Below are 144,179 nucleotides of genomic sequence, written 5' to 3' on the forward strand. Positions count from 1 at the left end.
TTAATTAGCAAACATTGATTAGTTTGAGATTGGACATAGCCCGAAATAAGTCACCGCCTAAAATAACAACTATTTTAGATGCAACTCTGGCTGTCTCTTTTTTCATTACAATCTAAAATGAGTTCTTCTAGTAGAAATAATAAACAGCCTATCAGTTGCCAAATGGAAGGCTTATTAAAACCTCTTTACCATGGTTTCAATGTCTATAAAAACGTTTTCTTCAGACCAAAACAAGTTTACAGTTAACAAACATGTTAAGATTATAATGTATCTCGTTGCGAGTACAAAAAAAAAAAAAGAAATACTCTGACTTACTGTTTTACATTCTGTTTTAAAGGTACATTAAAATACAGCAGAAAGGAGTTAGTCACGTATTACATTTCATGTCCTTTATAATTAAAACATGCACCACATGGATGTTTCTACAATAATATCTTATAACGGTTGCTGCTCCAGCCACGTACAGAATTCTAAAATAAGTTGCTGTCCCACATTAGCCAGCGCGCTAGGGTGATGCTTTCTCCTTATGTTTGAGTGGAATAAGTGCGTTGTACTCTGGAGAGGGACGAAGTGTCACATGGATTTCTTTTTCTTATTTTTATTGGACGAAGTGCCTTATGTTTTGTCACTGGCAAACTTACGTCGAATATGCGCCCAGAAAATCCACTAAGTGGTCATCGCAAGTGAGTTTTTTGTGTTTATATAACTTCTGAATAACTATCTGGACTGAATGCCACCATCAATTCCTTCCGCTTCTCCCCCTCAAGATTCTATGGATATTCCAGCTTTCTAGCAGGAATCTGGCTACATCTGAAATTGACTCCATTTTCACCATGTGAACAGTAAATTTATCGTCCTCAGCACGGTTTAAAATGACGGTTCTATACTAAACTGTCCCTATAACAGGAGAGATTCAGAAATCGAAAATATGATTGTCTTGCAACGTTAACAGAAGGTGTCGCAGAGAAGCTCCTTTAGCATGGTATGATGAGTCTAACGCTACAGAACCACAAACCACATCAAAACTCTCGCAAAGAAAAAAAATGTGGGAAAGGGACCTCTTGAAATGATCGATCCATTTATATGTCCATTTCGCATACAAAAATGTTACTCCACCTTCGGTTTCATCAGGCTATCAGCATTGTCACTAACTGTTGCTTTTAATACCTTCAGTGGAACTTATTTCAGGGTTCCAGTAAGATAAAGAACACAAAATTTCACAGCTTAGTGAAGTTACTATAACACATGCCTTCATGCTCTACGTAGCATCTCGTCGCCCTTGCTTGTGTACTGAGCGTGTAGAATTCGAGACTTGCGAGAGTCGATTACACAGGCAAGCAGAGTGGTGATAAATTAATGAAAAGCACCCGCAGGGGACAGCCGCTTCCGCTAATTGGTTTCGCTTTATTAAATTTTCCGCAGCGCTTCCCAGCTGTCCACTCTGTCTTCTGAGAGCGGTGTGGGGTGTACGTTGACAGAAGGGAACATCCGTTAACTCCCATTCTGCTTCGTTACTCCTTGGTGAGCTCAAACTGCGACAGGGAGAACGTTAGACTGTGGTTGGACAATTCTGCAACGAACAATGGCGGCAATCCCTTTCAGTTTTCTGTATACAGCAGGTCATAATGTAACACTGCGAATAGTTCACATACAGTACACCAACATTCAACAGTCTGTGAAATTATTCGACGCCTTTCATCTCTCCGTAATCTCTCTATATACGAGGTGTGGCTAGAAAAAAAAAACGGACTAGTACTGGTGAAACAATAAAACGAATGCAATGAGGCTGAAAGTCGCGTGGCCTGTCACGTGACTCTCGCTCCGCCTACTCCTCGAGTTTCATCTGCCTCCTGCACTCAGTCTGCCCGTGGCGTCTGTTTTAAGTAGTTGACGTTTTGTCTGTGCGTCGGAAAATGTTGAGTGTACAGAAAGAACAGCGTGTTAACATCAAATTTTGTTTCAAACTAGGAAAATCTGCAAGTGAAACGTTTGTAATGTTACAACAAGTGTACGGCGATCATTGTTTATCGCGAACACAAGTGTTTGAGTGGTTTAAACGATTTAAAGATGGCCGCGAAGACACCAGTGATGACACTCCCACTGGCAGACCATTGTCAGCAAAAACTGATGCAAACATTGAAAAAATCGGTAAACTTGTTCGACAAGATCGCCGCTTAACAATCAGAGCAATGTCTGAGTTAACAGGAGTTGACAAGGAAAGTGTTAGGCAGATTCTTCATGAAAGTTTCAACATGAACAAAGTGTGTTCAAAAGTGGTTCCAATGTGTCTCACAATTGAACAGAAGGAACGCCAAAGAATGATTTGTTCTGACATCCTGGAAAACATTGAAAGTGATCCCACCTTCTTACAAAATGTTATTACTTGCGATGAATCGTGGTTTTTTACTTACGATCCCGAAACTAAACGCCAATCGACGCATTGGAAAACTCCTGGTTCTCCACGACAAAAAAAAGCACGAATGTCAAAATCGAAATTCAAGGCAATGATGATTGTTTTTTTTTTTTGACATCAAAGGGATTGTGCACATTGATTGGGTACCAGAGGGACAAACAGTGAATCAGCATTACTACATTAGCGTCCTGGCTACCCTACGTGAGCGAGTACGGAGAAAACGGAACGATTTGTGGAGAAAAAGGTCATGGATCCTTCACCAAGACAGTGCCCCAGTTCACAGTGCGTTGTCAGTGACGACGTTTTTGGCAAAACACAACATTCCCATCTTAGATCATCCACCCTACTCACCTGATTTGGTCCCCTGTGACTTTTTTCTTTTCCCTAAAGTCAAGTCAGCTTTGAAAGGAACTAGATTTGAGACTGTTGAAGCAGTAAAAGATAAAGCGACGGAAGTAATGTATGGACTTACCGAAAATGATCTGCAGCATTGCTATGAACACTGGAAAATTCGTATGGAGCGGTGTAGAGACCGAGGAGGAGAGTACATTGAAGGAGATAACATGAAATTGTAAATAATTGTAAATAAATGTTTTTTCCAGCATCAGTCCGGTTTTTTTCTACCCGCACCTCGTATAATAGGAAACGTCCTGACTGACTGACTGACTCACTCACTCACTCATCATCGCCCAACCAAAACCGCTAAGGATAGAAACTTGAAGTTTGGGGAGTGGGTGAACCTGACAGTGTTGGCATCGTTTAAGAAGATATCGTCCGAAATTTCACTCCTGAAGGGGTGCAATAAGGGGATGAAATGCTTTTTAAAAATATATCGCTATTAAGGGAATTTTGAAGCTTGAGCTACAAAAACTGGTGTTCGCTTTCTCAGTCACAACATATAAAATGCGTGTTTCAGCGCTTTTAGAAATTCAACAATTAAGGAGTAAAATATGAATGAAAGTTTAGTTTGAAAATCAATCATTACTAAAAACTACTAAGGGATATTAAGGCTACATCTATGACATCTGGTCTTGGACTTTTCGGCTAGAAATAAAAAAAATCGTGTTTCAATGCTTCTGGGAACTCAACCCTAAGCAATAGCAGTAGGTGATTGAAATTTTTAAGAAAACATTTCGTTAGATTAAAAAAATTTTAAAACAAAGTTTATGAAGATTCGTACTTCACTTCTCATTCATATATAAAGAAGTATTTGTTACGGAAAGGAAGTTGTTGTGGGACAACAACTTTGGATTCCAGCTATCAGAATGGCCTTTTTTGGATAGAAGTACAATCGGAAAAGGCTATGCTTATATGGCGTTAATTAGCGTGAAAAGCTTACAAGGTGTTGCAATTTGCGAACAACGTAAAAAATCGTTTAAATAAAATCAAAAAAATCTCAGCGGGCCATGCTATCTACGCGAGCGAAGCAACGGGCGCTAACCTAATTACCTATCAGTGGACAACTACTACGTCAAATGGTTTATACAATCCAGGTACTTTAGGGGTACATCCTACAGGGTAGGGTGAAAAAGGGCTGGCGCCTGGAGCAATTCCAGCCAAATGTCGTACAGACTCATTATTTGTGCTGCTCTTGTAACTGACGATATACAACTATGTTCAAGGTGTACTACAGGGTGTTTCAAAATGAACATACCGGTTATAAGGCGTTGTAGATTTATTACGATCAACTTACTATTGTAAATAATACACCGAATGAAAGATCAACTCAAAAGTTTTATTTGTATACCTGTGCGCAATGGGAAGTGCATGGAATGACAAAGAGTGACTGAATAACGTGTAGAACGAGTGCAAGTCTTTCGCGCTTAGCCCCAAGAAATATTCCCGCGGAAAGTTATGGGTCTTTCTTTTTAGGTGAATCAACTGTAAGTGACGTTTCGTATCTTGATGTGCTACAGCTATGGCCCGTGCCTCAATGGGAAGAAGCTGAACAACACATCTTTACTTGGGAGCAAGATGGTGCGCCGCCTCACAGGCATAACTCAGTATGCGACTGGTTAAACGCAGTTGTATCCGAACGGTGGATTGGCAGCAAGGCGCCGGTTGACACAGCATTTTATGCATGACCTCCACGTTCACATATGGTCTGATGCGATCATGTGTATGTGCCTCCGTTAGCAGTTAATCTGTACTACTTTAGAAACATTGTTGCTGCAACAGTTACTCCTGAAACATTGATCAACTTTTCGGAACAACTCGCCTATCGTCTCGATGTGTGATCGGTGTTCACACTGCATAACTGCAAGAAAAACGGTTTGAGTATCTCTTTCATTTGGTGAATTATTTATAATTGTAAGGTGAATGTAATACACTCCTGGAAATTGAAATAAGAACACCTTGAATTCATTGTCCCAGGAACGGGAAACTTTATTGACACATTCCTGGGGTCAGATACATCACATGATCACACTGACAGAACCACAGGCACATAGACACAGGCAACAGAGCATGCACAATGTCGGCACTAGTACAGTGTATATCCACCTTTCGCAGCAATGCAGGCTGCTATTCTCCCATGGAGACGATCTTAGAGATGCTGGATGTAGTCCTGTGGAACGGCTTGCCATCCCATTTCCACCTGGCGCCTCAGTTGGACCAGCGTTCGTGCTGGACGTGCAGACCGCGTGAGACGACGCTTCATCCAGTCCCAAACATTCTCAATGGGGGACAGATCCGGAGATCTTGCTGGCCAGGGTAGTTGACTTACACCTTCTAGAGCACGTTGGGTGGCACGGGATACATGCGGACGTGCATTGTCCTGTTGGAACAGCAAGTTCCCTTGCCGGTCTAGGAATGGTAGAACGATGGGTTCGATGACGGTTTGGATGTACCGTGCACTATTCAGTGTCCCCTCGACGATCACCAGTGGTGTACGGCCAGTGTAGGAGATCGCTCCCCACACCATGATGCCGGGTGTTGGCCCTGTGTGCCTCGGTCGTATGCAGTCCTGATTGTGGCGCTCACCTGCACGGCGCCAAACACGCATACGACCATCATTGGCACCAAGGCAGAAGCGACTCTCATCGCTGAAGACGACACGTCTCCATTCGTCCCTCCATTCACGCCTGTCGCGACACCACTGGAGGTGCTGTATGGCTGTGGTCGAAGAAACTTATTGTTTCCTGAAGTCGCAAGACCCCACGTCGCCAGGAGCACTTCCGATGTCCAACACAGCTCAGGACGAAATATCAGTAACCGAGAGGTTTCTTCGATCACGGTCTTACAGCCGTAAAATTCATCAGCAGCTGCCCATATGACACCTGGGGAGAGAGGCGGGGGTTTGCAAACTCAGTGATATATCAGCATACCTCTGTAATGCATGATACAATTGCTACAAAACTTGTCAAACATGCACTAGACACATGGAAAAAATTGCGAAGACAGTGAGTTCCATAGTGCCACTACGGTTGTAGGTGGTGGTGAAAGTGTTTGCCATAAAAGCGTAACTAAGAAACGCCTGGAGCAATTCCGATAATATTTGGTATATACATGCTCATTAATTGTATAAAAAAACTGTTGGAACAGTATATCCCAATACCCTATGGATGGGGTTGGCGATGAGGAAGGCTGACTAATAAACGCGATCGGAAACGACCTGCGGGTATTCCTCTCCTGTATTTAACTTACTTGGAGACTCTAAAAATATAAAAATGCAAAACTAATATCACTTTGTTTACGAATATATGTGAAATTCGGTAAATGTAAGTGAAATAGGTAGGCCTGTATGTGTGAAATATATGTGTTCTGCACATTACCAGGCGAAATCACAACAAAAAGAGAGCACACAGTAATTTAATAAGTTTGTCGTTACATGTCCCCCTAATTTGAAATTTCTAATGATACTTGCAGTGTCCAATCAATAATTTTTCGATGTCACAGTACAAGTTGCTTTCTTAAAAGATTCAATACATTGAATAGTGGTTAACAAAAGCGGAAGTTAAATATTTAAAAGGTCTTTTAATGAGTATATGGTTTTCAAATCACACATAAAGAAAATTAGTCAATCGTGTACTTCCAGTTCCGATTTTCAACAACGTACTGTTCCTTTCTGCACCATGCTTCAGCGCCTTTATGGTTTGTTCGTTCATCTTCATACTCAGATGTGGAATGTAGGCTGTCTGTTCCTTTCTGAACTATCTCTACTAAAGATTTGGAAAGATAGATACCTTTGTCCTTACAAGCTACTCAAATTACTTGCTGTATTTTGCCTGAATTCTCATTTTATACGACGCCACGGTCCCTCACTATTATCTCTGTCAAGTCCCGCCACATTTAGGATTGAAAATAATCGACAGATATGTATTTTCAACAAAGCTATTAAATTTAAACAGCTTCGACTACCTTCTTTTTTGTGTCATAAGAGCACTGAAAGACCTGAGTCGAAACAAGGCCCCCGGAGTAGACAACATTCCATTGGAACTACTGACGGTCTTGGGAGAGCCAGTCCCGACAAAACTCTACCATCTGGTGAGCAAGATATATGAAACAGGCGAAATACCGTCAGACTTCAAGAAGAATATAATAATTCCAATCCCAAAGAAAGCATGTGTTGACAGATGTGAAAATTACCGAACAATCAGTTTAATAAGCCACAGTTGCAAAATACTAACACGAATTCTTTACAGACGAATGGAAAAACTAGTAGAAGTCGATCTCGGGGAAGATCAGTTTGGATTCCGTAGAAATACTGGAACACGTGAGGCAATACTGACCTTACGACTTATCTTAGAAGAAAGATTAAGGAAAGGCAAACCTACGTTTCTAGCATTTGTAGACTTAGAGAAAGCTTTTGACAATGTTGACTGGAATACTCTCTTTCAAATTCTAAAGGTGGCAGGGGTAAAATACAGGGAGCGAAAGGCTATTTACAATTTGTACAGAAACCAGATGGCAGTTATAAGAGTCGAGGGACATGAAAGGGAAGCAGTGGTTGGGAAGTGAGTAAGACAGGGTTGTAGCCTCTCCCCGATGTTATTCAATCTGTATATTGAGCAAGCAGTAAAAGAAACAAAAGAAAAATTCGGAGTAGGTATTAAAATCAATGGAGAAGAAATAAAAACTTTCAGGTTCGCCGATGACATTGTAATTCTGTCAGAGACAGCAAAGGACTTGGAAGAACAGTTGAATGGAATGGACAGTGTCTTGAAAGGAGGATATAAGATGAACATAAACAAAAGCAAAACAAGGATAATGGAATGTAGTCGAATTAAGTCGGGTGATGCTGAGGGAATTAGATTAGGAAATGAGACACTTAAAGTAGTAAAGGAGTTTTGCTATTTGGGGAGCAAAATAACTGATGATGGTCGAAGTAGAGAGGATATAAAATGTAGACTGGCAATGGCAAGGAAAGCGTTTCTGAAGAGGAGAAATTTGTTAACATCGAGTATAGATTTAAGTGTCAGGAAGTCATTTCTGAAAGTATTTGTATGGAGTGTAGCCATGTATGGAAGTGAAACATGGACGGTAAATAGTTTGGACAAGAAGAGAATAGAAGCTTTCGAAATGTGGTGCTACAGAAGAATGCTGAAGATTAGATGGGTAGATCACATAACTAATGAGGAAGTATTGAATAGGATTGGGGAGAAGAGAAGTTTGTGGCACAACTGGACCAGAAGAAGGCATCGGTTGGTAGGACATGTTCTGAGGCATCAAGGGATCAGCAATTTAGTATTGGAGGGCAGAGTGGAGGGTAAAAATCGTAGGGGGAGACCAAGAGATGAATACACTTAGCAGATTCAGAAGGATGTAGGTTGCAGTAGGTACTGGGAGATGAAGAAGCTTGCACAGGATAGAGTAGCATGGAGAGCTGCATCAAACCAGTCTCAGGACTGAAGACCACAACAACAACAAGAAGTAAGTAATACATTCTGCAACAAATAAGAGGCACCACGGAGGAATTATTCGAATGGGACAGAAATTCGTATTTGTGATGTACAGATAAAGATATGATTTGTGATGTACAGATAAAGATATGATTACAACGTCAGAAAAATCGGATGATTTATTCAAGTGAAAGAGTTTCACAAACTGAGCGTCAGTGACCCTTTGGTCCACAAAAAAAATGGTTCAAATGGCTCTGAGCACTATGGCACTCAACATCTTAGGTCATAAGTCCCCTAGAACTTAAAACTACTTAAACCTAACTAACCTAAGGACATCACACACACCCATGCCCGAGGCAGGATTCGAACCTGCGACCGTAGCAGTCCCGCGGTTCCGGACTGCTGCGCCAGAACCGCACGGCCACCGCGGCCGGCCATTGGTCCACCTCTTTGCACATAGGCAAGCTGTTATTCGGCTTGTCTTTGATTAATGAAATTGTTTAATGCCCTCTTGGGGGATACTGTGCCAAATTATGTCAGACATGTGTTAGATCGTCAAAGTCCCGAGATGGTTGGAGCGCGCTGCCCATAATTCTCCAAACGTTATCATTTAGAGAGATCCGGTCACCTAGCTGGCCAAGGTTAGTTTCATCAAGCGCGAAGGCGAGCAGCAGAAACACTCGTCGTGTGAAAGCGGACATTGTCTCACTGAAATGTAAGTCCAGGATGGATTCCCTCGAAGGGCAACAAAATGGGGCGTAGAATATCGTCGACTTACCGCTGAGCAGTAAGGTTGCGTGTATGACAATCAAAGGAGTCCCGCTGTAAAAAGAAACAGCACCCACATCGGGGGCGTACGGCGGGCGATAGGTTGGCGTCCCACCGCTGTCAGGGACGCCCCCAGACGTGTCTTCGCCGGTGACCGTACCTCAGTTTGAGGCGGGCCGCATCGCTGAAGACAGTTCTACTCCGATGAAATCCTAGGCCGATCGCAAATTTATTTACTCACAGACGATTTGTCTATGCAAAGATGCGACCAGGGACTATTTGCATTAACACGTATTCTCAAACGCTGGGTCGCTTTTACCTTCTAGGTGATCATGTCAACTCTCGTCGGCGGTTATCACTTCAAACGTTTCTCAGTGCCTTCCCTTTTCCCACGTGGTAACTGGGAACAGGACTCCACCAGTGAGCTATGCTGTCCATCATGACACAATGGTCTGGTAAATCGACCAGTACTATAAGAATGAATCGGAGCATCCTAAGAAAACTTCCAAATTTAAATTAAAAACAAGTTCTGTGAAGGCATTCACATTGTAAATTCTTTGCTAAAAATTGGCAGCTGGAAAGAAGTGAAAAATCCCTAAGACAGAAATGAAGCCAATGTCTTTGCAGTTAAAGTCTACACTGGAACAGAATCAGTAGTGTCATGTAAAGAGATCATAAGATCAACATCAACAAAAATAAAACAACGGTAACGGAATGAAAGGGAATGAAATTGAAACAGGTGATATTGAGGAATGATATTAAGAAATTAGAATAAAAATTAGTAGATGAGTTTTGCTATTTTGGCCAGCAAAATGACTGACTATGACCGTACTACAGAGGATGCAAAGGGCAGGGTAACAAGAGTAATAAAAGCGCTTCTGAAAAAGGGAAATAAATTTAAATGTAAGAAAGTCATTTCCGAAGGTATTTATCTGGAGTGTAGCGGTGTACGGAGATGGAATGTGATCAATAAACACTTAAGAAAGAGAACAGAAGCTTTAGAAGCGAGGTGCTGCAGAAGTATGCTTAATTAAACTAAGATTCAACTGTGATATTGCTCGTACATGTTTACCTTAGTACCATAAAGACAGCTAGTCTGGACATGTGTACAAAGTACACCAAGCGCCCGCTCGCGTTACAAAAAACGGCGCACCCGCTAGAGAATGAAGACCATATGGGCAGATTGGATAACTAATGCTCTATACTAAGTCGAATTGAGAAGAAAATAAATTTGCGGCACAACGTGACTTGGAAAACGGATCATTTGATAGCACAAGTGTGGAGTTATGAAATAATTATTAATTAGGCTTTGGGCCGGCCGCGGTGGCCGTGCGGTTCTGGCGCTGCAGTCCGGAACCGCGAGGCTGCTACGGTCGCAGGTTCGAATCCTGCCTCGGGCATTGGTGTGTGTGATGTCCTTAGGTTAGTTCGGTTTAAGTAGTTCTAAGTTCTAGGGGACTTATGACCTAAGATGTTGAGTCCCATAGTGCTCAGAGCCATTTGAACCATTTTGAATTAGGCTTTGCTGGTAAATGCTGGAGGGAGGAGGGTACAAAATGTAGGAGGGGAGGGGGGCAGAAACTGGAGTTCAGTAGCAGATTTAAATAGACGTAGCTTCCAGTAGTCCCGCTTCCAGTAATTACAGAGGACATACTAGTGTGGGGAACTATATTTTTGAGAGTTACTACCACAATGAAAAGAAGGCTGCGATGCTTTCTACCATGCTGATCGATTTGTACGTCGAAGACGGGCTGGTGGACACGAAAGAAAATTGCGGGAGGCGGATTAATGTTCAGGACGAAAGGATATTAATAACAAGATAGGTAGATGATCTTATTGTAAATGAGGATTAAATACTGGTCTTATACAGTGGCAATTATAGTCTGATGAAGACAGAATGTGGAATGCGAGTAAGTCAATAAAAGACGAAAGTAGTATGGACAAGCGGGAAGTGCGTTAGTGACAAATTAAGCGTCAAAATTCGTTGTAGATGATGTTGGGAATTCCAGCAACTCATGACAGATGAAAAGAAGAAGGAGGTAAGAAGTAGTCTGCAAGAGCCAGTGTTGACATTCATGGCTAAAGGATTTCTAATACTCTCAGGCGTCAATTTTAGAATGTCATGAGCACAAAATTGAATTGAAACCGAGGAAAAGGGAAGTGAAAGGTTTCAGGTGAGGTGTTACAGAAGGATGCAGGAAATTAAGTGAGGGGCGTTGTTGATAAGTAAAAAGTGAGGAACTTCGCTGCACTACCGAAGAGGAAAGTGACTAGAAGAAGGTATCTGTCGATAGGACGTATGTTAAAACATCGGGAGATAGCTTGATACGAGGAGGAGCCGTTGAGGGAAAAACTTATTACTGCTCTCATTAAATATGTTCCCAGAGCCGAACAGAATTATGTTATCTTGAACTTACACTGAGTGACTAATGTAGAAAAATGGTTCAAATGTCTCGGAGCACTAAGGGACTTAACTTCTGAGGTCATCAGTCCCCTAGAACTTAGAACTACTTAAACCTGACTAACCTAACGAGATCACACACATCCATGCCCATGGCAGAATTCGAACCTGCGACCGTAGCGGTCGCGCGGTTCCAGACTGTAGCGCCTAGAACCGCTCGGCTACCCCGGCCGGCGACTAATGTAGAACATTGTGATAAAAAATACGTCTGCGTACAATAATACTGTCCCTGGTGGACAAACTCGCGTTCCCCACCGTGGCACACTAAGTGGCTGCGTTTTATAAGGAGACGTCACAACGTTAGGATCTGGGATTTACTTCAAAATTATACACTTTTTTTAGTCCACTGGGGAACATAATGTGCAGGTACTAAGGCGTCCTGCTTCGGCATCTTCGAGAAAACCACAAAAGAAGTATTACGTGTCGAATATGTCCCTAATATGTGCTACTGTGAGCATCATATGGCAGCGAGCAAATTATATTTTTTTCAACACTGGTCACATTATTTCGTATAAATATCACATGAAAGGTAAAATGATGAAAGACACTTGTATGTGCGTGAACTCCGCCGATTACGGTGTTTGGACGCAGATCACTTGACCGCCACCGTCTCCTTCTCAGAGTCACAACGCACTAGTAAATATTACACGCATAAAACTTCTATTTCGATTTTTTCGAATCTGTCTAAGTAATACGCCACATACTTGCACATTATGTTGTCTTTATGGTCTACTAAAAGTGCACAAAGTTAGTCCCAATGTCGCGGCCTCCCCTTGTAAGATGAAAACGTGAAAATGTACTGCGTTTGGTACAGGAAGCGCGCAAGCCTACGCGAATGACAGACTATATCAACGAAGAGTGAATGCTAAATCTGAAGATCAACCTCGCGACCGTCTTCCCGTTTGATAAAAGCAATGAGGCGTCTGTGCAGCTGCTGAAATAACGGAAGCATGGGAATTCATGAAAAATTTTCGCGCCACGAATTGAAGCCTTGATCTCGTGTATGCAAATATCCTTTAGAGAGACCCGCCCGTAATAGAAATAATGAGTTGTCCTCAAACTATCCCGCCTGCCAAACCAAATACGAATTTCCCGTAGGAGAGTGATAAAAGAAGCACGTTTCTGTTTTTTACGTGGTGTAATTGGCTTATGTCAGCTTCTAGCCCCTAAAATATAAATTTTTCGACAGGTTGGGAAGAGGGGTTCACATAATAATCAGAGGGACGTCACTAAGTACCCCCTTACTGAAAGTAATTTCTTAGTATTTTGCGTAGCCTTAATTCTTGTACAACTGCCATTTACATCCCATGGATACCACCCCTGAACTCAAGAGATTGAGTACCGCGTCGCCCACTACCTCATTGTCTGACACTCCTCTCCCTGCCTCTCTTCTTGCACAATATGAGCATATGAGCATATGACACTCCTCTTCCTGCCTCTCTTCTTGCACAATATGAGCATATGAGCATATGAGCATATGGGCCACTGAGAATCAAAGTAGTCTAAGTCAAGAAAAATAGTTTCTCAGTTTTATCGGTCAGTTTACTCATGTTGTTGTTGTTGTGGTCTTCAGTCCTGAGACTGGTTTGATGCAGCTCTCCATGCTACTCTATCCTATGCAAGCCTCTTCATCCCCCAGTACCTACTGCAGCCTACATCCTTCTGAATCTGGTTAGTGTATTCATCTCTTGGCCTTCCTCTACGATTTTTACCCTCCACACTAAATTGGTGATCCCTACGATGTCTCAGAACATGTACTACCAAACGATCCCTTCTTCTAGTCAAGTTGTGCTACAAGCTCCTCATCTCCCCAATTCTATTCAATACCTCCTCATTAGTTATGTGATCTACCCATCTAATATTCAGCATTATTTTGTAGCACCACATTTCGAAAGCTTCTATTCTCTTCTTGTCTAAAGTATTTATCGTCCACGTTTCACTTCCATACATGGCTACACTCCATACAAATACTTTCAGAAATGACTTCCTGACACTTAAATCTATACTCGATGTTAACAAATTTATCTTCTTCAGAAACGCTTTCCTTGCCATTGCTGGTCTACATTTTATATCCTCTCTACTTCGACCATCATCAGTTATTTTGCTCCCCAAATAGCAAAACTCCTTTACTACTTTAAGTGTCTCATTTCCTAATCTAATTCCCTCAGCATCACCCGACTTAATTCGACTACATTCCATTATCCTTGTTTTGCTTTTGTTGATGTTCATCTTATACCCTCCTTTCAAGACACTGTCCATTCCGTTCAACTGCTTTTCCAAGTCCTTTGTTGTCTCTGACAGAATTACAATGTCATCGGCGAACCTCAAAGTTTTTATTTCTTCACCATGGATTTTAATACCTACTCGGAATTTTTCTTTTGTTTCCTTCACTGCCTGCTCAATATACAGATTGAATAACATTAGGGAGAGGCTACAACCCTGTCTCACTCCCTTCCCAACCACTGCTTCCCTTTCGTGCCCCTCGACTCTTATAAATGCCTTCTGGTTTCTGTACAAATTGTAAATAGTCTTTCGCTCCCTGTATTTTACCCCTGCCACCTTCAGAATTTGAAATTTTTGTGGAGAACATAAACTCCCACCCGAGCCGTTTGAGGGCGCCAAATGCGTTCTTCCTCTCACGCCAGTGTGAAGTGCGTTCGCGGTAATAGTGGTATACGTCAAGCGGTAGGGCCACGTGGTCGTGTTTTTCTGTGTAGTTTTGCTTGTTTATTTATACTCTAAAATCGATAAGCCATTGCAACAGTGCTAGTAACTATTAGCACTGCTGTCTTTCTTTACATTTTTAATATCACTTAGTTTTATGAACATTGGTGATGAGACTTCGGCGTTAAAAGGCTGGCAGGAGGTACGTTCCTGTCTTCTAAAGCATATCCATTCCCATGATCCTCATCACGTAATAGCATACAGATATGGAGCAACAAGTCAAAATCGGAATTCAAAATTTGACCTATTTTGGACAGGGATCGTAAATAAATCAGCAAATGAGATCTCTACGGTTGACCATAAGTTAATGTTATCGGGACATCCTTTTCTGCCAAATGCGTCATCGGTGTCATCGAGACAAAATCAAGAACCCCTCAATTTTTCGCTCCTGATCATTGGTGTAATGTCATTCGAAAGGCAAGGAGAAAACAGCCCTTTACCGTTTGTAGAATGGCCATAAACGATTCTGCCTCAATAAAGAATCTAGAGAAATGTGTGACATTTAGAAAGAATAAAACGCAAAATGAAAATTTCAATTGGCTCCATATTCGATGGCTTCCTTTCCAGAAAGACTGTTCACATCTCCTTTTATATAAAGAACTTCTTGATGCGGGAATCCCTTCCAAAACTTTGGATATTACAACATCACATCGCGCTCGTGGCCGCCCTTTCACGTTTGTCCCGTACATCCCTCCGGTGCACCACGCTTTCTTCAACCAACTGGCAGCTGCAAGTTCGGCTCAGGAATCTGGACTTGGAATTTCTACATTTAGAAACAACAGTTTATTTATTATCCGTAAACAATTAGACTCAGTAGGTAGCATTCTAGTAATTAACAACAAAAATACAATTATTTTAATTCAATTGGTGAGAGAAAACTGCACAATGGAAGCAACAAGTGCAGATTCACATGTACTGTATTAGATTATGTAAATGTTTTATAGATAAACCACAATTATAGAGAAAAAATGACAGCGTATTCGTTCTAAGGTACTCACGTACACCAAAACGTTTATAAGAAGATTGTGACATTTCATGATTTATAAAACTTAACGTTTCACTTGGGGTAAATTGATGAGATGGAACTTTTAGGGACTATGAAAAGTAAATTAAGGTACAATTAACTAAAATGTCTGTAAGAAAAGTAACTATAAAATTTCATTTGCACATTTCATAAAATGGATCGCCAACTATTGTAAAGCGTGAATTTATATTAAACGAAACGCAAAACCTTTCATTTCTCAGAACTGGGAAAAACTGAATTACAGTACTTTGGCTCTCAGCTGGTCATATATCGTTTGTATACAGCCGCTCAGAATTTTCCAGTTCGCATTTCACATAACAGCCATTGTTTTAGGATAGGAAACTGCTTTAATGTGTAAAATGTATGTCTTCCGTATTATCGCTGGCCATGAAACCGTTTATTTGGGAGTGCAGCTGGACTGTTCGCCACTCTTCAGCAGTGTTGTGCAGAGGTAATCCTGTGCCCGTAGCAGAAATTTCAGAGCTTTAACGTCCCCACACCCTACCCCACCCCACTTGCTCCCCCCCCCCCCCCCGGCCCCCTTTCTAACCCGCGGAATTGCTTTTCTGCAATTTTTATGTGCATACAATAAAGTTGTGGAACCTCTACGTATGACAGGGTGCCGCCCCCCCCCCCCCCCCCCGTTGTTTGTAAACATCCAGGCAGCCACAATGAGCGTTGCCTACGTGTAGAACGTTGCACTGGAGTGGAATGCAGCATTTCAGCTGAAAGTAACGCACCAGTAGGAAAGCGTAAGAGAAATCTGTGGAGTTCATATCGATCAAGCCATGAAGGACAAAAACGACCGACGATCGAGTCGGCATCATTGTGTTACCCGCAGAAGGCTTGCCAATCAGTGAAGTTGCTGGAAGTGTGCATCACACAAAGTGATGTGTTATGGACGTGCAAACGATTCCAAATGACAGGTGGTGTTGAGAACGTACACCGCATAGGCTGTCCACGTTCAGTAGGATGTTTGATATCTACGACTTTTGCATCAAAGGAACCGTGTGCCGAGTGCTCCAGAACCGAATACGGCGTTCGAAGGGTCGCGTGTTCGGTCAGAGGGCTAGCTGCCCTCTGTAATAAAAAAAACTGAGTGAATGTATCAGTAATGAACTTTAATGGGCGTCAGGGGACGTCCGCCACGAACAATTGCAACGAACTGTAACGAACAAAATGAGATTACAAAAAAAAAAAAAAAAGTTAACAGACGATTGCATGACGGGAATCTGGGAATCTTCACTTTTCACGGTCGTGGGGCCGTGGCAAGCACTACGTCGCACACTACAACACCATGGACTCCGTTATGGGTGAGCAAGAAATTATGCTGAATGCACGCCATGTTTGGCGCCGCTTATTGTGTTACACATGTGCAATGAGGTGGAGATGGAGTGATACTCTTGGATGGCATTAAATGGGGCTACAGTACACCTTTCGTGGTTTTCGAGGGCAATCTCAGTGTTCTACAGGGAATTGTTTCAGCAACCTGTATCGCTAAAATTGTAGTGGCAACTTTCTCTTGAAGGATGATGACTCACGTGGTTATCGGGCTGTCCTTGCGGCTACGTTCATTCAGCATGGAATGGAATGGAGTGGTCTGCCTGATCGCGGACAAGAAGTATTCGAACAAGTCTGGGATTGACTGAAACGAGCCGTTTTTGGAAGTCGAAAACACGACATTGAAGAGTGGTACAATTTGGACCAGGCTGATTGGATGATCTCATCGATGATATGCCCCCCAGAATTTAAGCCTCCAGGCGACCACGGGGATGTCTCACCACGTATGCTCAGTAGCACCGTGAGATATCTTCCATGGCAAACAGTGTATTTTTAGTTAAGACTTTTTTTTTTAATTTTACCATCTGGACGCACAACAAATTAATATAAACACATGCCTTAGAGTCAGTTCTTATTTTGTGAGCCATGAATTTCAACATAAAGGGTTGAGGTATAACTTCTGTTAGTGTGTGAATCTGTGTTTCTTTGCTTCTAAGTTTCTGTTAGACGAAGATGTTCGCGTCCAAACAATGAAACGTGTAAAATAAAGGAAAGCTATATGCAACATGTGCCTACTCAACTGCTTTACTTCTAACGTTTCCCCTCCCCCTCCCCAAACAGGCTAAGTTTTTTGGCATATTTTCTAATTTTGTATTTAGGTTTGACAAAAATAATGAATTACTGAAAAAATAGTACTTAACTGAACCCATTGCCTTTAACAGATCCACCTTCTAGCAAGAAGACAGTTTTGCTTTGTTTACCAAATATTTTTCACCGCAATTGTGCCATTTCCAGTGGGTTTCTCTTTTATAATTACAGCGGTGGTGAACGTGTTTGGGGACTGAAAAGGGCCCACTGCTTCAGAAGAAGATATTTTTGAACAAATATCAAAACCTGAATCAATCTTTGTTTGCAACTGGTTGGCTGATTTTTCAACCTATTCAGACTAAAAATAAAAAAAAAGTGTTCTTGTAAGAAGGCGCGGCCCTTTCAATTAATTACTTCTTTCCGACAGCTCGGGAATAATGATTAAATTCCATTATCACCAATTAAAAATATCATACACATTAAATTAAATGCTTCTTGGTAGTAAATAAATTACGAGTTGTGTAAATTTCTAGAAAAATTGAAAGTCAAACGAAATCTGTGTCTTACTTTCTATGAGAGTTAACATATATTTGTTTTAGTATAGTGTGTAGAACAGAAAAAATTTTATTTGATCCTCATTTGTTTTTAATAGTGCATTATTATTAAGTGAAAAGAAATGAATTAAGAGTTTAAAACATTCTTTTCTGTGCCCTATATCTTATAGCAATTTTAATTTTCTTTTCGTTGTGAGCAGCAAGTATGATAGTTTTCTCCCCATCGAGTGTAGCTCCAGTCCTCAGTATACCGAAATCGGCAAAAACAGGACCTTTGTGATCCTAGAATACCGTAACGAACCATCATAAAGACTTACACTGATCAGCGAGAGCAACTGCCTGAACCGAGCGCATTGTTGCCACATTCATGATAGCGCCACAGGGGTTCGGTGGAAGTCAGTGTTGATACACGGACAAAATGACACTGTAGAAGCGGAAGTATACCAACAGCGTTAGTTTACAGCTGCTGGGTGATGAAAAGTTTCTCATGGGCAGAAGTGAGGGATAGGACAAGTAAATTCTCTGAAGGTTCCTTCTTAAATTTTCTTTCTTGTTTCTTCTTTTCTCATTAAGCTTTGAGCTCCTCTGTTCGTGTGCTTTTGGGAGTGGTTTATCTCAGTACTCTATTGGTGTGGCCCAGCTCGTCAGATGACAATAAAAAAGGAAACTGATGTTAAATTTCCAATGACGTAACAATTTAGGACAGAACACACATCGACTGAGTGTAGTGCGCCAGACACGAAAATACAGACCGTCTATCTTTTTTGGCAGCTTCGCCCTCACCGATGCCACTGGAAACTGACGTCAATCTGCACATGTGAACGATTGGTGAGAGGTGACTGTCAGCTTGACACACACACACAAGAGCACAGAGCAGCGAACTCCACCCTGACATTTGGGTATTTTGCCTCTGCTGCAGACGTGTTGTCCAGTTTCTGCGCAGCTGTCCGCGTGACAGATGAGGAGATCACGCGTGCGGACAGCACTGCTGCGTGGGTGGCGGTGACGCACGCAGGTTTGCCGGCGGAAGACACGAACAGCGGGGGCGGCGCGAGTTGAGTTTGTCTCTCCGTGTTCATTCTGTCCAGCGTCCGTTCATACGCGTAATACCTGCAACTTAGTGCTGCCCGAGGAATCACCATATATTTATTTCATTTATTTTCCCCTTCATTTTATTTACTTCATTTATTTCACCAGACACGTCTAGGGTCTTATGGCCCTTTTTCACACATAACCTCACATGCTCAGTAAGCCAACGTCATAATATGTATTGTATATAAGTATTTTATATGTCATTTGAAAGTCCTTGCGACAAACGTCCAGTGGCGATTGGTCACGTCATGGGGAAACAACTTTTGTTGGACACAAAATTCACATGATGCATTTCAGCGAAGCCAGGCGTGGTTTTATTAAGTTCACCGATCCTGAGATGACGAAATTTCGCCAAACTAGTAGAGTCTACATTGCATACCACCTACGCCACTAATTAGATAGAGTGATTTTCAAGAAAATCTTAAGATTCATTGTTTCTAATCGTGGAAAGGAATTGTAGAAGCTTGGCGTAACGCCAGTCACATGGAGCAGATCTACATCTACATCTACAGCTATACTCCGCGAGCCACCTTACGGTGTGTGGCGGAGGGTACTTATTGTACCACTATCTGATCCCCCCTTCCCTGTTCCATTCACGAATTGTGCGTGGGAAGAACGACTGCTTGTAAGTCTCCGTATTTGCTCTAATTTCTCGGATCTTTTCGTTGTGATCATTACGCGAGATATATGTGGGCGGTAGTAATATGTTGCCCATCTCTTCCCGGAATGTGCTCTCTCGTAATTTCGATAATAAACCTCTCCGTATTGCGTAACGCCTTTCTTGAAGTGTCCGCCACTGGAGCTTGTTCAGCATCTCCACGCTCTCGCGCTGACTAAATGTCCCCATGACGAATCGCGCTGCTTTTCGCTGGATCATGTCTATCTCTTCTATTAATCCAACCTGGTAAGGGTCCCATACTGATGAGCAATACTCAAGAATCGGACGAACAAGAGTTTTGTAAGCTACTTCTTTCGTCGATGAGTCACATTTTCTTAGAATTCTTCCTATGAATCTCAACCTGGCGCTTGCTTTTCCCACTATTTGTTTTATGTGATCATTCCACTTCAGATCGCTCCGGATAGTAACTCCTAAGTATTTTACGGTCGTTACCGCTTCCAATGATTTACCACCTATGGCATAATCGTACTGGAATGGATTTCTGCCCCTATGTATGCGCATTATATTACATTTATCTACGTTTAGGGAAAGCTGCCAGCTGTCGCACCATGCATTAATCCTCTGCAGGTCGTCCTGGAGTACGTACGAGTCTTCTGATGTTGCTACTTTCTTGTAGACAACCGTGTCATCTGCAAATAGCCTCACGGAGCTACCGATGTTGTCAACTAAGTCATTTATGTATATTGTAAACAATAAAGGTCCTATCACGCTTCCTTGCGGTACTCCCGAAATTACCTCTACATCTGCAGATTTTGAACCGTTAAGAATGACATGTTGTGTTCTTTCTTCTAGGAAATCCTGAATCCAATCACAAACCTGGTCCGATGTTCCGTAAGCTCGTATTTTTTTCACTAAACGTAAGTGCGGAACCGTATCAAATGCCTTCCTGAAGTCCAGGAATACGGCATCAATCTGCTCGCCAGTGTCTACGGCACTGTGAATTTCTTGGGCAAATAGGGCGAGCTGAGTTTCACATGATCTCTGTTTGCGGAATCCATGTTGGTTATGATGAAGGAGATTTGTATTATCTAAGAACGTCATAATACGAGAACACAAAACATGTTCCATTATTCTACAACAGATTGACGTAAGCGAAATAGGCCTATAATTATTCGCATCTGATTTATGACCCTTCTTGAAAATGGGAACGACCTGCGCTTTCTTCCAGTCGCTAGGTACTTTACGTTCTTCCAGCGATCTACGATAAATTGCTGATAGAAAGGGGGCAAGTTCTTTAGCATAACTGGCTTATAGGCAACACAAAGCGCATACAGACACTACTCGTTTAGCGTCTCACGATCGTAATACACGGTCACTCAATACCGCCTATGTTCGACATCAGCGTGTAACAGCCTTCACAGACGGCAGATCACAGCACTAGCAGTGTAGGTTGTTTGAAGCGTGTTGGGCAGAGATGGTAAACTCTGCAGTAGTCGTCCTAAAGCGGCAACAGAACGATTTATCTGATTCTGAAACAGTATGGTCATTAGGTTTCGGGCCAAGGATGCAAGCATTTCCGAATGGCTAAGTTTCTTAAGAGTGGTTAAAATGTACAGTGCATGGCAAAACGGCACTATCCAAAACCGTCGACGAGGCAACTGAGGTGTACCATGGGACATATGAAGGGCTTATTTCAATAGTGGTACAAGTCCATATTTGTTCATTGTGAGATACAGAGCCCTAAATGAGCGCTGAAAAATCTGCTGCTGAGATACCTGAAATATTCCAGTATACACACTTGATTTCTGGTATCTCAACTGCAGATTTTTCAGCGCTCATTTAACTTCAGGACTCTGTATCTCAGAATGAACAAAAATGGACTTCTACTGAAATAAGCCCTTCATATATGACAAGGGTGGACGACGGCTGGGAAGATGTGTACTGGCGAATAGACGTTCAACAGTTGAGCAACTGATCGCCCATGTGAAACGAGGGCTTTTCAAAGGTGTCTCATCAATGATCGTCACTGAGGGGTGACAGAAGGCCTTTTCAGACGAATTAAGTATTATGCTCCATCGGACTGTTGGCCATTAGCATGTACGGCGTGAAACGTCTGAAAACAAACACCTGCGACAGTTGTCGGAAGTGGAACGTTTTCGTGTCATTCCCTGGGAAATTTCGTCATTCTAGAAGGCACGGTGGGTCAACACAAGCAGGCGTCTATTCTTGGTGACCAAGTCCACACCTGAACGCAATTCCTTTTCCCTCGCCACGATGGTATCTACCTACAAGAAAACATAATGCTTCACAAAGCTTGCAGTGTGCATGCGCCCTTCGAAGAGCATTAGGATGAGTTTACTGTACTACCCTGGCCACCTAGCCCCCGTGTTTAAACACAATCGATAATCTCTGGCACTAGCTCGATCGAAGTGTTCGCGGCGTGGATCCTCAACCCAGAAACCTGTCGCAGATGGCCACGTCATTGCGCTCGGCATGATCTCCACATCCCTGTCAATAGCTTTCAGAACCTCACCCACTTTCTTCCTGCACGTCTCACAGCGGTCCGCCCCGCAAAATGTGCCTATTCAGGCTTGTTACAAGAAGTTTCATTAACATTGCTAGGAAGTGCCGCAGATATTTCATCTCCAACAAACGTTGTTCCACGTAATAGGATATATCAAATTGGTTCAAATGGCTCTGACCCCTATGGGACATAACATCTGAGGTCATCAGTCCCATAGAACTTAGAACTACTTAAACCTAACTAACCTAAGGACATCGCACAATCCATGCCCGAGGCAGGATTCAAACCTGCGACCGTAGCGGTCGCGCGGTTCCAGACTGAAGCGCCTAGAACCGCTCGGCCACACTGGCCGGCTGATGTGGTTTATCACTCCTAGACGTTTGTCACAGAGATTTTGAAACACCCTATATGATGGTGATAATAATAAATTAGTTTGGTCACTTTTTTTATTATTTTGGATGTTGTATGTATACCTGTTGTCAGTACCTGCACTGTTCCTTGTTTTGTTATTACCCGAAGAGATTTCACCACTTTATGTGCTATTTTCATTGGAATTTGTTGTTAATTTTCTTTCTGAATTTTCTCTTTTTTTTTTAAGGATTTCCAGCGTGATTTGACATGGCAGAAATATCATGACAACCTTTATCCAAATGAGTACAATGCAAGTGATCATAGACCAGATACATTCTGTATGTGCGTGGTTTCATGATCACTTGCAGTGCATTCCTTTGGATAATGATTGCTGTCATTTTTTTGTCTGGAGTAATATTTATTCTGATTGGATGGATGATCTGGGACTGGGTTACGGATAAAAACCCAAACCTACTCATCGTCAAGTAATGAAAAGGGATATTGTGCTACTTCGACTGTTTGCCATAATGAAATACCGTCTTTCTGTTTTTCGTCCATTTGAGATTTTCCTTCCCTTGACTAAAACATATTAAGGCAACTTTATTTTGCTCTTGTCACAAGAAAACCGTAAGTAAACTAGATAAACAACGCTATATGTAGGTATTCTCAGTCTTAAAAAGACAAAAAACAGAAAAATAGAAAAGTTTCATATTTCATGGCTGGCTCTTTGTAGAATGTACAGCAGACATAAAACGGCCAGCGTACACAACTAATAGCATCGTGTGAGTTATGTGATGCAACAGGAATATTTCCAAGTTTTGTATCCTAGAGCTGAGTCCTTCAGCATAGTTTAAGTGAACAACATACACTGTCTCAACTTCGTAACATATGTCTTCAAGTGTATAGTGTATGATAAGTAATATAAAATATTTGACACCTAATTACAGCATATTTCTACATGTAAAGAGTTGTAGCCGGAAATTTATTTAACCCAGACGAGAAAGCCGGCCGAAGTGGCCGTGCGGTTAAAGGCGCTGCAGCCTGGAACCGCGAGACCGCTACGGTCGCAGGTTCGAATCCTGCCTCGGGCATGGATGTTTGTGATGTCCTTAGGTTAGTTCGGTTTAACTAGTTCTAAATTCTAGGGGACTAATGACCTTAGCAGTTGAGTCCCATGGTGGTCAGAGCCATTTGGAACCAGACGGGAAATGAACATGTGGTAATCTTTTTTTTTTTCAGAAAGAAAATAAGCAAGCTCAAAATGCATTGTAGCCGACGATGTATGTAACCCACACAAAAGATGGACAGGTAAAAAGCTTTTTTCAGAAAGAAAATAACCAAAAAAATGCTACTGAAAATCTACATCTACATCTATACTGTCCAAACCGCAGCCGGTTGATGACCTTCTTCAGCGCGGATGCACACGAATTGCTTGAACTCTTACGGAACTCGATGGATTGTCTGCTGCGAGTAGTGGGTATAATGGCAGGGGCACCACGAATGTAGTGTGTGGACTATAAGTTGAGAATATGGGTCTCACGGGGAGTGTGTCGGCGTATGTGGGCGATACCTCGGGGGTTGTAATATTTCGTAATCATTTAAAGACGGTTCTTGAAACTTGGTTCAAAAACTGTTGAAATGTGTGTGAATTCCTAAGCGACCAAACTGCTGAGGTCATCGTTCCCTATACTTACACTCTATTTAATCTAACTTAAACTAAGAACAACACACACGCCGATGCCCTAGGAAGGACTCGAACCCCCGTCTGGAGGGACCGCGCAGTCCGTGACGTGGCACCTCAAACTGCGCAGGCACTACGCGTGGCTGAAAATTTGTTAATAGATTTTCTCTGGATAGTTCACGTCTATCTTCAAGAGTCTTCCCGGTCAGTTCCTTCAGTATCTCTGCGAGAGTCTAACACAGCGTACACAAACGTGTGACTATTCGTGCAGCACTTCTCTGTATACGTTCAGTATCCCCCGTTATCCTACCTGGTTCGGGTCCCACACACTGGAGCAATGTTGTAGAACCGGTAGCACGAGTGACTTGTATGCAATCTCTTTTGTAGACTGGTTGCCCTTCCGTAGTATTCTACCAACAAACCGAAATTTATCACCTGGTTAGCCACGACAGAACCTATTGATCATTCCAATTCTTATCGCTACAAACTGTTACATCCAGTTATTTGTACGAATTCGCCGATTCCAACAGTGACTCATTGATATTACAGTCACAGGATATTACGTTTTTTTTAATTTACTGAAGTACAAATATTTGCATTTCTGAACATATAGGGCAATTACAATGAAATGAATACCCGTAGCTGCATACAGGCGTTGATATAAGTCAACGGGGACAGGTGAAAATGTGTGCCCCTTCCGGGTCTCGAAACCGGGATCTCCTACTTACACGGCAGACGCTCTGTCCATCTGAGCCACCGAGCACACAGAGGATAGTGTGACTGCAGGGACGTATCTCTGGCACGCCTCCCGTGAGACCCACATTCGCAACTTATTGTCCCGCGCTATATTCATAGTGCCCCTGCCCATTTTACTCATTACTCGCGGCTTTACTGCCGATTCCCGTAAGAGTTCTGGCACTGTTTGTGCATCCGCACAGAAGAAGATGGTCAAATGGCCAGTGAGCCTTATGGTATCTGTTCTTTCGGACATGTCCGAAACAACAGATACCATCTTCGTATATACACTCCTGGAAATGGAAAAAAGAACACATTGACACCGGTGTGTCAGACCCACCATACTTGCTCCGGACACTGCGAGAGGGCTGTACAAGCAATGATCACATGCGCGGCACAGCGGACACACGAGGAACCGCGGTGTTGGCCGTCGAATGGCGCTAGCTGCGCAGCATTTGTGCACCGCCGCCGTCAGTGTCAGACAGTTCGCCGTGGCATACGGAGCTCCATCGCAGTCTTTAACACTGGTAGCATGCCGCGACAGCGTGGACGTGAACCGTATGTGCAGTTGACGGACTTTGAGCGAGGGCGTGTAGTGGCCATGCGGGAGGCCGGCTGGACGTACCGCCGAATTGCTCAACACGTGGGGCGTGAGGTCTCCACAGTACATCGATGCTGTCGCCAGTGGTCGGCGGAAGATGCACGTGCCCGTCGACCTGGGACCGGACCGCAGCGACGCACGGATGCACGCCAAGACCGTAGGATCCCACGCAGTGCCGTAGGGGACCGCACCGCCACTTCCCAGCAAATTAGGGACACTGTTGCTCCTGGGCTATCGGCGAGGACCATTCGCAACCGTCTCCATGAAGCTGGGCTACGGTCCCGCACACCGTTAGGCCGTCTTCCGCTCACGCCCCAACATCGTGCAGCCCGCCTCCAGTGGTGTCGCGACAGGCGTGAATGGAGGGACAAATGGAGACGTGTCGTCTTCAGCGATGAGAGTCGCTTCTGCCTTGGTGCCAATGATGGTCGTATGCGTGTTTGGCGCCGTGCAGGTGAGCGCCACAATCAGGACTGCATACGACCGAGGCACACAGGGCCAACACCCGGCATCATGGTGTGGGGAGCGATCTCCTACACTGGCCGTACACCACTGGTGATCGTCGAGGGGACACTGAATAGTGCACGGTACATCCAAACCGTCATCGAACCCATTGTTCTACCATTCCTAGACCGGCAAGGGAACTTGCTGTTCCAACAGGACAATGCACGTCCGCATGTATCCCGTGCCACCCAACGTGCTCTAGAAGGTGTAAGTCAACTACCCTTGCCAGCAAGATCTCCGGATCTGTCCCCCATTGAGCATGTTTGGGACTGGATGAAGCGTCGTCTCATGCGGTCTGCACGTCCAGCACGAACGCTGGTCCAACTGAGGCGCCAGGTGGAAATGGCATGGCAAGCCGTTCCACAGGACTACATCCAGCATCTCTACGATCGTCTCCATGGGAGAATAGCAGCCTGCATTGCTGCGAAAGGTGGATATACACTGTACTAGTGCCGACATTGTGCATGCTCTGTCGCCTGTGTCTATGTGCCTGTGGTTCTGTCAGTGTGATCATGTGATGTATCTGACCCCAGGAATGTGTCAATAAAGTTTCCCCTTCCTGGGACAATGAATTCACGGTGTTCTTATTTCAATTTCCAGGAGTGTATACATTTACGGCAAGTTGCAAGTCGCCACACCACGTTGATATGTTATCAAGATCTGACTGAATATTTAAGCAGCTTCTTCCAGATATTACTTCGTTACTGATAACTGTATCATCTGGAAAAAACAGGATTTTACTATTAACATTGTCTGCAAGGCCATCAATATACAACATGAACAGCACGGGTCCCAACACACTTCCCTGTGGCACCCCGACAGTTACTTTTACATCTGAAGATGACTCTCTATCCGAGATAACATGCTGTGTCCTCCTATCCAAAAAGTCATCAATTCAGTCATGAATTCACTTCATTCTTTATATCGTACTTTTGGTAATAAGCGTAGGTGCGGTGGTGAATCAGCATAGCACATAATGCGCTGTAGCCAGATGTGGATGTAACCCGCACAGGAGATTAACATTAATAACCCTTTTCCAGGGAGAAAATACCCGAAAAATTCCACTGAAGATAGCACGTAATGTGCTGAACGATGTTTAACCACCAAAGTATAAAACTGTAACTAGCAGAACGCAGAATTTCTCTGCAGTTTTTTTTTTAAGTTGATTTGGTGTAGTTAGTTTCACGTTGCGTGGATCATTTGTGGGATTAATCGCAATGACTGGGAAGAAGCTATTTTAGATTCATATTACACATTCGTATATAATTATCGCCTTACGCTGACCGTTTAACGCATTCTTTTTTTCAGATACAATTAGTAATTTATGCTCACAATGTTTCAGACAAAATGAAAAGAAATTTTTTACAGAATAAAAAGAATGTAAAGCAGCGATTTTTTCAGTTTGTTTTCAAATGTAGCGTTGCTCTTTGTCGGGGGTTTTACATTATTCAGTTTCCTAGTGTTAAGTGTCCAACACTGTGGTTGGTTTGCAGCAGTACGCCATTCCATCATTCTTTCTGCCTTCCTCTTAATTTCCATTATAATAGCACACTTTACATCACTCACAGTTCACTACACGTATGAATGCTGTCAGCCGGTAAAGTCGTGGCGACGGTCTTCTGGTACTCTGAAGGAGCTCCCTCACGGCGCAACGATCAACTCGGAAGTATATCGTGCTACCCCCAGCAAACTGAAGAACGCTTTGGACGCTTTTTTCGGAAGGGAGTGGCGCCACTCCATGGACTGCCGTTACTTTCCGGTTCGAAGTGATGAACCCATGATTCATCGCCTGAAAATTGTTACGATCACTGTCGTAACGGGCAAGCATTTCCGCACAGATGGTGCCTCGTTGCTCTTCATCGTCTTCTACTATGCGATGATGACTTCAGTGGGCACATATTTTTGAGCAACCCAGTGTGCCAGTACTACCAAGAGAGACTTCCAGTTGTGAAGTGAAATGTTTGAATGTGAATCGTCAGTCACCTCGTATGAGAGTGTCCGCACGTTCCAACGTTGCAGGAGTCACAGCTGTGTGCGGCCGAGAGGTGGGAGAGCAAACTGGTTTGGGCGATCTTGTTGCGATAAGAGTTGTCCAACGACTCATCATGCTTTTGTTCACTACCAGGTCTCCGTACACATTCTGCAAACGCAAATGAAATTCTGTGATGCTCTGGTTTTCCCCGAAACCAAATTAATGACAGCTCGCTGCTTGGAAAGCATCTCCATTGCAGACACCATTATGGAAGCTACAAATAGCAACGATACCGATCAGGACTTCATGAATCAATGGGAGCTCAAGCGGGAATAACCCACGATGTTCTACAACGAATTCCGCATTTTTAACCGAAAATGATCAAGAAAAAAAATGATGCATTACTTTTTGAACGCAACCTCTTTGAATGCAGCGGCCATGAAGTCGGGCCTCTAATCCTGCACAGAGGTGGACCTATAACCCAGATCCGCTTCAGTTGTCAGAAGTAGGAGAGTTCTATTCAGCCTCATTCAGTGGTCACGAAGTGTAAACCACAGGATGTTCTCCACCATTCACGACCTGACTCAAAACACATCTCAGTGCCCGATTCTAAGTGTCACATGACAGAAAAAGGACCTTCTGACTGCGTGTCCAAATCTTCACTGAATGCCAGTGTCAAAATATTTTTCAACCCTTGTAAGGAGGCTTGGCAATCTTGGTCCACTCTAATCTTAAGTCTTTCTTTAATGGTTGCTAAAGTGGCCGTGCGATATATGCAACCCCTCCACAAATTTCCTGTAATAATTGGAGACCACTACAAACTATTGTAGCACATTACTCATCATATGGACTGGGAAACCCTTGACTGCCTGTACCGTCTGGAACCGTGCGACCGCTACGGTCGCAGGTTCGAATCCTGCCTCGGGCATGGATGTGTGTGATGTCCTTCGGTTAGTTAGGTTTAAGTAGTTCTAAGTTCTAGGTGACTGGTGACCTCAGATGTTGAATCCCATAGTGCTCAGAGCCATTTGAACCATTTGAACTGCCTGTACCAACCTTGGGCCTGTCCTTACTATTTATACACCAGTTATATGTCGCAAGTACCCTACAATCTCCACGACAAAGAACACTTTTCTTCCCCTAATGTAAGATGCATGACATGTAAACTTTTAAAATACCTCCCTCTACTATTACATATTCTCGCTCATGTCCCTCGTGAACACAGTTATATCATCGATGTATACTAAGCAGTGCTGAGGTTCCAGACCATTCAGTACACCGTCCGGCAATCGCTGAAATGTTGCTGTAACATTCTTCAGTCCGAATAACATCGTCCAATATTGACAACGATAGCACGGAACCCAAGAGCCGGTCGTCAATCTCTAAAAGATGTTACCCACTCCTTAAATAACGGGATTTTTTTACACAGTCCAGTGTAGCCATTGTGACGAATGATGATGATGATGATGATGATGATGATGATGATGATTATGATGATGATGATGAAAGGATGAGGACAACACAAATACCCAATCCTCTGGCAGACAAAATCCCCAACCCTGCCGGGAATCGAACCCCGGACGCCGCTATCCAGAGGCAGCAACGGTAGCCACTTTTTTTTTTTTTTTTACTTTTTACAGGCGAACAGAGGCAGCATGCACCTGACAGGCAAGCACGTTACCTTTTTTTATCACTTGTTTATGTATGTATTTATTTATTTATTTACATGATTACATTTAGGAAACGTGTACAAATGAGAAATTTAGTAACTAAGTGTTACAAGTAAGTGTTACAAAAACAAAGGTGGCATAAAAGAGCAATCAAAAAATAAAAATGTAAATTACTGATGCAATTCCAACTAAAAGATTCTTCAATAAATGTAACTGGTTCCACTTGGTGCTTCGCCATCGTTATCTGCTATCTCCAACAGCGCCTTTGAAGGGCATCTGCAACGGAGGCATTCTGCTCTGCTAGTGCCTCAAGGAAAACAGCATCCTTGCAGCAGCCTGTCCCTTCCTTCCCTCTTGGCTGACAAGGCAGAACGTTCAGCCGTGAGTGTGATGCGGCACACAACATTAACCGCAGCTTGGCATTCCCCAGCTGAGTGGGGGGTTAACGAAAACGCTGCGTAAATAATTTGCGAAGAGCGTACGGTATTTCGGTGCGCGTTCAAGGGCATTGTGAGCATTTTGTAGGAACCACCAGCAATCAAGCTGCTCTTTCTCTCCGTCGCTAAAGATATAGGCGACGGTAAGTCCTTCGAACCATGTAAGCGCATGATATTTTGCGACCGGAAAGTAAGTTTCATCTGGACAGAGTAGGGTCTGAGGGTCAATCATATCAGGTGGGACCCGGAGGTAAGAAGCCAATATCTTCTGTGTTAGTCGCCAAACTCCGGACGATGATGCGCAAGTAAAACGGTGTTCATCGGTATCCAAGAGGTGACAATCTGGGCAATAAGGTGAGTCTGCCAGTCCAATAGTGTGAAGTCGCTGTCGTGTGGCATATTTTTTGTTGGCAATCTGATACCACTTCGAACGCACCGTGGATGACAGAAAGTTGTGTTGTATCGTTTTCCACACTCTTGGCCAGTGAACCGTGGGGTACTGGTTTTCCACCACGTTATGGGGAACAGCCCGCAGAAGGTTGGTGTAAAAATCTTTCGCCTTTGGTGGACGTGTGGCGGAGAGGTTCGAGCTGACATAGCTGTAATCAAGAATGAAGGTCGACACATGGGAGAGCTGTGGTGCGACGTGCGCCACCGGCACCGGCGGGACGTGAGAGACTGGCATCAGAACCTGTAGTAAACGACCCGTGAGAGAGGTATGTTGACTTTTCCATCGTTTCCTCATGTTGCTCATGTAAAGGGCAGCTGCTCTCGCCCTGATGTTGACCAATCCCAGCCCCCAAATGCACTGGGAGGGTAAGAGTGTCGTATCTTTTATTTATTTATTCGTTCGGCATATACAAGGCAAATATTACAGTGTCATTACAATCCACCAGGAAATTACAACACTACACAATGCTACTTATAGTTTTGAGCCAATCTATGGCTAGGTCAGGCAGGTAATGTATGTCCTTCAGTTCACCACTATATCCTACCACTTCACTCACCAGTAGGTGGTCCATTGTCTGGATTTCACCACATTCACACACTGGACTCTCCGCAAGGCGATTTAAGGCAACCCAGAGCTTCCGAGGGAGATCAAAACCATTTATCTTCTTGCTGGGGTCATCGATAAGCTTTTGGTTCTTGTGTGGCCCTTTGCGCCATGATTCCCCCCAGGCTAGCTTTGGGTCGAAGTCCTGTAATTCCCTGCCAATCTTCCAAAAGGGGGACCTAGATTTTAGCCTGTTGATGGGTGATAAGTCTTGGTGTATAGGGAGTTCTGGATTGTGTACGATCTTCCTATATATTCTTGAGGTCGCCATGGAGCGCCTTATATCAGGGGGTTCTATGTTGGCAAAGACTGGGAGCCAGTCACATGGGGTAGGCCTAAGTGTGCCTGAGATAATTCTCATCGTCTCTTTCAATTGGGTGTCTACTTTATTTACATGCGCACTTTTCGCCCAGACTGGTGAACAATATTCAGCCACGCTGTACACGAGGGCTAATGCTGACGTCCTTAGTGTATTAGCTCCGCAACCCCATGATGTTCTGGCCAGTTTAGACATAATGACATTTCGAGATTTTAATTTCTGTTTGGTGTCTTCCAGATGGGAGCGATACGTTAGTGTGCGGACTAATTTTACTCCCAGATATTTGGGCTTATCTTCATGTCTGATATGCCGGTCATTCAGGGAAAGCTGTAGTTTCCTGCTTGAAGCTCTGTTATTAAGGTGCATTATGAAATTTGTTAACATCGAATATAGATTTAGGTGTCAGGAAGTCGTTTCTGAAAGTATTTGTATGGAGTGTAGCCATGTATGGAAGTGAGACATGGACGATAACTAGTTTGGACAAGAAGAGAATAGAAGCTTTCGAAATGTGGTGCTACAGAAGAATGCTGAAGATAAGGTGGGTAGATCACGTAACTAATGAGGAGGTATTGAATAGGATTGGGGAGAAGAGAAGTTTGTGGCACAACTTGACTAGAAGAAGGGATCGGTTGGTAGGACATGTTCTGAGGCATCGAGGGATCACAAATTTAGCATTGGAGGGCAGCGTGGAGGGTAAAAATCGTAGAGGGAGACCAAGAGATCAATACACTAAGCAGATTCAGAAGGATGTAGGTTGCAGTAGGTACTGGGAGATGAAGAAGCTTGCACAGGATAGAGTAGCATGGAGAGCTGCATCAAACCAGTCTCAGGACTGAAGACCACAACAACATGGTACTGGTCATTTTATTGGGGTTGGGATGCAAATGCCACTTAAGGTAGTAGGTGTTCAGCGCTTCAAGGTCCGCATTCAATGTTTTTTCAAGATCTTCGAAATTTTTGCTTTGGTAAGCGATGGCCAGATCATCCGCATACGCAAATTTACGCGACCTGGTACTCGGCATATCAGATATGTATAAATTAAAAAGGGTCAGCACCAGGGCTGACCCCTGCGGCAGGCCATAGTTTATGACCATGCTTTTGCTGCTCTTTCCATGGAGATAGACCTTGATCTTTCTGCCTGTCAGCATATTTTTTAGTAATGTGTACGTCTGATTGCATTTGATAATTCGAGTAAGCTTGAGCAATAGTCCTTCGGTCCAGACAGTGTCATAGGCTGATGTAAGATCTATTAATACCAGGCCCGTTTTCAGCTTGTTCTGATAGCCTTTCTCTATACATGCTGTAAGGGACAAAACTTGTTCACAGCAGTTCCTTCCCACACGGAACCCTGCTTGATAGTCCGGGAGGCTCGCCTCAATGTATGGTGCTAGTCTGGCCGGTAATATTCTCTCAAATAGTTTGTAAGAGTTACAAAGCAGTGAGATCGGTCTATAGTTCTTTGGATTATCTCCATCCTTCCCTGGTTTCAGTACCGCTATTACCTTAGCTTCTTTCCATGACGTCGGGAGTGCACCTGATTTAATGCATTCCGTGAAGAGCTTGGCCATCCATTTCCTCCCAATGGGTCCCAGCTCCCTCAGAAATTCTGGGAGGATTTCGTCGGGTCCGGCTGCTTTCCCTGTTTTCATTAGTGTTAGGGCCTGGGTAATCTCCTCGACGTCCACTGCTTTGACAATATCTAGATTAGTTGGATTATTGGCTAATTCCTTGGTTAGGTTCCTGGAGATCCTTTTCTTCTCCTCAGTCTTCAGGCGTATTTTGGAGGTCTGTTTCATGGCAGTCGCTATTTCGGATGGGCCCACACCCGCGGCCGATCTTCGTGGTGTTGTGGCACCACCCAGTTTCCGTAGTAGACCCCAGCTCTTCCTGCTAGAATGGGTAAAGTCCAGATTCTCCATTGCCATCTTCCACCTGTTCCTACGTTCCTCGTTCATAGTGTTGATCAGTCGTTCTGCAGTCTCGTTCTCCCCACTTCTCTCATACTGCTCTAACAATGACTCGCACTCCTCTGACCAGCCTCCGGGCCCCTCGGGGGATAGCCTTTAGGGCCCCTTTATATATCAGGTTTACAAACCTTTGGTAGTTCTCTGGACTTGGTGGTATTCGATTTATTGTGTTGTCAATAAAAGATTCATATTTCCGCCAGTCTGTTTGTCAGATTCCACCGTGGAATCAGGGGGCTCTTTATGATCGGAATGGAAAGGCCGATCTCCACAATAATCGGGAGGTGTTGGCTCCGTGGGAAAACTTCGAGGACTCTTCTTGTAGCTTGCATTGGTACGCCCGTTGCGCCGCGTGTGACAAAGGTCAGGTCAGGTGCGTCTTTGTGCCCCATACTTATGATAATGTTACTTAAAATCCGTCTTGATTGCAAATTTATTTTATTATTCATATGACCGGTTTCGGTTCATTCAGAACCATCTTCAGATCTGATATTTCAGTTACAGGAGTAACGTGACGTAGCATGTGAAAGTTGCTGGATTTGGACGGGTTACTCCTGTAACTGAAATATCAGATCTGAAGATGGTTCTGAATGAACCGAAACCGGTCATATGAATAATAAAATAAATTTGCAATCAAGACGGATTTTAAGTAACATTATAAAATCAGTGATTGCTGTAATCCCATAAGACATTATGTCTGTTTTTGCAAAATCCATACTTTTGAATTGAAGGACGCTCTGTCCTTGGGATCAAACAGGAGGTGTAGGTCCCGGTTGTCAGCCCAGTCACATTCCTGGTTTGTAGACATTGTAGATTGTCATCTCTCCCAGTTTAATGCCTGTTGCGTGTGGAACCGATTCCACATTGTTCTCGAGGTTTCCTAGAAGCTCATTTTTCACCAGGGTCGCCATACCATGTTTGTCGTGTCCTGAGTATCCCACATTGGTGAATCCTGGTATGCATAATCGTTCGATGTTTTCATCCGTCAGGTGTGCCTCCTGCAAGAGTACGAAACTTACTCTTTCTCTTGTTACAATTTTTTCAAGGATTTCTCCTTTCGTCCTTGTGTAGCCTTCTACACTCCTGGAAATGGAAAAAAAGAACACATTGACACCGGTGTGTCAGACCCACCATACTTGCTCCGGACACTGCGAGAGGGCTGTACAAGCAATGATCACACGCACGGCACAGCGGACACACCAGGAACCGCGGTGTTGGCCGTCGAATGGCGCTAGCTGCGCAGCATTTGTGCACCGCCGCCGTCAGTGTCGGCCAGTTTGCCGTGGCATACGGAGCTCCATCGCAGTCTTTAACACTGGTAGCATGCCGCGACAGCGTGGACGTGAACCGTATGTGCAGTTGACGGACTTTGAGCGAGGGCGTATAGAGGGCATGCGGGAGGCCGGGTGGACGTACCGCCGAATTGCTCAACACGTGGGGCGTGAGGTCTCCACAGTACATCGATGTTGTCGCCAGTGGTCGGCGGAAGGTGCACGTGCCCGTCGACCTGGGACCGGACCGCAGCGACGCACGGATGCACGCCAAGACCGTAGGATCCTACGCAGTGCCGTAGGGGACCGCACCGCCACTTCCCAGCAAATTAGGGACACTGTTGCTCCTGGGGTATCGGCGAGGACCATTCGCAACCGTCTCCATGAAGCTGGGCTACGGTCCCGCACATCGTTAGGCCGTCTTCCGCTCACGCCCCAACATCGTGCAGCCCGCCTCCAGTGGTGTCGCGACAGGCGTGAATGGAGGGACGAATGGAGACGTGTCGTCTTCAGCGATGAGAGTCGCTTCTGCCTTGGTGCCAATGATGGTCGTATGCGTGTTTGGCGCCGTGCAGGTGAGCGCCACAATCAGGACTGCATACGACCGAGGCACACAGGGCCAACACCCGGCATCATGGTGTGGGGAGCGATCTCCTACACTGGCCGTACACCACTGGTGATCGTCGAGGGGACACTGAATAGTGCACGGTACATCCAAACCGTCATCGAACCCATCGTTCTACCATTCCTAGACCGGCAAGGGAACTTGCTGTTCCAACAGGACAATGCACGTCCGCATGTATCCCGTGCCACCCAACGTGCTCTAGAAGGTGTAAGTCAACTACCCTGGCCAGCAAGATCTCCGGATCTGTCCCCCATTGAGCATGTTTGGGACTGGATGAAGCGTCGTCTCACGCGGTCTGCACGTCCAGCACGAACGCTGGTCCAACTGAGGCGCCAGGTGGAAATGGCATGGCAAGCCGTTCCACAGGACTACATCCAGCATCTCTACGATCGTCTCCATGGGAGAATAGCAGCCTGCATTGCTGCGAAAGGTGGATATACACTGTACTAGTGCCGACATTGTGCATGCTCTGTTGCCTGTGTCTATGTGCCTGTGGTTCTGTCAGTGTGATCATGTGATGTATCTGACCCCAGGAATGTGTTAATAAAGTTTCCCCTTCCTGGGACAATGAATTCACGGTGTTCTTATTTCAATTTCCAGGAGTGTATATTAAAGTGGTACACTCTCACCATCTTCGTGGAGTAATTCCGCTTCTTAATCGTTTGCCTTCTTGTGGGCCGGGAGGCATTTGAGCGTCCGGTCGCCGGAATTGTGTAGAATTTTTGCCGTTGCATTTTACTGCAGCGTTGCCCGGGGAGCACCGTCTTGGAGGTTGTCTACACTTCGCTCCCCAGTATCGTATCGTACTTTAAATATATGACCTGCGGAAACGTAGTAACTGAAGGCCGCCTGAAGCCGGCGCCTACCTGCAGTGGTAGTGGGAGGACCTGTGCCACGTGGTTGAGTTTTGATGCCACGTAGAGGTTCAGGTATTCGACATGTGCCTAATAAACACCCTAGCAAAGATTCAGGAGAAGCTACTGTGTAAGCGCCTGCAAACACACAGAGCTCTCAGGGGTATGAGCCAACACCAGTTCGGCTTCAGATCTTGCAGATCAATAGATGATGCCATCAACCAGGCCCTGCGCATAGTTAACACCACAAAACAGCAATACGCCATGGCAATAATGATTGACATTGCCGGAGCATTTGATAATCTTTAATGGCCAGCACTGTTTCAGGGGCTAAGACATCTGGAGGTACCGCAATCACTGTACGACAGCTTTCTGGACTACTGTAAAGAGCGAGTAGTCGAATGGCAGATGGACAGCCGGAAAGTAATTAAAAGAATTACCAAAGGTTGTCCTCAAGGGTCGATCTGCGGCCCCATCTTCTGGGACATAACGATCGAACCCCTCCTACAACTTCTGGATGGGGATGACAGGTCAGACGGAATTGTCGCCTACGCAGATGACCTATTAGTTGTAGTCACTGCAAAAAACAGAGCCCAGTTAGAAGAGAAAGCCAGTGGATTACTATAAACAATTACTCAGTGGTGTCACAACAACAAACTCAGGATAGCCGAAAACAAAACAACATACACTTTACTGAAAGGATCACTCTAAAGGAATCCTTCGGTTAAAATTGGGGACACAAACATCAAACGAGCACGCATTACGCGCTATCTTGGGGTACACATAGATGAAAAATTGAATTTCCACGAACACATAAGGCTAACAACAGACAAAGCAGAAAAAATACTCCACGAACTGGTGAGGCTAAATTCAAAACAGTACAGACTACCTCTACCAGTCATACGTACATACCACTGTGCGCTCTTCGAATCAGTACTCAGCTTTGCAGCTAGCACGTGGGCACATAGACTGAACGTGGTCACCAACAAAGCATCCGTCAGACGAGGGCAGAGAAGTGTCCTACTTAGACTATCTGGAGCCTTCGGTACCACCTCAGCGGATGCACTGTGTGTGGTGCTCGGAATATGCCCCATATATATCACGATCAAATACAGAGCTGCAAGGTACTGGTTAAAGGTGGGGAGACTAGATAAGGTACACACAATAACCGGTGTGCCCATAGAGACGATACGTCACCTTAAAAGTTGGCGTTTGGGTACATGACAAGGTGAGTGGGATGTAGACTGCACGACTTCCTCCCTGACATAAGGGAGCGGTTGAGAATGAGACATATCGATCCCAGCCGCGGTATGGTACATTTCTTAACGGGGCACGGACCTTATCCCACGCACTTAAACCGCGTGAGTCTGAGGCTGACACCTACATGCACATGTGGGGAAGAAGGTTCCCCAGAACACACTGTCTTTTTCTGCGGGCAATACGCGAACAATAGACATACACTACACTTAGATTACACAGATACAGACATAGATATATACACAGCAATAAGAGACGAAGAACAATGGGCACAATTAAACGCACTGGCAAACAGTATTTCAAAAACAACACATGAAGAGTATATGCAGACACGACATCACAGACATGCCTATGTGCAGCGTAACAGAAATCTCCAGAGGATGGACAGCGATACCCACAGTGACAGCGAAAATAGTGACAATGAGGAGGAACAGGAGGAGGAAGCTGAGATGTGAATGTAAATAAGCAAATTGCTGGCAATCTAGCCAAGAAAACACCAAATGCTGTACATAGATGCGCACCTAATGTAGTTAATATGTAGGATTAGTAACAAATAGGATAAGAAACATTATTTCTCTACTAATAACCATTGTGTGCGTCTGTGTGACTGGCGGTCAACGGCTCGATGAAACCATTCCGAGGTATTCACCGTCAGTCACACTCGGTGATGGTACTAACAAATCTCTCATCTATCCTATCTTCTTTTTATATTCTTCTTAAAAACAACAAAATTTTATTTGTATTTCAACCTCAAATTATTGTTATTTTGAATCATTCTTTGTAAATGTTGTAGATAAAACAAAAGGAAAGAAAACTATAAAAAGATGAAAAACGAAAATTGTAAGATGTACGACCTGTTTTAAACATCAGGTAACAGGTCTATAATTTGGCAATAAATAAATAAATAAATAAATATTCTACATGTTGTAGCTGATTCAAGTCCCGGAGTACGTTCTGTCGCACCATTGCGCGTATGATCTGTAATAAACGTCGGTAGTTTGCTGCAGCTGTTTTACGTACATCTTTCCTGAACGTGATTCCCAAATATCGCAGATCAGAAACTGGTGGGAGGGGAGCGAGGGCTTCCGGTCCGAGACCACGCCCAATATCAAACGCCGCCGACTGGCTGATGTTCAGAAGACTGCCTGCGGCCTGTCCGTATCGCTCAATCCAGGTTAGTACGCTTTGAACTTCGTCATTGGAACGAACCAGCAGTAGCAGGTCGTCAGCGTATGTCCTATAGCGAAAGGTGACGTCCCGCAGCGTGATTCCAGATAGGCGGTGGTTAAGGCCCCCTAGGAGTGGCTCGAGTGCAATTGCATAAAGGTAGGTTGAAAGGGGACAACCCTGTCGTAGAGACCTCTTAATGGGTACTGGTCCTACCGTCCTTTCATTGACCTGGACGTGTGAGCTGGCTGCGGTCCAAAGACGCCGTAGGGTGTCGATGAGGCCCGGGGGGAATCCCATACAGTCCACCACTCGTAGGAGGAAGTTGTGGTGCACTCTATCAAAGGCGCGGTTGAAATCGATGGAGACGATCGCCGCTCTCAGACGGCACGCAGAAGCGATCGCTATTAAGTCCCTGCAGTCACCGGTGGCCATGTGTATGTTGGCTTCTCCCCCTTGCGACGTCTGTTCTGGAGCGAGAATCATCGGCAAAGTCTTCTTAATACGGCTCGCCATAATCCTCGCGAAAATCTTGTAATCGGCGTTCAACATTGTAAGCGGCCGATAGTCGTTAATCGATAGCCCTCCGCCTGGCTTGTGTACCGGTATGAGAAGTCCTTCTACAAACGCTGGCGGCACAACACAGTCTGGAGACATTTCGAGGAACATTATAACCCAGCGAGGCATCATGATGTCACGGAAAGTCCGGTAGAATTCGATGGGCAATCCATCAGGTCCAGGAGACTTATTGGCCGCACCTTTGTCCACGGCGTCTTCGATTTCTTCGAGTGAGATTTCCTCTGTTAGCGCATTCACGGTAGCCTCGTCGATAGTACGTGTTACCTGCTGTAACACTTCAGTAGTGGCCTCGTCATCGACGGTTCTTTCCTGGTAAAGATGACGAAAATGATCCTCCACCGCCTTTACTATGGTTGCTTGGGTCGTACATAAGCGACCGTCGTGTGTCCTGAGTTGTGTGATTAAATGTGGCGTTGTTGGCGCTTATCCGCCACAACGTGGTGCATAGTGGGTTCCTCTGCAACCGTTCGGTCGTGCCGTCGCGAGCGGACTACTGCACCTTCTAGTCGGCGCTTCGTCAATGATAGTATGTGAGCCTTGATTCTGCTTTGGTCATGTTGTCTCTCCGGGGAAGGGGGTAAGGCGTCGAGGTCCCTGAGTGCCGCGTAGTAAAAATCGAGGGTCTGTCGATGCCACGCAGTCACGTCCTTGCCATATTGCATAAGTGTCCTACGGATTGCTGGTTTGGCACAGAGGAGCCACCACTCCAGGGTCGAGGTGTATCGTGGGTGGCGGCGTTCACAGTCAGTCCACGTTGCCGCAACTTGCCGACGGCAATCCAGGTCCTGGAGATGAGTTATGTTGAGCTTCCAAAAGCCAGTCTTGTTGGGGGCGTAGGTGTATAGTGCAGATATAGGCACTATGATCGGAATAGGCCTGAGGCCATAGGTGGGCGTCCACCACACCTTGTGTGAGATCTTGTGACGCATATATGCGATCAAGTCGGCTGGCCGAATGACTGTAAGATGAGTGTAGCCAGAGCGGTTACCGTGGCCTTTTTCCCACGTGTCGCATAAGTGAAGTTCTTGGATCATCGCACCTAGTTCCGGACAGGGCACGTAATGTGGGATTTGGTCCTTGGGGCGAAGTACGCAATTAAAATCGCCGGCGAAGACGCTGTGGTCGTATCGTCCAAGGAAAAGGGGAGCGACATCTGTGGAGTAGAATCTGGCGCGGTCGTGACGTCTTGTGGTACCCGACGGCGCGTAAACATTAATGAATCGGGTGTTGAGCGCCGTAAATGCGATTCCTCGCGCAGAGGGAAGATACGTGACGTCGGTAACTTCAATACCATCACGCACTAATATTGCCACTCCGGTGTCTGCAGGGGTACCGGGCGTCAATTGTGTGGCGTAACCGTAAAAGTTCGGGAGTGCAGTCGTTTTCACTTCTTGTAGGAAGGCAAAGTCAACTCCCATGGCTCGTATTGTTTCTTTCAAAAGTTGGATCTTGACAGGAGAACTTATCATGTTGATATTCATATATATAAGCCTGGCAACGCGTTGTTTGGGCGAGGTTATCCATGTTGATGTTGGAGAGAATCGAATACCGGAAGTGATGTCACCCCCCGCCGAACGCGGTCCTCCTTGTGCTGCCTATGCTGCATAATCCGGCGGCGCCTCAGCTGGCCGCGGATCGGGATCTTGTGTCCCGACGTCCTCGGCCCACGAAGCGGGCGCGGATGTCTGTTCATGTTCCATAGGCTCGGAATGTGTTATAGGAAGAGACCGGGCGACTTCGCTGCCGGCACTGGTACCTTCCCGCTGCTCACTGTTTATGTCAATGGGCTGATGGTCGAAAGCTGCATGTTTTTCTGTCTGTTCCGCAAGGTTGGAGTCAATGGAAACAGCCGCAGCTTCGCGGCTGGTTTCTTGAGTGGTCAGTTGTTCTTCCCCGACCGAATGCGAACCGCTGTGTTCCGACACGGTCCGACGACGGCGCTTTCGGCGTTTCGGTGATCGCTGTTTCCGTACATGGCCTTCATTGTCAGAAGACGGCACTGACCCACGCTCCGCTGGGACAAACGCTTCGGTCGGTACAATAAGGGAATCAATTGCCATCTTGCTGTCGTCAATGTCTGTCGCGTTCGGTAGCTCCAGAGTCGTAGTACTATTTTCCACCACTGGCCAGGTCGGCAGATCATCCAGGTTTTTGTACGTGGAAAGTGATTCCTGTACCGCTGAAACGGTCGGCTGTGTCTGTTGTGTGGAGAACGTCGTGAGCGCCGCCGCGTAAGTCACGGGTAGAATATTCTTCGTCGCTGGTGGTGCAACGTCCTTCGGTGGGAGTTCTGTGATCCGACGCTGGAGGCACTCGGAACGAAGGTGACCTTCCTTGCCGCATCGGGAACACGTCTTCGGCTGGCCGTCATAAATAACTATGGCCCGGCATCCTCCTATCTGTAGATAGGATGGCACGTGTCGTTGGAGACCAATGCGCACTTGGCGTACTCCATTAAGTACTGGATACATCTTAAACTGGGTCCATTTTTCAGCCACGTGTTCGTGTACCGTGCCGTACGGGCGGAGCGCCGCTACAACTTTTGTCGCCGGGAGTTCAAATGGAAGTTCGAAGATGCGTATAGTCCGCAGCCCCATTGCGGCATGGCCGATCTCGACGTTGCCAACATTTCCATCTGCGTGGCAGAAGCGGAGTTCTTGTTTCATCTCACGAAGCACCTTGTCGCATGTAGTTTCGTTTATGAGCTTTACATAGACCGTGCTACTGACGATCGAAAAGTGAATGCCGACAATGTCGGCAGCCGGGATCTTGGCTTCCTCTTTTAAAAAGCGTTCGACTTCGAGCGCCTTTGGTCGGGTAAAGTCGTTCCGAAATGTGAATTTCAAGGTTGATCTTCTGTATTGGTTTGCCATGGTCTAGTAGCGCTACGGCGTCACGTTAGTGTCGGCCGAAGAAAGTAAACAAGGCGCGCGAGCCCTTGCTCACGGCGGAGAGCACACACTGCCCGTCTGCTTCGCTCGGCTGCGAAAGCCGCACTGACAACCACTAGACTACGAGTTGCGGACTAAATCCGTGGTGAACCAGTACTGGCGTTATTACGAGATATAGAGTACAAATACACGTCGGTCATTCTGTTACTATTAAAATACAGAATGTCACAGCATCATCTCTGTTTATCAGAACCATGTGAAGATTTTTTGGGCACGACTACAATGACTGCATTCCACTCAACAACTCTGTTAATAACTGTTAGTTAATGAAATCTACTATAAATGGCTGTAAAAGTAGAAGAGTACGATTCAGTTTTTGATATACCAGCGCTTCATTTCCTGTGGGAAATTTGGTGTTGTGCTACGTTCATTGCCAATAATAGGTCACGAGAACAAAATATTTCATCAAACTTCCATAATAACTTCTCCTTTCTAGTCTTTCTTGTCCTTCCAAATGCTTTACCTTCTTGTGGAATGGAGTTTCAGCAATGGTATGCATTTGATAATGGCCCTCATCTGTTGTGCTCAAATTGTCATCTGCGAGGACGTCCAAATGAGGTATCCAGAAGCAAACTGCGGTGAATCCACTTTTTTTCTAAAATGAGTTACTGCCACCGTTTTATTCTCTATCAGTTAGGTCCTTAAAACACAAGCAAAACAGTATGTTTCTGTCATAAAACGTACCAGCAAAATAGGCTACAGTTGTAAAAGTTGGTTTATCCAATTCTGGCTCCAATTGAAAACTGAATGAATCCATTGCATAATGAAGTAGCAGGGCTTTTGTAAGTAGGCTGTTTAGGTTTTTATATTGGTAACGCCACGCAGCGCTCTGTATGAAAATCACTGTCTGTGTTGTGTGCAGTCGGTGGCTGGTTGGCATTGTTGTAATATTCGCTATTGTAGTGGTGGGCAGTTGGATGTGAACAGGGCGTAGCGTTGCGCAGTTGGAGGTGAGCCGCCAGCAGTGGTGGTTGAGGGGAGAGAGATGGCAGAGTTATGAGAGCGGACGATCTGGACGTGTGTCCTTCTGAGACAGTAAATTTGTAAGACTTCATGTCATGAACAAAGATATAAGTTATTATTAGTCAGGGCCATTCTTTTGTAGGGATTTTTGAAAGTCAGATTGCGTTGCGCTAAAAACATTGTGTGTCAGTTTAGTGTTGATCAGAATAAATAAAAAGAGTAATGTCTGAGTACGTTCAGTTTACCTCAGCTGTTTGAAAATCAAATAACGTAGAGGTTTATCAGCACAGTAATTCATTAATTTTCTAAGGGGACGTTTCACTTTGTATATCCTTAGGAACCGTCATTCTCTAAGAAGGTTGAAGATGCAAAACTCGCCTTGTACCCATTATGTAATAATACTGTTTCGTGAAGTTGTTCAAATTGTGCGCTACAGTAAAACCAACAAATGTAGTACGCTTGCTGTTACCTAGCCATTTTTCTCGTCTGGGCTTGCTTATGAGCGTGCGGAGAACTTTTATGGTGCTTTATGTTGGATAAAATATCAAGAGTGTTTTGTCATTAAAATTATATCAATGTGCGGTCTCCCCTGCCAACGATACTTTTGTGCAGACTTTCCCTGCTACCACAATTATTTCCAAAATGACAAATATTAATTATTCCAGCTTAATCCTATTAATAAAATATAAACGCCTTTCATAAATTGTGGTTTGACAATAGACAATAGAAATATACACGACTTACAACGAATTTGAGTCAAATTCGCACCACATACGAACTTCTGAGATCTAGCCTTTTTTGTCATGTATTTATATTATTTATTTATTTGTTTACACGTCAAGTTCCATAGAACCAAATTGAGGAACAAATCTCCAAGGTTATGGAACGTGTCAGTGCATGAAATTACAACATAAAAGTAATAAATGATAAAATAAAATGTTTATGAACCCGAAAATTGTCAAGCCACAAGTTTAAGTAAACGAATTCAACAATACAACTAGAATCAGCTTAATTTTTCGAGGAACTGCTCGGGAGACTCCTCGAGTGACCCACGAGGAAACTCTTCAGTTTGGATTTGAGAGCGCGTGAATTACTGCCAATTATAGTGGTAGATAATTGAAGATGGATGCAGCAGTATGCTTCACAACTTTCTGCGCAAGAGTTAGGAAGTCCGATCCAAATGCATGTTTGATTTCTGCTGAGTATTAATTGAGTGAGAGCTGCTTGTTCTTGGGAATAAACTGATATCGTTAACAAGAAATGACAGTAAGGAGTCCGCCCCCGTTACCTGGGTGGTCTGCTCGGCGGAATGCCACGCCAAGGGGCTCGGGTTCGATTCCCGGCTGAGGCAGGAGATTTTCTCCGCTCAGGGACTGGGTGTTGTGTTGTCATCGTCATCATTTCATCTCCATCTCCGACGCGCAAGTCACCCATTGTGGTGTCGAATGCAGTAAGTATTTGAGTATTTGCCTTCGGCGGCCGAACTTCCCCGAATGGGGGAAAAGTGGTTTAAATAGCTCTGAGCACTATGGGACTCAACATCTTAGGTCATAAGTCCCCTAGAACTTAGAACTACTTAAACCTAGCTAACCTAAGGACATCACACACACCCATGCCCGAGGCAGGATTCGAACCCTCGACCGTAGCAGTCCCGCGGTTCCGGACTGCAGCGCCCGAACCGCTAGACCACCGCTGCCGGCCCGAATGGGGGACTCCCGGCCCACAATGCCATACGCTTATTTCCATTTCCGAGGCTTGCTGTCTGAAGCGTCGCGTTTTGCACGTCTTTGAGCCAAATTTCCAACTTCTTTGTTGCAATGGGAGACAAAAAAGTGATGTCCATTATAATTATCCGGGCTGTTATGCCGTGGTCGGTTGATGAATTCTGTGTCGATTCCCAACGTTTCGTCTCCGACTGCGGGAGACATCTTCAAGGGGGTCCGTAGCTCAATGGAAGGTCCAATACATCCACTGGCTCGCTACTGACTACAGTCAGCCTTTTTTGTCATGTCAGTAGTGAGCCAGTGGGTGTGTTGGACCTTCCATTGAGCTACGGACCCCCTTGAAGATGTCTCCCGCAGTCGGAGACGAAACGTTGGGAATCGACACAGAATTCATCAACCGACCACGGCATAACAGCCCGGATAATTATAATGGACATGATATTTCCGGCCGTGAAAGTCTACATTTTAGTAACAAATAAGTTAGCCATTAATTGTGTTTTTTAATGTAGTTCAACGGGAGTCATTAAGTAACTTATTAACACAATTACTGTCCTACTGTCACTTACTCTAGTCCTTTATTGGCCGTTTCTCGGGAAAAACCCATCAATTTTTTATCTTATCTGCATTTTGTTTATATTTTCAGGCCACATCTCAAACGCTTGGAAACCCTGTTTCTACGATTTTCACGCAGTACATTATGCACTTACATACAATGGTGTGATCCAAAAGTGTTTTCTCAGAAGCATCTTTCTCAAATTGAGTTCTATGTTTGATTCTCTGTGATATGTTTTAGGAAGCAACACCCTCTTTACCTGTGATTGCGTTATTATTATTGTCCTCTTTATTTCGTCTGTCATAAGTTATATTGGTTTTAAGATAGTAGAATTAATTCACTTCACATATTACGTGGTCCCTAATTTTGTAACTTTATCTTAATTTCAGTTCTGCTACCTCTCATTTCTATTGTCTTTCTTAGTTTTTGCTGTCAGTCCACATTATGTCGTCACTAAATTTATTGATAGATTCAGCCTGGTGTGTAGCTGTTCCTCCGTTTCACTTACAGCAGCAATTCAATCAGTGAATCTTATTATTAATTCCTATAACACTCAGTATTAATTCCATACCAGAACCTTTCTTTTACTTCAATTATTTCTTCTTCCAGATACACGCTGAATAGCAAGGGAGAGAGAGATATATTACTGCTTTAAACGATTTTTAATGTGATTACTGTGGTGTCACCGCCGGACACCACACTTGCTAGGTGGTAGCCTTTAAATCGGCCGCGGTCCGCTAGTATACGACCGACCCTCGTGTCGCCACTGTCAGTGATTGCAGACCGAGCGCCGCCACACGGCAGGTCTAGAGACACTTCCTAGCACTCGCCCCAGTTTTACAGCCGACTTTGCTAGCGATGGTTCACTGACAAATTAGGCTCTCATTTGCCGAGACGATAGTTAGCATAGCCTTCAGCTACGTCATTTGCTACGACCTAGCAAGGCGCCATTATCATTTGCTATTTATCTTGTGATGCATGTACCGTCAGACCGATGTTCACCAATTATGGATTAAAGTTAAGTATTCCAGAAGCTACGTATTTATTTTTACTAGACTCAACTCATTCAACTGTTCCAGATCTCACGCCAGCCTGCGTGAGCTTAACGCGTTCCTTTCGGCTACCAATCATAGTGGCTTGGCTGTCTTGCAAGTCACAACAATTACATCCGTCTTTCTCCTCATTTGTTACTGCTCCCTCTTGGCTCTTGCAAATACTGTACTTCACCCGTCATTTCATCTAGTGTACACCTGAGGATTTTGAACATCCTGCAGGGTTCTGCTGCCTTTACGTTTCCTAACGCTTAAACAATCTTATCTAAAAGATTTTTTAATTATATTCTCCTTTCGTCTGTCTATTATTCATTCAGTCACTAGCAGGCATGAAGTGTCCAGCTTATTATGTGATAGTGCTCACATTTGTCCAGTCTTCCTATCTTCGAGATTGTGTGGAGGCATAGTAGCTCCATTTTATTTTGTTTTCATGTAGCTAACGATACGTACAGTTTCCTGTGACAATATACTGCTAGACAAATTTACGATTTGTAAGTAATCAATAAATAATGGTTAACTTTCATTCATCTTGTCAAGCCAGTTTTAATTACATTATTTTAAAGTTTATTTAAATTCAAGACGAAAACTATTTCTGGAGAGCATCAAGTGGCATTGGTGAGTATAATCTAAATCCCTGCTATCTTTGTTAGCCAATAATGAATAGTATATAAATCGTATCTGGTATTTTGTGGTGCATACATTTCTCTCCACATTGATTCTCCTGGATCATACTCTTAAAATTTAGTCTGCATCGTAACAAAAATTTTGATTCGAATCCGTTCATGCTTCTGTGTATATCCTGTAGTGCCATATTTGATTTCAATATCTCTGTCTGGTCACGATGTAATCCAGCTCGAACCTTCTCGTGCCTCCGAACTTTATCGAAATATGTCTCCGCCTCCTGTGAATTCTGGACCACGTATTCACTTCGTCGTTTCTCATTCTTACTAACAAAACCATATATCCCACAGACTCGTGATACTTCTCCTACTACCACAATGCTATCTCCCATGATTATTAGATAATCATCTGCGTTTACATACTGGATTAACTGTTGGGTATCCTCATATACTTCCTCTGTCTCTTTACCTTGTGATTATTAACGTCAGCATTTATACCTAGACTGTCGTTGTTAGCATTGATTTACTGTCGATTCTGATGAGGACAACCACATCACTGAACTGTGGGCAGGAGCTAAAATCTCCACGTTCCTATTCACAACAATTCATTTCTCGTTATTCCATTTCCTCCTGCTGTTGATACCTCCATACTTGTGTGACCAGAAATCCAAATCCGTATTTGCTTTCCATTTCAATTCACTAATCCCCCCTCTCCCATTTCTGTCTAGACTGGATCTTCGCGAATTCCTATTCACATTTTTCCGTTCCCCTGCAAATTTAAAACTTCCGACACTACACGTTTCGACTCGTAGAAGCCTACCTTTCCGCCGGTATTGAAAATTCTGTAGTGATCACCTCCCACACAGTAATCCACGTCCGGAGATCGGAATGTGGGATTAATTCAAAATCTTTTATCAATAGAGAGACAATCATAACACTAATTCGATTCCAGACCCCATGTCCTGTGGATACACATGATGTACCTTTAATGCAGTGGTCTCCATTTGATGCTCCAGCCTCACGCTGTCGATTATCGTTGATTCTTCTGCCTTTTAGGGGTAGTTTGCCACGTCAAGGGGAGGTGGTCACGTGTTGGTTTTCAATAAAAGCTGGCGGACTGCGAGCTATCATTAATTATACACTTGCTTGATAGGACGGCACTATAACAAAAATGTGGGGACACCATAAGAAATGACCAACAATATTTAACAAGAATATCTTACAATATGCTGGTTAAAATTGTTAATAGTTTCATGAGGAGCACTTGATGGTTGATATCTAATAGAATTATATGTAAACAATTTTGCTACATCTTGGCAGTCTATGATATTTCTGTCACTATAACTGACCTTAATGATGTAGGTACTCGTTAGAGTTCTATTACTCCGTAAATAGTGACTATTAACTCGGAAATCTGTCGTCTGAACGGAAATCGTAGAACGGCTTGGATTTGACCTGAGCCAAGGACGATTTTATTACTACAGAAAGCAATGTCCATAGGCCATAGGGGGATTATGCTAATCAGTTAGACAACTGGCAGGTGAGAAAGATGTAAATCGCAATGAAAGTAAGACGGGTTGATCGAAACATATGATAGGGAGAGTGGACGGCAATGTACCTATGAAAATCTTTGCTAAATTCCAAAATACTTCAAAAACTGATACGGTTTCTAACCGAAAGTGAGCATGTATCACTAGAAAACGTGAAACTCATGTGTGGGTATTGTTGCTGTCATTATGTGTGGAATAAATCTAGTTAACAGCGGCAGAAAGATGTTTGACTGTGGTAATGATGATTATTCTTCTTTGTGATTCACGTATTACATACATATCATCTTAGGCATTAGTTAGCAAAGACCGACCTAATTTTTGTTTGAAGAAAGTAAATCACTCCAGTTAATCATGTATATTGCTTCAAACAATGTAATGTAAGTTCACTGTGGCATAGAAACTGACCACGGAAGGAAGTATACAGGACTAGAAAACTATAAAATCATCATCCACAGTAACTGAACGATTTAGTGAGTGTCGTAAAACTGGCCTTGAATAATATGTAATGTGTGTGTGTGTGTGTGTGTGTGTGTGTGTGTGTGTGTGTGTGTGTGTGGGGCAAAGGTTTTCGTAGCTCCGAATTTCACGCTCAACGTACAACCGAGAAGGCGTACTGAATATGTAATTCCGGTTAGCTCCCAGAATTTCCAGCCCTTCTTGTGCTCGTTATCTCTCCAAGTGAGTAACCGAGGCACAAAGTGTGTTTAACACTTTTACGTGACAGGGCATTATTTAGTGGCTTCGTAAGAACCTTTGATCCGTCTTTTAGGTAGTAAAAGAGGAAATCAGCGTGAACGATATAAGTGGTACGTTGATTAACCGTGCTCCCCCAGCTATTGTGCAAAACAAGGGAGAGGCAAATTACTCCCGACATGGCGGTTACTCGAGATTAAAGCTCCTGAGATGCCAGCGCCCGCTTTCTGCCCGTAATTACTTTATCTCGCGGCACTGACAGCATTTCGCGGCGAGATTTTCGCCTTTGTATTCAGACTTCCCATCTACCGTCATGGGAATTCTGCACAGTATGCCCTAATTCTCGCTGAATTTCTCACCCATAGGCGATAGTATTTAAAGACATTCAAAAATGCTGATTGCAGAGAACGAAGACGACCTGCATTGTGTGTCAACACAAGTTCCAACAGTTTACGACCTAAAACTGTCTACAGATAAATCGAAAGTGGTGGAATTTTGTGGCACGGAACAGTAAGGTCAATAGTAGTTATGAATAATGAATTGTTGGGCCAAGTTAAACATTTTAAATATGTCGGATGCATCACGCATGAGTACAGGAAGCAAAATGAAATACACTCCTGGAAATGGAAAAAAGAACACATTGACACCGGTGTGTCAGACCCACCATACTTGCTCCGGACACTGCGAGAGGGCTGTACAAGCAATGATCACACGCACGGCACAGCGGACACACCAGGAACCGCGGTGTTGGCCGTCGAATGGCGCTAGCTGCGCAGCATTTGTGCACCGCCGCCATCAGTGTCAGCCAGTTTGCCGTGGCATACGGAGCTCCATCGCAGTCTTTAACACTGGTAGCATGGCGCGACAGCGTGGACGTGAACCGTATGTGCAGTTGACGGACTTTGAGCGAGGGCGTATAGTGGGCATGCGGGAGGCCGGGTGGACGTACCGCCGAATTGCTCAACACGTGGGGCGTGAGGTCTCCACAGTACATCGATGTTGTCGCCAGTGGTCGGCGGAAGGTGCACGTGCCCGTCGACCTGGGACCGGACCGCAGCGACGCACGGATGCACGCTAAGACCGTAGGATCCTACGCAGTGCCGTAGGGGACCGCACCGCCACTTCCCAGCAAATTAGGGACACTGTTGCTCCTGGGGTATCGGCGAGGACCATTCGCAACCGTCTCCATGAAGCTGGGCTACGGTCCCGCACACCGTTAGGCCGTCTTCCGCTCACGCCCCAACATCGTGCAGCCCGCCTCCAGTGGTGTCGCGACAGGCGTGAATGGAGGGACGAATGGAGACGTGTCGTCTTCAGCGATGAGAGTCGCTTCTGCCTTGGTGCCAATGATGGTCGTATGCGTGTTTGGCGCCGTGCAGGTGAGCGCCACAATCAGGACTGCATACGACCGAGGCACACAGGGCCAACACCCGGCATCATGGTGTGGGCAGCGATCTCCTACACTGGCCGTACACCACTGGTGATCGTCGAGGGGACACTGAATAGTGCACGGTACATCCAAACCGTCATCGAACCCATCGTTCTACCATTCCTAGACCGGCAAGGGAACTTGCTGTTCCAACAGGACAATGCACGTCCGCATATATCCCGTGCCACCCAACGTGCTCTAGAAGGTGTAAGTCAACTACCCTGGCCAGCAAGATCTCCGGATCTGTCCCCCATTGAGCATGTTTGGGACTGGATGAAGCGTCGTCTCACGCGGTCTGCACGTCCAGCACGAACGCTGGTCCAACTGAGGCGCCAGGTGGAAATGGCATGGCAAGCCGTTCCACAGGACTACATCCAGCATCTCTACGATCGTCTCCATGGGAGAATAGCAGCCTGCATTGCTGCGAAAGGTGGATATACACTGTACTAGTGCCGACATTGTGCATGCTCTGTTGCCTGTGTCTATGTGCCATTGGTTCTGTCATTGTGATCATGTGATGTATCTGACCCCAGGAATGTGTCAATAAAGTTTCCCCTTCCTGGGACAATGAATTCACGGTGTTCTTATTTCCAATTCCAGGAGTGGATATTTACGTCTACATCTACGTGTATACTCCGGAAGCCACCGTACGGTGCGTGACGGAGGATACCTTGCACCACTGCTGGTTATTTCCTTTTCTGTTCCACTCGCAAATAGAGCAAGGGGAAAAGAGCTATCTACATGACTGTGTGAGACGTAGTTTCTCTTTTGTGGTCCTTACGCGAAATGTACGTTCGCGCCAGTAGTACTGTTTCGTAGTCAGCTTTCAATGCCGGTTCTGCAAATTTTCTCAACAGAGTTCGTCGAAAATCACGTCGCCTTGCCTCTAGAGAATCCCATCTCAGTTCCTGAAGCATCTCCGTAATAGAGGCGCGTTAATCGAGTTACCAGCAACTAACCAAGCAGCCTGCCTCTAAATTGTTTCGTGTCTTCGTTTAATCTGACCTAGTGGGTATCCAAAACACTCGAGCAGTGCTCAAGAATGGGTCGTACTGGTGTTCTACACGCGGCCTTTCTTACAGAAATTCTCCCAATAAACCGAAGTAGACCGTTTGCCTTCACTACTGCAACCCTTGCATGCACATTCCATTTCATATCGCTTTGTGATGTTACGCCTTTTTTTTAAAAAAAATCTCATGTTGTTGGTTTTCGTACGTTGTATCTGTTCGGGACGGACGTCGGAAGACACCCGTTTCAGTTAGTTGTTGGTCCATTAACTCACGCTGAGTTACCGTACCGGCTAACGGCTAGACGTTTAATGGACGTCACTCTGCCAAGCAGCACACCACTAAAGATGTCTTCGATCATTATAGGATTCTTTTCCATACTAATCTGCATGAACTTACACTTATCTGCATTTAGAGCTAACTGACATTCATCATACCAACTACAAACTTTGTCTAAGTCACCTTGTATCCTACAATAAATCAACGATGACTCCTGTCCGTCAGGTCATTTACACATAGAGAGAAAAGTAATGGTCCTATCACACTTCCCTGGACCACTCCTGACCCTCTTGTCTCTGATGAATAGTCACCGTCGAGGACAACGTACTAGTTTCTATTAGCTTAAAGTCTTCCTGTCCCTGACATATCCAGGAACCTTTCACAGACGCTCGTTAGTAGTCTGCAGTGCGGCACCATGTAAAACGCTTTTTGAATATTCCATATGTGGAACGATTGTTAAAAATTTGCAGAATAAAGTCAGCAAAGAAACCCAGCCGAAGTTTTTCAAAATCATAGTAGTACCAGCACTTACTTATGAAAGTGACCAAGAGTGACAACAAAATACCAATAAAGTACAATAGATGCTAGTGAAAAGTGGATCCCGAGAAGAGTGGAAGGATGTACAAGAGAGGATTCTAAAATAAAAGAGGATATAAGTGAAGATTTAGGAATATCTAACGTAAACAAAAAATATGTAAGAAGATACGACTACATGGAAGGAACATGTAGACAGTATAGGTGAAGGCTCTTGATTGTAAATGCAACGAAGAATAAAAGTGGGAAGATTAAACTGTGGTGTCACCGCCAGACACCACACTTGCTAGGTGGTAGCCTTTAAATCGGCCACGGTCCGTTAGTATACGTCGGACCCGCGTGTCGCCACTATCAGTGATTGCTGACCGAGCGCCGCCACACGGCAGGTCTAGTCTAGTCTAGGACTCGCCCCAGTTGTACAGCCGACTTTGATAGCGATGGTTCACTGACTACAGACGCTGTCATTTGCAGAGACGACAGTTTAGCATAGCCTTCAGATACGTCCTTTGCTGCGACCTAGCAAGGTGCCATATTCAGTTACTATGTCTTCTGAACAGATAATATTGTGACTCATGTACCGTCAAGAGCGACGTTCATCATTAATGGATTAAAGTTAAGTATCAAACTAATTACGTCCGCTTTCTGAATTCTAATTCCTTGTCATGTTCCAGACCTCACGTCAGTATAGTCCTTCCCTCCTCACGCCAGCCTGCGTGAGCTAAAACGCGTGCATTTCGGCCTCTACTAGTAACACGGTGTTGGCTCTTCTGCCAACACATCATAAACAAGATATGAAGTACAATAAAAGCAGTTTAGCTAATACGTGAAATGAAGAAGAACACGAAGAAAAACAAACAAATTTAGACCTTATTGGGAAAGTTCTGTTACAATTGAGATTAATGAACAGTAGGTTGCTTGGAACCTCTACCTGCCGACTACACTGAAGCGCGAAAGAAACTGGTATAGGCATGCGCAGTCAAATACAGATATATGTAAACGGACTGTCCGCAGCTCGTGGTCGTGCGGTAGCGTTCTCGCTTCCCACGCCCGGGTTCCCGGGTTCGATTCCCGGTGGGGTCAGGGATTTTCTCTGCTTTGTGATGATTGGGTGTTGTGTGATGTCCTTAGGTTAGTTAGGTTTAAGTAGTTCTAAGTTCTAGGGGACTGATGACCATAGCTGTTAAGTCCCATAGTGCTCAGAGCCATTTGAACCATTTCTTTGTAAACGGGCAGAATACGGCGTTGCGGTCGGCAGCGCCTGAGTAAGACAACAAGCGTCTCGCGCAATTCTTGGATCGGTCACTGCTGCTACAATGGCACGTTCTCACGTGGTGTTATAGTCGTCGCACGAGCGATGAGACACAGCATCTCCGAGGTGGAAATTAAGTGGGTATTTTCCCGTACGGCTATTTCACGAGCGTACCGTGAATATCGGGAATCCGGCAAAACATCGGATCTCCGACATCGCTGCTGCTGGAAAAGATCCTGCAAGAACGGGACCAACGACGACTGAAGAGAATTGTCCAACGTGACAGAAGTGCAACCCTTCTGCAAACTGCTGCGTATTTCAGTGCTCGGCCATCAACAAGCGTCAGCGTGCGAATCATTCAACGAAATATCTTCGTTATGGGCTTTCGGAGCCGAAGGCCCACTGGTGTACACTCGATGACTGCTGTGTCCGCCGCTCGTGGTCTCGCGGTAGCGTTCTCGCTTCCCGAGCACGGGGTTCCGGGTTCGATTCCCGGCGGGGTCAGGGATTTTCTCCTGCCTCGAGATGACTGGGTGTTTGTGTTTTCCTCATCATTTCATACTCATCCAGGACAGTGGCGAAATTGGACTGAGCAAAGGTTGCGAAATTGTACGGGCGCTGATAACCACGCAGTTGAGCGCCCCACAACCAAACATCATCATTATCACTCGATCACTGCACGACACAAAGTTTTACGCCTCGCCTCAGTCCGTCAATACCGGAGTAGGACTGTTGATGACTGGAAACTTGTTGCCTGGTCGGACGAGTATCGTTTCAGACTGTATCGAGCGGATGGACGTGTAAGGCTACGGAGACCACCTCATGAATCCATGGACCCTGCAGGTGACTATTCATGCTGCTGGAGGCTCTGTAATGGTGTGGGGTACGTCTAGATACGACTCTGACAGGTGACACTTATGTAAGCATCCTGTCTGATCACCTGCATCCATTCCACTGTGCATTCCGACGGACTTGAGCATTTCCAGCAGGACAATACGACACTCCATACGGCATAGCTGCTACCGAGTGGCTCCAGGAACACTCTTATGAGTTTAAAGATTTCCGCTGGCCACCAAACTCCCAGACACGAATTTTATCGAGGACATTTGGGATGTCTTGCAACGTGCTGTTCCGAAGAGATCATTCCCGGTACTCTTGCGGATTTATGAACAGCCTGCAGGATCCTTGGTGTCAGTTCCCTCCAGCACTACTTCAGACATTAGTCGAGTCCGTGCCACGTCGTGTTGCAGCACTTCTGCGTGTTTGCGGGGGCCCTACACGATATTAGACAGGTGTACCAGTTTCTTTGGCTCTTCAGTGTATGTGGAACTTATTGCATTTAAACGGCGTTCGGGAATCTTTCAGGGAAACATTTTTGCTATATTAAATTTGTGTGAAATAGTCTAGATCGCAATGATTATTTTATTTAGAATGTCCGATTCTGTACTAAACATGGCCAACATACCAGTTTTGTTAATGATTAGACGCTATTTTGTAATCAGATTCTATTCATTGACGTAATGATACCACAAATGGTTTATGGGCTTCCTAGTTTTTTTTTTTTAAACAGGTCCGTATTACGAGCATGAGTACCTTGTCGGGGGCAACTTATAGAAAAAAAATTGTACTGACGCCACTTCAGAAGACACCACGCTGATTGTGTTTCACAGCTGCGATCTGCCTCAGTCGTTATGGTAACACATGGCGTCAACGATACACCTTTGATACTTGCTGGCCACCTTACTACGTCTCCATGGGAACGGCATGTGTAGATAGCAAGATCAGGCTAGACGAGTGCAGCAGTTTTCAACTAAATTTCGCATTATTCAGAACACAGTGTAATTACTGTATTATTTCAGAGATGATAATTACATAAATCCATTTGTTTATTCTATACACACGTTCTGTTGATTAATAGCCGATGCCATGTATATATGATACTGGTTAAATGAATTGTTACCGCCAGATGGTGCTACAGGAAACAAGAGAAATAATTTTAAAATAATCTTGTTGCAGTTACCCACAATTTCTAACAAACTGTTCTGACCTGTAAGCACTACTTTATTTATAATTATTCACTTTTATATAAACTGTATCTTCAAATGAAACGTAATTTATGTAAATCGTCTCTCATTGGCTGACGTTGACGTCATACGGCACAAACACGCCCTCACCAGATATCTATGACGCAGTGCTCCCTAGCCAACAGCACCAGTTTCAGCGACTGAGGTCGACTGACGGTTCTGGACCTTGTCAACTTCAGCAGATGGGTAATGAATCTTCGATTTTAATAAGCATATATTACTCAATTTTGAGCCACTGACTTCTTTATGTAAATAGCATGATTTCTATCCCTCACAGTGCTATTCCCAAGATGGTCTAAGAGTAGGCCGAAACCGAGCATTTTAAATAAAATAACCATTGCGATATAATGTGTTTTTCACTAATTTTGTACAACTTACATTATCACTGTTGTTACCAAAATGTAAAATATTTTTGAACTCTCTTGAATGAATTGGTACCGGAGGTTTAAAATAGTACACTTGTATTAAATCGTAACCCAACTATAATCTGCCGCTGCACCGGCACCAGTAAAGAAGACAAAAGATGACCACTGTGATGCGATGGGCGGGGGCGTGTGGCGAGGTAAGGTGCGTGCGTGTGTATGAGTATGTGTGTGTCGCCAGTATACCCACCTGTTATTTATTTTATATCTTGTGGTTTTATTACTTTGCTTACAACAAGTTTTGTTTTAAAACCTGAATTTCAGAACAGAATTTAAAAAATTCATTTCTCATTGTAAGCCTTATAAGAATAACAGAAACTTGTGATTTTTTTTACGGCTGGGACGTAGCTGGGTTATGTGGCTGAAGATGTGCGTTTCGGCACGTAAAATTTTCGAAACTAACTCTTCTAGCCGTCCTATCTGTCATACAGAATTACAACCATAATCATTTACATATCACATGTGATGTGTACGTGTACGAAGTTACACTGACATCCATCCACGCTTCGTTTCTTGTCGGGCAGTGTATTTTGTCCGCCAAACGCGCGGCACTACAGCAAGAATAATTCACAAGACAGTCTCACCAGTACAAAGTTAATTTTTTTACTGCTGTGTACGGCTAAACCACACGTTGCTGCATAACAGTCGAAACTCATTATGCAGCCAAACTAATCAAAAAGCTTATAAAATACTGAAAAACAGTAACTAATATGTCGTGTGAGGATACTGGATTCTCAGCACCTACCAGCACGTTTCGATGTCCGAGAGTGTCGGAATGGTGGCCCATTGAATGCCCGGTTTATTATGTCGCCATACAACTACTTGCATTTATTCTGGATGGTAAATGTGTCATGCCATTAAGGAATTTGGGAAGGTGTTGTTACTAGCTGCCTTTGACTTCAATATGACGAATCCTCAAGTTGATAAAAACGCAACTCAAATAAAAAAACTGCGATTGAGTCACCCACGGTCCAAGATTATGGAATGTGGTACGTGCATAATAGAGCACTTGCGCGTTTGGCGCCTGATGTCAGACGACAAGTTACTCGTCAGTATAATTTTTGGCCTCGTGATCAACTAACCTCAGTCGTCTGGACATTCTGTATGGTACCCTCTGAAAAGTGAAGTACACATCCTTCCCGCTGATAAGACTGCAGAACTGGAGCAGCGAAATGTACAACAGTGTCGCGATCTGCGAGATACTCCCAGTCAGTTCGATAATGCGCTGCAGACACGAGTTCAGTACAGAATCAAAATGCTTGGACAACACGTGGAACACCTATTTTAACACTTATGAGGAGGCAGTAGATACTAACGTGTGTTGTATGCTGAATCAGTATTCTGTTTCTTGATAAGTTAGGAACATGATGGAAACTGAGCGCCATTATATGGTGACTGAATCGAAAATTTATGTTTCAAATCCATCTGTATTAACTGGGCGGCTGTGAATATTATCGAACTATCAGTCTTTGGCTCATGACTGCTAAATACCGACACGGATTATTTACAAAGACTGGAAAAGCTGATAGAAACCAGTTTTGGGGAAAGTGGGTTTAGGTTCTGGAGAAAAATTAGGACACCCGAAACAAGATGAATCTAAGCTTTATGTTAGAAACTTGCGTAAAGTAGCGGAAAACAACGTTTTTAGCATTTGTAAATTTAGAGAAGGCATTTGTCAACGTCGACTGGAATTGACTTTTCGAAATCCTGAACCTCTTAGAGATAAGAAAGGTACTTAAGGATTTATTTACAACTAGTGCAAAAACCAAACTGCAGTTACAATTGTCGCAGAACATGAAAGTGAAGAAGCTGTTGTGGAGTGAGACAGCCTATCGCAGATGTTACTGTCTGAACATTGATCAAGAAGTATAGAAAACCGGAAGGAACTTTGATTGGGTGCTGAAGTTCAGAGAGATGAAATTAAATGAGATTGTAATTATGTCAAGGACAGCATAGGCTTAGAAGAGAACATGAACCGAATGAACAGTATCTTGAAAGAGGTGTGAGATCACTATCAACAACAATGAAACAGTGCAAATGAATTTAGTGAATTAAAATCACGCTTTACTAAAGAAGTTACATTAGGAAATGAGACTCGAAAAGTGATAGACGAATTTTATTATTTCGGCAACAATATAACTGATGATGACCGAAGTAAAGAGGATGTAACATGACTTCCAATAGCAAACAAACATTTATGAAAAACACACATCCTGTGTCATCAAGAACTGAAAATTTGATGGTAGGTGGAAGTGTGTGTGTGTGTGTGTGTGTGTGTGTGTGTGTGTGTGTGTGTGTTTCATAGGTAGATGGTGGGGGAAGGGGGAGAATAGAGGTATATTAAATTTATAGAGTGAGACCAACACATTCGAATACAGTAGGGATTTTCAAAAAGGATTAAGTTTAAGTAGTTCTCCAGATATGAAAATACATGCACAAAACAGAATAGCGGTATGGCTGTGCCAAAGTACTCCTCGGATTGAAAACAACAACAACAGCATGAGCCTTCCTGAATGGATCTCCTCGCATTACTGAAGGCAACAAATCCAGAGAAGTGATAAATATTTCACATGTGGGGCGTATGTTCCACAAATTATTGCAGGGAAAACCTGCGCTATGAAATCTGTGAATGAGAGTGAGGTACGAGTGGGTGCCTGCAGAGTTAACATCAGAGAACGATTCGGTCGCTTGTGACATTGTAGTGTGGCAGAGAGAACAAAGGGCGTGCGGCATGTCGCAATTAAGCACAATTATCCGGCCTCTCCAGAAAGAAAGGCCTTACTCGCTTCCGGAGAGAAAAACGATACTTTGTCTCTTTAAGTGCCGCCGTGTCCTTCGAAAAAGGGATCAAACTGCCGGAGTCTGAGAAGCTCCTTTTCTCTGTCGCACGGTGGCCCTACTGCAGGGCCGGCAAGAAAGTTACTTCGGTGTCACGACGATAATTTCGAAGAGGAGGCAAGTAAGATGTCTCATAGAACTCATATTGCTCGTACTGATTTATTCAGAGCTCTCTGAAATTCAGAACTCAGCAAAATGGGAAATATACGTGTGAAAATTTGTTAATGTTTAGATACCAACATAAGAGGCAAAAATATACCCAACGGATTTTGCACGCGACATCGATTTCAGTATTCAATAATATTGTTATACGCTGACCAGCCAGAACATTATGGCCACAGTCTTAAAAATGGTGCAAATGGCTCTGAGCACTATGCGACTTAACTTCTGAGGTCATCAGTCGCCTAGAACTTAGAACTAATTAAACCTAACTAACCTAAGGACATCACACACATCCATGCCCGAAGCAGGATTCGAACCTGCGACCGTAGCGGTCACGCAGTTCCAGACTGAAGCGCCTGTAACCGCACGGCCACACCGGCCGGCTGCCACAGTCTTATTATCGATATAAGCCCGTCCAGGCGATAGCATTCCTGGTGGGGACTGGCTGCAAGTGCGTGTTGTATAAGTGACCGTACTGTCTGTGAGTAGAACGGGGAAGGCGGGCGATCTGTTTGAGTCTGAGCAAGGGCAGATTGTGATGGCCTCGAGGGTCGGCGCGAGCATTTCGGAAACTGCACGACTCGTCGGGTACTCGAGGAATGCCGTAGTGAGTGTCTTCAACAAGTGGCGAAACCAAGGTGAAACCACGTCCAGACGTCGTGGGGTAGGACGGCCACACCTCACTAGAGACGTCAGTCATCGTTGGCTGGGCAGACTGGTAAAACAGGACAGGCGGAGAACTGTGGAGGAACTAAAGTCTGACGTTAATGCTGGGAAGAGTAGAAGTACGAGGTGCATTCAAGTTCTAAGGTCTCCGATTTTTTTTTTCTCCGGACTGGAAAGAGAGAGAAACATGAGCATTGTTTTAAAATGAGGCCGCGTTCATTGTCAATACGTCCCAGAGATGGCAGCACCGTATGGCAGATGGAATTTTACCACCAGCGGCAAGAATGAGAACTGTTTTAAATACTTAAAATGGCGACGTTTTCCTTGCTTGAACAGCGTGCAGTCATTCGTTTTCTGAATTTGCGTGGTGTGAAACCAATTGAAATTCATCGACAGTTGAAGGAGACATGTGGTGATGGAGTTATGGATGTGTCGAAAGTGCGTTCGTGGGTGCGACAGTTTAATGAGGGCAGAACCTCGTGTGACAACAAACCGAAACAACCTCGGGCTCGCACAAGCCGGTCTGACGACATGATCGAGAAAGTGGAGAGGATTGTTATGGGGGATCGCCGAATGACTGTTGAACAGATCGCCTCCAGAGTTGGCATTTCTGTGGGTTCTGTGCACACAATCCTGTATGAAGATCTGAAAATGCGAAAAGTGTCATCCAGGTGGGTGCCACGAATGCTGACGGACGACCACATGGCTGCCCGTGTGGCATGTTGCCGAGCAATGTTGACGCGCAACGACAGCATGAATGGGACTTTCATTTCGTCGGTTGTGACAATGGATGAGACGTGGATGCCATTTTTCAATCCAGAAACAAAGCGCCAGTCAGCTCAATGGAAGCACACAGATTCACCGCCACCAAAAAAATTTCGGGTAACCGCCAGTGCTGAAAAAATGATGGTGTCCATGTTCTGGGATAACGAGGGCGTAATCCTTACCCATTGCGTTCCAAAGGGCACTACGGTAACAGGTGCATCCTACGAAAATGTTTTGAAGAACAAATTCCTTCCTGCACTGCAACAAAAACGTCCGGGAAGGGCTGCGCGTGTGCTGTTTCACCAAGACAATGCACCCGCACATCGAGCTAACGTTACGCAACAGTGTCTTCGTGATAACAACTTTGAAGTGATTCCTCATGCTCCCTACTCACCTGACCTGGCTCCTAGTGACTTTTGGCTTTTTCAAATAATGAAAGACACTCTCCGTGGCCGCACATTCACCAGCCGTGCTGCTATTGCCTCAGCGATTTTCCAGTGGTCAAAGCAGACTCCTAAAGTTAAAGAAGCCTTCGCCGCTGCCATGGAATCATGGCGTCAGCGTTGTGAAAAATGTGTACGTCTGCAGGGCGATTACGTCGAGAAGTAACGCCAGTTTCATCGATTTCGGGTGAGTAGTTAATTAGAAAAAAAAATCGAAGGCCTTAGAACTTGAATGCACCTCGTATGTTTGAACACACAGTGCACCGGTCACTCCCAACGATGAGCCTCCGCAGCTGACGACCCATGCATGTGTCAATATTAACACCACGACATCGGCACCTACAACAGAAATGGACAACATGGGACGTTGGCCCAGTGGCAGAGCGTTGCAAGGTCTAATGAATCCCGAGACGGAGACGGAAGCTGCTCCCTTATGCTCTGGGGAACAGCCTCGTGGGCATCCGTGGGTCCAGTGGAGCTCGTGCAACGCACCATTGCGTCCAAGGAGTATCGTGAACTGGCGATCATTGTTCCCAACGGCAGTCGCATCTTCCGACAAGTTAACTTGCCGTCCCACGAGGCCAGTAGTTTGATCGGCTGATTGGAGGATCACGGTAGAGAGTTACAGTTGATGTGCTGACCCTCCAGCTCGCCAGATCTGACCCGTGTCGAACACGTCTGGAATATGATCGAATATGGCATCAGAGCTCGTTGCCCCCGTCCCCAGAATTTCCGGGAATTATTCTTAAAGGTGACTCGTGTGTGCAGATGTGGTGCTCCGTCCCTCCAGCGTCCTACCAAGGCCCCACTGTTACCATGCCACAACGCGTCGCCGCCGTTATCTGTGCCAAAGGTGGACGTACAGGCTATTACGTAGGTTGTCATAATGTTCTGCCTGATTTATGTAGAGAGGCGGAGAGAAATAGCAGGGAAATGTATTTCTATAATTTTATTACTCTACATAACTATGTTTTGATGTTGCGATGTCTTTTTTTGTCAGTGTACATAAACAGATTTACTACGCATAATACGTAAAGGTGATGGAGGTCAAACATATATTTAGCTCACATGCCATAGTTACTGTCACTGTTCTATAACACGAATTCTTGGTAAATTAAAATCTTTGGTAAAAACTGCCTTCAGTTCGAATATCTTAGTCTCACTACAGCAGAGAACAACTATTTACTGTTCCTGTACCTGAATGTTATATTATTTCCTTGGTAAAAGTACCCCAGAACTACCGTATCCATCCAGTGCGATTTTAAGGCAGTGCTTTCTGTACAAGTAATTCAGTTGGTGTATTCATTACGACGCTGCGACAGGAATTTCAGACAGATAATAATACTGTGAAGGACAGTCAATAAAGACGGAATATTCCAGCTCTTTAACAGACATAAAAACAGTTAAACTGACCATAAACTAAGTGTACATATACAAAAATGTGTAATCTGCCTCGTGTCACAAAACTGGGGAAATGTACAGTATGTCTATCATGTGGATCCAAAGAGTTTTGAGATTGGAATATAAGAAAACAGAAATGTTAATGCAGCGGCTGCTGGACTTCGATTGCCTTCTCCCCCCACCCCCCTCCACCCTCCTCACTCCTCTTTCCACTTGATAGGCGTTCTTCAACACGGTGTGGCTTATAGTTAAAGTTCCGGGAGCATACGCTCGTAGAAGAGTCACACATTGCTGCCTCCTACATATATCTCGCGAAACGACAATGGAGATAAAATCGGAGATTCCAGCTCACATGGAGGCTTACCGACAGTTGTTCTTCCCACCAACTATTTGCGACTAGAACAGGAAAAGAGGTAATTGACAGTGGTACGCAAAGTACACTCCGCCACACAACACAACGTGGTTTCCGTGTACAGATTTAGACACATGGAGAGTACAATGCACAGAACCAAGTGAAACTCTCAAAAAGGTCCATCATCCGAATGTTGTTCAACTCACACGTTACGTTGGGTCTTATGTAGATTACGTCTTCAAAGCTTCGACTTTTGTATAAATTCCTGCACTTTGTCGTTTAGTTGGTGACGATTTTTATCAACAAAGGACTGTCCACGTTTTGTTTTATGGTAGGAGTCCACGAGCCGTTGTCAAGATTGAGTCAAACTGTGCAGGACGAACTTCTCATATACTTTTCTCTTCTTCAAAACCTTCTCGAGAATGTCTTGAACACTTCATTAGAGATGTTCAGTTCCTTACACCATTAAGATGACACAACTACACTTAAGAGCTATGGAAGCAAGCCCACTTCTTAAAACTGCCTTTACAAATGTCTGCTTGTGTCTCTGTATGTGCGGATGGATATGTGTGTGTGTGCGAGTGTATACCTGTCCTTTTTTCCCCATAAGGTAAGTCTTTCCGCTCCCGGGATTGGAATGACTCCTTACCCTCTCCCTTAAAACCCACATCCTTTCGTCTTTCCCTCTCCTCCCTCTTTCCTGACGCAGCACCTTTGGTTGAGAAAGCTTGAATTTTGTGTGTATGTTTGTGTTTTTTTGTGTGTCTATCGACCTGCCAGCGCTTTTGTTTGGTAAGTCACATCATCTTTGTTTTTAGATATATTTTTCCCACGTGGAATGTTTCCCTCTATTATATTCATACTATTAACTTCTTTCGATTGAGTATTGTTCTGTTCTGTTTTCCTGCGCTAAAAATGCTTCTTGTATCTTCCTTGCATCACCCGTCATGCGGTATTTTGCTTCCTTTGTAACATAATTCTTTCACCGCGTCACTAACCTCGTTTATAGTGCTCCTCAATACGTTCGGCTTCCTTTGTTTTCCTCTCCGTCTACATTCAACACGTTGTGTAATTCTTTCCCATTTTCTCAGAGAAATATTGTCACTCTTATACTTTTAGTTTCTCTCACATTTCAGAATCTTTCCTTCGATTCTTTCTGTGCTTCATCGCTATACAGGTTGAACAATAGGGCAGAAAGATTGTGTTCCAACCTCACCCTAACTTTAATCCGAGCGTTTTTCTCTTGATCTTCCATTGTCCTTGATCCCCCTTGGTTCTTTTGCATACCGTATATTAGAAGCCTTTCCGTATATGCACGAAATCAAATGAGCATTATACTTCTCGATCGAAATGACATAGACTGCGCAGTCATAGATTTAATTTCCATGCATGTGTTACACCTCTTTAACAACGGCCTTGCCGCAGTGGATACACCGGTTCCCGTGAGATCATCGAAGTTAAGCGTTGTCGGGTGTGGTCGGCACTTGGATGGGTGACCATACAGGCCGCCATGCGCTGTTGACATTCTTCGGGTCACACTCAGCCTCGTGATGCCAATTGAGGAGCTGCTCGACCGAATAGTTGCAGCTTCGGTCAAGAATACCATCTTTCGAGCGGGAGAGCGGTGTGCTGACCTCACGCCCCTCCGCATCCTCCTCCGAGAATGACACGGCGGTCGGATGGTCCTGGTAGGCCACTCGTGGCCGGGAAGATGGAGTGATGTTACACCTCTTTGCTGCCTGTCGACGTCTCTGGCGCCTTTGTGTCTTTGGCCATATACGCAGTCGTTCGGTCCTCGAATTAAAAGTACGGAGCAAGCGCTGCGGCGTTAGGGACCTCGGCTCACTCTGAGGATTGCTGGAAGGTATTCAGCCGAAATATTAGAAGAAGTAACTTAATTTATGCGGCTGTACGGCCGAAATTTTATGGAACAGTCTTTACGCCACTAAAACACTAAGATGCACAACATGTTGTTTATTCAATGGTAGATGGTCAGCAGAAGAGAACAGAGTAATAAAGAGACGCGCAGCTATAATTTAGTTTCTGCGAGCAACTGATGGTGTCTCACCATGAGCGTAATACACTGGTGCCCAAAACTTAAGAACGGAAGTAGCAGTCGCATGGTGTGTCGCTGCAAGTAAAATAGCTTCGCGAAACATGGACCGTAGATACAAAGACAGCTACAGGGTAATGCAGAAGGCAATTGAAGGATCTACGGAATGAAACAAACAGAAGTGACATTTTTATTGACAGACAATAATTACATTAAAGCACCCAATTTGTGATGGTCCGCCGGCCGGAGTGGTTGTGCGGTTCTAGGCGCTACAGTCGCAGGTTCGAATCCTGCCTCGGGCATGGATGTGTGTGATGTCCTTACGTTAGTTAGGTTTAATTAGTTCTAAGTTCTAGGCGACTGATGACCTCAGTAGTTAAGTCCCATAGTGCTCAGAGCCATTTGAACCAATTTGTGATGGTCCCCTGGCTATTAGAAAACGTGGGAGATGGCTCGTAATAGAGTGTTGATTACCACGGATGGCAGTGAAGGCTCTGCAACGTTTCCCGTGCTGGCCACGAGGTTCGCAAGGAGTTGTTGTTCTGCGGCGTTCCATCCCAACACCAACGAGGTTGACAACCGCTTGGTTTTCGTTGCTGCGTGCTGACGTTCTGCAGTATGTCTACCACTGCATCCCATACGTGCTCAAAGGGATTTGAGAGAACGACCGTGCCAGTTAGTTTGCCCAATATCATCTTGTTTCAAAGAGTTCCTACACTTGCGCAATTCGATGTGATCACGCAGTGTCAGGCATAGAGATGAATTCACGGCCGGATGCACACCTGAAATGACGCACATGGGAAAAATATAGAATTATACAATAACTTTGACCTGTGAGTGCAACGTCTCCAATGATGTTTTGGTCAGTACGTCCATACAATACTGCTCCTCCTCAGACCATAACACATGAACCATAAAAACGATCATATTCGACACTGTTCCTAGGTCCGTTACGCGTTTCCACCTCTCGCGATATGTGTAGTGTCGGCAGACGTGCCGACACTGTTTTTAGAGAAGGAGGCCGAAATGCACGCGTGAACTCACGCAGGCTTGCTTAGGTCTGAAACAGGATACGTAATGAATGCTATAAAGAAAAGTACGTAGCTGCTGGAATACTTAACTTTAATCCATCATTTGTATACAGCATTCTTGATGATACAAGTGAGGCTCTCTCTAGAAATGGTTAATGGCACCTTGCTAGATCGTAGCCATGGACTTAGCTGAAGGCTATTCTAACTATCTCTCGGCAAATGAGAGAAAGGCTTCGTCAGTGTAGTCGCTAGCAAAGTCGTCCGTACAACTGGGGCGAGTGCTACTCAGTCTCTCTAGACCTGCCGTGTGGTGGCGCTCGGTCTGCGATCACTGACAGTGGCGACACGCGGGTCCGACATGTACTAATGGACCGCGGCCGATTTAAAGCTACCACCTAGCAAGTGTGGTGTCTGGCGGTGACACCACAATATGTTGCAGCATTGTCGAACATGGTCGTTTGATGCTCCATGTGGTATGATGTGAAGAGGCATGGGCATATTGAGCTACGTATCTTTTGAACGCGGTACATTTATCCGTCAACGTTATTGGATACTATTCTCCTTCCCTCCGTGGGTCTTTTTGGGATTGCATTCGGCACTGAATTCGTTTTTATGGATGACAATGTGCGAAACCATATTCAGCGAATGGACTGTCCTGTCCGTTCCCTCAACTTAAAGCCCGTCGAGGACGTGTGCGATGTGCTGGCAGACGTGTTGCAGCACGTCCGCGTGCACCAACAGTCATCCAGCTACTGTCGGCTTCGCTGGAGGAGAAATGGAACTCTGTACAGCAGAATTCCTTATCAACCTTGTGGACGGCACGGCAGCGCGTTACAGAGCACGCGCTGCAGCCCCAGGCGATCACACATACGTGTTCGTCTTATTGCGTATTGCATTCAATTACTCCGTGTACTTTTCTGTATCAGCTGCGTCTAAGTATGTTCTAAGTTTCGTCGCGCTGTCTAAATTGGATTGAGATATCATGGAAAAATTACTTTCGCCCTTAAATTTAGCACATCAGTGTATTTACAGCTGGAAATGAGCATCCACAATGTAACATACACTCCTGGAAATTGAAATAAGAACACCGTGAATTCATTGTCCCAGGAAGGGGAAACTTTATTGACACATTCCTGGGGTCAGATACATCACATGATCACACTGACAGAACCACAGGCACATAGACACAGGCAACAGAGCATGCACAATGTCGGTACTAGTACAGTGTATATCCACCTTTCGCAGCAATGCAGGCTGCTATTCTCCCATGGAGACGATCGTAGAGATGCTGGATGTAGTCCTGTGGAACGGCTTGCCATGCCATTTCCACCTGGCGCCTCAGTTGGACCAGCGTTCGTGCTGGACGTGCAGACCGCGTGAGACGACGCTTCATCCAGTCCCAAACATGCTCAATGGGGGACAGATCCGGAGATCTTGCTGGCCAGGGTAGTTGACTTACACCTTCAAGAGCACGTTGGGTGGCACGGGATACATGCGGACGTGCATTGTCCTGTTGGAACAGCAAGTTCCCTTGCCGGTCTAGGAATGGTAGAACGATGGGTTCGATGACGGCTTGGATGTACCGTGCACTATTCAGTGTCCCCTCGACGATCACCAGTGGTGTACGGCCAGTGTAGGAGATCGCTCCCCACACCATGATGCCGGGTGTTGGCCCTGTGTGCCTCGGTCGTATGCAGTCCTGATTGTGGCGCTCACCTGCACGGCGCCAAACACGCATACGACCATCATTGGCACCAAGGCAGAAGCGACTCTCATCGCTGAAGACGACACGCCTCCATTCGTCCCTCCATTCACGCCTGTCGCGACACCACTGGAGGCGGGCTGCACGATGTCGGGGCGTGAGCGGAAGACTGCCTAACGGTGTGCGGGACCGTAGCCCAGATTCATGGAGACGGTTGCGAATGGTCCTCGCCGATACCCCAGGAGCAACAGTGTCCCTAATTTGCTGGGAAGTGGCGGTGCGGTCCCCTACGGCACTGCGTAGGATCCTACGGTCTTGGCGTGCATCCGTGCGTCGCTGCGGTCCGGTCCCAGGTCGACGGGCACGTGCACCTTCCGCCGACCACTGGCGACAACATCGATGTGTGGTGTCACCGCCAGACACCACACTTGCTAGGTGGTAGCTTAAATCGGCCGCGGTCCATTAGTACATGTCGGACCCGCGTGTCGCCGCCATCAGTACTTGCAGACCTAGCGCCACCACATGGCAGGTCAAGAAAGACGGACTAGCACTCGCCCCAGTTGTACGGACGACATTGCTAGCGACTAGACGTACGAAGCCTTCCTCTCATTTGCCGAGAGACAGTTAGAATAGCCTTCAGCTAAGTCCATAGCTACGACCTAGCAAGGCGCAGTTAACCATATCTGGAGAGAGTCTTACTTGTATTCACCATGGAGATGTACCACACAGGAGAATAAAGTTGAGTATACGAGAAGCTCCGTTCTTTTCTTTATAGCATTTATGAAGTATCCTGTTTCAGACTTAACGCAGGACGGCGTGAGTTGACGCGTGCCCTATTCGGCCCCTTCATAATAACACTGTGTCGGCACTTCTGTCGACACACATAACACGATGTACTGTGGAGACCTCACGCCCCACGTGTTGAGCAATTCGGCGGTACGTCCACCCGGCCTCCCGCATGCCCACTATACGCCCTCGCTCAAAGTCCGTCAACTGCACATACGGTTCACGTCCACGCTGTCGCGGCATGCTACCAGTGTTAAAGACTGCGATGGAGCTCCGTATGCCACGGCAAACTGGCTGACACTGACGGCGGCGGTGCACAAATGCTGCGCAGCTAGCGCCATTCGACGGCCAACACCGCGGTTCCTGGTGTGTCCGCTGTGCCGTGCGTGTGATCATTGCTTGTACAGCCCTCTCGCAGTGTCCGGAGCAAGTATGGTGGGTCTGACACACCGGTGTCAATGTGTTCTTTTTTCCATTTCCAGGAGTGTAACTTCATTAGTTGCGACGCTACGCAGGCTGATGAGACACTACGGAGGTTGTCATGCTTAACAATGACAACGGCGCCTAATCTGATTATGAACGGATTTTTTGTGAAACTTTCTACGTCACCATTACAAACAGCCATCGTAGGGCTGGCGGCTGGCTCACTGGTGTCTGTTAGTGAATTTCGCTAACCATGTCGTATGGAGCAACATTTAGAAAGGCATCTAGAAAATATGTGATCCGTAAAGTGGCGGGCTCTCGCCTCAGAATGAGAGTTACAGTATTTCCATCAGTGTATGATAGTCTCATGGGACTGTACTGCTACGTGCATGGCAATCACAAATCCTAGTAACGTATTTCAAATATGTTCACCTGTACTATCAGAGAGTTAAAATTCGGAACGAGAACGAAATTCATACTATCGCTATTCGTTAGGAGTATATATACATAGTCTGCAGGCCAATCTGGCCACCTGTATATTATTATTATTATTATTTATTATTATTATTATACACGTTACAGGCCATTTATAAGACCACGCGAAACATTCAGGACTACTTGTTCTTCCTGTTCTTCCAGTACTCCTTCATTCGCTCACTAAAGGCTCTCTTCCTTTCTTCAGTCCACTGTGGCCTTTCGGCTTTAGGTGCTGTTTTCTCTGACATCACTTCCCACTTGTACACCTTGTGTCTATAGACGCCTTTGTCCATGACGTCCGCTGAATCTATCTTCGTCATCCAGGGTGTAGTGCTCTTGAGTCCCTGGATGTACAAAACAAAGCAATTCATAGCCTCCTAGACTGTGTAGTTACCAAGATATGACTGCTAAACTGTGGCAGTATATGCATAGCCACGAAATTTGACAGTCAACATTCAAAGTATTATTTGAAGGCCTCACAATTGTATGATTTCAGTGTATTATATACTGAAATGTTCAGTAAAGTCCGATGTACATTATGGAGTAGAAAACAGAAAATGTCAAACTTAAATGAATTTGACGGATGATGTCCCCTTAATTCAGAAAAGCAATATCAAATGCAAATCTTATCACTGATATCCTTCCACCTTCAATTTTAATCCAATTTTTGGGCCCTTCTTTTATTTCCGTCATTGCTTCCGTGTAGACGCAGAACCAACAGTCGGAGCGAAAGACTGTATCCCTGACTAACACACGTTTTGGTAATTTCCAAGATTGTTTGCCTATCAAAGCCGCGCGGACTCCAAACGACAGATATCGAACATGTGATTCTAAATCGATCCCGCGATTGTGGTGGCGGGCTTTATGAGCAGTGTTTACAGTCGTCACTACAGCAAAGAGAAAAGAAGACTGTTGACTGAAATATTTGTAATTACAAAGGAAGTGACGTACCTCACTCGTCGTCGACAATATCGTCACGAGAAATTCCGTTTGATGTGTATGCTACAGGAAGCATTACCTTTTCGCCATAACCTTGGTTACACTCTGCTAATAACTTGCAAAAATATGTGTAGAATGTCACATGCGTCAACTTTGCTTGGCAACCGCAAGTTATGGAAATACAGGTACTGAAACAAGTGGAGCTGGCCCCTTTCTCCTGGACGTCCTTCTCTTTTAATGCAAGGTTTCATTGATTTCCTTAGCCACTCGATGTTTTGCGTGTGCACACTCGGATCATCGGAAGACACGAACTCAACACAACTACAAGACATCATACTCTAAGAAGCACAGCGGCCCGCAGCTGCACCTCATGCTAGTGTGCTTTTGGCAAGAAGAACTCTAAGCGTTGTTATCGTCGTCGCCGGCGATTGCTGGTTTACAAATCACTTGTCAATGTGGACGGCACCCTTGGCGCTTCTACATCTTCTGGCAAGGGCAAAAAGAACGAAACGAGAGCGGTTTCTAAAACTGCTCGATTTGTTCTTATTCATGGTCCTACTTTGTTCTGTGGGGCTAGGTTAAATTTTTCTTTAATGAAGGTTTCCTCTTCCTCTAGTTTCGGTAACGGATGGCTGACTGTAGCTTTCGTTGCCTGTAAAAATGCAGGTAGAGCAGGTCTGGAATCCTTTGAAAGCAGAGAAATCTTAGCATACCGGACAATTCCTGTTTCTGAGATTATGATTGCTAATGAGGGTTCCTACCTTTATCCTCACAAGATAGAGTCTTATGTCTTGTAGGACAAATCCGTCTGTAATCAGATTTCTACCGGGCAGTATAAAGTACTTTATCAAACCGACTAAAGTCACCTTGTCTCTTGAGAACTCTCCTACCACAAAGGACTTCCGGGTCTCTCGTTCTATACCACCGAATATCCAAATATCTTCGATTTCATTCATTAAAGGGCGTCCTCTCTGATTTTTCCTTCTTGCTATGTGCGACTCGTCCACTTAAACTTTATTTGGTTCACCGATCGATTCACTGTCGTTCGTCACTATTACACAATACACTTCTGTGAAAAATCCGAAACCGCTGCACACTGTATTGGTAGATAAGTGAGTTTCCGATGCTGTTGCTTGCAGGGTGTAGTCCCTAACCCAGCAAGATACAAGAATTGTGCTGTTCTGGATCGATAATTTTGCATAGTCAAACCGTGTATTCTTCCTGATAGCCGTCCGTTTACCACAGTTTCCACAATGAGATAGAAAAAATATTTCACTATCAGAACTTCCCTTACGAACTGTTATAGACTACGCCGCACAGCAGTCTAAACAGTTCCTCCTTTCGTCATCCGGTATTAGTTCATATTTCCTACAAAAATTCAAACAATTTTCTACATTCCATAAGCATGGAATTAGACTCTTGCACGTGAGGCAATCGGCCGAAGAAACGTCTACTACCGCAGACATCTCAACTCACTGCCGACGTAAATTTTGTAGGTCTCCCTAGCCACTCACCAATAATTTATCATAACGCCCGCCACCACAGTCACGAGATAGATTTAGAATCTTACGTTCAATATCTATCGTTTGGAACCCGCGGCTTCGATATGCAAACATTCTTGGAAATTCCCCCCTTTTTAATCCGAGCTCTTCGTTCCTGGTCATCCATTCTTATTTTTCTCTCCTGGTCTTTCTACACGCTCTATGTTTTCCGTCTTTTTCTGTAGCTCACTCCAATTTCTCTCACACTTTCTAATATCTTACTCACCGTCCTATACTGTCAAACACTTTTTCTAGGCAACAAAGCCTGTAACGTGTCTTGATTTTTCTTACGACTTCCTCCCATTACTAACCGATTATTGATTTCCGTGAAGCATGATGCTTTAACTTCTTACAATGTCGTTCCATCGCCAGTTCTGTTAAGCTAGTAGTTATTCTCGCTTCTACTATTCATTATGCGCTTCGTCTTTGCTTCGTTTATTCTTGTGCTTCTTATTCGATACTTACAAGATGGCATTCACTTTTTGTATGCTGCATTCTTTTCTTCAAATTACAATAATTACACTTGGAAAGTAAGGATTTCTCAAAGCGAAAACAATCAAAAGTACAACAATTAATGATGCCAGGGACACTCCATGCTATACAGTCACTGCATAACACGTATAATACAAAGTATAGGGTTATAGGTAGCAAGATACTGATTAAAACGCGTTTGGGTGTCAAGACAGCAATACGTGAAACCTTCAGTGACTACGTTAGCAGACTAGTGCTAATAGTTCTTTCACAAAATCTAAGAATTTCTGGTCGGATGTAAAGGTTGTTAGTGGCATCGAAACTAGTGTACAGTCAATCACGGGAAAGACAGGAATGGAAATTGAGAGTAGTAAAACAGATGTAGAAATGCTTAGCTACAGTTTCAAACGTTTCTTTACAAAGGAAAACCACTAAAAAGACAAGTGAAATAGATATTAGTGTCAGTGGCGTTCAGAAACAGCTGAAATCGTTAAAATTGAAGGAACCCCCGTTGCCTTATGGAACCATTAGCAAATTCCATACCCAACTTGCGGTTGGGTCAGTCCCTCTATTATTACAGATGCATCGAACAAAAATTCGTGCTCAGTAATTGAAAGAAGCATAGTTCACCCATCTACAAGAAGTGTGGCAGAATTGATCCACAACTACTACTTGTAGAAACCTAGAATCTACTCTGAGCTCAAATATAATGGGGTATCTCGAAAAGAAAGACTCATTCATGTCAATGGGCATGGACTGCGGAAACATCGATCACGTGAAACCCAACTCGCGCCTTCCTCACGTGATATACTGAACGCTTTGGATCGAGGCAGTCAGGTGGATGGAGTATTTCTCGATTTCCGAAAAGCATCTGACTCAGTACTGCATGTGCTCTCATTATCAAAAGTATGATCGAATGCGATGTCAGGCGAAACTTGTGAATGCACTGAGGATATCTTTGGTAGGGAAGACGCAGCAAGTTATCTTGGATCGAGAGTCATCGACAGATGTAGACGTAACTTGGGATGTACCCCAAGGCAATATATTCAGTCCCTCACTTTTCAATCTGTAAATTAATGACTTTGCTGACAGTATTAGTAGTAACCTCAGACATTCTGCAGAAAGTTCCGTTATCTACAATAGAGTCCAGTCTGAAGGAAGCTGCACAAATATTCAGATTCTGGACCAAAGTGACATCGCCTCTTACTAAGTTTCCTCTTCTTCCACAGGATAACCACAGCATTTATGAAAGGAGTATGTAACATCAGCGTAATCTTGTCGTGAAATTGTTTTTGTAATGTCATTTAGCCTGAAGATGAGGTATTCCCTCGAAATAAATAAATAATACAATAGTTAACAAAGTTTGTGACTGGTAGCGGTAATTTAAAAACAACCTTTACATATTTCTTGCGACAGTCACGGTCGAAAAATAGTCAAAACAACTTCAAATTCATTTTGAAGTAGATGCTACAGGAAACTGACACAAGTTTTAATTTTAAAGATAGGTTAAATTGTTAAGACATCAAACAAACTCATTTCATTTGCTAAATTCAGATGTTCCATAGTAGAAGACCACCTTCCGTTTAAAGATACAACACGGTTAATGACAGACGAGGTATGCGTTAACTGTCCACACGCTGTAGAGGCCTGCTTGGTTTCAAAAGTTTGCAGAATTCTACTCATATTAAAATTCTGTAGCTGAAGAATTAATAATATCTTCAAAACAGCTATAACATGTTTTAAAGCACATAAGACTATAGAACGAAAAATATTTACAAATACTACACAAAAAACTATTTCATGATCGAAACAACAAAAACTGTAGAAAGGACTGGAAATTGTTCATGGCAGTCTATAGTGCAAATTCCTTTATGTGATTCTAGAACACATTACAATACCAGTGTTCCTAGGAACACTATGGTCAAGGTATAACAGTCTCCCCTACATTCCATTGCCCTTGTTTCACTTTTGTGCGTGTTCATATTAGAGCTTGCTTTTAAGATACTTAAGGTGCTACATGATGTGTTTTATACAATTCGTCAGAGCTGTAGCAGAAAACGAAGAAAAAATATTTTACTATCCATTCTGTTCAACCACTCTTCCAGATTTTTTGGGGTCTCTGACAGAATTACATTTGTCATCGTCAAATCTTAATGTTTTTATTTCTTCACCCTGTAATTTAATTCCCTATCGAAATTTCCCCTTTATTTCCCCTAGGTTGCTCAAATCAGAGATTGAATACCAATTCGGAGAGGCTACAAGCGTGTCTCAACCCCTTCTCAACCACTGCTTTCTTTTCATGCACTTCGATTCTTATAACTGTAGTCTAGTGTCTGTACTAGATAACTTTTAGCTCCCTCTATTTCATCTCTGCTAGCTCTCTGCCACATGCTCTCTTAAACTGTGGATCTGCAGAACGATTCTGCTGCCACCAACGTACATTTTGCAAAAGGACTACTAATACAAGATAAGAAAAAATTAGGGCTAGTGTGGAGGCGTGTAGCCGGTCATGTACGCTTCGCCTCATTTGCTAGTAAACAGTAGTAGTGGTAAAAGGTACTCACCGCCATGCACCGTATGTTGACTTGTGGAGCATGTATGTAGAATTTTGATTTATTACTGCCCCTTAGATATTGTAGATGATGTATCTTGTTCGTCTGTTTTCGCAGTTTGGTCAAAACTATCTAAGAACAACAGAAATCATATTCCGCCGTTTGTTGTCGAAGGCTTGCAGTAGGACCACGAATACTAGCAAGGTATCTTGAGTAATCCTCTGTTTGCCTTCCGTTACCTAGCGCAATCGTCAGAAATGCTTTTCTGATATCCGAAACCCAACCGGTCATTGTCTAGTACGTCTTGTATTATTCTTACTATTCTTATTTATAACATAAAGGTCAGAAATTTACAAGCATAGAATGTGAGAGTAATTACCCGATAGTTTTCTCACTTATCCGCACCTGCCCTCCTTGTCAATGTGATGATAATATTTTCTTGTATATATCACTTGTTTCTTAAGCTTGTGATACTGACTCGAAGACACTACGTCCTACAACTCCCACAAATTCCAGTAATTCCGAAGGTATGTCATCGACTGCTCAACGCTTAGCTGAGCTCAGATAATTTAGAACCCTTTCTAACAACTACCTCATTGAATCAACTGTTTCTTCCATATGAACTTCTTCCCCCCTCTTCTAACGCTGTTGGGCATTGTTCATCTCTGTCCGTATGTTATCCTGCATTTCATAGGTGTTTCCAATCTGCACCTTCTTCGAAGTTATTTTGACTTCCTATACGCTGTATAAGTTTCTACTGAAATCGTAATTTTTCATTCTGTTGATTTCCCTTTTTTATTCTTTCTGGGCATGTTTGCCCATCTTGCTAATTAACACCCCAAAAACCGACACTGCAGCCTTTCTACCTCATTCTTAAGATTTTTGTATTTTTTCTTCTAGACACAACAGAGTATTTGCTGAGATAGACATTGTAACTTCTCATCTGCTTTCTCTATGGCTCAGCGTCCTGCCTTCACTAGGCAATTTGTCCTTCTTAATTTATGCCGAATTGAAAACTCCTATAAAATGTGAGTCTCTGACGTGGAATCAACAAGGACATGTCACATTTCGTAACAAGCTTCCTAAATTACGTGTGCACTTACCAGATATATTTGTCTGCTCGTACTCAGTTAATAGCGCCTATTAGAAACAAGTTTTTACGTATAACGCTTACAGTTATCGATGCAGTATCCCAAGGCTGGCGCTGTTTTGTCATTTTATAACGCAATAACTCGGCTTCATTTTTCTTGGGGGAAGCTCATAAAACTTTGTAAAATGTATCATCATCTTATTTGAGCATTGTAATTATTTATGTACGAAAGCCACAGTTTCTATCATATTAGAATGAAATTTTCACTGGCAGATTAAAACTGTGTGCCAGAGAGAGACTCGAACTCGGGAACATTACCTTTCGCGGGCAAGTACTCTACCAACTGAGCTACCCAAGCGCGACTCACGCCCCGTCCTCACAGCTTTAATTCCGCCAGTACCTCGTCTCCTACCCTCCAAACTTCACAGAAGCTCTCCTGCGAACCTTGCAGAACTAGCACTCCTGGAAGAAAGGATATTGCGGAGACATGGCTTAGCCACAGCCTGGGGGATGTTTCTAGAATGAAATTTTCATTCTACAGCGGAGTGATCGATGATATGAAACTTCCTGGCAAAGTTCCCGAGTTCGAGTCTCGGTCTGGCCCGCGGTTTTAATCTGCCTGGAAGTTTCTATCATTTTCCTATAAAAAGTCACATTTATTGCATTTCAAACGTCAAACTTTAAATATATCAAACGTGTGATCTTAGCATCACCATCTGTGATAATGACAAATCAACTGCCCATAAAAAGGGAGAAGTGACAGTGTGCTATATCATTTAAATTTCTAAACAGCATTTAATTTTCCATTTCGTTCGTATTTTTAAGCAATCAGTCATTGACGTAATTTTACCTCTCAGATTAGTATCTATGTCGCGAACCTCAAAGGGAATGTTATCAGTATTCAGACTGCAGCCTGTGATGCTACAGTACCTTCGACAATCCTTCACCATACTATACATGGATAACAAACAATTTTAACTTTCGTAACGTTATTAGAAAGGGAAAGATTCTTTATATTTTGTGTGATTGTATGTTGCTGTAAAAGTGTGTGTTATTTCTTATGTTTTATGTTAAGGACGTGGGGCGTGGCGGAAGGAACAGCCTTTATGTCAAATTGCATAGCAATGTTCTTTGTCGCTCTGGCCAACACCAGCTGGGTGGGGGTGGGTGTGGAAGGGAGGGGGAGGGCAGGGGGCTGCCATTGTCCCAACGACCATTACTTTCTCCCCCCCCCCTCTCTCTCTAGAAGAAACCGTATGACTTAAATATTTCCATATGATACTAGACTACAAGTTTAAAAAGTTCATTACTGGAAGTGGGCAGGGATACTGAGTCTTTTTTATAATAAAATTCTTTCAAATGAAGTTTAAATAACTTAGAATTAATAATTTTACATCTACGTAATTACACACTCAGAACATTTCACAGCACGAACTGATTCTTCTTTCTTTGTGTGTGCAGCGCAGATATACTTCTTGCAAGAAGTAGAAGCTTTCATGTACTTACAGTCTTTGCTCCTGGCACATAAGAAACAGCTGTACCTGTTAGTCTCCCTCGTCGCTCTGTAATCATGTTTCCTCTACTTACAGCACACTGGTGTTGATTACACTCATATCCAAAGGTTAATAGCTCTGGTGTGTACTTTGAGTGGAGGCATACATCATTTTGGGCGTGTCTTTTCCTGTTGAGGTCGCAAACTTCTAGAGAAAAATCTTTCAGGTACGGCTTTCTTCCAGAACTCTTTGTGGGATGATTCTTTGCCCATTCCTTGTAAGTATTTTGACGAATTGTACGCTACAACGTCCATCAAGTTGAGAAACACCGCCATTGTCCTTCGACGCGCTGCTCGACGGCAGCTGTACATGCCCACACACTCACTGAGCGTATCCACTCCATACATTGTACAGTTCTAGAACAGGATGACGTCAAGCTTCTCTTCCGTCACATTCACATCGTGTTGTTTGAGTTGACAACACTTTAACACCCTTTCCTTTCATTGTCACGTCTCTGACTGAAGTGGAATCATCGCTAGAGGCAAATTGGACTATTTCGGTGTAGCTTTTTTTAGACAAATATGACGGAATTCTGTAGGCCATGACGTTTGTCACTCGAATAGTACCAACTGTAGTTAATTGCTCTTCCAAAAGATAAGATTCCAGTAGAACGGCAATGAAATTTCTGGTAATGTTCCTTCCTGATTGTTTCGAGTTGGATATTTCAACCAACCTTGCCATATTTTCCTGGTTTAGTTGGAATATGTAGCGTGAATGGACATCGCCCATGGAACGCTCCAAGTTCTTCATCCACCGTAGCTGACTCACTAGGATTTTAAAACTCAGAGAAATTATTGTAATGCTCCACAAATCACTGATAGAAACTTTCTTGTCGGACTGTTTTCGACATTCTCGAGTTTGAGCACAATCAAAATGCAGGTACTTTAGTATGAGCCTCAGTCTATGCTCCGAAAATGAAGCTCGGTACATCCGTAACTTTTCTTTACTATATATATCATGTAAACTATCGTTGTTCTGTCTATGGGTTCCACAATCCAAAACAATTCCAATTGCTGACACAATTTCTTCCCTTTCAAAATCTTTCGAATTTTTCACGAAAATATCTTCAGATGATTTCCGAAGAATGCCTAGCTTTCGTTTGGTATACGTCATAGTATAACCCAAGAAGTTATCAGCAAAGTACACGAGAAAAGCTTTACCTGACCTCATCTACCAGGTTTTATCGCAGGCTTAGTTCCTCTCGGAGGTCTCATTATGTTAGCAGGAGTCCTCCACCCTCGATTGACGTAAAGCTGTATCTTTCATTCATACATGACAGGGCCACCATTTCTCTATCAACTGATGAGTTGCGCTTCTGGCCTTGATCGCCTTCTTCTTGCATCAATTTCTAAAAAAAATATGACTCGGAGGCTAGCAGGCTAACCACTCATCTACTGAGGCAGACATCCTAATATAATGAGAAAGATCTCCAAGCCGTAGTAAATTTCAATATTTACCCTCCAATCTTCATCCGGCTCTCCGTTGTAAGAAACTAATTGATCAGAAACATCCACGACTTTACCTTCAGTTTTACTGCTTGAAATTTCGGAGAGTTCTCCAGTAAATTCACTGTCTGAGTTCTCAAGCAAATTTCTTTTTCATCTAACAGTTTCATCTTGGAATACATTCTATCAACGTGCCACGGAAATACAAACCTCTAGTTGCCACACTATTTACCGCTTGGCTGTTGTGCTACTACACATTCAGTCCATTCAGTCATAACAATCGCTATAGGTCAGGAATGAATGTAAAGCAAAAGCTTTTCTTAATATTAATTGGGGCAATAATCATTACAATAAATGTCATAAATAAGATACCCAAGGCAACATGAGCTGTAGCCCTAAAACATCCCTGGGGTCAATCACAGACAACATCTCCCCCCCCCCCCCCCTCTCCAGCTCATCAACTGTTCAGCCCTCGACGATCGATCATCAAACAAGAACCTGCTATCTAATTAATTTTATCATCGGAACTTTACAGTGGTTTGCGTCCTCTGTAAGAGTTGAGGATCACAGCAGTAGCAGCCTGCCTTCCTCAATGCACATAAGATGTAGTATGTGGTACGTATATACTGAGTGGAAGAATATCGTACGAAGCTAACACAGAATACAACGAATAAACCTAAACTAAACTCTTTCGGAAGAGGCCTTGGAAGGTCCAACGGTACCGACCGGCCGCCGTGTCCTCCTCAGCCCACAGACGTCACTGGATGCGGATATGAAGGGGCACCTGGTCAGCACACCGCTCACCCGGCCATAGGTCAGCTTACGAGACCGTAGCCGCTACTTACCAATTAAGTAACTCCTGAGTTTGCCTCACAAGGGCTGAGTGCATCCCGCTTGCCAACAGCGCTCGGCAGAGTGGATGGTCACCCATACAAGTACTAGCCCAGCCCGAAAGCGCTTAACTTCGGTGACCTGCCGGAAACCGGTGTTGCCACTGCGGCAAGGGCGCGAAAACAACAAATATTTAATTCAAATGTTAGTATTTGCGAGCTGATTTGAAAGAAAATAATTTGACCATATTTTATGACGATTGTTTTGAGTTACTTAACGAAAAATCAAAGATGACTATTTGATGTTTAGTATAGTTTGTGGGCCGCACAATTGCGTAGTCAACAGCGCCCGTACAAAGTCCCAGTTTTTACACAGTCCAATTTTTACGCAGTCAAATCTAGCCACTGTTCAAAAATGGTTCAAATGGCTCTGAGCACTATGGGACTTAACATCTGTGGTCATCAGTCCCCTAGAACTTAGAACTACTTAAACCTAACTAACCTAAGGGCAGCACACAACACCCAGCCATCACGAGGCAGAGAAAATCCCTGACCCCGCCGGGAATCGAACCCGGGAACCCGGGCGTGGGAAGCGAGAACGCTACCGCACGACCACGAGATGCGGGCTAGCCACTGTCACCAATGATGATGATGATTGTGGTATCAACTTTCGACACCACAAGTTTTAGGGGTTGCAATTATCGACCGCGGTCCGTATCAGTATCGTTCGACCCGCGAGTCGCGACCAGCGCCGCTCCGCGACTTGCATCAAGTTTCTAGCGAGCTCTCGTCCACTCTTGCTCGGGACGTCAAGTAGTAAAGTAGCACAGCCTTCAGTTGACAGGAAGCAACCTCTAACAAGTCCTAAGTGAGGCCTCAATAGCTATCTGTTTATAAATATACTCGTTGCAGATCGACACCATGCTGCCAGCACATTATCGACGTTACGGACAAACCTGCTGTGATTTGTATGTTTCTATTTAACATTGGCCACCAGTCAACATTGGCGACGACCCGTTCGTCGTCATCATAACAATGATGATGATGAAATGATGAGGACAACATAAACATCCACCCGGCCGGATGACTGAATGTTTCTCCATGACTGTGCCTGCAAAGTACGAAGATTGTGGTATTGTACTATTCTTCATGGCGAAACGAATTACTAGTTATTAATACTGAAACTTAATTTTTCGTATCTTTTTTCTCAATTGTATCTTGCTAAGGGGTTGTATTTTTCTAGCCTTACGATAGAATTAACTCATGTACAGTAAACGTCTAGAGTAATATATCTTGCCCGTTGAGAAGACTTTCAAGACCATAAGGCGGCTTTCTGAAAGTAGTTGTATTATAGACGTTTCAGTACTACTAAAGTAAATTATCTTCTCTTTATAGATGTCTGTTATCGTCAACAATATTTTCAGGTTAAAAAAAATTATGTTTGTAGTATTTTAAGATATATATTTAGGTACTCATCTAAAGGGAAATTGTATTTACCACTTTTACCTAGAACTCGCCACATTCACATAACTTAGCAGTGTTATTTTGCAAAACTGTTTTTCGTATATAATCGACAATTCTTTATTTTGAACTTAGCTTATACGTTGTCGCCGTAAGACATCCTGTGGCATAAATTTGCCCTTTTTAATACACGTGTGGGAATCGTGACCACACCGTAGTCTCTTTCTCGTGCATTCTCATATTCAGCAAGAGTCGCGTTCGATGGGAAATGGGAGATAGCCCGGAAATGGCCAAACCGCCTGTGAATAGCCACCTAAAATTCCCATAGAGGTATAACAACGTATCATACCAATCACCGCTAATCCGGAGCCCGGAATCGATGAGACCGTGGTTCAATTTCCTCTAGCGGAATTTCGCGGTCTGTACATTCGCGTGCGCAAATACGTCATTTAAATAGTTTACAGCAATTGTCGTTAGTTATACACACAGTTTTCCAGTGGCGTTGTAAAGTACACTGTTGAGTCAACACTATACACTCGAGATGGCTCCCCCTTCGCTGCGTTTTTGTGTTACGGCGTCATATTCGTGTAGTCGACGCGGCTTCTCTGGTGAAGAGGACGTGAAATATTGAGGCCGGCGTGCCCGCCTTCGCTCCACTACACGCTTTGACATCGAGGAGTCTATAGAAGCAGTTGTTTGCTTAACGTGCTCTATTGATGTGTGCTTCATACAGCGCTTCTCATCACAGCATTGCATACAAAAAATTCGGATCCTGGTAGCAAACATCGTGGTACTCGAAGGGACGCTCACTGCTCCCTCGAAGGCTCTAAACACAATAGGGTAGGAGAGAAAGCAATTTTTGTCTCCTTTATCATACTACCACAAAAATAATTTCTCAACGGCAGACTTATATTCTCATGGCTTTTAGATTTCGGTGTGATCTGAAAGCTCCACATGCTTTAGTTGACATTTGTAATCTCTTTTGAATGGAATGAGGAAAAGGCCTAAACATTTATTTCAGGAAGCTGCCTCCAAGCTATTTCTGTGACAATTTATAAAAATATCCAAGGCTGCCGAACTGGCATCTCCCAGTTTTTGATGAGCAAGGAACCAACATTATTTGTCATTCCATAAAAGGGAATAGGACATTCCGTATGACGTGTGATTGTACATTGTCTTGTTAAAATACGACATATATTAATTAATGGTGAAAATTAAGCCCTGAAACCTCCAAGCAATGCAAACGCATAGTTATTATATCCCAGAAAATAATTTCGAAAGGCTGTCTGACCCATAACGTTTTGTAGAAATAATCACATGCACACACTTTGATAATCTTGGCCGGCCGGAGTGGCCGAGCGTTTCTAGGGGCTACAGTCTGGAACCACGCTACCGCTACGGTGCCGGTTCAAATCCCGCCTCGGGCATGGATGTGTGTGATGTCCATAGGTTAGTTAGGTTTAAGTAGTTCTAAGTCTAGGAGACTGATGATCTCAGATGTTAAGTCCCATAGTGCTTAGAGCCATTTGACAGCACGTAAAAGAAAACTTCCTTGTTGTCTCGTCATGGCAACTCAGTACGCTCCAGAATATTTTTGGATCGTGAAGGTGAACAAAGTAAGTCAAGTAACCGGAACATCACGTTCCCAATCCACGACTTTGAACAAAGCGAAAAGTATTTCATAACTCAGAAGAGGGTAACATCTTCAAAATTGCAAGCCAGAGAAGTGAAAAGATAGTATAATGGTCTATAATCAGCTTGTATACAAACAAGTTTGAGAAACGTACAAGTTTCCCTTTTACCACGCGCAAGCTCACTACCCCATTTTTAATAGCGGAGGAATGGCGTGTAAGCGTTGCCAATATAACCTAAACACACACATTAACTAAGCCTACCGCGACAGATAACTGAAATAGTCTCACCCAGTTATTTGTTGACTGTGGAATTTTCGCACCAGTACATATCACTACCAGAGAAAGACAGTCTTCTGTACAACCGAACAGACCTCCTTCGCACACACAACAGAGCAGAAGAGCATGGCGAAAGCTTTTACATATAAGGCCAATATCTTCACTATGTAAGTAGACTGTACAGGTTTTTTTATTGGTAACGCCACACAGCGCTCTGTATGAAAATCACTGGCTGTGCTGTGTGCAGTCTGTGGCTGGTTTGCATTGTTGTTGGCTATTGTAGTGTTGGGCAGCTGGATGTACACAGCGCGTAGTGTTGCGCAGTTGGAGGTGAGCCGCCAGCAGTGGTGGATGTGGGGAGAGAGATGTCGGAGTTTTGAAATTTGTAAGACTGGATGTCATGAACTGCTATATACATTATGACTTTTTAACACTATTGAGGTAAATACATTGTTTGTTCTCTATCAAAATCTTTCATTTGCTAACTATGCCTATCAGTAGTTAGTGCCTTCAGTATTTTGAATCTTTTATTTAGCTGGCAGTAGTGGCGCTGGCTGTATTGCAGTAGTTAGAGTAACGAAGATTTTTGTGAGGTAAGTGATTTGTTAAAGGTATAGGTTAATGTTAGTCAGTGCCATTCTTTTGTAGGGATTATTGAAAGTCAGATTGCGTTGCGCTAAAAAAATGTTGTGTGTCAATTTAAGCACAGTCTTGTATAATTGTTCTAAGGGGACGTTTCAACTATAAAAAGAGATCATTCAAAGCGCTTATGTTGTTTGACTGGAACTGGTCGTAAAGTACTACGAAGATAATTGTCGCGAAACACTAAAGGCAAACTAAAACTGGAAGAAATGAAAGTCACGAATGAACAGGCAACTTTCAGTATGCCTGCAGCATTCTAACCACAGCTGTTGTCATCTTGGAAAATGGGAGGGCCGATTACGAAGGTGACACTTGGTGACGGAATGTGTTGAAATAAACATTCTCCATCATGTTTTTTGTAGACCTAATGAATGGCACCAATTTATTTTACGAAAAGCTCTGCGAAAAGATCACAGAACCATCTCTGACCACTGTGGTTTAAACTTTTTATTGGGCCGTCGGTACACCCGACGCTACGTCTCGTGAGAGAAGAGGTGAAACCGTGACTGGTCGCGCTATGTTACGGGCCTCCATTCAGCTGCTGTCCAGTTTCTGCGTCGTGCAATTTTGTGTGCCGCTGTCTGTGAGGTACCCGCTGTAAGTCTTAGCCATTAGTCCTTCATCCTGTGAGGTAGATCGAGTGAGGAAGGTCCCTAACACTACATGTTTTGTGGTGCCCAGACAGAGTGCTAATGGACCTCCACATGGTAAAAGCACTTTACTTGGCATAGCATATCACGTCACGGACTGCAGGACTGGCACTAGAGATCAGAAACGGAGCTAGTGTGTCTCTATGTTCCGCGAATAAGACGAGTCTGACAAGGGATAATCCCCACCGCATCCCTCTCAGATTTAGTGGTAAGAGGGCCCAGTGGATAACCCGTCAAAAAGTGAACACAGATCAAGCATGAAAACGGGAAAAAGGTGTACTGAACCGTGAAAGAAAAAGAGGAAAATACAAACAGTGAACGGTCCAAGCGCTAGACCTGCAAGACAGAGCAACGCGTAAGAACCAAGGCGACGGCGCTATGTGGACACGGTGTTGGACTGCTATGGGGATGAGCCGTGTTCAAACCTCGATTGTGCGAACAATTTTCTCCGCTCTTCGCTGTATTTAAAATTGTGTTTGTGTCGTGGAGTAACGTTCTTTTGCTACAGCTAGGTGCAAAGTAGAGACGTACACTTAAGCGCAAAAGATACTGCTACAGGTATGCGTATTCTAATACAGAGATATGTAAACAGGCAGAATACGTCGCTGTGGTCGGCAGAGCATATAGAAGACAACAAGTGTCTGGCGCAGCTGTCAAATCGATTACTGCCACTACAATGGCAAGTTATCAGGATTTAAGTGAGTTTCAATGTGGTGTTATAGTCGGCTCACGAGCCCTGAAGCACAGCAATTCCGAGGTAACGATGAAGTTGATAGTTTCCCGTACAACCATTTCACGAGCGTACCGTGAATGTCAGAAATCTGGCAAAACATCAGATCTCCGACATAGCTGCTGCTTGAAAAAGATCCTGCAAGAACGGGACCAACGACGACTGAAGAGAATCGTTCAACGAGACAGAAGTGCAACACTCTCGCAAACTGCTGCAGATTTCACTGCCGGGCCATCAACAAGTGCCAGCGTGCGAACCATTCAACGAAACATGATCGATAGCTTTCAGAGCCGTAGGTCAACTCGTGTACCCTTGATGACTGCACAACATAAAGGTTTACAACTCGCGTGGGCCCGTCAACACCGACGGAAACATATTGCCTGGTCGGACGATTCTCGTTTCTAAATGTATCGAGTGGATAGACGTGTACGGGTATGGAGACATCCTTATGAATCCATGGACCCGGCATGTCAGCAGGGGATTGTTCAAGCTGATGCAGGCTCTGTAATTGGTTGGGGCGTGTGCAGATGGAGTAATATGGGTACCCTGATATGGCTAGTTACGTCTCTGACAGGTGATACGTACGTAAGCATCCATTCATGTCCATTTTGCATTTCGACAGACTTGAACGATTCCATCCGGATAATTCGACACCCCACACGTCCAGAATTTCTCCAAGAACACTCTTCTGAGTTTAAACACTTCCGCTGACCACCAAACTCCCAGACGTGAACATTATTGAGCATATCTGTTATGCCTCGCAACCTGCTGTTCGGAAGAGATCTCCACTCCCTCGTATTCTTTCGGACTTATGGACAGTCCTGCAGGATTCATGGTCTCATCTTCCTCCAGCGCTACTCCAGGCATTAGTGGAGTCCATGCCACGTACTGTTGCGGCACTTCTGCTAGCTAGCGGGAGCCAGCATGATGTTAGCCTGGTGTACCAGTTTCTTTGGCTCTTCAGTATATAATGACAGTGGATTCTGCACAACAACTCTGTTAGCAGCCGAAAGGAAGTGACTTTAGAATGGGAATCGCAAACTTTTGGTGACAAGGGGACAAGTCAAATAAGTCCTCCACTGAAAAACCCTTCTTGTCTGTCATACACGGCATTAGTGACAGTACGTGTGTGACGTGACAGGAATGTCTTATCGATGCACCTTACTTCTATTACTGATGAATGAGCGAGACATCCTTCCTTTCCCGATTTGGGTGTGCGAATGAATGCTAATGTGACCACTCCCAAGGAAAGGATGAAAACATAGTAGTTTGTCACATAAGCTGCAACAAATGAAGACAACAGTTTCACAGTCACACAGTTTCTCCTGTGCTTTATTAAAATATATCTTCTTAACGATTTTGAATTTGCGTTCCATATTGGAAATTTTGACTCTGGTATTCCGTTGCTGTTATATAGTTCACACCCGTTCACTTGTTGTTTTTATTTTATTTTTCTTTATTTACACTGCAAGTTCCGTAGGACGAAATTGAGGAGCAAGTCTCCAAGTTCATGGAACGTGTCAGTACATAAAATTACAACATAAATGTAATAAAAGATAAAAATAAAACTTTTATGAACCCGAAGAAAGTCAAGCCAGAAGTTTAAGTAAACGCAATCAACAATACGACTACAATCAGCTTAATTTTTCAAAAAAACTTCTCGACAGAATAGAAGCAATTTCAGTTTCGATTTGAAAGCGCGTGGATTACTGCTAAGATATTTGAATTTTTGTGGTAGCTTCATGAAAATGGATTTAGCAGTATACTGCACACTTTTCTGCACATTAGTTATGGAAGTCCGTGGCAAATGCAGGTTTTATTTCTGCCGAGTATTAACTGAGTGAAAGCTGCTAATTCTTGGGAGTAAGTTAATATTGTTAAGAAGAGATGACAGTAAAATATATATATTGAGAGGCAAGTGTCGAAGTACCGAGACTAGTCGACGAGAGGTTCGTGAACTTATTGCCCGAACAGCCCGTTTCTGAGCCAAAAATATCCTTTTAGAATGGGAAGAGTTACCCCAAAATACCATACGGCATAAGTGAATGAAAGAAGCAAGGTAGACTAATTTTCGTCTCGAACGATCACTCACTTCAGATACCGTTTGAATAGTAAAAAATACAACATTAAGTCTTTTAAGAAGATCCTAAATGTGGGCTTTCCACGACAGTTTACTATACATCTAAACACCTAGAAACTTGAAGTGTTCAGTTTCACTAATCATATGCTCATTCTGCGAAATTAAATCGTCAGGTTTTGTTGAATTGTGAGTTAGAAACAGTAAAAACTGAGTCTTACTGTGATTTAGCGTTAACTTATTTTCTACAAGCCATGAACTTACCTCCTGAACTGGACAATTTGAAAGCGAGCCAATGTTGCACACAGCATCCTTTACTACCAAGCTAGTGTCATCTGCAAACAGAAATACACTCCTGGAAATGGAAAAAGGAACACATTGACACCGGTGTGTCAGACCCACCATACTTGCTCCGGACACTGCGAGAGGGCTGTACAAGCAATGATCACACGCACGGCACAGCGGACACACCAGGAACCGCGGTGTTGGCCGTCGAATGGCGCTAGCTGCGCAGCATTTGTGCACCGCCGCCGTCAGTATCAGCCAGTTTGCCGTGGCATACGGAGCTCCATCGCAGTCTTTAACACTGGTAGCATGCCGCGACAGCGTGGACGTGAACCGTATGTGCAGTTGACGGACTTTGAGCGAGGGCGTATAGTTGGCATGCGGGAGGCCGGGTGGACGTACCGCCGAATTGCTCAACACGTGGGGCGTGAGGTCTCCACAGTACATCGATGTTGTCGCCAGTGGTCGGCGGAAGGTGCACGTGCCCGTCGACCTGGGACCGGACCGCAGCGACGCACGGATGCACGCCAAGACCGTAGGATCCTACGCAGTGCCGTAGGGGACCGCACCGCCACTTCCCAGCAAATTAGGGACACTGTTGCTCCTGGGGTATCGGCGAGGACCATTCGCAACAGTCTCCATGAAGCTGGGCTACGGTCCCGCACACCGTTAGGCCGTCTTCCGCTCGCGCCCCAACATCGTGCAGCCCGCCTCCAGTGGTGTCGCGACAGGCGTGAATGGAGGGACGAATGGAGACGTGTCGTCTTCAGCGATGAGAGTCGCTTCTGCCTTGGTGCCAATGATGGTCGTATGCGTGTTTGGCGCCGTGCAGGTGAGCGCCACAATCAGGACTGCATACGACCGAGGTACACAGGGCCAACACCCGGCATCATGGTGTGGGGAGCGATCTCCTACACTGGCCGTACACCACTGGTGATCGTCGAGGGGACACTGAATAGTGCACGGTACATCCAAACCGTCATCGAACCCATCGTTCTACCATTCCTAGACCGGCAAGGGAACTTGCTGTTCCAACAGGACAATGCACGTCCGCATGTATCCCGTGCCACCCAACGTGCTCTAGAAGGTGTAAGTCAACTACCCTGGCCAGCAAGATCTCCGGATCTGTCCCCCATTGAGCATGTTTGGGACTGGATGAAGCGTCGTCTCACGCGGTCTGCACGTCCAGCACGAACGCTGGTCCAACTGAGGCGCCAGGTGGAAATGGCATGGCAAGCCGTTCCACAGGGTTACATCCAGCATCTGTACGATCGTCTCCATGGGAGAATAGCAGCCTGCATTGCTGCGAAAAGTGGATATACACTGTACTAGTGCCGACATTGTGCATGCTCTGTTGCCTGTGTCTATGTGCCTGTGGTTCTGTCAGTGTGATCATGTGATGTATCTGACCCCAGGAATGTGTCAATAAAGTTTCCCCTTCCTGGGACAATGAATTCACGGTGTTCTTATTTCAATTTCCAGGAGTGTATTTTAGAGACACCCATAATATTATAGGGCATATCAGTTATATAAGTAAGGAACAGGAGTGGCCCCAACACTAATCCTTAGGGCACCCCCACACCTCCCCCTCTCAGATCCCACTTCATTCTCAACGTTGTGAATAATGACCTTTTCTGTCTGTTGCTAAAATAAGAGGTGAACTAATTGCGAGCTACTCCCCATATTCCATAATGGTCCAACTTCTACACCAATATTTTGTGATTAACCCAGTCAAACGCCTTACTTAAATAAGAAAAATATGCCTAGCGTTCAAAACATTTTGTTTAAACCATCCAGTGCCACACAGAGGAAAGGAATATAGCATTTTCCGTTGTTAAACAACTTATAAAGTCAAACTGTACATTTGATAGCAAATTTTGTAATATAAAGTGATCAATTATCCTCACATACACAGCGTTTTCAATAATTTCAGTGAGACGCCTAATTGGTATCCCGCCTTGTGATGTCGAGAGTTAATGTTTGATAACAGTTATTGCAGTAAGCTACACTGCAGTACAGCCTGCAGTATTGGAACCATAGGCTGTGAAGGAGACAGCAAGTTGTGTCCTAGCAGTGAGTCATGTGCACATGTTGCTACTGCAGCCTGTGAACCTGCCAGCATGTCACTTAACGGGAGCTTATGTTCCTGCCACTTACGAATCTAAATAGCGCGGTAGCGTTCTCGCTTCCCACGCCCGGGTTCCCGGATCGATTCCCGGCGGGGTCAGGGATTTTCTCTGCCTCGCGATGACTGGGTGCTGTGTGCTGTTCTTAGGTTAGTTAGGTTTAAGTAGTTCTAAGTTCTAGGGGACTGATGACCATAGATGTTATGTCCCATAGTGCTCAGAGCCATTTGAACCATTTTTTATGAATCTAAATAAACTATATTAAATATTATTCAATAATTTTAAAAATCGGTATACTAGTTTTATTTTATTCAGGATTTTAATCTCGTAACTATCGTAGTTTCATAGATAGAGAAAATCACTTAAGAAGTCAAAAACCAACAGTTGGAGAATCAAATTAAGTTGCGAACTACGACAGTTTATATGTTGGTCTCATTTGAAAACATAAACAGAACTCTCAATGGGCAGAATTATTTAATTACGATTTTCAATTAGAACTTTAACTACTTTACGTTTTCACAATGAAAAAATCAGAAAGAATTATTATTTGTGTCTAATGTTATTGTGGGAGTTAATGAGAGTGAGTGAGAGTGTGTATGTGTTACATACGTTAAATTTCAATATTAAATTTATGTAATACATTGTGTAATCATAGCGTGGGGAGGATGTTTGTGCCCACTTTGCTGACGACATATGTCTAAGTGTACTTGCTTTTGTAAGGGGGCAGCCAGAATAACAGATGAAAGTAAAATCATATCATAAATTTATTCCAAGGTTAATTCTCTTTTCATTTGGTTTTATTAAATCTTATACTAGTACTTGCATGTTGGAATGACGTAAATGCATCTGTAAATAGTGATTGGTGCTGGCCAGTTTTTGCGCGAGAATTATCTCGAACAATTCTCCTGATTGGCCAACCAAAATGATCGGCCAATCAGAGTTGCGCAGTACCCGCGCACTGCTAGACAGATATGCGGTGGCAGAACCAGCATCAGGGGAGTCGCTGGGTAGCTACTGAATGGGCAGGTCATGTTGAACGTTTGCATCTGCACAGTGTGTAAATTAAGAAGTTATTGGAATTTCGCGTCCAGATTGTGTTGCTGTAGAAGCAGTTGCTTTTACGGACAGTTTTGTGAAGTTAGGAATTTCTAGAATTGTTATGTTGAACAATTCGCGTGTTAACTTTCGGCCTTTGTTAAAATTCCACGTGAACTGTTTCGTATCTGTATATGGATTATTTGGCAAGCCAATCCTTTAACAGAAATCCACTGAAAAGGACTGACCTCGAAACTCAGATATAGTAGCGCAGTATTGTCTGTGAAATCGTGTAATTCTTCAGGTTGGTCTTAAGTGCATTTCTGGCCGCCTTGCGTGTGTACTGGGTTGCTTGAACTGTGGACTGAGGACCGTGATGTTGTTCGGTAATTACATGTGGGCTGATGGCAGGTATATTTTTTTTTAACTGAAATGGATTAAAAGACTCGTTTCCGAATTTTGACATTTTACTGACAGAACGAAGCAACCACTTTCCGCCCGAAAAGTATTAAAAGAATTTACAGGATAGCTTGCTACCAGAGTTTACGCGGACTTTGCAGTGTAAGTATTGGCAGCGTTTTCCTCAACGCTGCTTTGACGTCGTCAGCGCTGTACATACGTAGGCAGAGAAACGGGCTGGTGATCTGCCGCCGTACTGAGGTAGGTGGAACTATTTGCAGTGAACAATATGACGAACGAGCAGACTTATTTAACTCCTCCCACCGCCGTAGCGTGCTCTCACCGTTCATCACATTTTCTTGCGACGGTAATGTATTCTTACCACGTGACTGCTACTCTGTAAACAATGTATAGTATGACAAGACTACACAAAGAGAACAAACATGTCAATGACCCGACGGACAGCCCGTAATTTTGTGAAAAAATAAATAAATGAAAATAAATGAGATGAGGGAGATTCAAACACTGCTCAGCCGCTTTGCACGCCAAAATCGTGACCACTTAACGACTACGCCGTCGATCTTCCAGTTCGGTCGATGTTGCACTTCTTATACTTGGACCGTTCACTGCTTCTATTTCGCACCTTTTGTTTCACAGTTCAGTACACCTTCTTCCTGTTTTCGTGCTTGACCTGTGTTCAGTTTTTGACGGGCCATCCACGGGGACATCTCACCACTGAATCTGAGGCGGGGAAGGGTGTGTGATTGGGAGTTTCCCTTGTGAGAACCGTAGCGCTGCCATCGCCTCATACTCGTCGATTCGTTCTGTCTTACTGAAGCATGTAGGAGTGTAAGGCTAGACGTGACTTACTGTTAGTACGGAAGATGGGTACATGGTCTTGCTGTTCTAAAGTAGCGATGACACGGTGTCGTGACCAATTATCGCGATCACGTGGCCTTTGACGAACTGTGTTTGTGGGATTGTCGAGAGTGTGACGAAAATTATCGATAGAAAATAAACAATCGAGAACATCTTCCTTTAGAGGAGGGTAGACACCTGAAATAAGTTTCACGCTACAGTCCATGCAACAGGCAAAAGACATACACCTTTCATCCGGCGCAAACAAAATGGTTGTATTCTTGTTTATTCTGTCTCCACGATGAGAAAACATACATGTTGTATCAAACGAAAACTCGGTACACAGTAACATCACTAACTTATTCCTGCGACAACAAGCGTGTTATTTTAAAGTTCATTTCGTCATGGTAACTAGCGTTTGTGGACTAAGAGCTAGTTGTGTAGCTTACCATTTATTTCTGCAATTTATTTTAATAACTGATCACCATTTACAGAACCCGCTTCATCCTCATATTAAGCTTTCTGGTGCCGTCGAAAAATACGCAGTATCGCCTGGAAAGTGTGTATATGTAAACGTAATATTAGACATTGTCTTAATAGACATTAATTATTGAAATACATTTGCAGCAGTCTTCGCAAAACCTTTTCTTGTACAGACCTAAATGCACGTATAAACACAACAATATTCACTGCTTAACTATCAGTGATTATATTGGTACATAACTTAAATCTGTCGTTTAGGCACGTCGGACATGTCAATTTGCACTAGATAATGAGTATAAATGAATAGTAATTTATAGTTTACTGGCGGAGATTTCTATAAAAACGGTTGCGTATGTTGGAATGTCGCAAGTCCGTGGCTATATCTGGGATCTAGTGTACTCGCTCGCCTTTCTGAGCGTGTCGAGACCACTTGCTTCCGACAACACTCAGGTGAAGCCTGGGGAGCGGCGGAGAGTCAAGAGTCTGGTCTACAGGCACACAGTGAGTTTGGAGATGACGACATAGGACTCGCTCGTAAGCTCATTTCTGATCTATAGCTGGTAACTGCTTGTCGTTTGAAAAAAAAAGAAAAAGAAAAAAATACCAGCACGCCATCTACTCTGTGTGTAACACAGCTAAAGAAGGTGAAACACAGTTTCGTTAACGAAAGGTTTATGACCGATGGGCTAATCAGAAGAGATTTATCTTTTGACAGAAAACCAATTGCTTTGAAGCTCGGTGGCGCAAGGAACAAAGGTCTTCCCCAATTACAGCTGTTCCTGTCACCAAAGCAGAGATATCCAAGTGTCAGTTCTGCCACCACGCTACTACATTTTATTTCACGACTCGTCCTGTTTTACCAAATGTCGGAGCAATTTAGGACAAGACCCAACATCCATCAATGATTTTAGTACTACTATCAGGAACACACAAACATGAAGCACAGGTGTGTCGGTAACTTACGTGTGACGTGAATTACGGTTTGTTAATACCACCCAAGGGTGAATGACGGAAGGTGTGGACCAAAGGAATTTGGGGCACTTGATTCACTTTTTATTTTTTTTACAACACACTTCTTTATTAATAACATTGATAATACTTTTAAAAGGAACAACATAACAGGCTTTGTTAACCGGCTAACTGCATAAGTGAACTTCTAAAAATAATCGTTAATATGTTTAGGAACACAATAAACTTCAAACCACAAACAGCATTCAGTTGTTTACTAATTAATTAAATGTCTGTTCAAAGCAATTTCCCCACATAATCAACACAACTTGAAACCAGAATTGAATACAATTCCTTGCTATTAAATGTCTGCATAAGTTAATGGCCATACATAGTAACCTCTGAATAACAATTCAATTGACTTAAATAAAAAAAAAAACACCCACCTAAACATGTTCACAGAATTATGGGAAAGAAATGCACATACACATTCTGTTTAGCAAATGAACCACTTTCGGCCTGAGCCACCAACAACCTACGTCGTTCTCATTACCCACATAGAGCCACTCCGAGGTACTGGAAGCAAAACATGTCTTCCGCGTGTACACCAAAGGCACGGTTTCCCAGACTGCAAGCCGTAAGAAACCAGTCAACACGCTCCCGCCACCAAGTACAGGAAGGCGTCGGGCTAGTAAACAACGCCCGCTACGGTGGGCGGGCGCGACTACGTAACTGCTTGCCACAGTGGGTCGGGTCCTCCTAGAGGTGTGCAAATTCCCCTTGCAGCCTGCTTGCCCCTAGCTCCTCTGCAACCATTCATGCAGGTCAGCCTGGCGCGACGTAAACACAAGAGTGCGCGTGTACTGAGGCATAGTGGGTAATGCGGTCGACTTGGGCTCCCGCAAGCCCGGGCCACCTGGGTTCCCGCAGGCCTCCCGAGCTTCACGGGCCCCGCTCAGCTTGCTGCGCCTGACAACAGGTTGCGCTGTGGACTCTCATGACGCAAACGTAGACGCCGCGAAAAATGGCTCAGAGTCGCCATTGTATTCCCAGCACTATAGTTTTTAGACGAACTGGATACGAAACAAGTGCTTCGATTTTGTTAAAATGCATTTTGGCAGTTTAGAATAATTTGGCAACTTCGAATGAATTCACAGAACCAGTAAAATACATCCTGGAAAAGTAGTTAAATATTTGTATAACTGGTGTCATACTTGGCTGAAACATACTAAAGTTAAAGAATCTAGACTTCCAAAATCTTAATTTGGTTCTCATTGCAGTATCGTGGTTATCAGGGCCGTAGATAATTTATTCTTCTGGGTAGGGGACCAATCTTCTTTTTGGAGGGTGGAGGTTCACTTCTTTAGTACAAATATCTATCCGTTTCAGTGTTGAAAACTGCAACACAGACTGCATTGCGTTCCACTAAAACAAAAAACACTATCAAGTGTGCCAAACTTCATCAAGGTTGGAATAAAAATCTACAATTTGTCGAATTCCGTTTGGTGAAGCAACCTCTGCCATGCACCCTACGAAATTTTATGGTTTCAAGGTATAGTGTGCAAAATTTCATCAAGATTGTATGCAATACAAATACACGGGCACAATGAAAACGCACTTTCAGTTTTTCTCAAATTTTCCAATTTTTAGGTCGATTTTCCAAAAATTTTATTTCATAAAAACTTTGTCCTGAGATTTACGAGCACAGCAAAAAAAAAAAAAAATTGTGGAATTGGTCCAGCCGTTCTCGAGTTTTACGTTTATCGACACATTTGGCAATTCATTTTTATTTATATGGATAATAAGCCCGAAATATATGCGTAAAGGAAGAATATACAAATAAAGCCCAATATTTTTTGACCTGAAATTAATACATATATTGGGGTTTGTCCTTTGGTGCTCAGGTAAAATAAAAACTTTTAACTAACGTTCGTAATACGACAATGACGCGCGCAGTGTAAACGGATGCGTAGCCCAGCTCAGCAGTAATACGGGCAGGCAGGCAAGTTCCCCGCACCCTGCCCGGGTTGGGTTCTGCTTGGCTTGGCTGGGAGTGAAGCAGCCTGCCCGTTCTGTTGACAACGCGCGGCGGCCTGCCCGCCTGGCCACCGGGCAAGCATGGGCGGGTTAAAGGCGGAACGTGTACACCACTGGGACCTCCCGCAGCCTCTGCGAAGACCGGTGGCGAAATTAATGAAATTAGCACCACCTGTGACACAAAGGGCAAGCAACTCACTAACGTAATAAGGAGATAAATTATTTGCACGTACAACGTGTCCAAAACAGCTGTCTATCCACTACTTACAGCACCTCAGAGGACACCACTTAACACAGTGAATTCAGAGGCATCTAAACATACCGCGCAATCTGCGAAAAACCACATAAACTTCCTGCATGAGCGCACTACGCTTAAAATAAGGAGTATTAACTTAACACAACATACAACTTCTAAATCTCCGGGTGACTGGCCTGGACTCGTGAAATGGATCTACCAACACATCATCATGGTCAATAAACCGCCTCCGCTCTCCACTTGCGAGGCACAAATAGGATATGTCCTGCAACACACTGATTAAAATACCTAAAACAGTGTTCGTTACAAGATTACCACTCAATGTCACAGGGAAACATTAATCAGAAACAGAAATCTGTTCGTTACAAAAGACGCACAAATTACGTGGCTGAAAAACACAACCAAGTCAGTGGCATACAAGAAGGTCAGTAATATTAAGGCCCTTTATCATTTCCCCATTCAGAGGGGCGTAAAGCAATAACACTTAAGCAGAGAAGTATGAATGGATTTGAGCAATTCAGTGACTGACAACAACTAAGTTTTTAAATGCAGAACAAGTCCTCACAGGATAAACGTGGCCTAACGCAATGGATTCCTAATAGTAAGGTCAAGCGTCCAAAGCACACTGCTCAATAAATACACCACAACGGCAAGCACACTCAGTAATCGCCAGAACGATGGACACTGACAAGGGAACCTCCCCATCGCACCCCCCTCAGATTTAGTTATATGTTGGCACAGTGGATAGGCCTTGAAAAACTGAACACAGATCGATCGAGAAAACAGGAAGAAGTTATGTGGAACTATGAAAAAATAAGCAAAATATACAAACTGAGTTAGCGCCGTGGTCCCGTGGTTAGCGTGAGCAGCTGCGGAATGAGAGGTCCTTGGTTCAGGTCTTCCCTCGAGTGAAAAGTTTAACTTTTTATTTTCAGTTTATGTGACAAACTCTTATGTTTTCATCACTATTTTGGGAGTGATTATCACATCCACAAGAAAACCTAAATCGGGCAAGGTGGAAGTATCTTTTTACCCATTCGCCAAGTGTACTAGTTAGGTGGGTCGACAACATATTCCTGTCATGTGACGCACATGCTGTCACCAGTGTCGTATAGAATATATCAGACGTGTTTTCCAGTGGAGTAATCGGTTGACCTATGACCTTGCGATCAAATTTTTTCGGTTCCCATTGGAGAGGCACGACCGTTCGTCAACTAATCGCACGGTTTTGCGGTGCGGTCACAAAACACAGACACTAAACTTATTACAGTGAACAGAGACGTCAATGAACGAACTGACAGATCATAACTTTGCGAAAATAAAGAAAGTAAAATTTGAACGAAAGACCTCTCATTCCGCAGCTGCTCACGCTAACCACGGGACCACGGCGCTCGTGAGCTCACACTGTCCTTGATATTGCCTATCTTGCCCATGGACTACTCAGTGTGTATATTTTGTTTATTTTTTCATAGTTCCACACAACTTCTTCCTGTTTTCTCGATTGATCTGTGTTCAGTTTTTCAAGGCCTATCCACTGTGCCAACTTATTAACTAAATCTGAGGGGTGTGCGATGGGGATGTTCCCTTGTGAGAAGAAAATGCTGCTTATATCCAAACCAACTGTGCTCGCAATGGCATCACATGAGTCACAGAGCCATAGAGACGAGAATGTAGTCATTAGAAGCAAACGGTAAATCCATCGTAAACAAGGAAGCAGCATGTTCCTGACAGTATCGGCACCTCTACCCACCAAGTCCGCCGCAAACATAGTCAGTTAACGTGGCAAACTTTCCTCTTGCCACCACACACGGCGTCGGCAGACACGGCTTCACGCTACTGCCTGTCTCACTGTTTCTGCTCGCCCTCCCAAATCCAACTACCCGCTGTCACAGGTGCCTCGCCGACTTCCTCCACGAGGGGGAGCCACTTCTCTCTTTCCTCCGCGATACGGCGATAATATTATACGCGGTACGTTCGCTAGATCAAACCCGAGCCGCCACGGATCAACTACGTCTCTGTTTCTAATACCAAGGGATGGCGCTGCAGATGCTGCTGGTGCGAATTGCCGATGGTGAAACTGTGCTCAGCGTTGAACAGCATGATGGAGCGCAGAAGATGTCGTAGCTTCTGTGTAGCTCTTGTCGAGCGTAAATCCACATCTTCTACCGCTGATGCATCGTTGTTTTTATCGGGCACTCTCACAGGCTTCCGTCGAGGGGCGGGTCAGAACACTGTAACAGCTGAAGCACAGACGGTTGGGATCGCAACGCAGCAAATGAAATAAGGCCGCAGTTAAATGTCAGTGCTCCTCCATCTCTGAACCGTCAGCAGACACGGCATCTCCAGCCGGAGCTTCCGCGTGAGGCACGTTAAGGCCTCCGTAAATGATCAAACCTGTTTGACAAAATGCCTCTTATCTTCAGGGATTTGCCAAGCAAATCCATACACCTTTGTCAAGTGCATACTTGTTTGTCAGTTTAACCTCAATTTGAAGCAGACGATATTGTGTGCATTTTGAGCGTGGCGAGTGTGGCCACAAACGCGGTCAACTCAGTTCTGGCATTCACTTTGGATCTGTGTTTAAAGAAGAAGAAGACACAGAGATTCTGGTTCAGGGAACGGCTTAAAATGACACATTTGCCGACAAAAATATTTTAAAGGAAGTATTAGTCTCAGAACTCTATGATTACATCAACTTTCTTAGAATAGACAATCAAACATTCTAAAACTTATTAAGTCACCTCTTTAAATAGCAAACTTGCTCTCAAGTTCGCTCTTGTCTAATAACCACACGTCTGTACACGTACTAAGAGAGCTTGTCAATTTAACCTTACTTCTGAAGATACTTTTCGTGTATGCTGTATTTTGGCACTAGTGGGCATGGCTATAGATGCATATACTATGTTTAAAGAAGAAGAAAACAAGGCGCTGGTCCAGGGAATGGTTTAATGTGAGAGATATGCAACTGGAAACGTGTTAACGAAAATGTTTCACTAACGTTCTGGGTGTGGACAGTGAAACGTTTAACAACTTGATTAACATTACTTCACTCTCACATTGAAAAAGGAGACACAAGCCTGACAAAATTTGTTCTCTTCTACTATGTCCTGTAATGACACATCATTAAAATACAACAACGTGGGAACATATGGCCCACATCGTCCATGGAAGAACCGGAGAACTTCGATTTTTTAAATTTCATTCCACTCCGCTTTTATGTCACTGTATGCCTAAAATATTGTTTTTTTTTTTTTTTTTTTTTTTTTTTTTTGTAATCTCTTCAAGCGTAGTATATGGCTGGGAAAGATGTGGTACCTTGACCACTTTTTTTTAACTATCAATGCTATTTTGTTTGTATACTTGATCGCAGTTTTCATAGTAGTGGAAGCACACGATACAATCTTTAAAAAACAATTTTTCGCTAAATATATGCGGTGAAACGTCAACATTAAACGACGTGTGCTGTCTTGTCAAACTTTCTGTCAATTAAAATTTCTCTCAAACTCGTTTAACACGATATATGTTTGACAAATATGTCAAACTGCACCGCACACGGTCAAATATTTGGCAAGCATAGTTAGCTGTGACAAAACGTTTGATCGTTTACGGGAACCTTTACGCGGACCCTTGCCGCATGAGCGACCGACGTACCGATTACGTCACGCCAGGCCATCGATTCCGCTGCACACGTTTCGACCCGTCTTTGATACAGCGGGCCTTGCGCAACTGTCAGCACATCGAAACGGGACTTAAACTACCAGGACTCCCCCTGCAGTAAGTCGTCTCAGAAAGGCCGTCCGAGGACGCACGGCTTGTGTCGCGCGAACCGCTTCTATACACCGCCTCCGGCGGGCCGCGAACCAAAGGCCGCTGACTGAGTGTCCAACCCGGTAACCCGGGCACAATCACGGCGCCTTGCTGCCGCTCCGCCATCCCGTAGCCATCAGCCGCCATCCACCAGAATGCTTCGGTGGCCGGGCCGGCGCTACCGTCCACGGGAAACGCCTGTGTCGGCACGAGGATCACCTACCTTCGTCTGCAGTCAGTCTTTCCAGAGGTATTGAGCCTTGTCTGTTCGTGTTTATCAATAAAGTGTTCTATCTACTGATTCGCTACCTTCTTCGTCCGCTCCATCCCCATTCCAGCAGAGCACTAGTTCTCCACACCTACCTTGCAATAAACCCCATTACAGTATTGGTGTCAGAATACCTGCTAGAACTGGAAATGGCCGCCCAACGGAGACTAGAAGAGAAGTATGTGTAGTGTCAACAAGTGTTTTATTTTGAGCCTGTCTTGATGTGTTTGCCCTTTCTTTTCTGTTTTGGATATATTATACGCTTGTGGTGGTAGTTCTGAGCGAAATGACTGTCCCTGAGAAAGCAACAACCAAAGATGGGAGCTGACAATGAAGTTCTGCGTAGAGAAGTGAATCGTTTGAAGGGTAAAGGAAGGGAAGGGTTATCTTCGGGTATGTCTTCACCTAACCTTGATGCTGCTACAGCCTCATTGGTGCCACGTTTTATGGTAAATCTGGGGTAGGTATTTTTGTATTCGTGGATAATTTACATGTGCCCACGAAGTTGGGGAACTGGAGTGATGAACAACTGTTAAGCATAGCATGTTCAAAATTGGTAGGCGATGCCAGTACGTATGTGATGTGCAATGAGGGGGACGCTCAGCCATTCGCATACATTCAGGGAAGGTTAGCGGATCGTTTAAAGAAGAAGAATACTTCGCGGTATTAGCGTGTACAGGGAGAATCAATAGAAGGTTTTTTTGATCACATCAACCAAATTAATATCATTATGTATGAGTTAACGAATGATGGTCGTACCAGTGGACCCATTTTGCAGGAGGCAGAACAACGGGCACATGGTGCCTTTTTGCTGACCATGCAGTCCGAGACGTGACAGAAAGTACGGATGGAGTTTCAGTGAACCGTGGACGAAAGAGTGGCAGTTTCGGTAACTCTGACTGATATTGATTCCGTATTTTGACCAAGGGAGAAGCGCATGGTGTTTAATATGGATGTGGTACGTTATAGGTGTTGTGCTCTGGGGCACACTGAACCAGAGATGATGATGATGTTTGGTTTGTGGGGCGCTCAACTGCGTGGTTATCAGCGCCCGTACAATTACCCAATCTTTGCTCAGTCCAATTTCGCCACTTTCCTGGATGATGATGAAATGATGAGGACAACACAAACACCCAGTCATCTCGAGGCAGGTGAAAATCCCTGACCCCGCCGGGAATCGAACCCGGGACCCCGTGCTCGGGAAGCGAGAACGCTACCGCGAGACCACGAGCGGCGGACACTGAACCAGAGTGTCAGAGGTGTAAACAACTGGTGTACTCTGTCCAAAAATGCCACCGGGCTCACAGATGGTGGAATCAGCGTAGCATTCGTGCCCCTGTGTTAAACGCTACAAGGGGCGGTGTGACCACTGTGAAAAGCACGCAGGACTGTGGGGCACGCCAATGTAAAATCAGTGGCAGACATTGTCAGTTCGTATATATACAGGAAAGGTCGTGTACGTTGTTGTTGGATGCAGGATCCCAGGTATCCGTGGCTTGACAGGGTATGTTGAGAACTAGAATTTGAACCTGCCACGCTGTAGGTTGAGTGGTATGTGTTACAAGGTCTGAATTCTTTCTGTTCCACTTTGTTGGGTTTCCGAGTTTGAGGAAGACACTTCCGAATATCTGTGGATGGTCTGCCTTCCGTGGGCGTTAGCTACGATGCCATTCTCTGTCTGGAATTGCTGTGTAAACACAAAGCTAAAGTCTATCTGCATCAGCACACAACAGTGTTGGATGAGTCACAGTTCCGTCTCAGCTTCATGGCTGGAAGAGCTGCGTTGTCGCAAGGAACAGCTGAGACATCGTTAAGTCAATCAAACTGTGTACACGCACTCTTTGACTCGATTCGCAGGGTATGACACTGGAACTTAGGAGCTGATCTGTCAGTTCATTCTGTGTGTATAGTACAGGTACTTGATAAGGCACAGTATTTTGTACACTAAAGTTTCTCACATTGCAACACCATAATCGATAGTGAGTAGTTTATTCTGGAAGTGTATAGTGTTTACCATTTTCTGCTTCATGTCTTTGTATTACTGTAAGGAAGTAGAGTTTAGCGAAATACACTCCTGGAAATGGAAAAAAGAACACATTGACACCGGTGTGTCAGACCCACCATACTTGCTCCGGACACTGCGAGAGGGCTGTACAAGCAATGATCACACGCACGGCACAGCGGACACACCAGGAACCGCGGTGTTGGCCGTCGAATGGCGCTAGCTGCGCAGCATTTGTGCACCGCCGCCGTCAGTGTCAGCCAGTTTGCCGTGGCATACGGAGCTCCATCACAGTCTTTAACACTGGTAGCATGCCGCGACAGCGTAGACGTGAACCGTATGTGCAGTTGACGGACTTTGAGCGAGGGCATATAGTGGGCATGCGGGAGGCCGGCTGGACGTGCCGCCGAATTGCTCAACACGTGGGGCGTGAGGTCTCCACAGTACATCGATGTTGTCGCCAGTGGTCGGCGGTAGGTGCACGTGCCCGTCGACCTGGGACCGGACCGCAGCGACGCACGGATGCACGCCAAGACCGTAGGATCCTACGCAGTGCCGTAGGGGACCGCACCGCCACTTCCCAGCAAATAAGGGACACTGTTGCTCCTGGGGTATCGGCGAGGACCATTCGCAACCGTCTCCATGAAGCTGGGCTACGGTCCCGCACACCGTTAGGCCGTCTTCCGCTCACGCCCCAACATCGTGCAGCCCGCCTCCAGTGGTGTCGCGACAGGCGTGAATGGAGGGACGAATGGAGACGTGTCGTCTTCAGCGATGAGAGTCGCTTCTGCCTCGGTGCCAATGATGGTCGTATGCGTGTTTGGCGCCGTGCAGGTGAGCGCCACAATCAGGACTGCATACGACCGAGGCACACAGGGCCAACACCCGGCATCATGGTGTGGGGTGCGATCTCCTACACTGGCCGTACACCACTGGTGATCGTCGAGGGGACACTGAATAGTGCACGGTACATCCAAACCGTCATCGAACCCATCGTTCTACCATTCCTAGACCGGCAAGGGAACTTGCTGTTCCAACAGGACAATGCACGTCCGCATGTATCCCGTGCCACCCAACGTGCTCTAGAAGGTGTAAGTCAACTATCCTGGCCAGCAAGATCTCCGGATCTGTCCCCCAATGAGCATGTTTGGGACTGGATGAAGCGTCGTCTCACGCGGTCTGCACGTCCAGCACGAACGCTGGTCCAACTGAGGCGCCAGGTGGAAATGGCATGGCAAGCCGTTCCACAGGACTACATCCAGCATCTCTACGATCGTCTCCATGGGAGAATAACAGCCTGCATTGCTGCGAAAGGTGGATATACACTGTACTAGTGCCGACATTGTGCATGCTATGTTGCCTGTGTCTATGTGCCTGTGGTTCTGTCAGTGTGATCATGTGATGTATCTGACCCCAGGAATGTGTCAATAAAGTTTCCCCTTCCTGGGACAATGAATTCACGGTGTTCTTATTTCAATTTCCAGGAGTGTATAAAAGGTTACAATTTACTTTGCTTCTACTTTACAAGTGCCAGTGCTTTAATGGTCAGGAGCATAAAGGTTGTCTGTGAAAACTACTTGCTTCATAAGTAATAAAAGTAATAAATAGGACACATCATATAACTGATAAATAGTATTGATTTGCTATGACTAGCTACACTTGGAAAGAGCCAAAGTTATAGTACTGATGAACAAAATTTAAAACCACTTGCATCACAAGTCGTGTTATAAAGCACTGGTTTTTGATGCTAATTGCAATTTGACTTTAACTTGAAGTCATTTCTGAAGTTTGTGGAAAATATTGTCAGTGCAAATTGTTTTAAAGTATTACATGATAAATGATGTTAAGTAGGGAAGTAATTCAGCTGTTATTATAATGAAAATAGTCTCTGAAAAGTGTGTATAGTCTGCTCATATAAGTAGGGGCAGTTTGTGGCTCCCCCATTTCAATATTTCCTATCAGGTAAAAGCCAAACAGGATAGAGTTTTTCTAGCTAAGGAAATCTGAAGCATTTATATAAAAGAGTCTATATAAAAGGGATGTGTACAGCGTTAGCTTATTGCTTTTGTGATATGTATGTGTGTGTTAGTTAAACTTGAACTATTCTCAGGTGCTACTTAGTTTTGTGTTGTCTTCGGGAATATTTTTTTGTGATCAATTAGTAAAAGGCTGAAGTAATGATAGCAGTTAACAGAGATAAAAACCTTTTCCACCTATACTGTTGATAATTACTGCTAGTCACTGTGCAGTTCGTCTCGTTGTAATAGGTGTTCATTGCACTTTACAAAGAAAGTATTTATGAAAGTCTCCTTTTACAAGAGTAAAGAAAAATCTATTGAGGAATATGTTTTCACATTATTATGCCTAATTAGGCTGGCGACCGTAATTTTTTTCACTTACAGGAATTCTGTCACTATTATTTCTTACCAAATTTTAGTCTTTCTGTTATGTAACAACTACTACCATTAAGAAATTCATGTTCGATTCCCTCTGTCTATTAGGTAACACACAGTCAAATTCAAAATTAACCCCAGAGGGTAACACTATACGGTGCATTTTAAACCATAATTGGAATTTGTTAGCCTGCAGTTACATTTTACTCGGGTTCCTTGTGACAGGTCAGAAGTTCTTTTATTGGGAAACAGTACAGCACACGCACGCGAACGCCAGTATTAGTGTTATACATTGCGCAGTGTAACAGGACGTTATTGAAGTTTACTGTCAGAGTTAGTTCAAAACACAAATATTAAGCAAGAAACAAACATAGAACGTCCAGCGGCACGATCCTCTAACATATTAGGAGAAATTGTTGGTAGAACTTTTACTAGAACACAAAGCTAAAGATACGAAATAGTAACAGAACATAAGAGATGGACATAAGAACGAAATTAGACCAACACGGACAGGGCCAGAGAGTACAATTCTGTGCAGTAAATTTCATTAGGTGGCAGTAGTTCGACGGATATAACAGCAGATGACGCCACAAGACGACAGCAGGCTTACATAGAATATCACACACATGTAAATAATGAGATACGTACAATGAACATATCACAAATGGAACAAGGCAAAGAAGAGGAAGAGAGCAAAGACGGTGGAGATATCAACGAACCAAGGGATATGTTTGATTTGGCAAAGGTTAAAAGCCACGCAAGTGAATCGCGAGAAGTAGGATTTGAATATGTGAACGCATCAGGACCAGAAAGCGAAAAATGACTAGATATGACATAACTATTAAAAACGTTGGCCACACAAATTGCAGCACAAGGTCAACAAATTTCAGCACGAGCTCAAAAATCAATAATCAACTTGCAGCACAGGGTCAGCAAATTACAGCACGAAGTAACAGTATAAACAACGAAATTGTAAAAAAAAAAACAGGTTTCTGCTCACAGTAGTAACATTAATAATCAAATTAAAGCACTCGAGCAAAATCAAAGAAAGCGGATTGAAGTTCAAGGAATTGAGATCAGTACACTGATCGAAAAGGTAGACGCAAGTTGTGAGTAATGGAATCAGGTACTTACAAGGTGAAATAAATGTTATCAATAGTAATATTGCCAATAAACAGGGACAAATAAATGACATTAACGAAAGATTTGACTCAGAAATAATAAAAATTCAAGGCCAGGTAGAACCTCTAGTAGTAACTAAGCTGACAAAAAAGTGTTCGGTCTCAAATCCGAAGTACTAACAAAATGCAAGACTGAAATTGCTCAAATGAGGCAATCGATTGTGGTGTATTTCTTTTTTTAAAAAAGATATTTAAAATTTGATCAAATTATTACTCTCTTGTGAAGATTCAGTAATCTGTTGTGAGTTTCGCACCACTTTTTGGCGGGGAGAGCAAAGACTTCTCTAAAAACTTAAGTACTGTAAGTGATAGTTTATATTTCACCTGATATATCCAACTGTCCATTTTGCCGACGATTTTATTGTTCTCCGCACTCAGAAACATCAGTGAGAACTCGCCCAGCTACTGTCGTCTCTGAGAAACGTTATGAGGCAGTTTGTCGACGCAACTTGCGACCATTATATCGTCCTCAAAACTCAAAATGTCAAATAAATCTCTTGAGGCTACTGCCGTCTCAGCGACGTGGAACAGACCATTCCAGAAAAAAGTAGCCTAAACCTTTTTTTTCCATCCTCTTGACTTGATGCTGTTTTGGTCATGTGAATACTCCGTTGCGAGAGCGACACTGACAGGTTTTCCTTTGTGCCTCCCTTTGCAGCACAGAGCATCGACATATGTGTAGTGCCACTAGAATTGTCTAGCAGCAACTGCTCACAATCTACATCAGAGTGACATCGTGGTGGGATGGCACCTCAACAACGTCCCACAATGCCACGCGAAACTGCGGATCCAAATCTCCTTGTCACACTCGTTTTTGTGGTTGAGCTACCATTCGTGGTTGTTAGGATGTTCTCGCGCAAGGATGGCGCTAATAGGCTCTTCCGCGCACCATCCTAGGCAGCAGAGGACGTTGACCATTCCACATGTTCTCCGTCCTTCAATAACGCAGCGTGTCCGGGAATCTGTCAGTTTCTCAGGCACGCCCTCTTCCACACCGGGTTGGAAACGTAGTCAGCCTAGATGCCCACGTGGTTATGGTTTGACAACTGGCCAGACCTTCTCTATCTCCAGTTTCATCGGTTTCATCAGATCCTGTCATCTGTTGTTAGTGTACGACCTCGCGACCCGACTGGTTGGTCCCGTTAGCGCCTGCCGCAGACACAGGGACCGCCTCTGGCAGACCCAGCGGCCTGTGTGGCGCGAGGGAGGGGAAGGCACGAGTAGCTGCCCGCCGATCCCTCTGCTGTGGCGGTGTCTCGTCAGCTCGCCCGAGCGAAAGTGTTTACCGAGCGTCGCTATCTCCTTCCCCAGAATTCCGCTGTTAATTGGCCCAGTAAGATTTCATAAAAAAAAGGTACTTACGTAATTAATATTAGACTAAAAATTTGACCCTTAATTGAATATTTATCTAAAATACACTCCTGGAAATGGAAAAAAGAACACATTGACACCGGTGTGTCAGACCCACCATACTTGCTCCGGACACTGCGAGAGGGCTGTACAAGCAATGATCACACGCACGGCACAGCGGACACACCAGGAACCGTGGTGTTGGCCGTCGAATGGCGCTAGCTGCGCAGCATTTGTGCACCGCCGCCGTCAGTGTCAGCCAGTTTGCCGTGGCATACGGAGCTCCATCGCAGTCTTTAACACTGGTAGCATGCCGCGACAGCGTGGACGTGAACCGTATGTGCAGTTGACGGACTTTGAGCGAGGGCGTATAGTGGGCATGCGGGAGGCCGGGTGGACGTACCGCCGTATTGCTCAACACGTGGGGCGTGAGGTCTCCACAGTACATCGATGTTGTCGCCAGTGGTCGGCGGAAGGTGCACGTGCCCGTCGACCTGAGACCGGACCGCAGCGACGCACGGATGCACGCCAAGACCGCAGGATACTACGCAGTGCCGTAGGGGACCGCACCGCCACTTCCCAGCAAATTAGGGACTCTGTTGCTCCTGGGGTATCGGCGAGGACCATTCGCAACCGTCTCCATGAAGCTGGGCTACGGTTCCGCACACCGTTAGGCCGTCTTCCGCTCACGCCCCAACATCGTGCAGCCCGCCTCCAGTGGTGTCGCGACAGGCGTGAATGGAGGGACGAATGGAGACGTGTCGTCTTCAGCGATGAGAGTCGCTTCTGCCTTGGTGCCAATGATGGTCGTATGCGTGTTTGGCGCCGTGCAGGTGAGCGCCACAATCAGGACTGCATACGACCGAGGCACACAGGGCCAACACCCGGCATCATGGTGTGGGGTGCGATCTCCTACACTGGCCGTACACCACTGGTGATCGTCGAGGGGACACTGAATAGTGCACGGTACGTCCAAACCGTCATCGAACCCATCGTTCTACCATTCCTAGACCGGCAAGGGAACTTGCTGTTCCAACAGGACAATGCACGTCCGCATGTATCCCGTGCCACCCGACGTGCTCTAGAAGGTGTAAGTCAACTACCCTGGCCAGCAAGATCTCCGGATCTGTCCCCCATTGAGCATGTTTGGGACTGGATGAAGCGTCGTCTCACGCGGTCTGCACGTCCAGCACGAACGCTGGTCCAACTGAGGCGCCAGGTGGAAATGGCATGGCAAGCCGTTCCACAGGACTACATCCAGCATCTCTACGATCGTCTCCATGGGAGAATTGCAGCCTGCATTGCTGCGAAAGGTGGATATACACTGTACTAGTGCCGACATTGTGCATGCTCTGTTGCCTGTGTCTATGTGCCTGTGGTTCTGTCAATGTGATCATGTGATGTATCTGACCCCAGGAATGTGTCAATAAAGTTTCCCCTTCCTGGGACAATGAATTCACGGTGTTCTTATTTCAATTTCCAGGAGTGTAAAATAGAATGACATACAATTCTAACTGATTACGTCTCTAAAGCTTACTTGCACCAAAGGCAAGAAATTTTAGAAAATAATTTTAGCGCAAGTGTAAAAAATTAATGTTGGAAGAATTTTCTTCAATAGGTATTCAATAATTACTATGCAAAATTGTGACCAGTGTTTGATGCAGTGATCTGTTTAAGCGCTACTATAGCACAGGAAATAAAGAGAATTACTCATTGTATAGGAGCGTTGTGCTCATACATCAAAGAAAAGTCATTTGGCTAATTTAACAAATATAAAACATTCAAAAGAAATTAATAACCTGTGAATAATAAAGGAAATTACAACTGTTATATCTGAATCTTGTTGATTTACTTCTTGAATTACACTTTTAAAGGTAACGATTACGTAAATCACTTTAAATTATGGTACCAGAAAGATTATTTTTAGCTTCTTGAAAAGGGATTGTGATCACATTTTTTGAGTAGGAATAAAGACAGCACAAGGAAAATCGGTTAATGACATTCCAACACCTGTTAGCTACTTTTAGCGACATCACACATGGAATCAAATGCAAAATCTACTTCTCATCACAATGGAACTTATCCGCTAATTTAAGGCGTTTGCACTATATGCTCGATACAGGATACCACCACTACCCAGGTTTGTGTTGTAGTGTCTCTCTGTCGGAAGTTGGTAACACTAGTTCATGATATCGAGTGAAATCATTGACTGGCACCCCCTTGAACATACATAAATGTCATACATTATTTCACTGATAAGATTACATACACAAAACCTCATGTCTGAAAAAAATCATTCTTATTACAACATACAATTATATTAAACTCATTAATATTTTTTTAAAGCTACTTCATTCATTTACTAATTTACGAGTAACTGCTGATTCGCATACTAGCAAAAATAAGTTTAAATTCGATACTTCATGTCACCATGATCAGTATTATTTGCTGCCACACAATCTGCTTGCAGGATAGCTACATTGAACATATACATCAGATAAAAACAACGAAATATAGAGACAGTTACATTTTGTACAAAATACCTCTGTATACGTCATTGCTTGACACAACACAACTGAAATAATATACAAATATCCTACTGCTAAATATTGCTTAACACAAATCCATTATTACGTCTTCTCAAAGAAGATATCTCTTCATTAAGCGACAATAACTCATTCTCGAATACCCCTATTCCAAAAACGGTTTCACATCCGATATGTGGTGCAACCCTTTTAATTTTCGGGTGCGTTCTATTTCCGTAACATTCGGATGTGGAATACGCGTCACTCGGTAAGGTCCATTGCACAGATTGAACAACTTTTGGCACACTCCTGTCCGCTTATTCGACAACTTGTGGCCCCTCACGAGCACTTTCTGCCCCAGTGTTAATTTTATTTTTCTAGTTCTCCTTTTATATGCTGGCATCAGCCGCCTTTGTAACGTTGCGTGAGGTTTACCACAGCTCTGTGCCGTAACCTCGGTTCTGTTGGCCAAGGCACAGTCTCTTTAATCTTACTCGGTGGTTCAGTGTTTTTTAGCACTAGAACAGGTGGCAGCTTAGACGAGGCATTGGGCAACTCATTTAGGTCTTGGAAGGTACTTAGTTGCATATCCCACGACCGATGATTGCGACTCGGATTAGAGTCTGCGTGAAATAAGGACACAAATATTGGCTTAATTTTCCTTCTCCCTAACAAACGTTTCCAAAGTCTTGATCTAAACTGCGGTCCGTTGTCTAAGATGACGCGCTTCGTGGGACAAACTTCTTTTAGGAAGTGGTTAGGAAAGGCTGCCGCCACTGTTCTTCCCGTAGCTCGTCGCAGTGGTGTCAGGCACACGAATTTGCGGTGAGTTCGGCCGCCACTAACACGTACGCACAGCCTCTCTGAGAACGAACGAGAAGCCCTAGGAGGTCGGCAGCTCCGAATTCCATGAGCCTGGTAGGAACAATAGGATATAGTGGTGCGGCATATGACACAGTGGCCGGCTTTGCTCGATGACGGGGCCTACAAACTCTAATGACACGAATGAGATTTTCACTCTGCAGCGGAGTGTGCGCTGATATGAAACTTCCTGGCAGATTAAAACTGTGTGCCCGACCGAAAGGCAAAGGTCCCGAGTTCGAGTCTCGGTCGGGCACACAGTTTTAATCTGCCAGGAAGTTTCATATCAGCGCACACTCCGCTGCAGAGTGAAAATCTCATTCTGGAAACATCCCCCAGGCTGTGGCTAAGCCATGTCTCCGCTATATCCTTTCTTTCAGGAGTGCTAGTTCTGCAAGGTTCGCAGGAGAGCTTCTGTAAAGTTTGGAAGGTAGGAGACGAGGTACTGGCAGAAGTAAAGCTGTGAGTACCGGGCGTGAGTCGTGCTTCGGTAGCTCAGTTGGTAGAGCACTTGCCCGCGAAAGGCAAAGGTCCCGAGTTCGAGTCTCGGTCGGGCACACAGTTTAAATCTGCCAGGAAGTTGCTAATGACACGATTAATTCGCTTCAATGTTATTGAAGCAGCAGTTCTCCCGCAGATTTGCAAAGCAGTTCCGTGCACCAAAGTGACCGTAGCTCGAGTGAACATACCATACCAATTTGTTCACTAGTTCGTCGGGAACTGCTAATAGTCACCGGGCGTCGTTAACTCCTCGCCTCTTAAACAGAATACCATTCCCCACCAGGTAATGCTGCCACAGCGCGGCATTGTTCCTGTAATGCCACTTCATTTTAATGTCACACAACAATTCATCCAATTCATTCTTATCCTGCTCGTGATTAATGTCACTCAACGAGGCATTGATATGGTTTTGAAATGAAGCTCCCTTAATGTACATAATACTAAAATTATTCTCCCTAAATCACCTTCCTCTGTGTGTTTGAGCCCTATCGGAACCCGTGACAGAGCGTCCGCAATCACATTCATTTCTCCCGGAAACTATTCTATACTGAACTGATACTCTTGGAGGAAAACGGTCCACCTACCTAGTCTTCCCTGCCGAATTTTAGCGCTCATTAAAAGCTGTAAGGCCCGGAGATCAGTGAAAACTCTCGACCTTCAGCCGAACAAGTAATAACGAAACTACACTCCTGGAAATTGAAATAAGAACACCGTGAATTCATTGTCCCAGGAAGGGGAAACTTTATTGACACATTCCTGGGGTCAGGTACATCACATGATCACACTGACAGAACCACAGGCACATAGACACAGGCAACAGAGCATGCACAATGTCGGCACTAGTACAGTGTATATCCACATTTCGCAGCAATGCAGGCTGCTATTCTCCCATGGAGACGATCGTAGAGATGCTGGATGTAGTCCTGTGGAACGGCTTGCCATGCCATTTCCACCTGGCGCCTCAGTTGGACCAGCGTTCGTGCTGGACGTGCAGACCGCGTGAGACGACGCTTCATCCAGTCCCAAACATGCTCAATGGGGGACAGATCCGGAGATCTTGCTGGCCAGGGTAGTTGACTTACACCTTCTAGACCACGTTGGGTGGCACGGGATACATGCGGACGTGGATTGTCCTGTTGGAACAGCAAGTTCCCTTGCCGGTCTAGGAATGGTAGAACGATGGGTTCGATGACGGTTTGGATGTACCGTGCACTATTCAGTGTCCCCTCGACGATCACCAGTGGTGTACGGCCAGTGTAGGAGATCGCTCCCCACACCATGATGCCGGGTGTTGGCCCTGTGTGCCTCGGTCGTATGCAGTCCTGATTGTGGCGCTCACCTGCACGGCGCCAAACACACATACGACCATCATTGGCACCAAGGCAGAAGCGACTCTCATCGCTGAAGACGACACGTCTCCATTCGTCCCTCCATTCACGCCTGTCGCGACACCACTGGAGGCGGGCTGCACGATGTTGGGGCGTGAGCAGAAGACGGCCTAACGGTGTGCGGGACCGTAGCCCAGCTTCATGGAGACGGTTGCGAATGGTCCTCGCCGATACCCCAGGAGCAACAGTGTCCCTAATTTGCTGGGAAGTGGCGGTGCGGTCCCCTACGGCACTGCGTAGGATCCTACGGTCTTGGCGTGCATCCGTGCGTCGCTGCGGTCCGGTCCCAGGTCGACGGGCACGTGTACCTTCCGCCGACCACTGGCGACAACATCGATGTACTGTGGAGATCTCACGCCCCACGTGTTGAGCAATTCGGCGGTACGTCCACCCGGCCTCCCGCATGCCCACTATACGCCCTCGCTCAAAGTCCGTCAACTGCACATACGGTTCACGTCCAGGCTGTCGCGGCATGCTACCAGTGTTAAAGACTGCGATGGAGCTCCGTATGCCACGGCAAACTGGCTGACACTGACGGCGGCGGTGCACAAATGCTGCGCAGGTGGCGCCATTCGACGGCCAGCACCGCGGTTCCTGGTGTGTCCGCTGTGCCGTGCGTGTGATCATTGCTTGTACAGCCCTCTCGCAGTGTCCGGAGCAAGTATGGTGGGTCTGACACACCGGTGTCAATGTGTTCTTTTTTCCATTTCCAGGAGTGTATTTGAAGGCCCATACGATCGCCAGCGCCTCGAGCTCTGTTACCGAATAATTTCGATCGCTGGCGAACGAAATGGTTTTCCATTTCGTGGGTTCGCCTTCTCCACATGTTTGAAACACCACTGCCCCCAGACCATTAACCGAGCTGTCCGTCATTAAGTATAAATCTTGATTCAGGTCGGGATGTGAAAGTAGGGGTGGGTTGACTAATGCTCTCTTTAAGCTATTAAATTCGTTGTCTGCCTGTTGATCCCATATCCAGACCGCGGTTTTACTTGTCAGTGAACACAGACGTGGCATGAATGCTAGCCCAATTTAGATAAATCTTTTGTAAAAGTTACAGAGCCCTAAAAATGCCCTCATTTGTCTTCTTGTTGTGGGTGTTGCACATTCGGCTATAGCCACGATCTTATCAGGGTGAGTACGGATCCCATCGGCAGAGACAACATGTCCTAAAAATTTCATGTATTTGGGTCCGAATTGTGATTTTTCTAGTTTGACGGTTACCACAGCCTCTGCAAAGAGGTCCAAAAGTCTTTTCAGCGATTAAAATGTCGACACATATTGTAACTCGTGCTTTTAAATCATCGGGCAATATACTGTTGAATCTTCTGATGAACGCAGCAGAAGATACGTTTAGCCCAAAAGGAAGGCAGTGGAACAGGTAGCAATTCCCATAACGCAAGAACGCTGTAGATTGCCTGCTGGACTGATCAAATGCTATCTGCCAAAAGTTCGATCGGAGGTCGATAGATGATAATATTTTTACACCATGGAAGCGTTAGAGAAGCTCGCCCAGGCTTTCTGGTCTGTCCGTTTCCGGCATTATTACAGTATTTATTTTATGGGAGTCTAACACTAAACGGACGCTTTGGCACCACCAGTAAGGGCGAATTGTATGAACTTCGTGTCGTCTCAATAATACCTTGCTCTAACATGTTTTTTAATTCCTTTTCTACACTGGTCTTGTACGCAAATGGGATAGGGTAAGACTTCACGAAAAACGGCTTGTGCTCACGTACCCAGCCCTTTATTGTGCCTGGTGCTTCTACAAACATGCATGCATGGTTTATGATTACCCGACGCAATGTTTCCCGGTCCCCATCCGCATTTCCGGGACAGGAAATCCTCTCATTCAGAATACTGGTAAAAACACCCACCTGATAATGCTCAGTAGACTTCGAAACCACCCCATCCACCAGGTTAACGTTGAACCAAAGTTCAGGTGTCAATTCGGTGCAAGCGGGAAATCTCAGGCAACTCACTTCACTGCAATTGTGGAGTACACGCTCTTCAAAAATTAAACTGATGGGGTTACCTTGAACCTCCACTGTCACAAAACCTCCACAAACGTTGATTATTGCATTATGTGCATACATAAAATCGGTCCCCAGAATGACCACCGCCCGCATCAGGGGTACAATACAAAAATTACAGATTCATAACCTTGACACATGAAGTTAATCCGAACTCGCCGTCTGATCTCCACGTGTTGCCCGTAAATCGCTCCCCTTACTCTCGTCCCTCGCACCGGAAGAAGAGGCCAATCTCCACTCTTCTCGCACTACCCGGATGTGCCTTCACCAAAATCTGAATACGGACTCCCTGTGTCCAAAATGCACTTTAATTGCAACTCTCTAATTCAGATCGTGACAACGGGTGTAATAACTGGCACTTCACTGCCTGGAGCCTCTCGTAGTAAATCTTCCCGTATAACGTCATTTTCCATGTACATAATACCCATGTTAATCCTACTTGCAGTTTTGTTCTGTTCCGCGCCGTCCAGCAGTCAAAGTTCTTGCCACACATTTTCTCTACGAAGTTTGTGTCGCGGGTTCGCAGGCCTAATTGCCACCCCAGATGATGGTCGCGCATCCGCATTTCTATCCTCGTTAGTTCTCTACGTAACTGGTTTCTGACCTCCTGATCTCGATTTACACCGTTTCCAGGGTTTGTATTATAATCTTGTAAGTAGGCTGATTATGTTTTCTTATTGGCAACGTTACGTAGCACTCTGTATGAAAATCACTGGCTGTGCTGTGTGCAGTCTGTGGCTAGTTTGCATTGTTGTCTGCCATTGTAGTGTTGGGCAGCGGCAGCTGGATGTGAACAGCGCGTAGCGTTGCGCAGTTGGAGGTGAGCCGCCAGCAGTGGTGGTTGTGGGGAGAGAAATGGCGGAGATTTGAAATTTGTAAGACTGGATGGCATATATGTGGTGTCACCGCCAGACACCACACTTGCTAGGTGGTAGCTTAAATCGGCCGCGGTCCATTAGTACATGTCGGACCCGCGTGTCGCCGCCATCAGTACTTGCAGACCTAGCGCCACCACATGGCAGGTCTAGAAAGACGGACTAGCACTCGCCCGAGTTGTACGGACGACATTGCTAGCGACTAGACGTACGAGGCCTTCCTCTCATTTGCCGAGAGACAGTTAGAATAGCCTTCAGCTAAGCACATGACTACGACCTAGCAAGGCGCCATTAGCCTTACCTACTTTGAGAGTTATAGTATAAATGTCTCAAGAAGAACGCTGTATGCATCAGAGAATAAAAGTTAAGTATAAAGCAACTACGTACTTTTCTTGCTACCATTCAATAGTTATCCTGTTTCAGACTTCACGCCCGTCTGCATTAGTTAGCGTGCCTTTCGGCTACCTCCGAGTGGTGTGGCTGTCTTGCTACGCCACAACAGTTTGGCGACGAGTCAACGTGTTCTTCCTACTTGTTTTGCTCTGATTTGATTTGCTTGTGTCATGGCTTCGCCACAATCTCCAGATGTACTGTCCGAATTTTATCGCTTGCAGAATCAGCAGACGCAGGCGTTATTGGATGCCCTGGGACAGCTCGTCCAGGGTCAACGTGCGCTGCAAAACGATGCGGCCGCCGCCGCTTCCTAACAGCTACCGCAGCCACAACATGCAGTTGCACCGCCGTTTCGCCAGTTCGATTCCACTCAAGAATCTTGGGCGGAATATTCCCGACAGCTGGATTTTCATCTGGCAGCCTACAGAATTCAAGGTAACGAGCGGCAGCCTCACTTATTGTCTTGTGTCGGCGTGCAAACGTACCGTGTGATAGTGAAATTGTTTCCCCGACGCGACGTAGCTACTCTGTCCTACGAAGAAATTGTGTCGGCTTTAGATGCCTATTTCAAAGAAACAGTTAATGTGGTTGCAAAACGGTATACGTTCTTTCGTACGAAACGTACGGCCGGTCAAACTAATAGGGAGTGGGTTGCAACTTTGCAAGGCCTTACTAGGGATTGTGAATTTCAGTGTGACTGTGGCCTTCCTTATTCAGATACAATGGTGCGTGATGCAATAGCACAGAACGTTTCTGATGTTCGCATAAGGGAACAGATTTTGAAACTAGTTAATCCCTCCCTTCAACAAGTGATAGACATATTGGATAGGCAAGACACACTTGACTGTGCTCAGGAATCTTTTGAAGCTTCGCCAGCAGTGTGTAACATTAACCGGCCCGCTGGACGCGCTGCGCGGCCCGGTAACCGGCCCTCGCGCACTTCGACGCAGCTGACGCCGCGCTCTAAACCAGGTGTGCCTCGCCAGCACACAAATACAGTGAAATCATGCCCGCGGTGTGCTACTAGACATTCGCGTGAAAATTGCCCGTCACGCCAAGCTATTTGCTTTTACTGTCAAAAGAAAGGACATGTTCAAAGTGTTTGCCAGAAAAAGCTCAGATCAGACACTCACAACCGTTCCAGGCCCTTTGCTTTGCGCCGGAATCGAACCACGGACACTCAGGCTCGTGAACATTCGCCCATGGACATTCATGTAGTTAATGCCACTCCGCCCAGTGTTCCTCTCTCTAATAGTGACTGTGTTTGTCCCACAAAAAGTGTGCGTCGACGTCGACGGCAATCCCGTCCCGTCGCAAGTGATTCTGTACCAGTGTCTGTTCACGTTGCACAAAACAGTCGCTCTTGTCGTCAGCAGGACAATAAACTCTTTGTAGATTTGGACTTTGCCGGACAAGTGATACCATTCCAGCTCGATACCGGAGCTGCAGTTTCATTGCTCAATCACGCCACGTACAAACAACTGGGCGCACCGCCGTTGCGTGCCGCAAAAGTTCAGCTCACTAGTTATTCAGGACAGCATATCCCTGTGTTAGGACAGTGCAGCCTTCTTGCAACATACAAGGGACAAACAAAACTTGTGTCGTTTTACGTTCTTCGTTCTTCTGCTGCAGTGAACTTGTTTGGTTTAGATTTATTTCAATTGTTTAACTTGTCTATTGTGAATCAGGTTCTCTCAGTGAACCAGACTGTGCCTTCAGCCAGTGTTTCTAGTCTATGTGAGGAATTTGCAGACATTTTTGCACCGGGCCTGGGTTGCGCTAAGAACTATGAAGCACATTTGGAACTAAAAGTCAACGCGCAACCGAAATTTTTCAGAGCGCGCAGTGTTCCCCACGCATTGCGTGATGAGGTCGCAAGAACATTAAACGATTTAGAATCCCAAGGTGTAATTGAACGTGTGCAGGCTTCTCTCTGGGCCTCACCCTTAGTAATTTTGCAAAAACCTTCCGGCAAATTGAGACTTTGCGTGGACTTCAAAGCAACAGTGAATCCACAACTAGTGACTGCTACTTTTCCTTTGCCCCGCCCGGAAGACCTTTTTGACAAACTGTGCCCGGGAAAATATTTTTCAAAGTTGGACCTAGCAGATGCGTACTTGCAAATACCGGTGGACGAAGAATCCCAGCGCGTATTGGTGGTTAACACGCATCTTGGATTGTACAGATTCAAAAGACTGCCATTCGGGTGTGCATCCGCCCCTGCATTGTTTCAGCAATATTTACAAACTATTTGTGCGTCGGTCCCTACTGCAGCAAACTATCTGGACGATATAGTGATCTCAGGAAAGACAGAAGCAGAACATTTACAAAATCTCAGAACCCTATTTCAGGTCTTGCGACAGAATGGTCTTCGCTTGAGGAAGGACAAATGTGTGTTTTTTGCTCGTGACTTGCCGTATCTGGGACATGTCATAAATGCCCAAGGCATCCATCCGAGTCCAGAGCACCTCAGTGCCATACAGGACTTGCCTGCACTACAAACTTTGAAGCAGCTACAGAGTGTGTTGGGAAAAATTAATTATTATCATCGCTTTCTGCGCAATGCCTCTTCCATTTCAGCTCCGCTTCATCGCTTACGCCGTAAAGGTGTTCCGTTCGTCTGGTCGACGGAATGCGAACGCGCCTTTCGCCAATTGAAATCGGCGTTGCTTTCAAATACTTGCCTTACGCCATTCTATCCCCAGAAACCCCTTTTGTTGATGGTAGATGCCTCGGATTTCGGGATCGGTGCTGTGCTTGCGCACAAAGATGGTTCGCATGATCGCCCTATTGCCTTTGCGTCCAAATTGCTCTCGTCAGCGCAAAGAAATTATTCCCAGATAGAGAAAGAAGCTTTGGCTCTCGTGTTTGGTGTTACAAAGTTTCACGATTTCTTGTATGGTCGTTACTTTACCATCATCACAGACCACAAACCTTTGACATCGCTTTTTCATCCGAACAAGCCTGTACCTCCACGTACAGCGCAGAAATTCATTCGCTGGTCTCTTTTCCTCTCGCAGTACCGCTACGATATCTTGTACCGGTCCACTGCTAAGCACGGCAACGCAGATGCGTTGTCCCGTTTGCCTGTTGCCGAGGATAAAGCATTCGATTCTTCCGAACTTGCTTGCATGTTCATTGATGCGGAAACCGATGACGTGGTCGAATCGTTTCCGATTGATTTTCGTCGTGTAGCTACAGCCACAGCTGCAGACCCTGTCCTTGCTACCGTTTTGCGTTTTGTTACTACGCAATGGCCCTTGTCGAAGTCACGGATCGAGGATCCGATGGTTCGCCGATTTTTTGCTCACAAGGAGAGACTTTTTGTACGACGTGGTGTTTTGTTGTTGCGTTCTGATAATGATCAGTCTAGGGTCGTGGTCCCACGTTCGTTACAGTCATCTGTCTTAAAGCTTCTCCACCAAGGACATTGGGGTATAGTGCGTACGAAACAACTTGCTCGTCAGCACTGTACTTGGTTCGGAATCGATGCTGCGATTACGAATATGTGCTCTTCTTGCATGGCGTGTGCCGAACAACAATCCGCACCGCCGCGGAAATTCTTTGCTTGGCCGAAAGCCGCTTCCCCTTGGCAACGCTTACACATAGATTTTGCTGGTCCATTCTGGAATGCTCGATGGTTGGTTGTTGTCGATTCCTTCAGTAATTTTCCTTTTGTTGTCCGGATGTCTTCCACGACGTCCTCTGCCACCATCCAAGCGTTGTCTGCTATCTTTTGCATTGAAGGTCTTCCACAGACTATTGTTTCCGACAATGGTCCACAATTCATGTCCGCAGAATTTCAGTCCTTCTGCCAGGCCAATGGTATTCAACATCTGACATCCGCGCCGTTTTCGCCTCAGTCAAACGGTGCTGCTGAACGTTTGGTCCGGACTTTCAAGTCACAGATGTTGAAATTGAAAGAGTCGCATTCTCGGGAGGACGCGTTGTTGCTCTTTTTGTCTTCGTATCGCTCTCAGCCCCGCGATGGTCGCTCGCCGGCTGAGTTGCTTCACGGTCGTCCTCATCGAACCTTGATGTCTTTGCTGCATCCGCCGCATCGGGTTCCTGTGCAGCGGCAGACTCCTGCTTTTGCTCCTGGCGACGTGGTATTCTATCGCAACTATCGCGGTTCACGGCGTTGGCTCGCAGGGCGCATTCTTCGCTGCCTCGGCCGCGCGATGTACTTGGTTTTGGGGGCCTCTGGTGAGGTGCGTCGGCATCTCAATCAGCTGCGCCTCTGTCGTCGCCTGGGTTCTGCCGCTCCCCGTCTGCTTTCAGCGACGGAGCCGTCCGGTCAGCGCCCTGGGGACCCATCTACTGGCTCGCCTCATCCCCAGGTGTTACCGACGATGCCTTCCATTTTGCCTCATGGCGTCGCACCGCCGCCGCCGCCGCCGCCGGCGCAGCCCGCAGAGGACGCTTCGCTGCAGCCGACATCCGCCTCCCTGGGTCACGCGCCGCCGATCGCTTCCCGTGACCAGCTGTCCTCCGCCATGGAACACTTGCCCTCTCCGGACCACATGGCGTCATCGCGCGTCGGATACCCCGACGCAATGGAGGTCGACCCTTCGGGCCCTCCTGTTTCATTACGGGCGCATGCGCCGCATGTTGACGTGCACCCTGGAGTAGGTTTCCAGGCGTTTCCTAGCTCCCCTCGGACCGAATGGCCGGGTGCGGGTGGCACAGCCTCGCCTGTTGTTAGGCTCCCCACCTCATCGCATACGTCAACATGGGGCCCTCCCCACGGCGGGCGGAAGCCTTATAACACGACCGTTCGCCGATTTGCGGGGGAGGAATGTGGTGTCACCGCCAGACACCACACTTGCTAGGTGGTAGCTTAAATCGGCCGCGGTCCATTAGTACATGTCGGACCCGCGTGTCGCCGCCATCAGTACTTGCAGACCTAGCGCCACCACATGGCAGGTCTAGAAAGACGGACTAGCACTCGCCCGAGTTGTACGGACGACATTGCTAGCGACTAGACGTACGAGGCCTTCCTCTCATTTGCCGAGAGACAGTTAGAATAGCCTTCAGCTAAGCACATGACTACGACCTAGCAAGGCGCCATTAGCCTTACCTACTTTGAGAGTTATAGTATAAATGTCTCAAGAAGAACGCTGTATGCATCAGAGAATAAAAGTTAAGTATAAAGCAACTACGTACTTTTCTTGCTACCATTCAATAGTTATCCTGTTTCAGACTTCACGCCCGTCTGCATTAGTTAGCGTGCCTTTCGGCTACCTCCGAGTGGTGTGGCTGTCTTGCTACGCCACAACAATATATATTATGATTATTAAGGTAAATACATCGTTTGTTCTCTATTAAAATCTTTCATTTGCTAACTATGCCTATCAGTAGTTAGTGCCTTCAGTAGTTTGAATCCTTTAATTAGCTGGCAGTAGTGGCGCTCGCTGTATTGCAGTAGTTCGAGTAACGAAGATTTTTGGTGAGGTAAGTGATTTGTGAAAGGTATAGGTTAATGTTAGTCAGGGCCATTCTTTTGTAGGGATTTCTGAAAGTCAGATTGCGTTGCGCTAAAAATATTGTGTGTCACTTTAGTGAATGTTTGAGTACGTTCAGTTTTATTGATTGGCGGCTCCATGTTGTCCTGTGCACTACGACCAGATAACAGGTATACTTGAAAAAGAGACAGCATTGGTCGTATATTTTTTACTATCGCAAAATCGATTTTCTGTCACTGAGTGACCATCTTCAGTGCTATATTGTATAACTTAAATTAGGATGCACTGTTGTCACTAAGCTTACAGCAATCACATAGAGTCACATAGAGTCTATGTGATTGCCGTAAGCTTAGTGACAACAGTGCATCCTAATTTAAGTTATACAATATAGCACTGAAGATGGTCACTCAGTGACAGAAAATCGATTTTGCGATAGTAAGAAATATACGACCAATGCTGTCTCTTTTTTTCAAGTATACGTTCAGTTTCGCTCAGCTGTTTGAAAAGCAAATAATGTAAGAGGTTAATCAGCACATTAATTCTGAAATTGTTCTAAGGGGACGTTTCAATCTGCATGCGCCATCTCATTTCCAAAATGACGGTTCCTATTGAATCTATTGCTCCAGTTATTCCCACGGTTAGGTCACCCGTTATTACTATTTCCATTTTGTCGATCATTGTAGATATGTAAACACGTTGGTTCGCCACCGATATACACTGGGAATAAAGTTAGTTTCAATTTTGCTCACCTGGTGCAAAACTGGCAGGGCACAGCATCTCATGGGAGTCTGCAATACTCATATTGAGCAAATTATGTATGGGCCGGTTAATAATAAAATCAATATTATGCCTTTCTGACTTGTTTGGCGGTTATTGCCCGTGTCCCGTTCTTAATCCATTACATACGAAAACATTTCTGTACGTCTTCCTTGCATTCACGGAGCCATATTTGCACCTGTGGGAATTTTTTTCAGCTTAACCGGTTCCGCATTAACGTATTTGAATGCGTAGCGGTGATCCTTCAACGCAAGTAGTTCGTCACCTGTTCCAGTGCTCTGGTGTGACCTCACGCAGTGGACTGAATTGTGTAGTCCATTATGGTCACTCGAAAAACATGACAATAATCCAGACCAGCAGGTCAATTGTGTGGATTGGAACCCATCTTTGGCTGAGGGTGACTTCCTAGTAGCTCGCGGTTACTCATTCACAATACTATCGAACCAGCACGTCCACGACCAATCGAAATTTCTCGTAATGTAAACCCCGTACGATGTAGAATAGAATAGCAAATTATCAGACGACGAGCAATTTCGTTATCGAAAAGGTAAGGACACCAGAGATGAATTTCTGACGTTGCGACTGATCATTGACTTAAGAAAAAGGACCCGTCGACCTGGAAAAACCGATCACCAGCATAAAATGGTGCAAGACGTTCGAAATTCTGAGACAAATAGAATAAGCTGTAGGAAAAGACGGGTAATGTACAATATTTACAGGAACTAAGAATGAACAATAAAAGACCAAGAACGAAGTGTTCGGATTAAAAAGTTGTGAGACAGGAATGAAGTGTTTCACTCATACTTTCCAATACATACACCGAAAAATCAATGAAGGAAATTAAAAAAAAAAGATTAAAGAATGAGATTAAAATTCAGGACAAAAGGATATCAATGATAAAATATGCTGATGACATTGCTAGCCTCAAAGTGAAAAAGAATTATAGTTCATCTTGAATGGAATGAACAGTATAATCAGAACATGCGACGATCTCATAGAAAAACCGAAGGAAGTCAAAAGTAATGAGGCATAGCAGAAATGAGATTAGCGATGAACTTAACGTCGAAATATGAGAGAACGAAGTAGACAAAGTTAAGAAATCCTGCTACCTTGCAAGCAAAATATTGTTAGATGGACAAAAACACCAGACTAAAAAACGGAAGAGGGCATCCCTGGCGAAAAGAGTGCTGTTGGTATCAAACGTAGGTCTTAATTTGAAGAAGAATTTTTGAGAACGTAGCTTTATTTTACAGCATTGTGTAGTACTGAGCCAGTGACTGTAAGAAAGTCGGAAAGGAAGAGAATCTAAGCACTTGAGATATGGCGCTCTAAAAACATGTTGAAAAATACACTCCTGGAAATTGAAATAAGAACACCGTGAATTCATTGTCCCAGGAAGGGGAAACTTTATTGACACATTCCTGGGGTCAGATACATCACATGATCACACTGACAGAACCACAGGCACATAGACACAGGCAACAGAGCATGCACAATGTCGGCACTAGTACAGTGTATATCCACCTTTCGCAGCAATGCAGGCTGCTATACTCCCATGGAGACGATCATAGAGATGCTGGATGTAGTCCTGTGGAACGGCTTGCCATGCCATTTCCACCTGGGGCCTCAGTTGGACCAGCGTTCGTGCTGGACGTGCAGACCGCGTGAGACGACGCTTCATCCAGTCCCAAACATGCTCAATGGGGGACAGATCCGGAGATCTTGCTGGCCAGGGTAGTTGACTTACACCTTCTAGAGCACGTTGGGTGGCACGGGATACATGCGGACGTGCATTGTCCTGTTGGAACAGCAAGTTCCCTTGCCGGTCTAGGAATGGTAGAACGATGGGTTCGATGACGGTTTGGATGTACCGTGCACTATTCAGTGTCCCCTCGTCGATCACCAGTGGTGTACGGCCAGTGTAGGAGATCGCTCCCCACACCATGATGCCGGGTGTTGGCCCTGTGTGCCTCGGTCGTATGCAGTCCTGATTGTGGCGCTCACCTGCACGGCGCCAAACACGCATACGACCATCATTGGCACCAAGGCAGAAGCGACTCTCATCGCTGAAGACGACACGTCTCCATTCGTCCCTCCATTCACGCCTGTCGCGACACCACTGGAGGCGGGCTGCACGATGTTGGGGCGTGAGCGGAAGACGGCCTAACGGTGTGCGGGACCGTAGCCCAGCTTCATGGAGACGGTTGCGAATGGTCCTCGCCGATACCCCAGGAGCAACAGTGTCCCTAATTTGCTGCGAAGTGGCAGTGCGGTCCCCTACGGCACTGCGTAGGATCCTCCGGTCTTGGCGTGCATCCGTGCGTCGCTGCGGTCCGGTCCCAGGTCGACGGGCACGTGCACCTTCCGCCGACCACTGGCGACAACATCGATGTACTGTGGAGACCTCACGCCCCACGTGTTGAGCAATTCGGCGGTACGTCCACCCGGCCTCCCGCATGCCCACTATACGCCCTCGCTCAAAGTCCGTCAACTGCACATACGGTTCACGTCCACGCTGTCGCGGCACGCTACCAGTGTTAAAGACTGCGATGGAGCTCCGTATGCCACGGCAAACTGGCTGACACTGACGGCGGCGGTGCACAAATGCTGCGCAGGTGGCGCCATTCGACGGCCAACACCGCGGTTCCTGGTGTGTCCGCTGTGCCGTGCGTGTGATCATTGCTTGTACAGCCCTCTCGCAGTGTCCGGAGCAAGTATGGTGGGTCTGACACACCGGTGTCAATGTGTTCTTTTTTACATTTCCAGGAGTGTAGATGGGCCGATAATCTAAGAAATGAGGAGATTGTCTGCTGAATTGGCGAATACATAAATGTGAGGAGAACACTGAGAAGAAGACGAGATAGGATGACTGTACATCTGTTGAGACATCAGGAAATTACTTAAACCTTACTGGAGGGAATAGAGGGCAGAATTTGTAGGGGATTACTGACATTGGATTGCAGCGAACAAATAATTGAGGACGTCGAGTGCAAACGCTACTCTGAAACGAAGCGTTTGGGAGAAGCGTGGAGTACGTGGCAGGCTGCATCAATCCAGTTATGAGAATACTGAATAAAAAAACACTGTTCCAATTTATATTGACAACATACATGCACAAGTTGTTTCCACACTGTCACGCTAGTATTGCCGATCATCCAGCCAATGGCGAGCCCACGAAAGGATTCGGGCATTTGTAATAGCTGTGAACGATTTCCCCTACCCACAGTGATAAAAGCTGAATTGATAAAGATACAGAAGACGAAGCAGTGCCATTGGAAAACGCAGAACGAGGCGAATAAGTAAGCTACTGAACAGCTGTAATTGCCTGGTAACTATGTTTAGTGGAAGGTGCAGATTAGTCATAGATTGTAGTTAAACCTGAAAAGAAGAAAATCGCAGCGTCTGATACTTCGTGTTAGAGAAGGATGGTGAAAATCATAGAAAATATATTTCCTACACAGAATCTGCGAGGAATACGTGAAAATCACTGACTAGATAATCGGACAGGATTATATGACATGTGTCAGGGAATGGCTTCCACAGTACTGGTGGGAGTCATCGAGTGCAAAAACTGTAGGGATGGGCAGAGACTGGAATAATTCCAACGAATAACTGACACCTTGAAGTGTAGGCGCTACTCTGATATGAAGACGATGGAGTTGTGCCAAAAAACCGTGCATTGCCTATCAAAAGGCAGGTACCAGGTTCAATCTTCGTCCAGCACACAGTTTTAATCACGAAGAAGTTAGAAAATGTTTTATAAATTTCTGAGGCCCAAGCTAATAATACATAGGACATGTCAAAGAGAATACAGTCCTACACTTTCCTACAGTGATTACGGAGTTGCGGTGAAGAAGGTATGTGTCAAACTGCTGAAACGTCAGCAGCTTTTTTCTTGTAGTTCGATGTAATTGTCACATGCACCGAAGAATTATTTTCAAGCAAAGACATCACACTATACATGGAATTACAGTTATCTCTGTAACACACATGCAAGATGCCGTTCGCAATACCACCTGTTCCACGATACCAGTGATTTGCGGGATATGGTTCTGCATTCGAAGTTTCACTATATATTCCGATTGAATCTAATAAGGTTTAACTTTCACAAAATGAGTACATGAAATGTTATTCAGGTCTAACTGAGTAATTTTTAGCATATTTTCCTTTGCAATGTGGATATTTAAGAATGTCACAACGCTTGTTCGGGGGAAGAGAAATTGTGTCATTCTCTTTTATTGTCTTTGCTGTTACATGTTGATTGGGAGATATATCAGTCAGTGTTGTCATATGCTCAAACATTCCGTCTTGTGATCTCTCAGAATCTCTCTGCTTGATTGATTAATGGCGTACTTTCAGGAGTTTAGCGAAGTTGGTGATTCCATTTTTGTGCACGATGTTTCGACGAATGACTCAGTCCACCACTTCACGCGCTGCGAGTTGTGTCTTCTTTGTGTACCCGCTGCCATGACTCCAGTCTTACTGTGGTGCGTTGTCGGTGTCGTTCCGCTGTTTGTGATCGCGTTTGATTCAGTGCTTTGTCTGCCGCATTCCACGCGAATGTGGCTCGCCTTACAAGGGACAGACTACTGGAACAGTCGAAGAGAGGTGCGAGGAACATCAGCCTAGGAAATTCAGCTGTCGCCGAGCACTGTCTAGAGAGAAAGCATGAAATAAAGTACGAGACCACTATGGTGTGCAATCGTCAAGTTACTGGGACAGCGTAATTAAAGGTTCTGTAGGAATAAAGCTGTCGGACAACATAAGAAATAGGAATATGACACTCATATTATGAAGGTCTCGGTAGCCATTTCATCCAGGAGAGAAAGTGCTATTCATGGAATACCGGCGCGTACTCTGAACAACAAAAGAACAACAAATGAGCATCGCGGAGCACAGTGGGCGCCTGAATCCGAATACGGCTAAGCGACGTGACACCAAGGTTACTTCACACTCTGGCTGGATGAACTGGAAGCGAGGACGCATGATAGCTTGCAGCGCCTCAAGAAGTCAACTGGGGCCGCTGTTGGGATATTGTGCACAAAAATGAAATCAACAACTCGGTAGAACACCAAAAAGCATACCTTTAAACGTTCCATCTGATTTAATTGCTTGGGCTCCTGCGACCACAGACAATTTACATAAAAGTTTTCTGTGTATGGTTCCACGTCATATAGTAAACAACTCTTAGTGATGACTCCAACGCTTCGGCCACTGATTAAATATTACTGACCGTGTCTGTGAACACCTCCGCCGGGTTGGTGCCAAGCCCGCCTTCTACAGCACCTGCAAGAACCAGAATGTGCTTAGCTCCACCGAGGGCAAAAAAAGATGGTATGCACACTGGACAGGAGTATATGAGGTGGGCTGTGAGTGTGAAGTCTACATCTGCGAAACCATAGATCAAAAGCAACGCGCATACGGTAGCAAGAGCCTTACACTGGACTTGGGCAGCAAAACTGCAGTGGCCGAACACCAGGAAGACTGTTCCAAAAAAATAAAACCCGCGCCCTTGAAAAGCAGCGAGGAATGAAGAAACACAAGGTCAGAGAGGCCACAGAAACATTAGAACTCTCTAACAACATGAAAGTAGGCTTGCACCACTCTGACAGCCAGCAGTCCAACTGGGCGCCCGACCACACTAGACGGGGGTGGCTACCAGCGAGTAACTGCTGCGCCGCGGCCTACGTCCAGCATGGTGAGAACGGGGGTCCACAGACCATTCGCCGATGACTACCATTCATGGCGCACGCAGGAAGAAGTAATGAACATCACTCCCTCCACCACAGGAAAGCAGTTGCAAGAGACCAATAATATCAGATTTGTTTACAATGAAATGGCTACCCCTAGCTACATAGAGGCGTTGATATAAGCCAACGGGGACAGTTGAAAATGTGTGTCCCGCCCGGGACCTGAACCCGGGATCTCCTGCTTACATGGTAGACGGTATGTCCATCTGAGCCACTGAGGGCACAGAGCATAGTGCGACTACAGGGACTTACCTCTGGCACGCCTCCCGTGAGACCCACATTCCCTACTTACTGTCCCGCAACTATATTCATAGTGCCCCTGCCCATTATACTCATTACTTGCGGCCTTTTGCCGATTCCCGTGAGTTCGGGCACCGTTTGTGCATCCGCATATATATATATATATATATATATATATATATCAGAAAGAACAGCTACCATCTTCATATATAAAAAATTTTTTGATTGTGACCAAATGCCTAGCTCAAGAAAAAAATTGTTACAAAATATAATGGATCCTGGACAACAAAACAAACTAGCAGACCTAGAAGCAGGCCACTGTTACAACAGCAAAAACGTTGGTTTCATCACTGATAGTTATATAGAGATGCAGCACCATTCACAGAAACTTTTATTCTAAAATTCGTTCTCATTGATGTCTCTCTTGTTCTGTTTTATCAAATTCTGTGCTGTTTTCTCGTGAATTTAGTTGCTGCTCGAAATGTGTGACATGGTAGTATTTCGCTGGATTTTTTTTAATGACGTAGAAAGACAAGTACTGGGCAATATTGCAGACTTTTGTGGGAAAGTTTAGCCTGTGAGACGGTTTACCGTAATGGATAAGTGCTTTGACCGTGGTGTGAAATTCTAGGAAGGGATGAAGTAACAAGGGCGCCCATACCCATGAGCAAAGTGGTCCGCCTGCCCCCCCCCCTTCCCCCGACCTCCTTTCCTTAGGGAAAGGAAAAAACTAGAGTGTACACAGGTGTTCTTCTTTTAAGAAGAAGATTTAACATTCTTTATTACACAGGTTTTAACATGGTCTTCCAGAACAGTGCAAATACACCGTATCACCAGTTCTAGCCCTCCCACATCCCTACCAATTACCTTATGGGTGCCCCTGTGATGTACACCAATGTTACTTCATTGTCATCTGCGAATGCCCAGTCCTGCTAGAAGTAAAGTTGAGCCGGCCGCGATGGCCGTGCGGTTCTAGGCGCTTCAGTCCGGAACCGAGCGACTGCTACGGTCGCAGGTTCGAATCCTGCCTAGGGCATGAATGTGATGTCCTTAGGTTAGTTAGTTTTAAGCAGTTCTAAGTTCTAGGGGACTGATGACCTCATATGTAAAGTCCCATAGTGCTCAGAGCCAAGTAAAGTTGTTCCACGTAGCTAAGCTCGTTGTGGGTAGATAAATGGAAACATGAATCACGAAAAACCTGAAATAGCTTCCATCCAAAATGAAATCCCAAGTTAACACTGAAGTCGCACATCTTACTCAACGTTCACCAACACTGAGCATCCAACTCTGATCAAAATCTAGCCTGCGTCGCCTCCGTGCAGAGAGATCGAAAAACGTAGGCGGAAGGTGAACTTGTAACACCATAGCTCCAATGCTGTACTGATTTATTTTGCTTTTGTTTTATTTAATATTATATCGTTGAGCTTCTGTAAATGTGTTTGATTGAATCGATAACACTGAATTGTATACTCCTTTCTTTGTACAAACTTTGAAGTCATGGTCTGATTCTATGCAAAGTAGTGTATCTGTAATTTAAAATTCTTTGTCCCATTTGGAGGGAACAAAACTTACTGTATATAATTGTAATTTTGTGTGAATAATTTTTTGTAGAGATGTCAATCTGTGTAAATGTTTTGTTTTATTTAATGCATTTGGTTGCTGTTATGTAAATTGCTGATCCTCACTTAGGGTTCTTAGTTAGTTTGTATGTAAATGGTGTAGTGGTTCCCCTCGTGAACGGAACTGTGTAGCGAGCGCTAATTGTGGTTGGCCTAGGTGGAAAAGGTGGAAATGATAGTCAGTCGGAGACGAGCTACTAGTCGGGGACGAGCTACGAGTCCGTGCACTGCCATGTAACAGATGCATATTGTGATGGTTCCGAGAGGGGCTTTTCCTGCCGCTTTGCAATGCCTCGGAATAATGGATAAATATCTGGAAATATTCTGGGATTGGTATCAATCATCGCCACCAAGAAATGACAGAGTCCAGCAATTGTACCTGCAATTCCACCTAACAACATGCAGTTGCCACCACATTGCGCAATCATTACATCGGAATACTACAATGATGTACAGTGAAGGATCAGCTTAATGGATGTGTTAGTGTGCTCAAATATAAGGTAATTTGTATCTGAATTTATGTGCCTACCTTGATTTTTCTCCTCATCATAACACCTCTCAGGTTCCTCTCCGTTTGAGCTAAAGTGATATCCGAGTGTCCTTACTAAAAGAACATTAAAGCCCAGTATTTTGCTCATTAATGCCTCTTCAACATAGTAAAAAGAAAGTTAAAGTTAATGTGGCCAGAGAGTGAGTTAAAGTTAATGACGCTTGCTGAAAATAATTTTCCTAGTAAAACTGCTTATTAATGTGTTGTTGCCAACTTCAAATTAAAAATTCTTAAGACTGAGGCTTACAAAGTTTTGCTTAGTAAATGATCACATTACTGCTTGTTGTAAATAGCAGAAGGTGTCAGTATCTTAGACTGAAAGTAATAGTGTGTTTCGGTGTCTCTTATAATTTTGCAAATAGTTGCTGCTGCTCTAACTGTTAGTTTCAGTCTTACTGTAAACGTATGTATGTGTCAGAGTTCACTGCACTCGCGTGTGACAAAGTATAGCTAGTGTTTATCCATTGAAGTTACTAATAACTATTTTCTTGAACGAGAATGTTGATCATTCTCTTGCCTAGTTAGGCTGGCGACCGTTTTCTTTATCAGTTAAAAAGTGCAGATAGGCAAAATTTTGTTTGTCACTGTTCAAATATTTACGTAATTCCGACTTTCACTTCCGATAAGCTACCTCCGTTAGGTACAACACGGTCAACATAACAAAATTCCTCTCAGAGGGTAACACTGCTCTGTTGCTTTATACGATTATCACTCTTACAAAATAATTCTGTGTTGCAAAGTGCCTCCAGTTTCGAGGTTATGGTATGACAGTAGCAGACGGTAGTGTTATAAACGGATCACTCGACAAGATGTTTTCTGTGGTACCAGGCGTATCCTGCAATCAGAAGGTAGCTTAAAGAGTGGCTGTCTCCGTTGCTAAATGTTTTCCTTCGGTACAACATCTAAAATTTGATTAAGTGCTCGGCTTGCGCGTGGGACTCAAGGAAACATTTGTGAGGCTGCATGTTACGGAAGCCCAGGCAACTAAATGTCCCACCAGAATGGAGCCTAAAGCCAATTTAGGAAATCGAACTCGCCGGTCGTTTCCATGTCCCACTACAAAGTTGAACCGACCAAGTCTACCTGAGTCGACCTACGTTCGTGCGTTTGCAGTGCGCTCACATTCATGCCATCTAGCTATCATTCATGTTTAGGAAAGGTGGATTATAGTTACATGGGGCGCTGGATATCAAAAGTAATGACAATGGATGTAAAATTCTCTCAACTCGCTTACCAGTTTGATCTTCCCCCTTGGTGTGATAAAAATATGAGAAAACACAGTCAGAAAAAAGATACTCGGCAAAAACTGATAGAGCTACAAAATCTCATGAACGGGGGATCGACTGCAGGTTTTCAGAGAGAGAGAAAAAAAATAAATTACAATGTGTCTCTTGAAACCCGGCAGCAATTGTGATAACGATTCATAGACTGATTCATTATCAACTTTCAGCAATGTTATCGTTTGCGTGGAATGCATAAAAATTAATTTCCGAAAAACAAATATTGTTTAAATCTAAAGAAAGTGTGTGTTCCACAGAATCATCGGAATGAACGACGTATTTGTGCAAAGACTGTATTCAGTAGATGTTCTTTGTGACCCGAAATATCAGGTTCGAATGTTTACACGATAATTGTTCGAAGAAAAGTGAGAGCATATAACAGAGTGAGCGAAAGAGCCGTTGTCAGGCGACCAGTATTAAAATTATTCACTAAATACGGTTGTTCGAGAAATTATTTGCTTACCTTTTTCTTACCCCCTATTGATTTACTTACCACACTAACCCTGTTATTCCAACCAGTTCCGCTATGGAACAAAATACGAACGAAAAACAAAAACAATAAAATGAAATACAATAAAAAGAACCTGCAGACTGCATTGTTGGTACTTATGTTTCTTTCCTAGATTTATAGGAAAATATGGTTTTGCAGTCCCCATATACTACGATGAAAAATATTCCATTATCTATCGATTCCACCAGCTTTGAGTCGACTGTGCGTCACGAACTTTGCAGGTGCTACTTCTCAGATATTAAGCGAGACTGTCTCAGAGCCTTTCATTTGGTTGTAAACAAGCGACCTGCCACCAAATACGAACAGAATCTGAGGCCTTCCCCTTGCAAGCCAGCGCATGACGTGCTCAGTGGAGACCATGCGCGTGTATTGTTGCGTCGAACGTGTTGATGTGGAAAACCCACACAACGATGGGGACTTTCAAAAACGGATAGTTACAGATTCCAGGTTCACACAGCAAGATGTAAATCCTACTTAGGTAGCCTACAATGGATAACATGACAATACACAACGGCATGCATGAACTTTATTACCTTCATCCCACATCCATTACATAAAACACGTGTGCAGAATTCTTGCATAAATGTCCAGCTAATAAGTGAAACTCGAGTTTCTACCGACGTAGACAGTTTTCAAAAAGTTTACGGGAACGAAGCTGCGTGTCATCTTTGACAACCGCCGACATTTTGACAGGTGCACACCCTGTAACTTCTAAGGTACAAACGCAGTGACGGAGTACTGGGCAAGGAAATTTAAAATCTTGGTATATACCCCGCAAAACGGAGGTTTTAAAATGGTTTGCACGGGGCTCCCTCGTTGCAATAGTGCCTTGAAACTGATAGTACGAGCGTCTATTGAAATATGGGCTGCTGTCGAAAGTCACTCGGTGCATTCACATAAGCTGCCTGAACTGTCTAGCTACAGCTCCATAATTACGGAAATGGTATAGAGTATAGACGAAGTAAATGATCACAGGTAAGACACTACGCGTTGGTAAAAAGTTATATCTAAATTTTCTTGTCGTTCATGTAATAGATATGAAAGACTAACTTATTAATTGTGCGAACTATTGATTTAATATAAGAAGTTACTGAATATTTACAAGTTGTGTAATGCCAAAATCACGTGCGTTTTAGACTTCTCCTTCTGTTCATAAAGCTATTGGCCATATTACTTTCAGTAATAGGGCACCTAGTACTTCGAAATACAATGTGAAACTTAAGAGTATTGGTTCGTAGGCCATTGCTGACGGTCCTTGTCTAGCTTTGGTAATATTTGGAACTTTACCATCACAAAGGATGCTGATTTCAGTCAAGGCTTTGGATGGCTTACTGTGGCTAGTGTTCGTTGTGGAAGTATTGAAATTGTTAGTGGCCTTGAAAGTTTTAAAAATCTTGACGTCAGTTCTTAACGTACTTTAGACATTGGTGAAGTTTACAGTAGGGATATTTCTAAGTCTTACTTTTGTTCTATGGTGATTTTTGTTGTCAGGACACGTGGTCGTCGAAAGGATACGAAGATGAAGCTGTTTACGTTTGTTGTAAAGGTCACTGTGTGTGTGTCAAACTGGGAGTTTTGGTTGTAGTTTCACTCTGTATTACGGTAAATAAATATTACTAAAAAACTGATCCTGTCCAAAGCCTAAAAGCGATTTTTTTTTTCTTATAGCTCTCAGGGGCCCTCTTTGATGCTCTCTGTATGAGGCATCCCTGTGCTCAGACTTGTTATTCTTACTTCCTTGATGGCTTCCGACACTGACTTCTCTGTTTCCAAATGCCTCCTGCGATTAATGGCAATTAAAATTCTTTGCGCATTTAGTCCACCAGGCACTCACATCAATTTCGAAACCTTGAACCTTGGCAATGCTCCATCATTGAAACACAGGAGAACATCCAGCACACCCATTTTGAAAGTATTTAGTCCTACCAGAACAGTTATATTATTGTCAGCACTCTCATTTGTGTTTTGATTCCTACCATGTAATTATTTCTCTTATAATCTTGTCTCACTGAGACATTAGAAACTAAAACGTCATAAGAAAGACGCAATGAGAACATAAGTCTGTTTGTAAAAGACTTGTCACTTGTACGGGGGTTGGAACTTAAATTGTGGCAATTATTTATTCACAACCGATACAAAAGAGTTATATGTTTACACCTGTTACTGTCCTTCAAAGAAGTCGCCAGCGTTTTGTAGAACCCGTTGCCAGCGATGTGGAAGGCGTATTATACCGTTAGCAGAGCCTGTTCTGTTGATGGTGCGAATGGCGCGTTCTAAAGATATGGTGATTCTCACGTACGATTGTGATGGTGTTATGCTAACGCATTACACTCCTCCACGACAGACCGTCAGTGCACAATATTCGTATTTGGAGCATCACCTGCGACCGGCTTTGCAAAAGAAGCGGAGACACTTTCTGCGTAACCCACCCATCGTTTTGCACGATAATGCGCGGGCGCATACAGCGCAAGCTGTGGCTATTCTGTTCGGACGATGGCGCTGGGAAGTACTGTACCATCCACCATACTTCCCGTACTCCTTGTGACTTTGATTTTATTCCGAAGATGAAGGAACCCCTTCGCGGCATTCTCTTCGGAACTGTTCCAGAGCTTAGACAGGTAGTTGACCGCTCCATTCCCACCATCAACATAACAGGCTCTGCTAACGGTATACTACGCCTTCCACATCACTGGCAACGGGTTCTACACAACGCTGGTGATTACTTTGAAGGACAGTGACAGGTGCAAACATGTAACTCTTTTGTATCGGTTGTGGATACATACAGGGTGTTTCAAAAATGACCGGCATATTTGAAACGGCAATAAAAACTAAACGAGCAGCGATAGAAATACACCGTTTGTTGCAATATGCTTGGGACAACAGTACATTTTCAGGCGGACAAACTTTCGAAATTACAGTAGTTACAATTTTCAACAACAGATGGCGCTGCAAGTGATGTGAAAGATATAGAAGACAACGCAGTCTGTGGGTGCGCCATTCTGTACGTCGTCTTTCTGCTGTAAGCGTGTGCTGTTCACAACGTGCAAGTGTGCTGTAGACAACATGGTTTATTCCTTAGAACAGACGATTTTTCTGGTGTTGGAATTCCACTGCCTACAACACAGTGTTGTTGCAACAAGACGAAGTTTTCAACGGTGGTTTAATGAACCAAAGGACCGAAAAGCGATACAATAAAGGACCTGTTTGAAAAATTTCAATGGACTGGGAACGTGACGGATGAACGTGCTGGAAAAGTAGGGCGACCGCGTACGGCAACCACAGAGGGCAACGCGCAGCTAGTGCAGCAGGTGATCCGACAGCGGCCTCGGGTTTCCGTTCGCCGTGTTGCAGCTGCGGTCCAAATGACGCCAACGTCCACGTATCGTCTCGTGCGCCAGAGTTTACACCTCTATGCATACAAAATTCAAACGCGGCAACCCCTCAGCGCCGCTACCATTGCTGCACGAGAGACATTCGCTAACGATATAGTGCACAGGACTGATGACGGCGATATGCATGTGGGCAGCATTTGGTTTACTGACGAAGCTTATTTTTACCTGGAAGGCATCGTCAATAAACAGAACTGGCGCATATGGGGAACCGAAAAGCCCCATGTTGCAGTCCCATCGTCCCTGCATCCTCAAAAAGTACTGGTCTGGGCCGCCATTTCTTCCAAAGGAATCATTGGCCCATTTTTCAGATCCGAAACGATTACTGCATCACGCTATCTGGACATTCTTCGTGAATTTGAGGCGGTACAAACTGCCTTAGATGACACTGCGAACACCTCGTGGTTTATGCAAGATGGTGCCCGGCCACATCGCACGGCCGACGTCTTTAATTTCCTGAATGAATATTTCGATGATCGTGTGATTGCTTTGGGCTATCCGAAACATACAGGAGGCGGCGTGGATTGGCCTCCCTATTCGCCAGACATGAACCCCTGTGACTTCTTTCTGTGGGGACACTTGAAAGATCAGGTGTACCGCCAGAATCCAGAAACAATTGAACAGCTGAAGCAGTACATCTCATCTGCATGTGAAGCCATTCCGCCAGACACGTTGTCAAAGGTTTCGGGTAATTTCATTCAGAGACTACGCCATATTATTGCTACGCATGGTGGATATGTGGAAAATATCGTACTACAGAGTTTCCCAGACCGCAGCGCCATCTGTTGTTGAAAATTGTAACTACTGTAATTTCTAAAGTTTGTCTGCCTGAAAATGTACTGTTGTCCCACGCATATTGCAACAAACGGTGTATTTCTATCTCTGCTCGTTTAGTTTTTATTGCCGTTTCAAATATACCGGTCATTTTTGAAACACCCTGTACTTACCACTATCTAAGTTTCAACCCTCGTTTGTCTGGGTGACATCGGGGCGTCGCCATGTTTACAGACGCTTTTAAATTCACTAACTTCACGTTTTACTTCAATACGATTTCCTCGAAGTATACTTTTTCTTGTTCAGAAAACTACAGAGAATTTCTTAATTTAAAAAAAAAATCGATTTTTGCGATACTTATTCACGAAGTCTCGTTCAGATACGCCGATAGTGAGAGCGCAGCTGGAAAGGAAACAGTAAACAGCTACAGCCAGTTACAGGCGAGGGGGAAGACCCACAATGGAGGAGTTGGAGGAAAGTTGTCAGCACCCAGGCTGCCAGGTCGCAAATTAACTCACAAATTATTTTGCTCTGCAGAGGCTTTTTGAGAGGTCACAGATGTCTCGTCAGACAGGTGCTGCGGCAGCCTGACCCCCGGAACTATCCAGTGGATTCGGCCAGTCGATGGCGGGCGGGCCTAATAATGTATTCCGTGTGCCGCTGGCGGCGTTACCTGCTGATGCGAGGCGCAGCGGCAGCGGCAGCGGCTGCCACATTGCTCCGGGCGGGATTCAATTTGTGCCCCGCGGCCCCGCGACCAACCCCTCTGAACCAGCCACTTCGGAGCGGGGGATCTGCACACTGCGAACGCATCGGCTGGAGACAGCAAATTAAATTGGAGAAGTCGAGGGGGATGCACAAACGGAATGGGACCGTAGGCGCACTCCTGAGCGGCATGTACTGCACGTAACGAAATATGTGGCTCAGGTTCATAAAACGAAACATCATTGCCTCTAGCCACCGACAATTATTCTACCTGCTTCAGGCATACATTTATTTGGAAAGTCTCTTTTTAATGTAGTACTTTGACGTTAGTTATCTCTCAGTCATGTACAAGAAACTGCGTGAAGAGTTTGACAGAGTACTGAAAGACCTAAGTCGAAGCAAGGCCCCGGGAGTAGAAAACATTCCATTGGAACTACTGATAGCTTTGGGAGAGCCAGACCTGACAAAACTCTACCATCTGGTGAGCAAAATGTATGAGACAGGCGAAATACCCTCAGAGTTCAAGAAGAATATAATAATTCCAATCCCAAAGAAAGCAGGTGTTAACAGATGTGAAAATTACCGAACTATCAGTTTAATAAGACACGGCTGCAAAATACTAATGCGAATTCTTTACAGACGAATGGAAAGAGTGGTAGAAGCCGACCTCGGGGCAGATCAGTTTGGATTCCGTAGAAATATCGGAACACGTGAGGAAATACTGACCCTACGATATATCTTAGAATATAGATTAAGGAAGGCAAACCTACATTTCTAGCATTTGTGGACTTAGAGGCGGCTTTTGACAATGTTGACTGGAATGCTCTCTTTCTAATTGTGAAGGTGGCAGGGGTAAAATACAGGGAGCGGAAGGCTATTTACAATTTGTACAGAAACCAAATGGCAGTTATAAGAGTCGAGGGACATGAAAGGGAAGCAGTGGTTGGGAAGGGAGTGAGACAGGGTTGTAGCCTCTCCCCGACGTTATTCAATCTGTATATTGAGCAAGCAGTAAAGTAAACAAAAGAAAAATTCGGAGTAAGTATTAAAATCCATGGAGAAGAAATAAAAACTTTGAGGTTCGCCGATGACATTGTAATTCTGTCAGAGACATCAAAGGACTTGGAACAGCAGTTGAACGGAATGGACAGTGTCTTGAAAGGAGGATACAAGATGAACATCAACAAAAGCAAAATGAGGATAATGGAATGTAGTCGAATTAAGTCGGGTGATGCTGAGGGAATTAGCTTAGGAAATGAGACACTTAAAGTAGTAAAGGAGTTTTGCTATTTGGGGAGCAAAATAACTGATGATGGTCGAAGTAGAGAGGATATAAAATGTAGACTGGCAAATGCAAGGAAAGCGTTTCTGAAGAAGAGAAATTTGCTAACACTGAGTATAGATTTAAGTGTCAGGAAGCCGTTTGTGAAAGTATTTTTATGGAGGGTAGCCATGTACGGAAGTGAAACATGGGCGATAAATAGTTTCGACAAGAAGAAAATAGAAGGTTCCGAAATGTGGTGCTACAGAAGAATGCTGAAGATTAGATGGGTCGATCACATAACTAATGAGGAGGTACTGAATAGAATTGGAGAGGAGTTTGTGACACAACTTGACTAGAAGAAGGGATCGGTTGGTAGGACTTGTTCTGAGGCTCGAATGGATCACCAATTTAGTACTGGAGGGCAGCGTGGAGGGTAAAAATCGTAGAGGGAGACCAAGAGATGAATACACTCAGCAGATTCAGAAGGATGTAGGTTGCAGTACGTACTGGGAGATGAAGCAGCTTGCACAGGGTAGAGTAGCATGGAGAGCTGCATCAAACCAGTCTCAGGACTGAAGACTACAACAACAACATGTACAAGAAGCGAAATAAACATTTTCTTTATTTTGTTTCTTAAAAGGCAATATCGATAAACCAGTCCTATGTTACGACTTGTGTCAGTTGTACATTGCAGCCAGCTTGTCCCATAACGATATCCCGGCTTTTGTTTTACGACATACCGTCATGTTTCCAGGCCATATCTGACCGTCTTCGATACAGCGAATATGGATAAGTCATACATATTTTTTTGTGTTTTGTGGTTGTTGGCGCCTTTGTCTGGATAAAATTAGAGGATGACGTACACATTGTTATGTAACTAATTCTTCGGTACATCATTTGATACTCTCGAAGGCTTTTACCTTTGATAATACTGGTAACATACCGCATATCTACGGGTACTCTATGTTATGTGACGTATATTACTAGTTTCTGACATTTACGAGAGTTAGATAGTGGTCCTCGTTTGATATTTGTTTTATGGCAGAAGGTGATATATGGACTCACTCACATATGAATGTTGTTCACCCTGGATGTTATCCTGTGGGAGTTTTGATATACTCTGTACCCGTTGTGAAATAAGTTGTTTTCTACATTTGGTCGTTTGATACGTTCTGGACACTCATTTTGTACGTATGACAGAAGTGTGTTCCTCTACGGTTTGTACCTCAGTATTCCATAACTTTGACGTGACGTACGGATATACGGGGGTTCGAACTTTTAACAGTGGCAACTAGGTATTTACAGCCCGTACAGAATAGATGTGTGTTTCAAAGTTTCACTGACCTTCAAAGTAGCCACCATTATTGTGTATATCACCCGTTGTCAGAGATGTGAAAGTCGTATGATACTCATTAGATGAATTTTTGGATGTAGTAAGTGGGTAATTTCCCCAAGCCCCACAAAAATAAATAAATTAATAAATAAATAAATAAAAATAAAAAAAATAAAAAATAAAATATTAAGTGTCATGTAATATTTTGTGTAATGTAATATCTTGTATAGACATCTTTTATTAAACTGACGCGTTCCACATCATTACGAAGTGTCGTATTCATGATATATGGAACAAGTACTACTAATCTAATCTAATCTAATCTAATCTAATCTTAGCAGTGCCAGTTGTGTTGACAGTTGGAGCGGCGCGGCGCGTTCTATAGCCCGACGAAATTGTAGCAGTTCTGAAGCGAATGCCATGAAGTGTTTCCTTCAGTTTACAAATCGAGTTGTACTTACGAGGGCTTAACTCAGGGGAGTGCAGTAGGTGGTACAGCACTTAGTAGATCCATCTGTCAAACAAATCAGCTACAGCTTGCACTGCACGTGCTTGAGAATTGTCCTGCAAAATGATAGTCAGGTCCTGCAGAAAGTGTCATCACTTCTGTCCCTGTCCTGTTCATTTGTGGAAAACAGCCCACTACCAGCTTAGAGACAGAAATTATAACACTTCATCGGTTAGCGACTAATAATGAACAGAAGAGCGGTGACTAATTAACACTAAGGTTCTGCAGTTCAGTCGGTCTGCGATAAGTCGCCACAGTCTAGCGAAAGTTTACGAAAATCGCCACAGTCGCACAAAATTTTACAACTGGTAACAGACACATCAGAATCAGGTTTTGCGTCAGTGCCTTTTGAACGAAACCAATTCACATCACCTTCAGCGAACAGTTATATAGAACCACTCTGAGCGAATCTGACGAATTTTCTAGAATCAGTTCGCCAGATGGTTAAAGAAACGCAAGTTGAAATGAATAAGAAAATAGACAAATCTCAGGATGAGAAAAGGAAATCGGAGGAAGAAGGTAGTAAATCAGTTAGGGAAGAAATTAAAAATAAACTTGAACCAATAATTACCAGTTTTTCAACTAGATTACGTGATCCTGAAACACAACACGAAAACAAGCAAATAAACAAGCGTAGCGATAAGTGAGACGGGTGAGCTGAAATCAACACTGTTGTTCCAACTACGATAGTTAAACAGATAAAAGAACAGAACGAACAGCTTAACACAACGGCAAAAGAAATTAGCGAACAAGTGGAAACTTTGACATTAAATTCTGAAGAATAAAAAGCAAAATTGAAGAAAAAGTTGATGACTTGACAATGAAATTAGCAAATTTGTCAACAAAAGGAGATTCGAATGTCACAATGCCAGAACAATTTCCAGACAGTGATAAATTTTGAAGATAACCAGCAGAAAATTAATCGGGAAAATAAGCGTTACAGGAACACCATGAATGAAAAAATCGAACGTATTGAAAGAAAGCTGAACCGCGTAGACGAAAAGGACGAATTTGACCGTTTATATTTACATTCAGAAAACATACGTGACCATACAAATTATTGGCCTTTAGGGGATTTTCCATGATACCTGTACCACACGTCCAGTTACAAGAATGTATCGCCTACGTGGTGCAATAAAGAACAATCTGGTTCACACAAAAATGGTAACTTCGGTTAGAAACACTTTTTGACAGTACGTAAATTGAGAGTTTTCAGGAATTACAGTAACGGAATTCACCTCCAAGCTCGGATTCATCAGTTTCTGTATTCTTTACCAGTAGATTGGCCACTTGTACACAAATTAGAATTTCTCTGCGGTTATTTGTATAATGAACCTGCAGCAAGAATGCGCTCAGTAGTGATGGCCTGCCAAAGCGCCATTGAATTCTACCCAACATTTTCGACAGCCTACTGCTCGCAGGCCACACAAGATGGGTAAAACATAACATTATACTGTTACGAAACTTTGAACAGTGTGATTTCTCTAGCCCAGTAAAACACTTTAAAGACATGGTGCGCAGAAATCAGTACTTATGAAACCCATAGAGTCCGTCGGAGCTAATACGCATTTGTTTAACAAAGTTACCTCACATTTAAACGTAGGTTTGGCCAGAAGATGAAAAGATGATTTAGAAGCATTTCGAACATTACTTCAGGAACTGGAATTGGACAGTAACAACGGTATAAAGAGAAAACAATAGAAACTGTGTCACGCACCAAGTGAAAACAACCACAGAAACAATAACAGCGTCGTAGGTGCATAACGATTATTGTGATAGAAATAATTTCCAGAGAACTGACTATCTACATACTAACATACATCGTAGGAATTATGGTAATGAGAATAGGCGTAACCATAAGGATCATAACACTTAAAATAATCATAGACAATAAGATGGTACTACTGCAAATTCTCATGCGCACAGCTGAGGTAGATCAAATCCGCAAAACACATGGCACAATAACAATTATGCAAATAGCAACCAAAACCAAAACAGTCACAGTGCCAAAATTCTCAGCGTGACAAATAGAAATAATTGAAGTCAGATTACCAAATTCGCGAGATAATCAACGACAAGGCAACAATACAGGTAAACATGAAAAAGCTACATCTTGGACAGAAAACTGTGGTTAAATCTCATCCTATATCTTGTACAAGCAAGCATCTTAGTCCCAAATTTCTTCTTGTATGTAAGGGACCTTACAGAATTCGGAGAATTACACATGAAAGTGTTGTGGAAATTATTTGGACACACAAGAGCAAGGAATTCGATCATATTTGGCATAACAAACCCTATATGGAACAATTCAATTTACTAAAGTTGTACTAAATGATAGAAATACGTGTCACCTATTTCCAAAATTTTTTTTGCAGTACAGCGCACACAATCAGTTAGCGATAAACGGCGCTGTTGCACCGCATGCCAGAGTGACTCCCTCCGCGTGGCAAGCCACTTCTGACAAGAATCAGGCGACTTTTTTCGCGCAACAAACAACATTTATCGCGTAAGAAATTGAGCGATTTGCTGCCAGGACGTGTACGCTAAACATACTGCTACGAACTTCGAAATTTCCCCTACAGTCCGAATAAGAACAAATAATTTGTAATGAAATGAACATTGAAAGTGATTTTTAAACCATTTCTATGAGGTTACACAGGTTATCAGCAATTTGTTGTTCATCTGAAAAATATTTTTTGCTGTACACAGTGATAATAATACAGGGACATATAACATTTTCTACCACTTTTGGGGTGATATACTGGCTGTTATGATGGTAATTGTGTTATCTGGAAAGAACAGTAATACGTATTTTGATAAGAAGTTTTTCAGGACCTTTTTCTGAGGTAGTGAAGTGAAATGTTTACGATTATAGCTATGAAGTGTTGCTCATATGGAAATAAGTGGACGAAAATAGAGCAGAGAATGGGTATATGAAATGTAGATTGAGGTGAAAAGGGCGAATATGATTAATGTTGTAATAAGATAATAAGGTTTATGTTGGTTAGGTACACGAGATGATAATTATGAGATTTATGGTGCATACTGTAATAGAATGAGGTAGTGATTATGAAGATTAATGTAGAGAAAGAGTGAATGAGTGATGATTGTGGCATAGGGATCCTGTATCTTGTTACAGTCAGTTTTAATGCCAAATCGACGTATTTCACGTTTATAAGCGTTAAAGGTAAGTTTTGGAAGGATGTGGGTAGAAGACAATAGTGAATAAAGGTAATGTGAATTGAGACAACACTGTTATTTCTTTGATGTGGAGTTTATAATTATCTGTTGCAAATTATTCAACCTTTTTGCTAAACATATACCGTCATTCTTTTCATCGGAGCAACACAACATGTAACAGTTATGCAAACTTTACAGTAATTCGGGAAGTGAACGTTATTTGCCTCCTTCTGTGCACGAAAAATGTTCAGTAAATATTTTATTCAGCATAAATTGTTACTCTGTGCTTTGATATACTTTTTTAGCGTACAGTATCTCTTTGAACCTTTTGTGACATGTCTTTGTAGAAGCGTCTATTTTATTGGACAATATAGTTATGTCATCGTTTGATACATATGCACAGTTTATCTGTTAGATAAAGAAATGGCAGATTAGTTTTACAGATTTCAGTTGAAGTTAAACTTTGCGTGCATGTAGTTATATAAAATTAAAAAAAAGTCATTCTTCAGTATAAACAATAAACTAGTCTAGGTGTTCGGGAAATTTTCGAGTTGAATATGAAATTTTTGACTCATGAGGTATGTCATCGATATATATATAGATAGATAGAAAAACCAATAAGACAAAGGAGATATAGGACATATATGGGATACCAATGATGATTCTTTTACTTTTCAGCCTTATTATTTTTGCCATGGCGTAGGATAAGATTTTTTATATATTTTTTCTTACTAAGATGTGTTTTCTTGTATTTGCAAGTGATATAACGCCATAAAATGCATAGCTTTAGCTTAATGAATTTTCAGGTTGCATTTGCCTCTTACACTTAAGTCATTTATTGAATTTCTTTGTAATGCATATTCTTAAATAAGTTGTTAGTGTAGGATGTGGAGCCATTAGTATAATACTTACGTTAAGTGTAGTACCGTAGCGAGCCATCATAAGTCCTGAAAGATATGTAAGAAGTCATGAGAGATGTGTAAGGAGGAAGCAAAAAGAAAAAGATGAGAAAGGAAGCTATCCAACATAATTATGAACAAACGAATGGTTACAAATATGAATTTGACATAAAATGATTAGATACGGTAAGTATTAGATGAAATATGATTATGTAGGGCAAAAATGACAAATGGCCAGGTGGGGTGAAGATAACAAATGTCTAGGTAGAGAAATGGAGCTTAATAATTTGCAATTATAAGAATGCCAGGTAAAATAAATGCATAAATAAATAAATAAATAAATGTGCGAAATATATGGTAGAAAGAAGCAAAGGGAGAAGCAAAGGGAGAAGCAAAAGTAAAAATCTTTGTTTGTTGGAAGTTTCATGAAATAATGGATAAGATGATTAAGGGATGCACAAACTAAAAGGTGAAATGTAACTAGATAGCATGCTAATTAGTGACTATATTAGCGTGTCATGGCGGCTGCAGTGTAACACGTGTTAAGTTCGGCTCGCGAAATTTAGTTGATTTCGAAGGTGTTCTCGCAGGTGGTGTTGTCTAGTACAAGTGGAAATCGTGTAAACAACAGTGTTCTGTGCAGTAGTGCTATTTTTTTTCTGTGCTCCGCCAATATCTTCGAG

This window comes from Schistocerca cancellata, chromosome 2 (genome assembly GCF_023864275.1).
Source record: "Schistocerca cancellata isolate TAMUIC-IGC-003103 chromosome 2, iqSchCanc2.1, whole genome shotgun sequence".
In the NCBI taxonomy this organism is placed as follows: Eukaryota; Metazoa; Arthropoda; class Insecta; order Orthoptera; family Acrididae; genus Schistocerca; species Schistocerca cancellata.